Source organism: Boleophthalmus pectinirostris, unplaced genomic scaffold (assembly GCF_026225935.1).
Source record: "Boleophthalmus pectinirostris isolate CB_2022bp ecotype Guang Dong unplaced genomic scaffold, ASM2622593v1 HiC_scaffold_2, whole genome shotgun sequence".
NCBI classification, from domain to species: domain Eukaryota; kingdom Metazoa; phylum Chordata; class Actinopteri; order Gobiiformes; family Gobiidae; genus Boleophthalmus; species Boleophthalmus pectinirostris.
The window spans coordinates 18,535,208-18,679,386 of NW_026571152.1; the positions used below are offsets into that span (position 1 = coordinate 18,535,208).

General features: G+C 38.0%; 3 protein-coding genes across 3 annotated transcripts; 2 read left to right on the forward strand and 1 right to left on the reverse strand.

Annotated features, from left to right (window-relative positions):
• Positions 1–26,230: 26,230 nt before the first annotated feature.
• Positions 26,231–28,402, forward strand: urahb (urate (5-hydroxyiso-) hydrolase b). Its single transcript, XM_020932180.2, has 4 exons — positions 26,231–26,305; positions 26,878–27,024; positions 27,413–27,548; positions 27,943–28,402. Exons 2-4 carry the CDS (start codon positions 26,891–26,893, stop codon positions 28,030–28,032), a joined length of 360 nt encoding a protein of 119 aa, XP_020787839.1. The 5' UTR covers positions 26,231–26,305; positions 26,878–26,890; the 3' UTR covers positions 28,033–28,402.
• A 159-nt stretch (positions 28,403–28,561) lies between these two features.
• afg3l1 (AFG3-like AAA ATPase 1) lies at positions 28,562–38,064 on the forward strand. Its single transcript, XM_055155268.1, has 15 exons — positions 28,562–28,833; positions 29,798–29,882; positions 29,967–30,067; positions 30,135–30,284; positions 30,454–30,522; positions 30,829–30,953; positions 31,067–31,337; positions 31,643–31,780; positions 32,044–32,197; positions 32,706–32,939; positions 33,255–33,365; positions 34,339–34,454; positions 34,551–34,751; positions 35,219–35,413; positions 35,802–38,064. The coding sequence occupies exons 1-15, from the start codon at positions 28,702–28,704 to the stop codon at positions 36,024–36,026; spliced, it is 2,307 nt and encodes a 768-aa protein (XP_055011243.1). The 5' UTR covers positions 28,562–28,701; the 3' UTR covers positions 36,027–38,064.
• A 405-nt stretch (positions 38,065–38,469) lies between these two features.
• Positions 38,470–93,220, reverse strand: LOC110166781 (voltage-dependent calcium channel subunit alpha-2/delta-4-like). The gene is given in 41 exon segments (XM_020932084.2): positions 38,470–38,571; positions 38,989–39,071; positions 39,861–39,976; positions 40,407–40,524; positions 40,607–40,627; positions 41,576–41,631; positions 41,726–41,778; positions 41,855–41,930; positions 42,073–42,143; positions 51,132–51,194; positions 51,289–51,333; positions 51,417–51,431; positions 53,711–53,772; positions 74,610–74,678; positions 75,101–75,222; positions 75,315–75,407; positions 75,630–75,720; positions 75,812–75,909; positions 76,013–76,058; positions 76,141–76,208; positions 76,496–76,557; positions 76,638–76,709; positions 77,048–77,134; positions 77,839–77,913; positions 78,368–78,448; positions 78,647–78,724; positions 78,958–78,975; positions 79,150–79,283; positions 79,981–80,059; positions 80,362–80,475; positions 80,555–80,644; positions 81,376–81,450; positions 82,088–82,149; positions 82,152–82,237; positions 84,648–84,708; positions 85,019–85,150; positions 85,374–85,536; positions 85,802–85,861; positions 86,097–86,213; positions 87,884–87,965; positions 93,120–93,220. Coding segments are annotated over 41 exon segments (3,297 nt in total).
• Positions 93,221–144,179: the final 50,959 nt, after the last annotated feature.

Genomic DNA, 144,179 nt, shown 5'->3' on the forward strand with positions numbered 1-144,179 from the left:
TGTGTGTTTGTGTGTGTTTGTTTGTGTGTTTGTGTGCGTGTCCCCTCATGTGGCAGGTCACTATAGGACAGTAGTGCAGACATCATGAGTCTATGCAGGTTGTTTTCACCAGTGACATTTAAGTTGTAGGCGATATTATATTTGTTATTTTCTTTTATACCTCACGTCGGGAGAAGAATTTCCAAGACACGAATGTGTTTTTACCTGTGCACTGCTGCTCTGTTCTACTGGCTCTACGACCTCGTCCATTGTGCCTGACGCCGCCAACGTTAACATGACGTTTACATCGCTCTTACTGCGCGCGTTTTGTGTGGGTTTCCGGTAATGAGTGGAATTACCGAAATAAAAAAAAATTTATAAATGTTTTTTTTTGTGTGTGTGTGTGTTGTTGTCCCAACAACACATAAAAACAGGTTTTATAATAAAGCAACTTGCATACAGAAATAGTAAAGTTAGAGATTAAAAATGAGATTAACGCGATTAAAAAACATAACGCGCTAAATATGACTGTAATTAATTAATCGCAATTAACGCGATAATTTGAGACCCCTAATATATATATATATATATATATATATATATATATATATATATATATACACACACACACAGAATTATAAAGAATTGTGGTTTGAAAATGGGACAATGCAACTTTGGCCTTGGTCTGTGATTGATAATGTTGTATGTTGTGTTTCTGATAAAACACATTATATTTGTTTAGCATTTTCTTCAAAATGTCTCTATCTTTCAAGATTTTATCTTCTCATTGAACACAGTGTTTGTTCTGTACTCTACACCTCCCTGTGCTTCTGTCTGTCCGCTTTGACAAATGACTTTTCACAATCCGATAACTTGAGCCACTCTCCCAGTCAGTCCATTTCAGTTTTACCACATCTCCATTGAATTCCTATAACAGGACACTTTGAAAATGCTCACCAAGCTGAAATCACTGAATTTGATCAATCTGTGCAGAAAGAGTTGTCAAAATATTGAATCTTTTAAAGAGACCAGAAGAGATTTTAAAGGTGCACTGCGTAACTTTCTGGTGGAGAGTATGCTACTGACTTCTTTCCATGGAGACTTCTATTGCTTTGCTTAGAATGTTCCACACTGTGTCTTTAAACAAATCTATTTAGATGAAATACTAGATAGATAGGTGCTTTACTTGCTAAAAATGGCGTGAGTAGCTTGTTTCCATGGTGATTTTATGCACTGCCTATGATTTCGAAGTATGGTATTAACATATCCCTCTAGCATTTTGATTACAGTTGAAACCTTGAAAACATGCATTCTTACTTGTTGTTGTTGTAGGGTCTGTTGGCATCACCTGCTTGCTCCATGGATATAAACAAGTTTAATGCTATACTATGAACATTCCAGGCAAAGCAATAACATCTCCATGGAGATGAAAAAGTTACTCAGTGCATCATTAAGTTGGAGCAGCCTGAAGGAGAGTTTTTACAGAGGACTTTAGCGGACCGTTATGGCGCCACTGTGGCTGTATCAAAGCTAATTACTCCAATAAACTGCAGCCATTTGAGGCGTTAACAACCTGAGGGGTCATACAAGGTCAAACTCATTTTCCTGCTTCCTTTAAATGCCCCATCACAAAGTCTACAAAGTTGTGACATAATCTTAAGAAGTAGGAGCAGCAATGTTAGAACCAACAAGAGGAACAAAAACAAATTGATTTCAGTATTAACGGGCCGTATTACAGTATTTTCTGATCTATGTTATGTGTGGTTACCTCATCAAAAATATACCTGAAGTTGAGTTTGTTTTATTAACACATTTAACAAACAAACCCGGCATATTTAGGCTGAGTTTTTCTCTCAAACGGGAGACACTTTGTTCTGTCTTGTGATGTCAAATGGTAATATAGGAAGTGCTCCAATGTTTTTTGTTAACTGCCTACACCTCCACTAGAATCACTTAGATTAGACCTGGAAATACCGATCTCTACTAAACTAAACACAAAATGTAGCTGTTAACTTGAAAGCTACCATTACAGGTAACAACTTTATCACATGGCTTAAAGGCTTAAAGCTCACTAGAGTCAATTTGTGTTAAAATAGGATTGTAATTAATTGCTAATTGTATCTCTCTCTCTCTCTCTCTCTCTCTCTCTCTCTCTCTCTCTCTCTCTTTCCGTCAGATCAGAATATGAGTCAGAGTATGACAGAGTATCTGAGGAACATCACGACAGGTAAGAAAGTTAAATACACATTTATATTTGTTATTGTATTTCTGGTGGAGGTCCATCAACTGCTTGTCTTCATGGACATGGTATTCCATTGTTTTAAATATTCTTCATTATGACATCTTATCTCTTATCACTGAGGTCCCCTCTTCACAAATTTTACAGCTTGTTTCCATGAACATAGCTCACTCAAATGCCATATTGTGGGACATCCAAGCGCAGTAATACAAGTCCCATTGTGAAAAGCTGTGACCTAATATAGTTACTCAAACTAGTATAAACTAGCATAATTAAAATGAACAAATCCAAAAAAATGATATGCTTAGAATTTGTTCTTGACTAGACATACACACCAAAGTGACTGCTTTTGTTTTTATTTATTTTTTTTTAGATTTAGATTTTTTTCACACAATCTTTCTCCTTACACCATTTTACCTTGACCTCCCAAGTCACCTCAACTTTTCTGTGTCTCTGAGTGGTCTTGAGAGAAGCCATTTTGGGGCTGAAAGACTCAAATAGTTGTCTTCCTCCTCTCTCCATTTGCCTGGTGTCTAGTTCATTTATGTGGGCTGAGTGCTGTTTACAGGAAGTACAGGAGGCGTGAGGGGTCCTCGCTTTGGCCTTTTGTTCAGCTTTTATTTTGAAGGAGGAGGTATTTTCGAAGACACTGCCAGGTAGTTTTCCTCCTCTGGTTTGTCTTGTCTATATTTATTTTGCATGGTTTTAAAAGGAATATTGAGACAGAGGTAGCAGTAGGGCATGTTGTTGATGTATTAGTTGCCCAGAGGTGATTGTGTTTTTAAAAAATGTTAGATTGAAAATTTGTGTTGTGAAATTGAAATGGGATTGTCCAGTGATCTGGTCTTGGGCATGACAAAAAGCAATAGTTGCACACAATGTGCAGGGTTTGTACAGTTTTTAATCTTTGTTGTCTTTCAAGATAAATTGATATTATAATGTCATACTGTATTTTTTCTCAAAAGTAACATGCTGTCTGGTATTACATGCTACATACGTCTCCAGGAAGAACAGCGGATAGCTAAGGTCAGTTAAATACAATCAATCAATTAACCTGCCCAGGGACGACAGGTGGACATGAGCACTAGTGCTACAACCTGGTACAACCTGGTACAACCTGGTACAACCTGGTACAACCTGGTACAATGCATCTCTCCTGTTAAGGTTAATATATATTGTGCACTGTCTCCATCTCATTAAATAAATAAATAAATGAAAAAAAATAAAAAATAATAATAATTAATTAAATTAAATATTTAGTAACAAACTATTACATTCATAGATACTTATTTCACATTTTGTTAATTATTACGAGCAATAGTGATTTGATAGCATTTGATTGTAACAAAGCATATTGATGTTTGTATTTTTGAACCCCACCGCATGTACGCACACATTCATGTAAGTCTTATTTTGCATAATATATCTCATTTAAAAGGAAGTGCATCTATAGCCTTCACTTGCAGGTTTAAATAAGGTACTACAATTCCAACTGAAACTGGGTTGCCAGTGTTTTAACCTGCATACACAAGTTTTTCTCATTCTTATTATATGAACAGTGCATGTCTGATTTGAAATTTCAGAACCTCTAAAATTTCCTTCCTGAGCTGCAGAGGCTGCATCAGCACTGATTCATGATGCAGGTGCTGGGGTTTAGGTAGTGACCATTCAGCGCAGACAGAGTCTGTTTAGGTTCAAACTAACTGGATTTCAGCATTGAAACTGACAACTCAGTAGTGAGAGACCGATGTGAGGCTCATTCTGATTTCTGATTGGATAATCATCTTGAGAAATAAAACACCAAATGACAACAGGAACAACTTGGAACTCATGCTCGATGTTTGTCATAGTAATGAATAAATCAGCATTACAGTCAGTAAAAACTTTGATTTGAATCAGTCTACTTCTTATCTGAGGACACATGTTTATGGAATTTAAAATCAAAATCTTACACTCCATTCCTTCTTTTAAGATATATAGTACGTTGATTATTAAGTACGAATAACTAATGTAATTCCTCTCCTGTTGTCTGGGTTGAAGCATTCTATAGAATACAAATATAATAATAATAATAGCTTACAAATAGTTATAGTTAATTTAATTAACCTTTAAAACTTTCAGCAGGAAAACACCAAAAGTTTGTGTTCAAAATGAGTTGGTGATTACACTAAGGCAAACTGATTTGAAATGGCTCTGAAGCAGGAAATGAAGAGAGGATCTATCTAATTAAATCCTAAGTAACTTCATTAGTTTTAATTAAAGCAGCCCCAGGGCAGAAAATGCAGGAAGTAATTATCTATTTACACCATTTTAGTGAGTTCATTTTAGATTGCTGTGTGTGCTGGCTCCTCCCATTGACCACAGACCAGTATGTGATAGCTGTGGAATGTAAATTGTTGAAATTAAATAAACATGAGAGTGGGCTTGGTTTACAGCGGGAAGACTGTGGCTGTGTCCCTGAGCCAAACACTTTACCCTGCACCTTGTCTAATATGAATGGAGAGTGTATGTTGGTGGTGGTCAGCAGTGTTGGGCATGTTACTTTGAAAAAGTAATTAGTTGTAGTTACTAGTTACTTTTTCCAAAAAGTAACTGAGTTAGTAGCTGAGTTACTCCATTATAAAAGTAACTAAGTAACTAGTTACCAGGGAAAGTAACTTTTTTTTCCCCTTAGTTTTAGGGTGCACTCACACTAGGCCTGCAAAACTTTTGTCACTGTCCACAGTCCTTATTGTAGGTAAGCACGTTAGGTAGGTAATCACTGTGTGATTACAACACCATTGGTAACAGTGTTTTTTTTAACACCGTTATCCCATCACTTATGGTCAGAAAGGCACAGTTTGGAAGCCTCACTTCTGTCAGTCTGCCCTAGGGCAACTGTGGCTACAATGTTTACCACCATAATAACTATAACTGAGTGTATGCATACATACATACATACATACATACATACATACACACATACACACATACATACACACATACATACACACATACATACATACATACATACATACACACACATACATACATACATACATACATACATACATACATACATACATACACATACATACATACATACATACATACACACATACATACATACATACATACATACATACATACATACATACATACATACATACATACATACATACATACATACATACATACACATACATACATACATACATACATACATACACACATACATACATACATACATACACATACATACATACATACATACATACATACATACATACATACATACATACATACATACATACATACATACATACATACATACATACATACATACATACATACATACATACATACATACATACATACATACATACATACATACATACATACACACACATACATACATACATACATACATACATACATACATACATACATACATACATACATACATACATACATACATACATACATACATACATACATACATACATACACACACATACATACATACATACATACATACATACATACATACATACATACATACATACATACATACATACATACATACATACATACATACATACATACATACATACATACATACATACACACATACATACATACATACATACACACACACATACATACATACATACATACATACATACATACACACATACATACATACATACATACATACATACATACATACACACACACATACATACATACATACATACATACATACATACATACATACATACATACATACATACATACATACATACATACATACATACATACATACATACATACATACATACATACATACATACATACATACATACATACATACATACACACACATACATACATACATACATACATACATACATACATACATACATACATACATACATACACACACATACATACATACATACATACATACATACATACATACATACATACATACATACATACATACATACATACATACATATGTGTATGTTCTCTGATTTCTAAATGGTGTGCAACAGCCATTATCAACTCTATGATATTTTATTTAGGCAGTCCAGGTATATGCTGACTGTACAAACAAACATTGTGTAACATAATGGATATACATCTCATTCTGGTTGGTGCCCCAAGCTAGAAATGGCCCTGATTAGAACAGGCTATCCTCAAATCCAAATGTCATTTAGAATAGACACAATGATTTACACAATGTTTAGTAGTTATAGCTATTTTACCTACTCATATATAAGGATGTTATAATATCCAAATCTTTCTATACAATATTTTCACGTTATGCATCTCACGGTATTATATTTATTGCAATATTTTGTGCTACTTTTCTGTCATAATCCAAATAATTAAGATTTTAAAATGCTTATTTTTTCATAATGTAGATAGGACTGAAGCAGAGCAAAGGATCATGGTATGGTATATGTAGTTCTCTTTGGTTTTTTTTTTAGCTGTTACTGCACCATAACAATGAATTTAAGCAAAGAAACCTGTAATTTGATATATTGTGATGACCCACGGTGTTATGGTGAGGCTTTTGACATTACGATATGCATTTGACTGCTGTGCTACAGTTAGCCATTGTTGTTGTATCTATCCCTGTTCATATAAACCAACTAAATAAATACAAAATTAAACTGTGTGCCTATAGAATGCTGTGGAATGTTGTTTACAAATGACAAGGTAAGTGTCAAAATGATTTATCTCCCAATATGAGTGAACTGCCAAGTCTTTCACATCAGATTTCTTTGTCTGTCTGTTGTTTTGTGCTGCTGTCACAATATGCTGAGTGCAGACTTTGTCCAAATGAGGCTTGTGTCCCCTTCACTGCTTGTCAGACTTTTCACAATCGCACATTAAATATACCTGCACTTTGTAAATGATTTAACAAAAGAAAGGGAGTTAGGAAGTTTACCTCTTCTATTCTGAAAATGTAGCTGCCTGAAAGTGGGAGGATTTTGAACTAAACAATATTAAAATATATCTTCATTATTTAGCTTAGTACAATAGACATTTAATAAGAAAATTTCATGCTTTTAAATCTTGAAAACATTAGTCAAACTGTATGGAGACAAGACACCACCAGGCCAAGTTACAGGTCAGATCTGTGGGGAGGGATTAAATGAAAAAAGGTAACTATGTAAAGTAATATAATTCAGTTTTTTAAAATACATATACAGTATTTTTACAAGATACACACAAAAATGTTCCCCAAAAGTATCTGCATACTTGTGTTTTTTCATTGTACTTTCACTGCAGTATTGTTGAGAGCCCATCTAAAGCTCCCTAGAGTCAACACAGAGCAGTAAATATTTATGTGTGTTTATCTGGTGCTCACAGATTATAGGCTTAGTGCAGGTACAGAGGTACAGGCTCGGACTTCCCTCTCCCCAGACACACCCCCTCTCATCTCCTCTCCCCTCCATCTACCCTTTTGTCCTGAGACTCACAGCAGGACCAGATCAAATGAAAAGTTGCTGATCACAATTTGACCCCCCATAGGAGAATGCACTTGAATAGCTGCTTACACTGGGGGTTGCCATAGCGAGGCAAAGTCCTTGGGGAAAACAGCTGATAAGAAAGTGCATTTACAGAGTGTATGGTGATGTTGTATGGCATGTTTTGTGACGGCTAAAAAACTGTATATATATTTGAGCATGTTTAATAATAACGCTATATTTTTAAAGGGCATGTATAAAGTGAAAGAAGGGCTTACAGTCATAAAAAGTGCCATTTCCATTTGTGGTCTGTGGCCTACTTTAGGTATTGGATTTAGGGTTTTAAAATAATATCAAGTGGGAACTTGGATCGTTATCCTCAAAGTTGCACTATGTTTTCAGTTGGGGAAGAGAGTCAGCCATCTCCATGGAGATGTTATTGCTACCCCTGATACATATGGCATCCAACAATGCAGCATTTATTTCATTACAGATCTTTTAATCCCTCAAAAAAACTTGAAAAACAGATGTAAGTTGGTCTGGTAGCTCCATTTGCTTCTCTCCATGGAGATAATGCCATATTGTGGAACATTTTAGGTAAAGCAAAAACATGCATCACTGTTACTATTGTATATTAATGTTTGCACCAACTCTCCAGTAAGTATAGATTGAATTACATTTACAAAGGGACAATGGGGCATATTAAAAACAAGGAAATGTCACAAGTTTGTAAATCTTCAGTCCTTTTTTGTAACTTTTCACAAATATAGCAAGGGTGAAACAATGAAAATATCAGTCGCCACAATTACCAGTGGTCATACTTTTCTGACCATAATGTGAATGAGACCAAGACTGAGCCCCATTTGAAACTCCATAATTAGCACCAGTGAAGGAGTCTTGATCCTGTTTGAAGGGCGCTCTGTGATCCGCACATGACCTGAAATAGCCCTGTTTTTATAAAGGTATTAAAATGATCTATAAGCGACTTAATTGAGACTGAAGGCTGTGGTGTTATTAGGCGACAAAGTCATCTCAAAGTGACGCTTGCTTTTAAATGCTTTTAGTTCATTTACTGACTGGAGTTTAACTTGACAAGGACACAATATTCAGATTGTATATGTTTTGGTATGGTTAGTTTCAAAACAGCAATTGTCTCATAGAGTTTCAGAAAAAAAGTTTACTAAGTAAAACCTATAAAATCTAAAAAAAACAATGATAGAAGAAAAGTAATATGATAAAATATTGTTTCAAAACTGGAGACTTATTACTTCAATTTCAGCTAGATGAATTTACATTAACATAGTGAAATTTATTCCCAGCACCAACAATTTACTGAATGTCTCTTATTGTTCTTCACTTTCATTTCACAAACCTAGTTAAGCATCAGATTAAAAACATCTTTAAAGCTGCACTATGTGACTTTTCTGATGAAGAGTCTGTCATCTGCTTGTCTTTGTGGAGTTAACATTCACCAAGGAAAAATAAGTTAAGTAAATTAATTTATTTAACTTGTTCAACATTGTGGATTTCTGCAGAACCAATGAGTAAAGCCCTAAACTCTGTTAATCTGAGGTGCGAGAAATTTCATTTTGTTTGTAAATCATGAGTGATCACTGAGCTCTTTCATTTAAAAGCATTACTGAAAAACCCCCAAATCTGATTGGACGATCATGATTGATTCTAGCTCAAGGTGTAACGAAGGAATTGAGGACCAGACTGATCTCTCTCTGCATAAAAATTACAGAGAAAAATTATTCTGGATTTGCCAGGCAATATACATACTACTTACATGAAGGTGGCATGTCATCTGCAAGATTCCATAGAAATTGCAAAAACTCAGTAGAAACCAAAAATATATATAATATTTATGAACAATGTTTCACACTTTTTCCATTTTTATACTTTTTATGCAGCATACATACCTGCTCTCTCTTTGTACTCCATACCTGCAGATGCCTGGTTCAGAAATAGCATGCGGAGGCTGAGGAGCGAATGACATCTCCAATTTGATCAAGTGTGTGATAGAACAGCAGACGAGAAACTGTTTTTTCCTACAGAGTGTCAGCCCCTGAACACACCACACACTCACACTCACATACACACAGAGAACACAGATATTATTTGAAAAGATGTTACGAAGGATACAAACGCCTAGAGCACACTGATAATAAACATTTGCTGCTCGTGACACATAAATGAAATGCTAGAGGCTGCTATGTAAGGAAATAAGATGAAACATGATTCTTATAATTGTTAATTTCACTTATGGGGAAGAGAGATCTGAGATGACAAGGAGTAAAAATATAGGCTAGAACAAATATGCTCTAAGCTTGATACAGATTATAGAAAAAAGAATTATCTCAATTTATTTTTTGCACAATTTAAATGGCATTGCTTGCCCGCCAGCTAAGACTTCAGCTTTTGGATTTTTCTATACTTTACAAGGATGACCCGGGCCTGTCTCTGTGCAGTAAGATGGATGTGATTGACAGGGGAATTAACCAATGATAAAAGCACATGGTCCGATTGTGCCAAAACAAACATGACATAAATATTATTATGCACTGATATGATACTATATGATACTATTGAAAATTTTGATGGATTGGATATCAGTTCCAAGATATCGATTCAGTTGACATCCCATATTAGTAAATATATTGGTGTAATAACATGATTTACTTACCAGTATTGGCCCAAAACACTTAATATTGAACTTGTATTTTCTCAGATCTGTTCTATAAGTACATTACAAAAGACATTTGGATAATTGTTTACTATACATCATTTGTGTTTAAAGGAAATAAACTATATAGTCAGTTTCTTCCCTGGTATTGGGTGATATTGGGTATTGGCACATACTTAAAGCCACAGTATTGACATCGGTATTGGAACATAAAAAGCTGGATCGGTGAATCCCTAATAAATCTAAAACACAAAAGCACTAAACTCTGTAAATCTTAGATAAAATAAGTTTTCTGAATGATACAAGAATATTCCAAAATAGGTGTCTTTGCGTTGTAGAGTCATGTGATAACAAATGTGGACAACTGATGATCTATGGTTGTTCCAGACCCTCCTACGTATGTTTGAGAAGAAAGTAGTAGAGACTGGAGAGCCAGACTAGCCTACTACTGACTAGACTGCCATGAAATTTGATACTGATCAATATATATTTATACTTTTTCTACACCATAATTACATTCTATATAATAGTTATGTAATCTTAATTATTTACAGCCCTGTTGCATTATGGGTAGTTTGATGTTGCCTCCTCATGTCTTCACAGAGGGTTGGAGTATCAGCGTGTCCCAGGATCAGACAGAGCAGAGTCCAGTCCAGTGAAGAGACCACGATCCTCTCCATCTTCCTCCAATTCCTCCTCTTCCTCCAAAACAGCAGCCAGGAAAAACAGTAGAGTGCCTGGCAAAGCACGCTCCTCTGCAACCAACAAGAAATGTAAGAAACTGTAACATTATCACAGGCTACAGTCTAAGACCTGCCACTGGGGGGGTAATGCATAATGCCATAGTACTTTACTCAAGGAATCAAAAAAAATGAAAGGTGCACTGTGTCACTTCTCTATTATTATTAAATATCTATTATTCTATAAGAATACTGTGTACCTCCTTGTCTAAGTGGAGATAGATATATGCCATTCTGTGGATAACTGCAGTCAAAGCAATAATATCTCTATGGAGACAAGAAGGTGGTGAACAAAGATACAAAGTGCGCTTTTGGCAAACTTTAACAGATGAAAAATTAGCAGTTGCCATGATAATTAAAATTAAACCTTATACCTTTTGAATTGAAGTCCTAAAAATGATGATCATAAACAAAAAACTTCTTCAACATTATTTGAAGTTACTGTATATCAAAAGTATTGAAAATCAGATACTGATAGATACTAAAACTAGTATCAAAACTAGATACCCATTTGAGCAAGTACTGATACTAAAAAAGTCACAAGAAAAAAATCTATCGTTCCTGAATATCTGTAGATCGATCTTGAGAGGTATCAGAACAACTATAAGACCACATAGACTCGTATACGCCCATAGACTATGGAACTTACCTGGACCACTCAGGAATTACACAGATATAAGGCCATATGGTAATATATAAGAAAATACTATAATATAATGGTGAATAGAGAGTGTTTTTTATTATCACAATGGTATCAGAATTATTATTGAATATCAAGTCTATTCCTTAGTATCATGACAACACTACTCTACCCTGGAACCTGAAACCTGGAACAGTCTTCCTGAACATGTGAGACAGGCCTCTTCTGTGACGCTGTTTAAATCCAGACTCAAAACATTTCTGTTTGACTGTGCATATAACTGAAAGGTTTTCATTCCGCACTGTTCTCTCCAATTTATGTCTCTCTTTTTTAATTTTAATCTTCATGATTATTTTATGATTTTAATGTATTTCTTATTCTGTAAAGCACTTTGAATTACTTTGTGTACGAATTGTGCTATACAAATAAACTTGCCTTGCCTTGCCTTGCCTACCCTCCGTACAGAAACTTAAATGTACAAACACTACAGCACATCCTATAGTAAATTCAATGCTTGTGTAGTACCCGCACATCTCCAAGTCTTCCCCACCTCTTATTATCTGCTCCTGGGTGACAGCTCGTCTCGCGTGGGGCCCTAGGGTGCTGCTGGAGAACGGGCCAGATGGTGTCTTCATTAAACGCTTCCTCTCCAAACCATAACCGCGCGGGCCTATCACCATCCGCAATTAGAGCAGGTTAATCGTGCGTAGCAAATCAGAATTGTTTATACTAGTTTATTACAAGCCCTAATAGTTTTACTGCACCATCACTGGGAATGAGATTGCCTTTGCAGAGACAGAGGTCAGAATGTAGCAGACTGCAGTGGGTGGTTTCAGGGTGCTTTGGTACTAGGTTGGGGTCAGTGGGCACATTTTCTATATTCATACACAGCAAGTCAACCGCAAATGATACGCTTTTTGAAATCGCTGCAGCTCCAGTTGCAGTAAATGTTTTGCTTTTGTGCTTCGTAAAATGCTGAGTTTGGCTGCAGTGCTAGAATGCATAACGGTTAATGTAATGTATAATTTTTACTCTTGAAGGCGCTGTATCTGATTTTACTGCTGTCAAAATGAAAAACAGTAGTGTATTTTAAAGAGTTTGCATCGTTCCAAAGTTATTTCTCACTTTTTTCGCACTATTCACTATTTAGAGATAAAAGCTGAGTTTTGCTGTCACTAGCATGCTAACAGAGCTATTTCCTGATTCTCTGAGGATAAAACACTCAATAATTAGATACAGAGAACAGGTTCCACATCTGCCATTTTCTGTTTACAAAAATCTAATAAACTGACAGATGGTAGCTTTAAAAATTATGTTTGACATAGAAGAGAGGACCTATAAATACATTATTAAGGTAAAGACAAAGGAATGCACATTTTTCCTTGTATCTTATAACTTTACACTACCATAATGCAGTCACAACAACTGATAATTTCTGTGCCGGTTTCAACCCTGGTTAAAACTCTGGGTTACGTCACTAGCTACATGGATCTATAATGATAACTTATCTTATTAATGGAGCTACTGCATTCCTTTTAAATGAATAAATTGCATATGTAAAGACTGCAATTACATAGTATTGTGGTGCCATTGAATTAGGGGTGGTTTATTTATTTTTATTTGTATATTTTATTTTTATTTTTAATGACCTGATGATGTGTTTCTTCCATGGCCTCAGTGAAGATGGCTGAGCTGCTGTCCATAAAGAGAGAGCTGACTGTGATCAAAGTGCAGATCGACGAGCTGCTGGACTGTGTGGACAAGATGGACCGCCAGAGGAAGGACTGCACAGGTCAATATAGTCTGCTAATATTACTCTACATATACTACATATACATGATTTTTAAGAGCCACACTTATGTTTTATAAATATATTTAAAATGACAAAAACATTTTTTAAATATTGCATTACCTGGACTGTTCCGCAGTATGATGTATGATGATTGTAATAAATGAATGTGGTATGTGAGTGTTGGTGGTGGTCAGAGAGCTCGATGGCGCAGATTGGCAGCCTTGCTTCCGTCAGTCTGCCCCTGGCAGCTGTGGCTATAATAGTAGCTTACTGTCATGGAGTGTGAAGTGAGTATGACTCTAGTATATTGCTAGGAGATGCTTCAACAAGCCTGTAAAGCGCAGTGTAAGGCATTCTTTTTATTCATAGAAGTATCAAGAATGTATTGTTTCATTGCTAAAACAAATGTCTAGTGGCTTTGCATGCTTAGACAGATAACATTAATGCCATACATTGGAACATTTAAACTAAAGCAGACTTGACAGGTTAAAATGCCTTCGCTGCCCTCATCATTAGCTTTATTAGCATCTCCAGAGTCCCTCCCATCCATCATCCTGTCAGCACCACCCATTAACATTATTTAGACCATTTCACCCTAATCCCCAGTACATCTCTGTACTCAGGTTTATTACTGTCAAATGATTAGCCTAGCACTTGTCCCCTTTTTCTATGATAACACATGGCATGTTTACTTCAAGATGCTAACGGCTATCACCCTCTATCAGTGAGTAATGGGCCTGTAACAAAAGTAGCGGCGGTGGAGCGTGCATTCTGACAGTTAGGTAAACATAGATAAACTTGCCTCATAACTGCTATAAGCTTCTCCTTAACTCTGCGCTTATCGCTCTCTCAGTTTGTGACACAAGCAAATTACCCAAAGTGACGTGTTACCATAGTTGTGCAGTTGCATTTTAAGGAGCCATAACTTTTGTAGGAAGTAATAACAGCAGCGGAGAATAAGAAACAAGTTGGTGTAATCCCTCATTCGTCCAGGAGTGGTCCATGGTAGAAAAGGTTTTGACATTTCGACTTTCATCCAGAAGTCATTTTATATATATATATATAGTCTGAAAATACTCTGACTTTGTTTATCTGTAAGCCCAGATGACCTCAGCATTTCAAGCAGAAAAAAAAAAGAAATTTATATCAGTTATTTGGAATATCAAGAGCTACAGAATTCATTCAGGAATGGTGGGTGAAGTGTCTTGCCCAAACACACAAGCTACAAACTGAATGCTGAACCTCCTTACAACCAACTAATCTACTAATACTGTGTTGTTGCCTCTCATCTAAAAGGTTGTAAGCTCAGTTCTACAGCTCGCTGGGTGCAGTCTGCATGTGTTACTGTGAGTAGCCTATGTGAAAAGATGAGGGTGCTACTTTAATCCTTTAGCCGTACACTTGCATTTGAAAGAGATATAACTTTATAAATAGATAAAATGTGTGTAGTATAGTGGATATGTTTGGGTGATAAAATTGTAAATATGAGCTGACATCCTGATGAAGGAAGCTGTAGTAGAAGTGCATAAAAAGCAGTTATTTAAGCACAAATTTAAAGGTGGAATAACCTTTCTTTCTTGTCTCCATGGAGATGTCATTGCTTGGCTTAGAATGTTAACACAGTAAAGCTTAAAACTTGTCTATATCAGCTTTATTGCATTTATTCAATTACAGGGGTTGTAATTGCTCTAATATAACTTGAAAAGCAATGCATACTTGCTGTAGGTGGGGGTCACCTCTCCACAGAGTAGAGATGTAATAATACCAATGCTGGTATCGGATATTGGAGCCAATCCAGGAAATTTGGCTGGATCTGGTATTGGCTTCATGTTATTATTTCAGCTCATCATTTCATCATGTTTGGTCCTTTAGATGTACTAAGAATATTTACTGACTGATGTAAGCATTTCATAATGTTTGAACTTAAATTCATATAAACCTGCTCAGTAGTTTCTTGCAAGATTTTGTAATAAATTAAAATGTTTTTCCCTGGTATTGGTATTAACATCGGTATTGGAGAAGAAAAAGCTGTATCAGTACATCCCTTCGTACAGATCCAACCTGTATATCGGCTCTGTAGCATCACCTGTCCCTCTTCATGGTGATAGATAATGTATGTCTAATACCGTACTGTGGAACAAGCAATAGCATCTCCATCGAGACAAGCATGATATAACACCAGAAAAGTTACACTGTGGCCCTTATTTTTTAAAAAGTAGGCAAAAACAATTAAAAATCTGTTAAAAATCTGTTACTAGTTTAGCTTTTCTGTCTGTTACAAGACTGTGGGTTTAATCCCCCTATCTAGAATGAGGTAGACTAATGCCACTGCAAATGTTCATGTAAAACTAAATTTAAATGTATTTGAAAAAGAAATTGCCCTCCTGTTTTATGCCATAGAGAAGGAACACTGTGGTCTCCAATGACCCAGAGAGCAGGAAAAATCCCCAGATGATTGACTGTTATGATGAATGTGTTCACTGTGCAAAACTGGTTGTCATTTCTGTTGTACAAATAATTGCTGAGGCGTCCAATTTGCCCAATAGCCCAGTGGCTGATTGGAGAGCCAGCTCAGCAGTTCTTGACACCTCTTTACATTGTGCAATATTGCTCTGTGGACCAGTGGGACTTTTGACTGTTTGTGGAGTTTTTTGTACATTTATTATTGTTGGAGTCAGCTTTTTCAGCGTAGTTATTAATTTCAATGTGATGATAAGATAAATTGAGTCAGTTAATGTGAGGAATGTTACCAGCAATTTTTGTCCTAATTCTATATTCATACTAAGGTTAGCATTTCCAATCCATTGTTGTGCGCATCGGTGAAGCAGGCTTGAGGCTTGAGAAGTTGTGTTTTGTTACAATCACAAACGTTTAACACAAACCCTGCATATTTAGCCTGAGTTCTTCTCTCAAATAGAAAACACTCCATTCAATCTTGAGATGTCATGTAGTAATACTAGAAATGCTTCACTGTGTTTTAAAACTCACTATTTACTACTATTTGCTATGTTATTTATATATTATTGTTTGTTATTTACTGTATTTACTACTTCATTTGAATGATTTCTGCCCAACAATTGCCCTAAAAGTAAAAGCTATAAGGTATCACTTCATGAGATTACAAGGTGGAACAGAGCATTTTGAGGTTTGGAGATGTAGACAGAATGATTAAGGATTACTCAAACATGTGTGAAAAAAAACAAAAACACAATTCCAGGTATGTTTTGTAAGAGGTAACAACATTCTAACATGGCTTAAAGCTCAAGCAAGAGTCAGTTTCATGTGATATAGGACCTTAAATGATAATAATAATAATAATGATAATGCTATGTGACCATACCAGCTTGTCAAAGCCTGAGCTTGTCAGATCTCAGAAGCTAAGCAAGACCGGCCTGGGTAGTACTTGGATGATCACTGGTAACACCAGGTGCCACAGGGTGCCAGTGGCAAAAACTGCTGTCTTGCCTTAGGCAAGACACTTTACCTACATTGCCTAGTAAGAAAGTAGAGTGCGTGACAGTGTTGGTGGTGGTTGGAGTAGCCGATGGTGCATCTTCGCTTCCGTCAGTCTGCCCCAGGGCAGCTGTGACTCCAAAAGTACCTTACCACCACTGAGTGTGGAGTGACTGACCATTGAACTGTAAAGTGCTTTGGGTGTCTTGAAAGGGACTATATAAATCCAATGATTAACTATGTCCTCATCAAAAACTTGGAGCTGTTTTTCATGTTTAGCTAATCCTGCATGTTTATTTCGTCTCCTTTCTTCTCTATACTTTCCATTCTCCCTTGACTTTTTAACATCAGGCATCTTCACCTTGTTCTGATCCTTTTTATGCACAAATGGCCTCAGTAAATCAGTCCTGGAAATACAGCATTAGCAGGCTTTTTTTTTAAGCTCATGCTAACTACTTTTCAGTATTCAGAGGTGTTCTTTCTACCTATACGTTCTTTAAAATGTACTAAAGGAAATATCAAGACTATAGTGTTCTAAATAAAACCCAAAATGCTTGCATTTGATCCAGAATACTTTACCAAGAGACCCAAAGGGTATGACTGGCAGGTGGATTAGCATATGGATACACATGGTTCGTCCTGAATAGAAAAAATAAAATCACAACATTGTGAATTTCTGCAGAATCAGTGAGTGAAGAACTAAACTTGTAATGTAATTTTGTTTGTAAATGATAGGTGACCAGTGAGATCCTTCATTTCACATGTGTCACAAAAATAAACAAATCTGAATGCATAGCCATGTTCGGTTCTGGTTTGAGGCATGATAGAGGAAGTTGAGACCAGACTGGTATCCATCTGTATAAAAATTACAGAGAGATATCAGTCCGGTCTTGCCAAGCAACCAGAATGTAAGATATAGGTCCTTTTAGCAGTAATTGTCTTTGGTTTAGACTATCAATCATTTTTACTGTAATTTACCATCACACAATACAGTTTCTAAACTCTAGCTTATTTTATTGTCCATCAGACTAACCTAATGTGTGTTGCTTGTTCAGAGTGTCCCGTGAGCAGAGAGGCGGGTGCAGTGGCTTCCCCTCACCGTGGATCCGTCAGCAGCCTGGAGCGGGACAGTCCTGAGCCCGGAGAGGCCAGTGAGGAGGAGCCAGTCTACTACCAGCACTACTACACACACAGATACACACATCGGGTAAGGCACTTTAAAGGGCCTGTATCACACCATTCTCAGATCTGTGTTACACTGTTGTTTCCTCTTCACAATCATACCTTGTTTTGTTTTGTTCTCACATGTTTAACACACAAACCCTGCATACTTAGGATTCTTCTTTCAAACTGAAAACACTCTGTTCCACCTTGTGATTTCATGTGTCATGCCACTGTGTTTTTAAACTGCATATACCACTAGAATCATTTGGATGATTTCAGCCCTGAAATTGCCAATCTCCACTGAATTAAAGGTAAAACGCAGCTGTTAACTTGAAAACTACCTCTACATTGTTTTTGGGAAGATAACAGCATTATGACATATCATGGCATAACATGTTGTTTTATATTTTTTCCTTCTACTATCTTAAAAATGTGAAAAACAACTAGTTCATTTTAAATTGTTTGCAGTGGTCCAAAGTTATGCCTCACTCACCTTATGTATTCAAAGCATTCTAATTGTTCACCAGACTTTAGAAAGTTAGAATGATTTGCTCAAATCCATAGGGGAAAAAATCAGGTACAGGGCCTTAAAGATTATTTGAACAACAGCAGAAAGCATGGAGTGTGTTAGCTAGAATTTTGGGGTAACTGGACAGTTTTATCTGCTCTTGTAAAGATGTTGTTTACAAGTACTAAATTATTATTGACAATAAACAAATTGGATTTTGCATAATAAACAAATAAAATAAAATGTGCTATAAAGTGCTAAATATATTTGTACCCTTTCTGTGCAAAGTCAACAGCGTTATATATTAGTGGTGCTATAAGCATCCACCATGTATGATGGGTTATTTTAATGCTTTAATACTGTCTGTACTGTTTATATTGATTGGTACAAGCAGGTCTGGATCAACACGTCCTTGGGCTCATAAGAGAGTGTTCCATTGTACCAAAACTGCAACGCTGTTTTATTTAGCCTCTTACATAAAAAGCAACCAGCCAGCAGGAAATTTACTTCAGTTTTTATCTATTTAAAAAAAGGCATGGAGGATCAGAGAGAGCTGGGAAAATGCATTTTAATCAAATTTTCTGTAATCATTGGCAAGACAACACAATTTTAGTGTATATTATATTATATTATATTATATTATTATTTCTTAAAGGTAGTTACTTATTACAAGTTTCATCATCGTTGCAGTACATTTAAAATTCTACCACAGTTTCCTTAATATATAAAATAGTATATACTGTATTTTTCGAACTATAAGTCACACTTTTTTTTCATGGTTTGAGTAGTCCTGCGACTTATACCCCGGTGCGACTTATATATGTTTTTTTTTTTCTTCTTCATTATGCATGTTTTGGCTGGTGCGACTTATACTCCGGAGTGAGTTACAGTCTGAAAAATACGATATATTAAAGGTGCACTGTGCAACTTTTCTTGATGAACTTTGTCTCCATGGAAATGTTTGACTAGAATGTTCAACAGTTTAGATTAAACCTATCTATCACGGAGACAAGTAGGTTACAGACTACACTACATTACAGTACAGATCTATGAAGAGTCACCCCTATTCAAAGAAAGAATTACTGTATTTTTGAGCAATAGAAAGACCTCTAATTAATAAATTCTAGATGGATATGTTTAATGTCATAGTATGGAACATTCCAGGGAAACCAATAACAGACAAGCAGATAGTGGACCCTCTACCAGAAAATGTATGCAGTGCATCTTGAAATTAAGTTTTATCTCTATATCTGTCAAGTTTTTACCGTTTGTACTCTCTCTATATAAAAAAATAAATAACTGCATATCTAAATTCCTTTTTTGTTGTTGTTGCAAGCACTATTTTCACAACTAAGAGAATAAATTAACAGAGGAACTTCCATGTACCTACAACCAAGCTACAACTACAATGCCACGCTGCCCTCTAGTGGCATCGATTCCCATTGTGGCTCCAACCCACGGCAGGCCCACTTTTATTTGTCTATTTAACAACATGCTTCCTGTTTATCATCTACGAAACATTTTTCATAAACTTGAATATGGATTTCTATTAGATTCAGCCACACTATTGCTGTAGCCTAGATATTGGACGAACCAGCCAAGCGTACAGTCAGTGCAGGGAACAGATTGTCTCTATAGGAGGAGGCTGGGGGTTGTACCTGACTAACAGAGCAAAACTGTCTCATTCATTTGTGTAAGGCCCAAGGAACAGCAAGAGGCAAGTGTGGGTAATTACTGTTGTAGAGAGAGCAGGGTTTTCAAAGGGCAAATCAACCATAACAAAGAATGCTGGGATTTTTTAATGAGAAAATGGCTACACTGATGTGTGATAATATTTTTGGTAATTGATTTATACTTTTGCAGCTGATGTCATCAACGTTCCCTGGGGGTGTGATGTTAATTGTAGGCACTAATCTGTCTGAAGTTTTGTGTTATTATTATTATTATTTTCAGACCAAGAATTTGTTTTGATACCTGACAGTTTTGACTGCTCACAAGCGTCACGTGATGTTACTGTGACGTGTCCGTTCAGCTGATTTATACAGGTTTTGGCGCTGTCATCCTGCCTCCACCGGTAGGAAGACAGCGCCAAAACCTGTATAAATCAGCTGACTGAAGACCGCCAGTGAACAATCAAAACTGTCAGGTATGAAAACCAACTCTTGGTCTAACCAAACAACATAAATTATCAGAGGACCAAATGAAACTCATTGGACTATGTCTGAGCTTTTGTGAGATCTAGATCTGAACTTTGTTTTAACAGGATATGACTAGAAAGAGCTGATTTAGTTGGAACTACAGCAGGTGAGATGATTTGTGCTGTTCAACAAGTCTCTCACACATAAAATTACAGTCACAAGCTCACTCTCATATTGCTCACAAGCTCCTGAAAATGTGTAGTTTGAATCCATTTTGCTTTTTTTTTCTTTAGTTTTCAGACTATGTTATGTTACTGTATGGTTGCTAGCATTCTGACATAGACATACATGCAGAACACCCCCATGGTGGTATCAATGCAAAATACCAGTAGATTGTGTTCATGTGACATCACAAGTTTCTAAAATCCTTATAGGATAAAATTGAGCCGGAGAACAGGTTAATTCTATAGTAGAATTTGTTGTTCCGATTGCAGATTTGTTGACCTAGTTTATCTCTGTAATTACTGGGCCTATCCGCACGAAACAACAGGTACAAAGTTCAACATCGCCTCTGTTAGTACAAATAAACAAGTGAAATTGCTTGGTCTCAATAGCTTTAGAAAGTGGTGCCATTATTCAACGCTAAAGATGTCATAGATGTCAGCTGAAAGGACTGTATGTTTCACAGTATGACATTAAACTTATCGCCCATGGAGACAAGCAGGTGTCGCCACCAAAGCCAGGCCACCCACTGGCTTGTTCAAATATTTCTCAACTCACTTTGAATATCATAAATTATAATAATGATGTAATTAGTATCTTTAAAAACAAGAGATAGTTTATTTAGTCTATCCACCATTGCGGTGATAATCTGTACTTGTATGCTTGTATGTTTTCAGATACCCCAGCATTCTTCGGACCCCGAGGACATCCTGTGATACTGGAGAACAGGTATGGACTCCATACAGTCAATTTTACAGCCTATATGTGTATAAGGAACTAGCTGTCTTTAAGCCTCTAATGCAATAAATGCTTTAATCTCAGTGTTTTGTGTTTTCTCTCTGATAAGAACAGTTAAGCACAAAAATCTGCAGTCTAAACAGAATAAGATCATTTACTTAAGAAATTTCAGCAATGAGTGTATTTTTTAGTGGAGATAAGAAGTGGGGTTATCTGCTGGATACTTATCGCCTAAAACTGACTCTGTAAGACATTTTGTGCTCATGTTCTATTATATGTATTTGTTGTGTTAAGGTATAAAAGTGGCTCTCAGACTTAGAAAAAAAGTTATTATTTTCAAATTAGGGATAGACAGTTCATGATGATGGATGATGCAAATTTCAATATTGGTGTTGTATCGGTATCAGAAATACTCCAATATAATGGCTGCTGTTTTTTCTAAAGGATTTTATCTTTCATGGAGACTTAGAAGCGATGAAGCTAAAGAGGTGGCTGTATATATGTTTTTTCAGTGACTATAAAAAGTACACCAAATGATGAGTCATACAAAATACATTTTGTTAAACTTAACTTGACTACAACTATACTTAATTTTGTGGGCCATGACATTTAAAATATATATGGACCTGGAAATATCAGACACAACATCGAGACAAATATCAGATATTGGTATCAGCTGCAGATCTCAAATGACATCCTAAAATTATGACAAATGTTTGTTTTACTTATGTTTTTCTGCATTTTTATGATCCACACACATTATTGTATAGCTTCTTTGCTTTTAAGAACAATTCTAACTTAGCCATTCTACCACATTCTACCAGTTCATTTTTTTTTTTTTCAATGTAAAATACACATTTTCATTTATTCAGTCAGTCATATAATGTTTTTATATGTATTATTATACATCAACACATATGAATTGTTAACAATATCTGAACATTAATTTGGTCTTTACAAAGTACTGAAATTATTTTTTGTCCATTTCTGTCCACAGACGACCACCTGAGCAGACCACAAAGTGAAATAGTTTAAATACACCACTCACCAACCCTCAATTATTTTTCATTTCTTCTCGCAACTTTTTGACAAGCCAAAATCTCAGAGGGATTTTCCAGACTCAACATCTGTAACCTGTATCTGTGTATGACATGCCTGTTTGTCCTATGGCACTGATGTTGTGTTTAATACAGTGAAGAAAGCAGCAGCGGTATCCTTATCTCTCGAGTTTATTCTCATCAGCCTTCTGTCATTACAACCAACCATCTGTGGAAAACTGCATTAGGATTCTACAATGTACACGTGCTATTTTATGGTGCAATGTCCAAGTTACGCTAATTCACAAAGGAAATCAGTCATAAAATGCACTAGATTGAGCATCTTACAATTTCCTGTTCATCTCATTGTAGCCATTTGTTTATTATTATAGGATGTGGAAAAATTATGAATCATGATATGAATTGTCAGTGCGAAATTAAAGGTTGGGTTCGCTCATAAATAATGTTTTGACAATGGGTGAAAGTACCATCTGGTAGGTCTATACGTACATGTGTTGAACTCCTGGTAATGACAGGAATAATTATGCCGGTAATGAAGAAAGATTATGAAGATGCTGTTTTCATTATGCCGAATAAAGTGAAAAACAAAACAAAAACTTTAAACTTTAAAAAGGAGCACTATGTAACTTTTCTGGAAGGGAGTCTGTGTCCATCTTCTCTTCATGGAAATGTTAATGCCTTGCTTTGAATGTTCCACAGTATTGCATTTAACTTTTTAACTCCATAGAGTTAACCACCAGATCATCACATTTATAGTCACATATGTGGAGAGCAAAGCTTGCTCACAGTAGAAATGCATGCCTTTCAAAGTACTTTTTTTTTTAGCAGGAAAAACAGCTGTAATTGAATAAATGTCATATAGACAAGTTTAATGTCACACTGTGGATCTTCTCCATGGAGATAAGCATGTGAAGGATTCCTAACCAGAATGAAACATAGCATACCTTTAAGGCTACCACAAATATGACAAGATGAATTTGAAAAAAAAAAAATCATAGATGACATATTTTATTGTTGTTGCATGTGGCTAACTTTCTAAACAGCATTCAAAATTCCCATTAGAAATCAGTTTCAGAATACTTTAGGTCTTCTACCAAGTGACCGTGTTTGAACTGCTAGAAGTCCTCTCATAATGTTGGACCATGATATTTAATCTTCCAACAACATGGAGGGTAAAAGAGAATTAGCTGCTATAGCATGAATTCCTGAGCTAGAAGAAATCAGCTACAGACAGTGGTGTATATACTAATTAAAAGCACAAAATACATATTCTCTATCATTTATATCCATGGATATCAAGGTTAAGGTTAAGGTGCACTTTATTGTGCCTGGGGAAACCTGTCTGGATCCATCTCCAGATGTTGAGCTAGATGTTAAGATTTTACTCATGATGCATGTTTTGGACTGATGGGGTAAACTGGAGTGTAGAAACCCAGACATGGGGAGAAAACATGCAAATGCACACAACCCAATGTTATTGCTTTGCCTGGACTGGTCCACAGTATGGCATTAAACATATCTATCTCCATGGAAACAAGCAGGTGATGCCACCAGAACAAATTACAGGCTGTATCTGAGGAGAGGCAAACTCCCTTACAAAGTATTTTTGAGCAACAACTATAATTAGATAAATACAAGACAGATAAGTTTAATGCTATGCTGTGGAACATGCCAAACTAAGTAATAACATTCCCCACTATAACACCTTTAAATTCACCTGATGGGAGCACACATACTAACTGTACGGAGTATTGATGTCTTTTGTTTGTTTAGATTTGTTTTTTTTTTAGAAAGTTCTGCACAAAATGTAAATATGCTTATGTAAAATATGACATTAAATTATTAAGATGTACAGTAGAATTTCTTTTTATGAGAAGCTAAATGTAATAAATTGTTGTAGATTTGAAGTTATAGAATCATCAATAATGAATCAACTTGTGACTTCCTCGGTATTGTCTCTGGTATTAAGTTGAATGTAATAATTTTGTGTAAAGATGTGATCAGAAGTGATTAAAATATTTTGTACAAATCAATGTAGTATTTTGAATGAGTTTCAAAGTTCAAATAACAACAAACCTATTCACTTTGCTAAAATGTGACATTACTAAGTGGAAAATAAAGCTGTAGATCTGCATATTTACATAACTAAAGTTATTTCTGTTGTATGAGTACACTTATCTTTATATTGTAGTGAATAATTGTAGGGGTTGGGGTAGGACCAAGTTGTAGTGGTAGAACTTGTAATAGAACTATTAGTAATATTTGATATTCGTATTACATAACATATGAAGACAGTGCAATTGTAAAAAATAAACAGAATTCTGAGTACTGTACTTCATTCATGTCTTCATCTTGCCTGACATTTGTCTCTTCTCTGCACTTTTAGAAACAGAAGTCCTTTTTGCACACAGTACCACCAACTATGTTATATGTAATCATTTACTATAATAGCATGCCAGAGGTGGGTAGTACTCAGTTACATTTTCTCATTTACTTAAGTAACTTTTTAAAGAATTTGTACTTTTCTAGCAGCATGCTCTGATGCTACTTCAATAATATTTTATTTGAAGTAACAGTAAAATAAGAGTAAAAGTTTTCATTTATCTTCCCATTGTGAATGTTGATATAAACCACTAAATGGGCTTTAGTTGTGGTACTGGTGTTGAGCCGGAATCTTAAGCCTCTAACAACATATAGGTATAGTGAAGTGGTGTGTTCCCGGTGTTGTTCTTTCCTCTAAATAAAATATAATCTCTAATAAACAAAAATAGTCCTCTTGTCCTCCAATTAATAAGTTGCCTCCTTTATCTTACCTTTCCTCATTCAGTTCGGTCAGCCACATTAACAATATGAAATTATTAACATTTGAGTTTCTTCCACCTCTTCTTCAGAATATTACTTATATTACTCATCTTGGTGTCTATCCTCTGAAAATACCACATTTTGTCCTTCACATTACATTAAACTATAACAAATTTTTACTCTAGTATGTTCTTGGACCACTACTTTGTACTTTTACTTGTGTAATATATTCTGACATAATCTTACTCTTATATGAATACAATATTTGGTTACTCTACCCACTTTACTTAATAATGGAATCAGCATCTGCTTAATTTGTAGCTACATTGTGGAGATGTTACCCATTTCTCTTAGTGTTTTTTGCCAATTCAAACAACTTATTTGTTACTTACCTATTATTTCCTTCATGTTATAAGTATCTAATATTCTCTTTTATTAATATTTGAACAAGTAATGTGTAATGTTTTTTAGTAATAATCCTGCTAACTTCCCCTCCATTGTTCCCAAATAACCAGGTCGCATGCCGCTGCCCTCTTGTAATGATTTTAGACAGACTTTGCCTCATGGATCATGACTTGCCTTCAGATTCACACTGGTGCATGCTGGGAAAAGGAGGCGGGTTCACTGAATACAAGGCTGGTTGGATGAGACTTCAGATGGTTTCTGGAGTGGAGATACACACAGGTACAGTGTTTTACTACTTCTATTTATTTTTAATGTTGTTTTGTCATTTACATCTTACTAGAATATAGACACAGACAGTAGACAGTGAGGACAATCAGCCCTTACTGAAGTATTGGTGAATACAGGCTAAAAGTTCAACTTAAAGTCAAAGTGTGTGGTTAGAATGACAAAAGATGAGGACAAACAACATGTGTACACAAGTGGCTGTACTTTAACATATTACAACTATACTGCCACCACTATAATACTAGTACTACATTTTCCTCACTATTTTTTCTTGCTTTATTAATGCAAAAAAACTGATGAAATAGTATTTTGAAGTTTCACAATTTCCAAGATTTCCTTGGCCAAAGTGTTGTTTTTATGTAGATATGGCATATTTTGTTACTATATTGGTAGAATCATTGTTAAATCTGTAGTGGTTTCACTTGTTTCACTGACAAGGGATAGTACCACACAAAATATGTATAACCTCAACTTTGCAAAAAAGTGTCAAAATCTGTATTTCTGCCTAAAGATAAACTACTTTCCCAGGTTAACTTGAATTTAAAAGTTGCTGTATGTGTCAGTAGACAGTAGGGAGCGATGTCCGGAGCAGAGAGCAGCCCTCTGACCACTCATGTGCTCAACACAGCAGAGGGGCTCCCAGCCTCTCGACTGGCCCTCAGTCTGCACCGGCTGGACCACAGCACCAAGATCTGGAACATGCTCACTGTTGGGTGGGGCTTTTTACAACCTCTGACAGAAGTAGTAGTAGTACTAGTACTAGTAGTACTAGTATGACCATCAACAGCACTGGCAGTACTTGTATAGATTAAAATTAAAACTTAATACTAATTAATACCATTAAAGAACAATTAATACTGTTAAAATGCTGATTTGATTGTAATACAGCAAGTCCTTGAGCCTTGTCAATAATAGAAATCTTAAGATTCAACATTTGTGCATTTACCTTTGTGTGAATTTTTCATGGCAAAGGACTGTTATCAATAGGATCTGGCTCTTGCACCATCATTTGGCAGTAGCATTATTGCTTTCTAGAGTCTAAAAGCCATTAATAGATTTGACATGCAATGATATAGTTTGATTGATTTTGTTTTGTATCAGGACTACAAACACAGATGGTCGGTGTCCAGGGCTTGTCTCCAGAGCAGATTTCACTCCAGGGATGTACAAACTGCGCTTTGAGACGGGAGAGTATTTTAACAACCTGGGACAGAGCGCCTTCTACCCCTATGTGGAGGTCAGCAGTTCCATTCAAAACGAACCACATATTTATTTGTTATTATTAAAGCATAATACTACAATATACATTAATGCATTTTTATAATTCACTTTTCAGTGGTTTGCCAGTCTATAACCTGTAAGGTTGACAATTTTGTTTTAGTCCAGATTTTCAATAACATTTCTAGCTGTGGTTGTTATTGTTTGTTTGGATAATGGGGAATGACACGGCACGGCACTGTTTCATTTTTATTCGGGCCTATTTTCAAAAATTTTAATCACTATCACTGCTTTTAGGTTAATTTAAATCTATAGGCTATATGGCGATGTAGCATATAGCAATTCCCATCCTAACATTGTAGTCTTATTTACAATATTTACAATATGGTGTATGAACTTATTTGTTTTACTAGGTTGTTTTCACCATCAAGGAACCAAACCAGAGATTTCACATCCCTCTTCTCCTGAGCTGCTTTTCCTACAGCACATACAGAGGCAGCTGAGGCTTTCTGCATACCTCATATCTATCAAATACTAGCCTAAATATAAAGAATAGTGTGTGATATTTGTTGTTTGATTATGGTCACCACAAAAAACAGGGAGAGGAGCAATATAGAAATTGGTAAGGCTAAAGAGTTGTTTGTTGTCCAAGTAAACTACTACAAATCCTTTAGTTTTTGTGCAATTATTAATGACAATGGCAGAACCTGTTAGGTTGTTTGATGAGAAATAATTTTGTGTCAATAAGTAAAATTTGCTCTTGTCGAGTCAAGTTCAATGAAAAAACAGAAAAAAGAAAAGAGCTAAAGATGCCAAAGGACCCAATGACAGCTTGTACCATGCCTGTATGTAACAAAGAATGTAATTGTAATTAATAAAGCTATTTTATGTATAAAAATAGAATAATGCCTATTATTTTGGTTATATAATTACGACTTACTAGTATTTTCTTTTTAAATTCATAATATAGTTTAAATAATGTATTATTTTAAAATAGGCATAAGCGCGGACAGCCTCTTGTTTTTACATCACTCTCCCGTTGACATTTCACATGCTGCAGCTCCTGTTCAATAACACTGCACACTGTTACAAGATGAGGCGTGGGAGAGCGAATTAAAAGCATCAAAGCACAACTATTTTTAAAGACAGTTTTGGTAGGGGGCTGTGGGAGGATGTCACCGCTACTGAGGCTTCTCTCCGCCGCCGCTCTGCCCCTCCACAGAGCAGGAGGAGTCCGAGGATTCCTCAGTGCCGTAGCCGCAGGACGAGTCTCCTCAGTCGGATTCAGGAGTAGCGTTGCCCGGGTAAGTAAGACTGAGGTCGCGGTGTTAAAATTAGGATCCAATTGTGGATATTGTAACACGGAATTAACAGCGCTAATGTATACATTATTATTACTCTGAATGTCGTTTTGTTATCTTGAAGTAGAGGGTCTGATGAACCATGTTGCCAAATCCTATTATGAAAATCAACTATGCCAAGGTCGAGATACCCAAACAGAGCAGCTTTATTCACAAGACTCGCAAATTTATTACTCCACAGTTATAATTTGCCCTCCTTTCATTCGGCTAAAACTGATGTAAATAAAAATATTACTCGGTACAGCCGCGGCTAATCTATGCTAGGCTATGGCTACTTAGCAAAACTTGGCATTAGGAAATTGTATGATTAAGACGTTTTGTTTAGTTTCTAACCAGATTTGTATTTGAAATCTTAATGAAGTGATTTGACAAATTTTGAGTCTGATGCCGTAACCTTATCCATATAAGAACAAAAATATTATTTGACGTTATGACATCATGCTACTTGTTTGTCATCCCTTTTTTCTCCTTAGTCAGGCTAAGTTGGCATTTTTCTAGGCAAGTAACTAAGCAATTGAATACTGGCAGATAACATATAATGAAACTCTTTTGTTGTGGGACGTTATTATTTTACCTTGAATATTCCACAATATTCCCTTGACATTATTTTTCTGGATTTTTTTCAAACAAATACCTTAAAAACATTCTGGCTTTGACTATGACTGCCTCTTCACAGATGAGACCTGTAACTTTATTGCATGTGGCCTGCTTTTCTCTATGGAGATGGATCAGTTAATATACTGTGGAAGATCCCAGCCAAAGCAAGAACATCTCCATGGAGACCAGCAGATCGCAGACCCTCCAACAGAATATTACATAGCACACCTTTAAGAGTAGAAAAGTTTCTCTTGTCAGCAAAATGTTATTTGACTTTTCTGTAATATGTAAATGTGTTGGACTTTTCCAGAATTTGTGTCTGAATCGAGCTGACTTCCTATCCCGCCACAGACTTCGTTTAGCACAGAGAAGACTTTACTCCACAGAGCCCAAAGGTAAAAAAAAAAAAAACTTTACTTATTATCAATAAGCAGTTAATATATTCTGTTACTGAAGATGTGCTGTTGTGTGATTTTTAGATGGTAAGCCAAGTGGGGCCCCAGGAGGTGGAACAGGTGGACCAGGTGGAGGTCGAGGAAAGAAAGGAGGAGGGAAGGACTGGTGGAGCCGAATGCAAAAGGTTTTGATCCATCATTTTGCTATACTCTGTCACACTCACTAAATGTCTATAATTTTATTTTGTCCAGGGCGACTTTCCGTGGGACGAGAAGGACTTCCGTTATATGGCCATCACTGTGGCCGGCGTCTGTTCTGTTCTGCTCTATTTCAATTTCAGAGATAGTGGCCGAGAGATCAGCTGGAAGGATTTTGTACATCGCTACCTCGGCAGAGGATTGGTGAGTGTCCTGTACTAAAATATGTTCCAATGAAAAAGTATTAAAATTATATTGGTAAACATTTTTATGCAGCCCTTTTCCACCTTTAAGGCACTAAAAGCGCTTACATATTCCTGTCACGTGATGCATTGTTGTATGCAGTTATTTAATCATGTTTTTTTTTCTGTAGGTGGAGCGATTAGAAGTTGTAAATAAACAATATGTCAGGGTAATTTTGATACCAGGAGCTGATACTACGGTAAGAATGATATTGCTTCTGCTATACTACTACTACTACTACTACTACTACTACTACTACTACTACTACTACTGTACTACTGTAGTCTGTCTTATTGCCTCTAGTATTTTTAAAAAAAAGTTACTTCTATTCATAATACAACAAGAAAAAAAGATAATTTTTAATACAAATGAATTTATCAGACAATGCGGGAAAAAAAGTGACACTGGGAGCCGTCGTAGTCTCCTCTGTTAATGGGAAACTCAATACTACACAAATCAAGCTGATCCGTGCTACATATTTATGTAAAAATTACAACTCTTTCAGAATTATGTGTGGTTCAACATTGGGAGTGTGGACACGTTTGAGAGGAACCTGGAAGCAGCTCACTCAGGACTGGGCTTAGAACCATCACACCGGCCTGCCGTGGTCTACAGCACAGAGAGTGATGGGTCAGTTCACCTTGGACATTCATATTAACAACTAACTAACTATCTGATGCATTTAAAATAAAAAGAGACATAATTTTTCTACTTTTTTCTTTTTGTGTCTTGTTTCCTGACAGATCATTTCTAATAAGCATGGTCCCCACGCTGTTGCTGATTGGTTTCCTGCTTTTCACTCTACGGCGAGGACCAATGGGAGGAGGCCCGGGTGCGGGGAGGGGCGGGCCTTTCAGCATGAGCGAATCTACTGCTAAAATGTTGAAGGATAATATAGACGTGAAGTTCAAAGATGTAGCTGGGTGTGAGGAGGCCAAGTTGGAGATCCTGGAGTTTGTGAACTTCCTAAAGAACCCACAGCAGTACCAGGACCTGGGAGCCAAGATTCCCAAGGTACACTTGTATGGCTTGTCATTCTATCTCTTCATGTACAAGTAAAAGTATCTTTGAGAGAAAGTGTTATATATAGAATGTATTATTGTAAAACAAGATGTCTGAAGAATGTACTTTAAGTCCTGTCACCATAATAATTTTAGTATTGCCACAATGCTAAAATTTCAATAGGAAAACTAATTTTAATAAAAAATATGTAAGTCTTTTCTTGCAACTTGGTTAAGAGTGCACTTGGAGAGGCCATTTGTGTATTTATGTTATCATAGTAATGATGATTTCTTACTGACTTTTGATTACTATCCCAGGGTGCAGTGCTGTCTGGTCCTCCAGGTACAGGGAAGACACTCTTGGCCAAAGCCACAGCTGGAGAGGCCAATGTCCCTTTTATCACTGTCAATGGATCTGAGTTTCTGGAGATGTTTGTGGGAGTGGGACCTGCCAGGGTAAGTAAAGGGATACATTTTAATAATAATTCAGTAAAAAAATTACTCCTCAGTTGTGCATCCTGGCCATAAGAGAGGAGCAAATGGGTCTTTCTTCTCAATAGATGTGATTTGACAGTTGAGTATTGAGTACAAAAGGGAGAATCAGAGATATTAGTATAGTATTATATTATTACCATAAGTGCAGTATACGTAAAATGTTTCAGTTTTTATCATAGCAGATTGCTTGTAAAAGTCATTATGATAATTGTATTCTTATCCAGGTAAGAGACATGTTTGCGATGGCCAGGAAGAATGCGCCTTGTATCCTGTTCATTGATGAGATTGATGCTGTCGGGAGGAAGAGAGGAGGAGGAAACTTTGGAGGTCAAAGTGAACAAGAGAACACTCTGAACCAGCTGCTCGTAGAAATGGATGGTGTGTAAAAATGCTCTTCTTCAAATGGATTTAGCATTCTAGAAAACTTCAATAAGCACTAAACTTGGAAAATTACTATTTAACTGTAGACAATTATGAAATTGCAAAAGCTACTTAAATAATAGAATGTCATCCTCAAAAAACAAAATGTCTTGTACCAGTAGTTGATTTTAATTTTTCATTTGTCATAGAAATTTGGACAACTAACTTTGCATTGCATTTTGACTTACCAGCTCCCACTAAGACAACAATCACACCTTTGTCTAAGAAATTGTAAAAAAAAAAAAAAAAAGAAAAAAAAAAAGAGAAACTCGGTAATTACAGGAATATTAACCATAATCCAGGACAATCTAGCTCAATTTTAAACTATACAAGTGGAGACTTTGCAGTTGTGTCACATGGCAAGATTTTAGTTCCATCCATCCATTTTCTTCCGCTTATCCGGGGCCGGGTCGCGGGGGCAGCAGTCTAAGTCTAAGATTTTAGTTATCAAACCTTTTTCTCCCAGGCTTCAACACTGCTACAAATGTGGTGGTCCTGGCTGGCACTAACCGCCCAGACATCCTGGACCCGGCTCTGATGAGGCCGGGGCGTTTTGACAGACAGATCTTCATAGGGCCTCCGGACATCAAGGGAAGAGCGTCCATTTTCAAAGTCCACCTACGGCCAATCAAACTGGACCCCAGCCTGGACAAGGATGCCCTCGCCAGGAAGATGGCTGCTGCTACGCCGGGCTTCACAGGTATTTTACTGTTTTTGTGTCAATCCAAAACGACTATAAAGGTGATAAGTATGTGTCAGTGTGTTTGATGAGTATATTTTTGCAGTCCATCAGAAAAGTGTTTGTGTTGGGTCAAGTATTGCAGAAAAATGAATGACCTGTATAGTTAAGAGACAAAGTATAGAAATATTTGGATGATTTAACAGCAATTTCTTATTTTCATTTTTTTCTTAAAATGTTTTGATGATACCTTTTAAAAATGTTCCATGTTATTTTGTGAACAACATATCCTTTGTCTTTATTTTTTAAAGTGTTGAATGTATTCTCTTTCATAAGGAGCCGATATTGCTAATGTCTGTAATGAGGCTGCACTGATCGCTGCCAGACATCTGAACCCAGCCGTCAATGGCAAACACTTTGAACAAGCCATTGACCGAGTTATAGGAGGTGAGTGAGCATACGTGCATAACCGTAATGGTGTCTGGCTATTATGCTTTAGGTCTGTATATGGAAGGCATTTCACACCTTTCGGCGAAATTTGCCATTTTGAAGCCGAAACAGGTGACCTACTTGAATCGTGTAGATTCGATGAGAAAAGTTTTATTTTTATTATTATTATCCAGGTTGGAATTTGAAAAAACAGGTTTAAGAATCCTACCCAGTTTATTCACTTTGAAGCAGTTTTCTGCAAAGTGCCGGTGAAAGTTCTCTAAAGAAGGGTCCAGAAAGGGGACACAGTGTTTAAGTGCAATACAGTTTGATTGGCTTATTTTAGGCCTAAATTAAAATTAATCGGATAAATGGAGGTAGATTTATAAAAAACACTGATATATATGTGCCATAATAACTGTAAAATACAAATAAATGCAGAAAATGACAAAGATGGTCTCGATTTGGTTTTGATGGACTGTGCTCTTGGTCATGTCTCGGTATCAGCTCTCAGATGTCTTGGTCTTGTCTCGGGACCCTGTGGTCTTGGACTGGTCTTGGTCTTGATTAATGCCCCCCCCCAACACACACACACACACACACACAGAGGCCACGTCGCACCCTTCTCAGCTTTTTCACCCCTGACCCGTTTTCATGCCTGATATGTGTGATTGAATGGATTTAGTTTGTCACTTCATATTTGAGTCTTCTCACAAATGTCACTGCTCCTGAAGTTGTTTACAATGTGCACTTTGAATAGAATCCTATTGTTTTTAATATACTGCAGTGCTACAGAAAAATGTGATTAGATTTTTGTTCCCAAAGCAGGTCTACTTTTAATGAGTCCAGTCCAATGACTGTTAGAAAAACACTGCAATTGTTACCATTTAACCATTTTTAAAACTGTGTGTGTGTGTGTGTGTGTGTGTGTGTGGGTGTGGGTGGGTGTCGGTGTGGGTGTGTGTGTGTGTGTGTGTTCGTGTGTGTTCAGGTCTAGAAAAGAAAACCCAAGTGCTGCAGCCCACAGAGAAGAAGACTGTGGCGTATCATGAAGCGGGCCATGCCATAGTGGGCTGGTTTTTAGAGCACGCCGACCCTTTGCTCAAGGTGCATTAATCTGAAATAAGGTTTCACATTTAAAACCTTTTCTGCTACCACCTTCTTCCTACCATCTTCTCTCAACCATCTTCTCTCTGTATGCAGGTGTCAATCATCCCACGGGGTAAAGGTTTAGGTTATGCTCAGTACTTACCCCGGGAGCAGTACCTGTACAGTAAGGAGCAGCTGTTTGACCGCATGTGTATGATGCTGGGAGGGCGAGTGGCAGAGCAGGTCTTCTTTGGGAGAGTCACCACCGGAGCACAGGATGACCTCAAGAAGGTCACCCAGTCTGCGTATGCTCAGGTATATACAGTTTTACATTTTTCACCCGAATGTAATTCATCATGTCTTAAGTCAGATTTCTGTTTCATTTATTCTACTAAGTAAACAGTAATAACCAAATTAAACAATTTTATACATTTTCCCTCCATCCCTTCTCCCTGCTTAAAATCTGCACCATACTGTCTTGAAATTAGTAATTCGTGGCTTTAAGATGAAAATGTTTGGTGGACTGTGAACCTGAATTTTAATACTCAATGTGCTAATCACTCATTTGAAGTTTAAACTTGTATTTTATTGTATTGTATTTCTGTGGACAGCTAAACTTAATATGAAAAAAGCTGTGTTACCGTTACATTCCACTGATGTAATTTATCTCGTATTTTCCTTTGAGGCACTAAACCTCTCAATACATTTATTTCCTCCACAATAATATCAACATAACATATAATTAAATATGTGTGTTTTTTTTGTGCGTCTCTCCTCCACAGATTGTACAGTTTGGGATGAGTGAGAAGGTGGGCCAGTTGTCGTTTGACCTGCCTCGTCAGGGAGAGATGGTCCTGGAGAAGCCCTACAGCGAGGCCACAGCTGAGATGATCGACCAGGAGGTGAGGGAGCTTGTGGACCGCGCCTACCAACGCACGCTTCAGCTCATCCAGGACAAGAAGGACATGGTGGAAATGGTGAGGATTACACGTTTTTGAATCAAGACTTTTTACTCTTCAACACTGGTCTATTTATTCTTGGGTACTTGACTTGTTTGAAGTTAACATGAAATGATTCAATAATAAAATGCAAGGTAGCATCAAGTATCATCATGTAAAGTCCATCATATTTTAGCCATGTATACAACAGGGGGTCAAGTAATTTTTTTCACTGCAATTTTGAGTCTTTGAATTTCATGAAACTAAAATGGTTGGATATATTTTTTTAATTTTACACCTTCAAAATTATAGAAAATTGTAATAGATTGTAATAGAAGTATATATCTCAAGTTGGAATTTGTCACTTTACACATTTACATTTAAATAGCACAGTGGCTCTGATTTTGAGTATTATTTTGTTTTTCAGGTTGGGAAGCGTCTTCTGGAGAAGGAGGTGCTGGACAAAGCAGACATGGTGGAACTGTTGGGCCCACGTCCCTTTGAGGAGAAGTCCACTTATGAGGAGTTTGTGGAAGGGACTGGCAGCTTTGAGGAGGATACGACTTTACCTGAAGGTTTAAGGGACTGGAACCAGGAGAGAGGAGCCACGGAGGAGAGCGAGGACAACAGCCAAAAACAACAGGCTGTATAACATGGACAAACACAGATCACAGATCAAGTATACAGTACTCTGCACAGAGCCTGGGGATGTCAGGAAGTACTCTGCTTAATGTGTGTTGACACTATGCTTTTCAATTTCATGTTTCATCTTTCATATTCTATCATATGCAACCATTCTGAAAGATAAGCTTTATTTAGATATACAAATAACATAGATTGGTCAAACTAATGGAAATTATTTAATTTCTGCGATAAAGAAATATTCTGAGGGTATTATATGAAAATATAATAATAATAAAGTAATACGCATTTTAAAGGTGCACTATGCAGCTTTTTTGGTGGAGGGTCTGTCACACGCTTGTCTCCATGGAGATGTTCTTTTTTTGCCTCGGCTTTCCCACATTAAGGCTTTTAAGTTATCTTTCGATATAGAAATTCAGGTGATGCCACCAGGCCAAGTATATAGGTCAGATCTGTTGAGAGGTGTGCTCCTGTAAGAATGCATGTTTTTGAAAGGTGTTTTTTAAATAAAGAAACACCACACTCACCATACTGTGGAACAGCCAACCAAGTACGTGACATACATTCCATTGGAAAAATTGCATAAATGCGTCATGAAAACATCCATATCCCACTATGAAAAGTGGAGCATATCACCTTGGTTATTGGTGTTACTCTATATTAGCTCATATTATTCGCTTACAATGCAGTATTTCAGTGCATAATGTTACAAATATAAGACCGGTAGTCAAATCAACAATAAAACATTTTCCAATATTCTACAAGATTTTGTCCTGATGTCAACCAGGCTCTTACCCCCGATACTTCAAATGCCTTAAAATGAATCAACCAACAGCAGTGTCCTGTTCCAAATCTCTCACAGTGATATTGTGAATGAACTGAATTCCTTTAGTTTTTTGTATTTATTTTATATAAAGTAAATATTTGAAACATGCAGCCCACGTGTCTGCAGGAGTATCCGAGTATTTTTACAAAGTGGATTCCAGTGACATTTTATCGTGGCTGCGGTTTCCTATGTGACCTGTCCACACTGGTTTGGAGCTCCATTGTATTTGCTGTTTCTGTGACAAAGAAGCTGCTAAACATCACCATCGTTTTGACTGATCTAAAAAGTGTCATGAGCCCTAAATGTACGAATAATTTAATAAAAGCTCTTACAGAATTTGTAAGCTCTCTTTTTAGACAGAAGAGTGGGTTACTTCACTGCATTTGGTTGTCTTAGTCAAGCTAGTTTGAAAAATGTGTCTTATAGTTTGTCTTTGTCCAAAGATAAGCACATTTAAATATTATAACACAATTGAAACATCTGCCTGTTGAGTGTATACATTTTAACTAAACAGTTCATGTAATATGTGAAGGGTCTGCCCACTTGCTTGCCTTTAGTCATGGAGTAATTTTTTTGGAATGCTACACAGTATAACTTTATACGCATCTTATCTCCAGGGAGACAAGCCACCAGGTCAGATTACTGGTTAGATCGGTGGATAGAAGACACATGTACATGTTTTTAGGTATGTGCAATAAAAACACCTGTGATTGAAGAAATGCAAAAATATAAGCTTAATGCCATATTGTGGAACATTCAGGCAAAGCAAAGACATCTCCATAGTGGCTACCATTCATTTGAGAAGTTACTGAGTGTACCATTAAGTCTACTGAATATACATGTTGCCTATGTTTTGCGTCCTCTTAAATTACCCTTTGTGGAACATGAATCAGAACCATACATTAACTTAAAAAAACCCCAAAAAACTAGTTGGACAAAATCTGAAATAATAATACACAGAATAGAAGTATTTCTTTATTTTCATACTCTTTTTTTTTTTTTTTTTTTTTTTTTAGCACCTAAACAAAACACCATCTGGAGGATTCTGACCAAAGCTTTAGCACATTCATGTCTCTAAAATCTCACTTAAAGGCAACAACCCTGCATTTGTTTTACCATATTCTCATATCAATAATTGTTTAGCTATTTTTAAATATTTGGTATAATATAATATGATGCAATTGTTAAGGATTTTTAAATAAACTTACTTGAATACACTGTACCATTTGAACACTCATGATCATTTTTAGTCCTGCTTAGTATACATTAAAAATATTTCCATAATTCCACATGTTTTTAAAATTAATGTAAAACTTTATGTATATACAAGTATCAAAAACTACAAAGATGCTACATTCTCAGCGTAATAATGGCAACGTTTCTCCTCGAGCTGCACTGGTTTCACATGCCCAGAAGGGGGCACTGTGTCTCCCTTCACTGTCCATAAGTCCTCTCCTGCAGAGCTGACACAGACCAGAGTAAAGCACAGGTCAGTCTGATAAACTATAAAAGTAATAGCCCTTTTTCTCTTGAGGTGAGGCTTTCAAAGTCAGCAGTCCTTTGGCTTTAGTCAGAAAAACACAGCTCCTCCGTCTTGAAGACTGGTCTGGAGACGCTTTCTATTGGTTTAAGTCCAGTGATGTCGGAGTAGTGAAATGAGCAGAGATGCAGAGAAGAGGGACAGAGACAGAGAAATGGCATTTGCACCTCCACAGTCTTTAGCATTCTCCTGAAAATAAAAATTAGTCAGTTAGGATAATTAATTACATGCTATTCCCACAGCTTAGATTAAATAGATACTTCGCTATCATAAAAAATATCTTCTGATTTACTTTTCTTCAAGTTCACAGACAAACTGCAGCTGAGTGCGGCAAGCTACTACTGCAACCACAGCTGCCCTGGGGCAGACTGACAGACGCAAAGCTGCCAGTTTATGGCAACGGTCCCTCAGACCAACACCAATCTTCCACTAAGTATTTTGGCATGGACACAACAACAGTATACACTACTACAGCCAATGTCTCTCAGCAATTTAAAATCCAAATGTTAATCAGGCCCAATACCAATTTTGTTTTGGCTGAAACATAAAATTAATAAACATTTAAGTCATAAAAAAGATTGAATAGTCAGTATAGCCAGCACAGACCTTTGGGTGATAGGCGTGGCAGGACTCTGGTCTACGTCGTACTTTCTGTGACTTCATCCTGTTACATTTGAGTGTGGCATTATGTTCACTGATGTTAAGGGAAATATGACTCCTCAGACTATAGCTAGTACCATACACTGAATTATTACTAGTACTATAATTAACAGCTATTAAACAAAAATTTGTCCTACAATCTGTTGTTTTGCCAAGGCTATACCGGAATAACCTGGCTCTTGCCAGATTTATATGTGTAGCCCTCTGAATAGAGTTCTACACATCAGTCTGGGATGGCTCTCGCAGAACACTTTGATTGATTGAAGCATCACAATAGTGGAACAAGCCAAAAAATCACTTTTGTTAAATCCAGTTGAGAGAAAAGCACAGATATCTTACCTGTCCACAAATGCACAAATCGCTTCCCTCTGCATGTTTTTCACAAACTAGTCTGTATTATTTCTTCTAAAAACAAGATGGATTCTCAAGAGTTTATGAACTCACAAAAATCTCCAGAATTCATCTTGCTGACAAGGTTAGTATCGAAAACAATATGTTTCAATATATCAAGCCGCTCTCCCTTCTACTAAATACTTTTACGTTTTTGCAGAAGCATGCAATCTTAAAACTTTGGAATATAAAATAAATGATAACACTGTTGGGGCTTTTTGGAGCCTCCCAACAATATTTAAAATTAATGATAATATGTTTGTCAACACTGTGATCAGAATATTTTATCTTTAATAAATAATCAATCAATGCTGCCCTCTTGAGGACTGTGTGCATTATCCAATGCGACTGAAAGATGAACAAACTGTGTATTATTATCATAGTTGCGTGCGTCCACTGCCCTTTGTCTGTCTGTAGGTAAAGGATATATTTGATGTCTTTGGGCTGCAGCAGGATCGCACCATACTGACGAGAGCAGTCACAGTCAGCCTGAGTCACCACCAGCACCAGGTTACTGTCTGGGATCTGCTGCACCACGAACATCCTGCAGGGGGCAACAACATACACAAGAGATCATCATACCATTATAGCATTGTTACTTACCATATTTTTATAATTATTTAGGTTTTGAGAGTATGGTAAACATTTTTATTGGAGGGTAAAGCATCTGCTTGTTTCAATGTAAATGTTACTGCTTTGCCTGGAATGTTCCACAGTACAGCATTAAACTTGAACCTGAAAAACATGCATTCTAAAAGTACACAGATCTGACCTATAACTCGACCTGGTGAAGTCACAAGTTTGCCAAAGCAACAATGGAATATTTGCTTTTTATGTGATGATTGTAATTTACCCAAATGACATTCACTTGAACATGCATACTAAGAAACTATCTGTATATTTCCTGTATTCCAAACACTGAGTTAGTGGATATTGTGATACTAATTCGAACAGATAAAAGTAGTTGTTCGTACTTCTGGCAGCGTCCACACTTGATAAGACTGTTGGCTTCCTTCACACTGGGATCGTACATGAACCCAGGATACCCAGTCTCACAGGGAATGTACGCCTCCACCTTCTTCTGTTTATGACCTACACACAAATACACACACAAAGTTATTCACATACCATTGTACTACAGTTTACCTTAGCTCCTGCTCCGATCTGTACTCACTGGTATGATATCCCGCCTTGGCTAATGGTGACATGATCAGATGAAGACACCAAACACCCAAGCATGGACACAATGATGAAGATGATGATGAAGAGGTCATATGAAGAGGATAGGACACAGGACATAATGTGACAAGAAGAACAATGTAATACAACACCAATGACTTCACAATGGGATTCAGTAATGGAGCTCTACAGTCGCTCCCACTTCAATGCCTGTTCTGAAAGTAAATTTGTTATTTTTCCCCATAGACTTTTTGAAAACTTTGATAAAAAGAGTTTAAAGGCATTTTCAAATATAGATTCACTCCAAGCAAATGTATAATTTTTTAAAGGTCCCATATTACACTAAATGGACTCTCGTGACTTTAAGCCATGTTAAAATGCCATTACCTCCTCAAAAACATAGAGTTATGTTTTGGTTTCATTCACACATGTTTGAGAAACCCTTTATTATTTGTCTGTCTACATCTCCAAAGCTCAAATTGCTCTGTTCCACCTTATGATGTCATGAAGCAGTGGTTTACAACAGCTACCTTGTACATTTTTTGAGTAGAGATTGGATATTATAGAGCTGGAATAATCAAAATAATTCTAGTGAATGTGTATGAAGTTTAAAAACAGTGGAGCACTTCCTGTATTGCAACATGACATCACAAGGTAGAAGAGAGTGTTTTCAGTTTGAGAGAAGAATTCAGCCTAAATATTCAAGGTGTGTGAAGAAACAATATTAAAATAAAACAACATAAAATAAATCTAGAACATAGTGTACTACGGGCCCTTTAAGTCTACGGGTGGGTGGTCACAGTTGAGCTCCATAAAGAATGGCAAATACAGAAATGATAGTACAGTACATGCTTTGTTATTTAGTTTAGTGTTATCTTAAAGATGAGAAGGACATTCAAAAGGTTGTAATAGTTTTATTCTGAGTCCTGTTAAGTGTATTATTGTAGGTCTAAAAAAGTGATACCTTCCACAAAATAATCAGAGTGCCAAAGCCCACAGAAGTTAAAGTCCAGAAGAAACCTTTGGAATAGAAACAAACATGAATTATATTTCTTGTAATTTATGAAAATGATTTATTTAATGGCAACGGTAATTGAAGTTCGTTCACACTTACATCAGTGCATGGGAGAAGAACCATCTGATCAATGCAACGATTCCATAAAAAGGCTATACAAAGAATGACAAGTTAATACAGTTAAAACCAGTGAATATTTAATGTTTTTTTTACACTAATAGTACTTACACTCAGAAGAGGCCGAGCGCTGCTGTGAGAGTGGTGGCTGTTTTTACACATGGCCTGGTAGTCAAACAAGGAAATCCTACCAGAAAAACAATAATATGGTCAGTTATATAATTTAATTAATTTTATTATCTCTAGTCTACACCATAAGGTTCACCAAGTTCACTACAGTCAATGGGATGGACTTAAATAAGATAAAATAATATAAGAAAATGTCCTACTTCTTATACATGCCCATCTTGAGCAGGGAAGCCATGACAGAGCCGTCCACTTCACCAAAGAAACGGCCAATCTGAAACAGCACACAGAGGAGCATGCACAGTTAGTTTGAAAAAATAAAAATAAAAAATACTCACAGAATAAATAGAAAAACACAAACTCCTCATCATCATTCAGTTCATTTTACAGTAATTTTTTATTTGTGTGTACACAAAGAAATTTGATCAGATACTAAAAAATCAAAAGGCTTAAAACATCAGTGGCTACTTATAGCACTAGCAAAACAAGCTTGGTGGGTTGGGAAATTTGACTGCTGCATTTATCTAGTGATAAAGTATGAACATGACATGAAATTGGCTGGTTGCCTGAGACACACCATTTTTAACAATACCACAATTATATTATATTTTGGAACTGTATCCTCTCTATGATTTCCAAGCATACTTGACAATCAGACAAAAGGACGGTAACGCAAAAGGACAGTTGGTTTATCAACCCAAAACATGCTACATAGGTCTCCAGAACAGTTGATAGTCAAGGTCAGTTAAAATATAATCAATTCAATCATTGTGTCCTTTGGCAAGACACTTCACCCACATTGCCTAGTATGAAAGTGGTGTGTGCGTGAGTGATGGTGGTGGTCGGAGTGACCGATGGCGCCAATTGGCATGGCAGCCGCACTTCTGTCAGTCTGCCCCAGGGCAGCTGTGGCTACAATAGTAGCTTACATCAAAAGGTATGGAGCAAATGAATAATGGTGAATAATGCTCTGTAAAGCATCTTTGGGGACAAAAAATGTATCTGAAAAGCGCTATATAAATAAAGACTTACTTATTAAATATTTTATTCTGAAGGTTACAAGGATATTTAGGGAGATGAATTCCTCATTTGAGACACAAATTAGTGTCTGTGATTGGATCTCAGAATTGGACAGCTGTCTGATGCACTTTATGGACTGGTACCAGACCCTCTTGCATTTGAACAGAAAGTAGGAGGAACTGGAGAGCCAGTGGAAAAGGGCGTTTGGAGCTAGAAGACTGAATATGCAGGATTAACAGAGCATGCATATGGGTAAAAGCATTAAAATGTTTATCTAGCATAATATAACCTCTTTAATACTGCCACCATTTATTTCCGTGTGTCCTGCCCATGGTCCAGACATTTGTTGTAAGTTATTTCATTTAATAAAGTAAGGAGCTTGTAAATTATTCAAACCACTGCCCTTTGAGACTGAACACAACGGTGAACGATCCACACACCTTTTGGAAGTCTTGCATTCAATTATTCTCCTGCAATTTATTTAAGCTCTGAGGGAGATTTGTCTTTGGAAAAACTCCGCTTCAGCCCAACACAGACTGCATTATGCACAAGCTATAAGAGAAGCTGGACAACAGATGGAGGGGAGCAGAGGAGCGGGGTTTGTGTAGTAGTGGACTAAGGAGTCGAGTAAGAAAACCACGCAGGAGGAGAAATGCGGCCGTGCACATTGCTTAACACTGATTTAGAGCCGTGTGATGTGTCTGCTCTGGGCTCTGGGCTGCGGCCTCAGCACCACTCGTCTGAATTATTCAAAGCATTCAGTCTCCACAGCTCCGCAGCACTGGGTTTTACAATGGAGTCTGTGAGGGCTTCTCCCAGCAGCCTTGGTGTTAAACAGACTGCTGCATATAGAGTAGAATCTGTGGGCTTTTCTGCACCTGATAGAGCTGGGCAGAGGTGGAGTAAAAAACAGCTTTGAACCATTGGTAACTATAATAACTATTATTAGTAATTATAACTAGTTCACACAAGGGAAGAAATAAGAATCTGTAACACATTGAGTTTGATAGGTTGGAGTAGTGAAGCAACAAAGTAGTAGTATTTATGTAGTAAGTAATTGCTTTTAGTATTAGAATTAAACTATAACATATGTTATATCATTGTTTTATATTTTATTCAATGGAAAACTACAATATTTATTAAGTGTTTAGTAACAGAAAGTGACTGACTTCCTGTTCAGTACTGCAGAACTGATAGGCCCCTGTAGAACTAAGAGAGGAATTCCACAGCAAGCAGCAATTTTTTATTTCTGTGTTGTTGTTTTTTTATTTCCTTAACTCTTTATATGTAGAACCAGCAGTGTGAACCTTTTGGAAGTATTTCAAGTACAGGGCAGAGCGCAAAGATAGGTGTAGGTCTGTCACAGTCTTGCTACCTTTGCCACTCAACAAATTGCCTCACAACTATTCATGTAAAAGCACTTTCTATTATGTAACTCCTCATCTGTACTACAGCAGGAGCAGAGCAATCAGCCTCCTCAACTTCTCCTTCTTCTCCTCATCACCAGTGTCTAAAAACCCAAATGTTATGTATTTTAACTAACAAATGCAGCAAATATTCACACCATCATTCATACACAGTCACACCAGCCAGATGATTGACGTGCCTTGCCCACGTTTTCTTTTTTAATTCTTTGAGGGTCCACTTGGGATTATAAATGTGACATCAGCGAAATTTGACCATGTGTTTGTTTGTTGTCAGCATCAGTGCCAGAAGGAGAAGCAGGAAGGGGGAAGAGAGCCAAATTTCTGCAGCATCCTTCACCTCTGGGAGCAATTGAACACATCGCTACAAGCACACTATCTTATTACAACTGCATCAGGACGTTAAGGCCGCATGTTAACAAGTGTGAGGGGGGAAACCTAGCTTAAACTCTGGCCATAAAACATGAATACGGAAGAGACTTTCTAATAATGGTGTTAAAAAGAGGTGCATATAAAAGTAGCATTGCATGTAATATTTCATCAAATTCGTTAGGTTTTAATGTTGTTTCCTCATCACAAACACACCCGGATTTTTGTTTTGTTTCATTAACATGTTGAACCCACAAGCTCGACATATTTGGGCTAGTTTAGGCTATCTTAGTTCATCTCTAAAACTGAAAGTACATTGTTCCACCTTGTGATGTCATGTTGTAATACAGGAAATGCTCCACTGTGTTTTTAAACTCCATACATCTTCACTAGAATCATTTGGATTTCAGCCCTGGAATTGCCCATTTCAGTCCTGGAATAGCAAATCTCTATTGAACTAAAAGTAAATCTAGCTGTTAACTTGAAAACTACCATTTCATGACATCACAAGATGAAAATGAGCATTTTGAGCTTTGGAGATGCACACAGACTAATAAAAAGGATTACTCATGTGTGGAGGAAACAAAACATAACTCCAGGTACGTTTTTGATGAGGGACAACATTCTAATATTTAAAGCTCATAAGAATCCATTTTTGTGTACCTTTTTGTGTAATACAGGACCTTTAAGTTGGTGGTTTAATCCCAGCTCCGACCAGTAATGTTGCTGTGCCCTTGTGCAAGACACTCAAATTTTATGGACTGGGCATAATTTCTGGATCTCTAATACTGACTATTGAGGTCTAAAACTATGTTTTTCCTACTAACTTCTGCTCAGATATGTTATGTCATAGCTCATTTTAAAACCCAGAACCTTTGAAATAAAATCGTTGGCTTGTTGATGCAGAAAATGCCAGACAGCTTTAGCCCAAAACAGCTATTAAGGAGATAAACACCATTTTATTGACAAGCCCTGGTATCAGCTGGTATGAGCAAATTCTAAAACTCTGAAATGAAAAGTTGGGGGATCCCATATAAATGAGTTGGGTGAGTGATGCATTTGAAGGGGTCATAAGCACAGACTGTCAGCCACACTTAGGGCAGCTGGCAACAGTTTTGGTTAGTTTTTAGCTAAGTGGAGGAACACAACTTTTCCATGTAATTTAGTAAAATGTCTTTAGATTCTAAATACATATATCAAAAGTTCCATGTGGACTAATATTCTTATACTTGCATATTTCTATATAAAGTACATAAGTGAAGTACATACTGTAGTTATATTATTCACTTTGTAGGTGTACGTTCATTATATTTACTCTAAATTCATAGTAATTACTTGAGCCGATTTTTGCCTATTAGACTTTATCACAATTACATTTACTTACAGCAAACCACTTTGTGAATATTGGATTATTTTGATCACTAAGCCATAGTGATGAGATTAGAGGCCACACTTGAAGTCTACTGACCCACGAGTGTAAAAATAGCCCCATACACATAGGTCACTGTCAAGGTAACATGTAAAATGAATCACTATTGATTTATGATCATGCAAGCCAGCTGTATTAATAGCTTTACCATCACCACCACGACCATGGCCCAACCGGCAATATGAACATTCATAAATCATATGTACTTTATCTTTCTTGATGTCTTAAATATTTTTCAACTGTGTATATGGTGATCACTGAAGATAAGCAATAGTAATAAAGTTTTATGTGTCCTATTAAAACATACAAAACCAGTGAAGATAAAGTACTATCTTATCACATGTTATTTGATTGCATTGATTGGTATCCCTTAGTAACCCATTTCCTTAAACCTGCAGCGGCTTGATTTCTCTTTAATTAAATATTTACACCACCCTCTAACACCACATGGACACAGCCACCTTGCCTCTTTGCTTACAGGAACCAGGGAGAATTCTGGGTAGTTTCCTTATGCTTCCTGTAAAGCCCACAGCTCAGCAAAAACATGGAGGATGCAGTTTATCATAATATCTGCTTAGTAAGGTCGGATGGAACGCAGCAGACATACAAATAATGAAAAATGAGAAAATAAATATAAGGCTGTTTCTCTTCATTTGGGTTTGTCATGCCACAGCAAATTGTCTTATGGTACATTTCAATGTGCTATAGAGCTTATACCAGCAACTAGGGGCCTTAGGCAGTACACACTCTAGACATTATCAACATTAAGAATTAACTATAACCCAACATTTAACACCACTAATCAAGTCTTTATTGTCTAAATACCACAAAAAAAACAACAACACACATTTATCTGCCATGTCCAAATTTAAGATCTGTAATCAAGATAAACTACAAAACTTGCATTTAAAGGCCCTGTATGCAATTTATTCTCCTGTTTTTGAGGAAATTTGTCTTTCCCCAGTATAGATATATTGTTTAGGCAGCTCTTGAGGTCAAAATAAGACTGCTGTGTGCTGTCTGCATCCAATTATAAAAGGTTTTGCTGTACGATAATCAGGAGGTGCACTGTTAGCATGCTAGTTGTTGTAGTTACCATTACCACAACGGCAAATTCTGCTCTGGCCTCTAAAAATTGTGAAAAGCTCTTATAAACTCATTGCGGTGAGTGACTAGGATGCTCAGAATGGATAAGGTAAGTGAGGAATAACTTTAGACACCTGCAAATGTTTTTAAAATGTTTGTGCCACAATAAAAATATGATAGCGCGCCTATAAAGAAAACTGTTGTATGGTTCTGGGTTGCACACATGACGAAACAAATGTAGTCTTTGGCTAAACTGATTTAATGACCTTTTAAAGCATGAGTGATTTGTTTGTTTGGGGGAGACTATGCATACTAATGAGCGTAATTGATATGTGCATTCCATCTGTTATCCTGCGTTTAGAAATATTCATACACAAGCGTACGAAGACATGGGATCAAATGTGGGTGTGGTGTCTTGCCCAATGACACAGACTCATGCATCTGTCAGAGCAGTAGTTCAGTAATTGGACTGCTGATACTACTGCTGCGGCTTCATTTGCATCAAGCTTTATTCATCAAGTATACTGATACTTTGCAGTGGCATTAAGATGGCGGGGGGTCAGACTGTGTTAAAACAAAGATCAGATTAAAGCCTAACTTGAGTAACAGAGCTTCAAACAGACCAGTGCCTCCAGTTAGCACCACACACCCAAGACATGCATCTGCAAAGTATGAATACATTTGACCTATTGTTGAAATCTACAGCCCTATGTAATGCATTGTGAAGCCCACATTGGCAGTGGTATATAATGGTATGGGGCATGAGCATTGGGGCCTAATCCGCAGTGATATGGCTCTTAACAGACTGAGTTAATCCCGGGCTAACAAGCAGCTGTCAGATGGACAACAGCTTTGGAGAGTGCCCTTTTCCCTTGGCTACAAACACAAACACCGCACAGGCCTCTGGACCAACATCAACCCAATATGAAAAATGGAATTTGGGCTGATAAATTAGATTCTTTGGAGCGCTGACATTTTAGTGGCCCCAATTAGACACACTGCGGTGTTGAAAGATTGCAGCGCCAGTTAAAAAGTAATTAAGATTTCTATTAAGAGTTTTTCATTATGCTATTGCAACGATGCTGCTCCTTCAAGGATGAAAGTAAGGATATGGAACAGTGTGTCTGGAGGAATATTCAAAATTATTACAAAATTGTAAATTAAAAAGATTTGCAATACAAATTTGTAAATGAAAAAGATTTGTAATACAAATATTATAGTCACTAGCCAATTCAATTTGAGCATGCTCATTCCTCTTCTGATTTCAGACGCTAGGGGGATGGGCCTTGGGAATATGGTGCTATAGGCAGAAGTCAGTCTCATTCATACTCTTAACCAACTTCAGCTATCTTGCTTAGTGTGAATGTAATCCTTGATGGAAGTGAGGCTGCCAATCTGCACCTTTGGGCCTTCCAACCACTCATAGTCTACCTCATTTTACCACCCTCGAGAATTTAGATGAATACAGCACATTTTGAGAAATTTGACTGATACTTTAACATTACTAGAATTTAAGAAATTGTTATGGTTTTTGAATATAACATTTATATATGACATCTGATTTAAAAAAAATGTAGTTTAGTAGGGATGGATGATATATTGGTTCCTATATTGGCCAATATTGATCTTTTTTTTTTCTCTCTCTTTTTTCTCCTGTATCTGTATCTCAGTGAGTGTGTTTCGGATTTATCCTTTTGGCTCATGGGTAATTGAAAAAATGGAAATAGAAGGGGGTTATATGCCAGTATGTTTACATAAAGTTAGTGATCTTGCTATGGATTTTAAAAAATATTGGTATCTGCAAATATGGCAACATTTTATGACTACAGGGATATAATGCTGTTTATAAATGAACACAAATATAATTAGTAAAAAAGTTATTATGCAATATTCATATTTTTCAGCAGTGCCTTACAGCCTCTCCGCATTCTCACAGCCCCACCCCTGTACAGAAGGGCAGTGTGGAGCAGCTGTGTGTGTGTGTGTGTGTGTCTGTCCCCTCTCTCACTGCACACTGATTAAACGTGCTTAAATGGGGCAGACGCGCACAGATGTTGTTTATGAGTGTAGCCGTGATCCGCAGAGTGAAGATTTAGAGTCACCTTTTCAACTGATACACTCCAAAACTGATGAGGCCACAGCACTATTTTATTTAATTTAACATGCACCAAAGTAACCCAAAACAACCCTAAATGAACCTTTTAACTGGATTTGGATGGGATTGATAATTGTGCATGTGTAAATTACGACAGTTTTATTAAATTGTTTGTCCTAACATAATTTATCTATAAGGAAACAAAAGGGCAATGTTTTTAAGTGAAATATGTACATTTTTATAGGAAGGGTCTGGTCCGCCACCTACTTGGCTCCATGAAGATGCTATTGATATGCCTGGAGAGTTCCACAGTATGTCATTAAACCTGACCAGGTGTAGTTAGAAGTCTTGGACTTCATTTATAAAGCCTCCATACACATAAAACAAGGTCAGAAATGTGCGTATGCAGCTCATCACGTCAAAGTTGGTATTTATAAAAAGCAACATTGAAACATTGCTGACCTCCACGCTAAGTCTGGGGCTTGCATATGTGGTACGATCACAGCTCAGAGGTGTGGGAAGCAGCGAGGAAACAGTTAGTTTAAAAATCATGTTTGGTGGAAGTTTAAACCTGTTAATTTTGACAGTATTTTCCCAGAAAAAGAAACATAATCTAACTGTACTGTGTGCATTTAGTCACAAGCGTGTGGGAAACATACACAATTTATTTGAGTATCGTAAATTTACTAAGTGTTGCGATCATTAGGGAGGAATAGGTGCTCATCCACGTGCACCAGAGCGCACTGTTACTAGCTGACACTGATGTTGACTGATCCTCGCAGTGTCACTCTGTCCTTGTATAAAGTGATCTCTGGACACACGTCTGACCCACAGAGGAAGCACACGTTCAAAAGACAATCAAAGTTGGACTGCAATCACGGGCACAGAACCGCGGCTCTCTCCTCCCTTTACACACGCACCCACCCACACCCACACCCACACACACACAGAGCATGGCTAAGTGTTCGCCTCTCCTCTCTCAAACCCACAGACCTCCGCATACGTGTGGCTACAATGTGGCCGAAATTAAACACATCCACATATTCCCCATGCCCCCTCCGCACGCACACACAAGGACCATGGCGCAGACACTACATCCAGTCCTACATCCATGCAAACCTGTGCGTGCAAGAGGATGCACAAAGTAATATGAGAATTAAACAGCATATTCCACGTATGAATCATGCTTTTTATAGGTGCTCCAAAACATCAGTCGTTTCAATAAAGCACTTATTTCAAAATGATTAGATGACAGGATAAGTCTGTATTAAAATGTTGTTTCAGGAAAGAGGAGTTCACTTTTCTCTAAAGCTCTTCGAGCCTATGTCCTCTGCTACTGTGTCTCCCCTGTGTGTCCCTCCTTATCCCCCTGTGTCAATCAAACCATTACTGGCTCATTATCGGCTCATGTTTGGATAAATCTCATTCAGAACTCCTTTTATGGTGAAATGGAGGCATTAAAGGGGCGTGGCGTGAGGTGGGATCATGTGCACAGGTTTGTGCTGCTGGTGTGATATGAGAGGAATGTGCGTGAGGGAATGCGGCACAGATTTTATAAATCCAATATTTTTTCACCTACGTGAAATTTGTGTTTTTTCCATACAAACACTTTCAAGTAGATTTTGACCCACTCTTTTATAAAAGAGGAGACCCTACTCATAGTTAGAATCCATGTTTGTAATGCTTTTCTAACCATTAAAAAAACCTCTACATTAATAATAATAATGCAGCATAGTTAAGGTTAATGCCATACTGTGGAACAATAACCTCGTTATGGAGACAAGTAGGTAACTGAGAACCCACCACAAAAGTTACATAGTGCACCTTTAAACAACCTACCTCGTCTCTCTCTTTGGAAAGCACGATGAAGCCATTATTGTCAACCAAGAAACAGTTGAGATCCTAAAAAACAAACAAAAAGTCTTCAAATATTTCAGTGTAAAGTATGTTTAAATAAATGCCAAAAAAAAAAAAAAGAATAGTTAGCAGTACTTACAGCACTCTCACAGCTGAGGGGACACACACCCTCAATGTTTGAACACTGAAAATTAAAGTTTATCATTATAAAAAAGATATTAAAAGAATACCTGTAATAATAATATGTGCCAAAGATTTTATACTCACATCTGTATCAGGGGGCTGCAAAATACAATCAAAAGTCAATATACAAAATAATTACATTTAGCACAGTGGCTTTCTTATATAAGACAAGGTATGTAAAGGCATTTTGGGTTTAACTATATAATTAAAAAAGTTCACAGAACATTCTAAATTGCCCATAGTTTCCATTTTTAAAGAATTATTCTATGCAATAATTTACCTGTCCAAATGCTTAGGCTTATTATGTGGTTAATATCTCAAATTCAATGACTATTGATTTTTTTTTTTTAACTCAACAGAGTTAAAAAGTGGTATTGTTCTTCCTTTTTAACCTTAACCTTAAGTTTCACCATTCACACTATGAATTCTGAAATTGGTTACTTCTTCCAAAAACAGTAAATTGTCCTTAGAGCTATACACGCCCCTGCCCGCTACCTAAAATTTTCACACTGATTAATTCTATACTTTTACTAATGACAGTAAATACATTTGACATTCAACTCAACGCTAATCTTCTTTTATTGTTTGAACCTGCTGCCAGCTCCTCTCCTCCATGTGCAGTCCTTCAGAAACAGTATCTTTCCCTGCTTCCTGAATGGAGGCAACGTTTCATTCAGAGTAAATGTGTCTGAGCGGTCAGCAGTCTGTCAGAACCCATTACAAACCCTTATCTACCCCCCTCGACCTCCACGGGCCCGTCCTGCTTCAGTGCACCACGGCTGGGACAAGGTCAAACACTCATGGACTAGATAATATCCCCTCTATAAACTATCAGGGCTAAAATACAGATAAATTGAGCTCTTTTGAAAATCTGCCCTAAGCCCTTTAAGTTTATGAAAGACTATTTTAGGCAATTTTCACTTTTAATCTCCAAGTGTAAAATCGGAGAGTTAATGCGTTTAATTAATGGCTTCTGTTCCCAGTTGATCATAAAGAAGTTTGAAAAGAGACACAAGGTCATCTTGGTACAAGTGCTGCAGGACAGAATGTATTCAGTCTTTACTTTTCAATATAAATATAAAAAATTTGAAAGACTGACATTAATAGCTAACAGATAGCCTTGCTCTGACTACTGAAAGGCAAAACTCAATCTGTTGCATTAATGAGATTGAATGGATTGCTGTTATGGTTGTTACAGTAAATAAATGGTTGTGAATTAGAAATGTATACAATTTTTGGTATATGTAAGTGCACAGAAGCTAAATTGGATATATGAATAAAAACACACTTCTTAACAACAATGTAAAATCTTCATACTAATAAAATATGTAAAATATAAAAGAGTTCCACTAGATAAATGTGCTTGAGTAAAATTCAAAGATAAGTAAATATTTAATTCCCTCTAAGGAGGGAATTTGATTATTGTAATTGTAAGTACGGTCAAATGAATCAGTACCCAGTAAATACTAATTTCAACAAGTACTGATTCTGGAAAAAAAAAAAAGTTACCTTTTTGATATGGTTTATGGTCTGAATCTAAGGAAACTACTATTACTTTTTGTTGAAACACAAAATAACTACATTACTTTTTCCTTAGCACTGAAACATTAATAATGATATTCAAATATATTCTCAAATATCTGTGTGCTCAATTTTGCAAAAAAATTGTTGAGTTGTCTTTTGTTTCATTCACACATGCTTAACACACAAATACTGCACATTTAGGCTGTGTTCTTTACTGAAACTGAAAACACTCCGTTCCACCTTGTGATGTCATGTGATAAGGAAGTGTTCCACTGTGTTTTTAAACTCCGTATACCTTCACTAGAATCATTTGGATGATTTCAGCTCTGGAATTGCCCATCTCTACTGAACTAAAGCTGTTAAGTTTAACACTACCATAAATGACATCACAAGGTGGAAAAGAGCATTTTGAGCTCTGGAGATGTTGACAGATTAACAAACCAGGCATATTCAAATGTGAGAATGAAACAAAACACAACTCCAGGTTGTTTTTTGATGAGGTAACAGCATTATAACATCGAAAAACTTTCAGCCTTTGTGGCTTAAAGTTCACAAGAATTCATTTTATAGGACCCTTTAAGGTCAGGTTGATGAACTTCATTTTTTACACAGTCCGCATATACTGAGGAAGCTCATTTCATATTTCCAAGTTCGATAAAACTTTCTCTAGCAATTCCAAAGAACGCTATAAATATCAAGTCGTAAAATGGAAAACTTCGGACCAAAGTGTTATCATTGTGCATAAACCTAACAATAAACCTGATTTACACCAGCATTTCAGACACTCTCAGTGTCTTTGGGAGAAATAATCCAAATGGCCCAACATGTGTGTGGGTGTGTGGTGCTGCGGTCACCTGCTTGGCAATGGCCCAGAACCTCTTTTCCAGCAAATCCAAGGTCATCTGCACCCCGATGGCTAAAAATAGACAAACACACACAAAGACAGAGTACTGAGACAGATACAGGACAAGATGGATGCCACAGATGTTACAGTCTTAAATGTATGTGTGTGGAGGAAATCAATGCAATCTACTTGTATTTCTTAGGAATGTTAAACAAATCTAGTTTCAAGTTGCTTATATGGAGTCTCCATCACATGCTTGAATTGTATGTATTTATTTGTTTTGCATGTAAATAGTAAATGGTCACATTTTTATATAGCTTTTCCACCTTCATGGTATTCAAGAAACCATTTACCCATTCATCCACACAGCACAAGACAACACATACAACAGTGTGCGCAGACACTGAGGGTGAGATCTGTTAAGTGTCTAGCCCAAAGACATCATAACAGCATTTATCTGTGGCAGGTTGAATTGCACACCAACTTGTGGTTCAGTGGATCTAGCCGCTCAACCAATAATGTTTATGCAGAAAGCAAGATTCAAACCGCCAACCTTTGGATCAGTGGACAACAGCTCTATCAAATGAGCTAGTGTCACCCTACAAGTAAACAACATTTGAGAAAAAAAATATATTATGAAATTAAATGAGCCATAAACCATGAACTTTTCTCAGCTGTTTTTAAGTCCATGCTGTAGTTTGTTAAGGACAGATTTAGGTCAAGATCATACTGTTCTCAAAAGTGGCCCATTTATATTACATTTTGTTGAGGGTAAAAATAAGAATGCTTCTACTTATCTGCCGAGTTACTAGAACTAGATAGTATGAGAAATTAAGATGTATTCACTTATTCATTCTATAACAATGTATTTCTCAAAAGAAGGGAAGAAGTTGGGGAGAACCACAAAGGCCATGTAAAGCCCACTCTGTAGTTGATCAACCCCCCGTTGACAAGCTAACAACTCTGCCACTGTAAACAACCCAAAATGTATCCTTTCAAATATACTTACTTTCTGATTTCAATAACTTATAACTTCCTCCCCATATATAACTTCTATAATAGGCCACACTGAAACAACTTACATTTCTAAAAAATAGATAAATACATTTCATATATGCAATATATATATATTTGGGAATTTTCTCTCCAATTCATAAACAAGATATGTACAGTTCCGAAACTACAGCAGATACTTGAAGATGAAGGCCTGGTTTGACTGGGACTAGTACTGAACTTATCTGTGGGGACAAGTAGGTGAGACTCTCTGACGAACTTACAGGGCAGATCTATGGAGAGGTGTGTACATGTTTAAAAGGTATTTTTTGAGTAATAACGACACCTGTAATTAAAACATACAAGATAAATATGTTTAACACCATTCTGTGGAACATTCCAAGTGACATCTCCATCAGAAAAATTACACAGTGCACCTTTACGTTAGTAGTTTTAGTTGGATTTTCCAAGTACATGTCATTGTGAAGACGTCTCTACCACTTAAGAGCAGAAAGTAATATTGTTTAAAACTCACTGGGGTATTTTGTGTTTTCACAGCAGTAATAAGAAAGCACTACATCCCTGTCAGACTGTGGTTTAAAGAGCAGGTTGTAGCACTCATAGACATACAGTAATATCTGCAGTGGTGTAATGAAGACTGTCCTTCACAGTGCAGTGGCCACTATATCACAGCATCGTAACAGATATGGGCCTGCACGGCTCTCCTGAGGAATGCTCTTATTACAAAAATACAAACAGAAAAAGCCCTTGTTTCTGTTATTGAGATATTCTTTAACGTGGCCTTTTTCTGCATGAAGATTCTGCTGTGCATGAAAAGATGAACAAAAAGGCAGGACGATTAGGCTATCTCCCACAGGGCCGTCCAATTAATTGAATTTAATAATGAGTTCAATAATTACTCTAAACAATAACAAAAATGGCATAGTTAAAAAAAAAAAAATCCAAAAAACTCAAAAACAATAAAAGCTTTCTGAATCACCAAATATTAATAAACTGCAGTCTTTTCTAACACAGGATTTGTTAGAAACCTGTCCATTAAAAAGCCATCACTGATATCATCATTGATATGTTGAAAGAACTGAACAACAACAAAACAAAAAGTTGAATTTCACAGCAACATTTATTTGTAATTTTTCAATGATAAAAAGTCTATTCTACCTCCACAGGTTAATTTCTGGTAATATGTAAACACTTGTTGCAAAAGCTAATTTTATGTAAAAGTAAAATTCTGCAAACGTACCCCAAACCCCTCCTTTTGAATGCAATTATGTTTGAGCCTATGTCTAACAAGCATCTGTTTTTTATTCACTCCGCACCTTTTTATGTTAATTATTTATTTCACAAACACCAAGAAAGCAAAACTTTATCACCTCTGATTTAAAGTACTATGCCTATGCCATAGAATACCTATAGTTGAGAATGCATTTTGTTCACAAAGTTGTAAAATGTTCATGCACTGGACACAAAGGTTTGGTGAGTTTTATTACGTGATAGTTTAACCATAACATGGAAACATTTTGGATTTCTGCTGTTTCATGCCCATTTTGAGGCCATTTTAACACTGAACTTCAAAAGAAATTCTTTTTCTGTCAGACATTTCCTTGGGCCTGTAGGACATTATGTGTCAATTATGGGTGAAATATTCCAACAAAACTTATGTTATAAATTTTCGCAAAGTCATTATACTGCTATTCCCTGTGCATGGAGTTCCGACTTTATTTAAAATCCAATAATTCCTTTCTACCAGAGTCATAAAAGTCATTTGAACGTCTCTGAAAGAATGAGGTGTGACTATAGCAATAACAGTCCAGTATCTGTCCGAGCGCAGGGTGACCTCAGGGTGCACTAAAGTGGTTACGGTGATTTCACTCTCTCCTCTCAAATAGCCTCGCTGCAGAGTCAGTGGTCTGCACTTTTCTTTCCTTTCCTGCTGTTTCCAATTCATTTTTCATTTTTTGTGTGTGTTTTTTTTCTTCTCTTTAGCCATCAGCCGTGTCCTTATCGCCCTTCAGAGCTGCAGCTGCACTGGTTCTGCTGCAGTCTGCAACCACACAGGCCAAATACAATATAAACACCTTTTTTCAACTATATGTCAAAATAGGTAGCAGAGTAAGAAAAACAAAACTATTGTCAGGCAGTTTTTGGTCAGGAAAGTTATTCATGGAAAATGTATTTCTGATGTATCTCTCTTTGTTCACTTAGTTTCCCTTGGAGGCTGATGTGATGCTGGGCTGCAGGGCACAGAGGAGGGACACTTTTGTCCTGAGGGCTATGACTTCTCTTAAACTGCCCTGGCACATGATCTGCTGATTGTACCTGACGAATCATCCCATTAAGCTGCACTGAGACCTTTGATTGAGCTTTTCTATTATGATTGTATTTTACTTGCTTGAAATACCCCTCAGGGACAAATAAAGTCATACTGATTGATTTCTGAAAATGTGAACTGACTAGACACTATGTTTAATTGTGAATGACCTGTCTTAATGGATAGAATATAGCCAAAAAATAACTGGTTGCTTTGGTGGTTCAAATCCTGCTCATAACAGTGCAGCTTTGTTGTGTCCTTGGGCCAGACATGACATACACAGTAGTAACTTACCACAGAGTATGGAATTAATGAATACTAACTACAGTGCAGTGCTTTGAGAGGTTTGTCAACCCTAACTGTTAAACAAGTGTAATTCAGTACTATTAGTAATAGGATAGGTGCCTAAAATGTGTGGAATTAGCTAACAAACTGCCATAAAACCAAGTGGAAAAGAACAAAGGAGGATTAAGTTTCTGTGAACATGCCAACACTATGCACCAACCTGACCCACATATTTTAGTGGTAGAAGTAACTGGAGCACCCGAAGGAAACCTCCTTCTCAGAAGGACATGCAAGCTCCATAAAGAAAGGCCCTCTTAAGCATAGCACCCAGGACCTTCTTACTGTGAGTTCACTCACAGTGTCATCATTCTGCTGTGTTGGCTGGTGTTCAATACTTTACATATCCACATAAAACCCTCTTGAATTTACATTTCCCAACTTGAACAGAATGAGTATTAAATACAACACAGGTTTAAAGTGTGTCTTTTCCACAAACTAGGATGTAGTGATCTCAAGTTGAAAACCCCCCTCTTGCACTGGGTAAGTGGATGGCCTGGTCTACTGAGCCACTTCTTATTTGTGTCTTCTGACCACTATTTACAGGCCTTGCCCTCAATGCAGATTCGAACACATTTAGCTTCAGTCTTGATCTCAGACATGTAGGGCACACCACCATCCAAAACTTTGACTTCCCCTGAGAACACGTATAACTTATAATTTAAAAAGTAGTTGCAAGGTGCTACAAGATGCTTCAGACTTACTCACTCACTCACTATTTTCAAATAAGTATTTTTCCCATTCTTTTAAGGTTGCCAAGATGAACCAAGGAATGCTGCACAGGCTTAAAGCATATGCCCAAAGCTGATATTATTCAAATAATAAATCTATTTAACCCATACCTCACATATTGTTAAACAGTAGCCCATAAATTCCATTTAATATGATAAAGTGTCCACCTAAAACATGGTGTGCAGTAAATACAGACCTTGAAAAATGCAAATAGTCATTGAACAGGACATGCTTGTATTAGGGTGTATGTGTAATTCAATCACACCTGAACCTGAGCTGCCTTAACCTGCATTTTAATGACACACGTTTTCTCATTCTCAGTATATGGACAGCATCATGTGAAAGCTCAGAACCTCCAGAACTCAATCACTGTCCTAAAGATGGAAGCTGCACCAGTGCTGATTAATGATTGGCTGCAAGGCTGAGGTTTAGGTTGTGAGTGTTCAGAGCAAGAGCACTTTTGAGTTTAACTGGTTTCTACTCTTATAATCTGGCAACCCAAAGTGATGCGCTCATTCATACACTTGAGAAACAGAACTTTAAAACAGAAGACATTATACATCATATTTTTCTAACTATGAGTAAAGCAACATTAGAGATATCAGTAGAATTATTATTTGAACACTTTACTTTGTATTTGAGGACATGAAAAATGAGATAGAAAACCTACATACTACTACTAGGAATGGTTCGATATGACAACAATATATGATACTGGATGCTGTGGCTGATATTTACCTATACTGATATCAATATCTGAAAATCCACCACAAGGCCAGTAAAGTTATACTAAACTTCACAAATTCACAACTTTCTCTTTTGTAAAAATAACTATTTATCTACTCATATATAACATAATTTGTTGCTTGTGTATACAGCCTTTTTAGTTCATCCTTATACCTTCCCTTTAAAACTCTGAAGTGCATTTCAATATAGTAATAACAGTATGCAGAATCGCCTCTCCTGTCTCTTTCTCTCCGTTACAGAGCCTAAGCCTGCAGCTGCACCGCGCTGTGCTGCTGTTACTATTTCTGTAGAAGTCTTAATGCACGCAACGCACACACCATAGACACACACTATTAGAGGGATGTGCGTCTCTCCCTCCCTTTCTCTCTCTCTCTTTCTCTCTCCCTCGCTCTCTCTCCTTGTCATTCGGAGAAGGCTGGGCGTATTGGACACACTTACGGACGCACGGAGAAGATGACAACAATGAATCCGATCCGCTATGAAAGTCAAGCGAGTCTCGGGTTTCTTGCCATGTTTTAAATAAGATATTGGCGGTTTTGCGAGCGCGGATTGGAGTTCTGTTTCAAAGACTGGCTATAAAGCACAACTCTTTTTGCCTGAGGAAGAGTCAGGATTTTGGGGGCGTCTTTTGCGAACACTGCAGATGAAGACACGGGAGCGTGGTTCTCTGTTCGGAGGCTGAGCAAAGCAGATGGTGAGCACTGTGTGGAGCTTTCAAACAGGGTTGGAAAAGTCTGTTGTTTTAATTGTGCACCTGCGTTATAATATGGAGACAATGCAGGTAAACTGTACGGAACTGACTATGTGGGTAGGAAGAAGTTTGAAAAGCTAAAAATATGCAACTTGGTGATATAGCAATCCATGAGTTTATATTTCTGTTTGTATCATGTTCTTTACAAGACTTCATTTATATTCACAGTTTAGAATCTTAAGAGTTTGAATGTATATGGGGAATTGTGCATTTGTGTTACAATTTTATTTAAAAATCTTTTTTGTAGGTTGTTGACATTCATATCTGACCAGGGCAAATATGTGAAAGCAGTTTCTACAAGTGCATTACAAGAATCGATTTCCTCTCTAGATCTTTTTATGCATGAAGAGGAGTAATACTTGCACAGTAAAAGTGAATCTCTAGCAGAATTGCTGAGTAAGACCTCTAAGGAATTATCTCCAAAGAAACCCATTTAACTTGTTTTCAAAAGCTTTCAAACATCAGTTCTTCTGGAGCTTTCTCAATAAAATGGATTTTGACATTTATTGTCTGCCAAGGTCGGCGATTTATTATAATAGCTGAAAATCCATCAAAACTCCAATACACTACAACCTTGGACTTACCATTGCAAGATCAACAAAATTAAGTTTAACAAACATAAAAAACAAAGTCTCTTAGTATATAAAGATATTTAAGGCCTACTTTTAATTTCTCAAGCTTGAATTAAAAGAGCAAGTCAGGTCAGGAAAGCCATTGTAACTTGTTTGATGGAGGGTCAACCACCTGCTCATCTCCATGGAGATTTTGTAATTTTTCTGCAATGTTCCACAGTATGAGAAATAACGATTAGACCTGAGGAGAGGCAAACTTGTTCAGAGTAAGAATGTATGTTTTTTACAATATAATTTTTTGTTTGTTATAATATTAACAGTTGGTATTTGTAGCAATAAAAAAGTAGGAGTTGAACAAAGTATTGATGGGGTTCAGATTGATCAGAACTGGGACCATTGCCATAGCAACCTGATAAAGTCCTCAAAATGGCGTCAGGAAACTACTGCCTATGAATATCATTATTTTTCCCTCTGTCAATACCTACAAAAAGCATTAATGCAAAGTACTTCTTAGTTAAACTTTCTGCTACTAATTCCAATGTTGTATATATCTGAAGGTAAAAATAGCTAGTTAGATTACTACCCATTGGTTACACTGTAAAACAGTAGTTAGGCGTGTTTTGCTCTGTGCATAGTGTAGCATAGTGGTGTAACCTATACTTGGTTGTTGTTTGAGCTGCATTGTGCTGGCCTTTGGTGTGGAGTTCTGTTCTGTTCCTGAGCAGCCACAGGGGGAGGCTGTCTGTCAGGGCCCATTAAGCAGCAGCAGGATGCCACGGTCCAGCCCCCAAAAACAGACCAGAGAACTAGACCATTCACTGTGGAGAGACACTGGACTATGGGAGGACTTCAGAGACAAAAAAATGAATAAAAATGAGAGGCAAGATCAACAATGCCTGATATGACACACTGATATGACACATGAAAAAAACATCCATGTGTTTCAGTTTCCTGTTTATAAAGGTGCTATTTTGAGTACCTGTCACCAGTGAAAAGATAATATAGATATTATATTGTCTTGAATTGTTTATTACTATAGCAACTGTGCTTACTTTTCATCATTCTGAAACCCAGGCGTACTCTGTCACATTGGAAAAAAAAAAAATTTTACATTACATTTTTCATTCATGCCGCACACCCAATGCAAACTGATCAATGCTCATCTACATACAGCAAATTTAAACCACATATTTTAATAGCTAAGAACATATGCCAAATTATACTGAATTTACTGTACAGAGAGATATAATATTCTGTGGTGGCCTGGAAGAGAAAAAAGTCATGGTGGTAATGTAGCAAGTAGAAAATAGCTTGCTGAATGATTTTCTTGCAGTTGTATCATGCATATATTCATATCATTTTGTTGCTATAAATAATTTGGGAATTTGGACTTCTTCTTAAAGATAAACTACCGGTATGCAAATATTCTGAGGGTGGACTACCCTGTTGTTGCTCATGGAAATGTTATTGCTTTGCCTGGAATTAGCAGCAGTATGGCATTAAACTTAACTTAGAGGTGTTTTAAAACGTGCATTCTTACTGTGTCACTTCTCCACAGATCTGACCTGTAACTTGGGGTTGCGGTGTTGCCTGCTTGTCTCCATGGAAATAGAAAGGTTTAATGCCATACTATGGGATATTGCTGGCAAGTAACAACCCTCCAGAAAAAAATGATATGTGTCTCTAAAATACTGTACCTATAACGTAATAGCAGTGATTTATTTAAACAAAAGTTGAACAAAAACAAACTAAAAGTAAACCAAAGCTAACTCATGACGCAATCTGAGTACAGCAGATGTGAATGACACAACAGTATCCAGTATATTTCCATACAGAGCTCATATGTTATAAATGTTAAGCTGGTTGTCTTGGACCAGTTGTTCCAGTGCCATCTGGACTCTCTGAGAGGCGCCTGTCCCATCCAGGGATAGAATCAGCTTTAATCTGTGCTGCTGCTGAGTGGGGGGCTCTAATCTGGCTGATGGTGCATTTGACAAGCTGTTACAGAAGAAGTCAGCAAGGAAATAGCTGACAATAATGTCTATAGTAGGGATAAGCAATATGGAAAAAAATATTTTTTTCCCTCTCGTATTGATCGTTTTGCACTTCAGCAGTTGCACTTTTTCACAGCACAACTTTTCTGCTTATCTCCATGGAGATGCTATTAATATACTAGGAATGTTCCACAGTATGGCACTAGAGATTCCCATCTAGCATTTACTTCATTATGGATGTTAAAATTGCTCCAAAGTACTGTCTTTAACATGCATTTTTTCCCATTATGATATGGATGGAGTAGAAGACCATTTTACCTTGTCTTCAAAAAAATAAAAAAATAAAAAACACCCTTTCACTACAAACTACAACAAAGCAACATTTTAAAAAATAGTTTCGCTGCTTTGCTACAAGAGAAACCCACAGTGAGAAAAATCAATGCCAACAGGTGGCATCTGCAAACAACACTGATATACACAATCAATGTTAGAAATACAACGGTCTGGTGCATAGATCCGATCCCTTTTGCCCCATATCAGTGCCACAGTAGTTAATCGCTTGACTTCCTACCACAAGGTAAAAGGTCAAATCTTGCTTGAGGTGAAAAATATTGTTAAATTCTTGGTTAAAACTCTCAACAGAAAGGATATCCAACTCCCTAACTATGTCTATGACTTCCGACAAACAGTCCCTGACAAAAGTCTTGTCGCTTATACATTTTGTAGAAACAAAAGCTTTTAACTTGACTTTAAATTAATCGATTGGTTTTAGAAATGTCTCATATGAAAGCTAAAACCCTCCCAAATTATGCTCAATATACTAAAAAAAATTTGCTTCACTGAAAAAAGATTGATCATTTAATGAACACAGAAAGGTCAGATTTTGGCAAGATAAAAGTCTTGTTGCCTTGTCATATGATTCACCCAATCCTAGATTACAGCCTCATCTGTGATCAGTTACTGATCAGTCAATTAGTGGGTGTGTATAAAAAGAACCCCAGCACACCAGACCTTCACATCAACTGCAACTTGACCTCTGACAACATGCCTAAGATCCACCCTGAGACCAAAGTGTTAATTATCAAGAGGCTGAAGACCAGATCCACTGCTGAGGTGGCTGACACCTTCAATGTGTCTCAGCGTCAAGTACAAAGAATAAGAAAAAGATCTGAAATGACTGGAGATGTTTTTGACAAGCCCAGGTCCGGCAGACCCCGCAAGACAACTGCTTGGGAGGACCGTTTGTTGATTCAAAAATCCACGGCCAGCCCCTTTTCCACTGCAGCAGACTCCACCAGGCCTGGTCACCTCAAGTCCCTGGGTCAACCAGAACAGTTTGTAGAATTCTGTCTCGAAATGGCCTCCATGGTCGAATCAGTGCACAGAAACCAGCACTAAACAAAAGGCAATTAAAAAACTGTGTGGCATTTGCCATGGCCCACAGCCTGCTAAAAGGATGGACACTGGAAAAGTGGCAGAAGGTGGATTTCTCAGATGAATCCTTGGTTGAATTACATCACAGCCGCCGCAAATATTGCAGGAGACCTACTGGAGCCCACATGGATCCAAGATTCAACCAGAAAACAGTTAAGTTTTGGTGGTGGAAAAATCATGGCCTGGGGTTACATCCATTATGGGAGTGTGCGAGACATTTGCAGGGTGGAAGGCAATATCAATAACCTAAAATATCAAGACATATTAGCTACTGCTTACATTCCCAACCATAAAAGGGGTCAAATTTTGCAGCAGGATGGTGCTCCATCGCATAATTCTATCTCGACATCAAAGTTTCTCAAGGCTAAGAAGATCAAGGTGCTCCAGGACTGGCCAGCCCAGTCACCAGACATGAACATCATTGAGCATGTCTGGGGTAGAATGAAAGAGGAAGCATGGAAGGCAAAACCAAAGAATCTTGATGAACTCTGGGAGGCATGTAAGACGCTTTCTTTGCTATTCCCGATGACTTCATCAACAAATTGTATGAATCATTGTGGAACCGCATGGATGTAGTCCTTGAAGCTCATGGAAGTCATACAAGATATTAAATATGGATCTCAGGGACTGTAGGTATTGGCAAAGAAGAAACAAAAAATAAATAAATAAAGAATAAAGACATTTCAGGTAGTAAATAAATCCTTGCCCAAATACTTCAGTACTTCAGCACAACTTAAAGGTGCACCTAAATTTCACCTGCTTGTTTCCATGGGGATGTTACAGCTTAGCCTGGAATGTTACATGGTATGGCATTTAGCAAGTGACGTCACTAGGCAAAGTTGCATGTCAAGTTTGTGGAGAGGTGACCATACTCAAAGTAAGAATGTATGACATCTGTAACTGAAAAAGTGCAATATACTGTAGAACACTCCAGGCAAAGCAATGGCATCTCCATGCAGACAAGCTGGTGGGAAACTCTCCAACCAGCAAAGTTACATAGAACACCTTTAAGTAAGTATTAATTGGACTAAATCTGTCTCAGTTGGTAAACTGTTGGTAGGTTTGACCAAGAATAGGTGAAAGAGACATGTGAACAAGTTAGTGCCTCTAACTCTCTCTGATCTCCCTGAAGCTCCCTCAATAAAACAAGATGACAGACCAACTCGGAGATTACTTTTGTTTTGGCTCTGAGCTATAGGCTGTATGTGTGCAAGATGTCATTAGTTCAGATGCCTTTTTTAAACTTTCATTGATGAGGGATTTAAGGAAAAAGCTAAATTATTTTTGTGACTAAATCCTCCTGGTTTCCATCTGTTTAAGGCAGAGAACAAGGTTCAAAGGTCACGGTTCATCCTCTCTTATGTTGGTCGACATGATAAGGTTATAGCTTTCAGTCAACATCTCTGACAACTGTGGTATAGCTATCAGTGCAGTGAGCCAAAAACATTTCTTTCTATTTTTGAGTCCAGAACAAAGGGTGAGTGTTTTTAAATCTAGCAATGATAGACTTTAAATGAGGCATATGTAAAAAAAAACTTAAATAAAAATCTGCTTGTTACAATGCAATGCCACTATGTTACTATCTGTTATGAAGTAACTTTAGATCAATATGGTGGTTGTGTGGTGTAAATGTTTACTTTTGCCCGGATTGTTGCGTCACAGGTAAAAATCCATAAGCCCATAAATCATGATTGGCATGTTTAAAAGGGAATTAAAGCCACAAGAATGCATAATATAATTTTTTTTCCCATCACAACGGTGCGTTGATTGCTAGCTTTTTTTTTTTTTTTTTGGCCCGGAGGCTTGGGAAATGGGAAGAGGAGGTATTCGACAAATGGTTTAAACCACTACAAAATCAGCGAGTATTGCTAGCTCAGTCTTGCAACTATATCCAAAATGCAAACATGGCAAATCATGATGTATTTATCATGAAGATGTCACAGCCTGGTAATCCTGAAACAAAACCCGATTGCAGCCCTGTGGGACTTGAGATTTCCATTTTGTCTGAGAGCCTGATAGAGACATAAAAACACTTTCAAATGATAAGCTGACAGCCTTGATCTCAAGCTCAAAATCCATCAAGTGACAAAACTGATTCCAGTCAAAGTTTTAGCATTAGACGAGATGCAAATAACACTGACAAGACATTTTATATCTCTTATATGTTGTGTTTTATACTTCCTTTACTTATCTGTGGAAATAACAATAAGGTAGTTTAACTAATCCAGCAATTTTGTGGTGTTAAAATGAAAATTATTTGGTTCACCTTGTGATGTCATTAGGAGGTAATCCAGGAAGTGCCCCTCTATGTTCATATATCTAGTCCTCTGTTCATTCTAGCTGTCAAACAGTCTACACTAAAATAGAATTTAGAGGGAAGAACCTATTGTTAAATTAAATGGTTTAAATCCTCAGTACCCCAGTTGAGGGTGAGTCCTTATACCCTTAACCATGCAACTGTTTTGCCTCCTATGCTCAGAAATCAGACTGAAGTACTTTTAGCCTACTTCGAGTTTCCATGTACAGTATTTCATGACGTGAAATACCTAAAGCCATAGTTTCTGGCTTACACTTAAACAATATGTAACCTCAAGTAAGAGCAATGAATAAATTCATATTAATGACAGACTTTATTTGAATTCTTTGCAAAAATGATTGAAAATATGTACACAGTCAATCTCCTTTAGTCAAGGTTATTACTCTCTGAAGCATATGTAATCTGTTTAGCATCTTTTTACCTAAAGACACAAATCTAAGTATTTAATCTCAGCCACACTGTCTGCTTGCCATACATCTTCCTGTTGGGCCTACTCCTTCTGCATTGAAATTCCTGGCATTTCGTAATGTCACTTGTTGCCTGAAGGCAGCCTCCCGCATCTCGCTGTCCACAGTGGAGAGAGTGGCATCTTTAAGGTTTAAACTTAAACAAAGGGGTAAACCTGACACGGAGAGTTTAGATCCTGAGGCGGAGTGTTTTTGGCAGCTGTCAGTGATGGAGTGACAAGGCTCCTCTGTCCCCTCCCTCAAGTTCCCTCTCTCTCCCAAACACGCATCCCTGCACTGGTCCCAACTGTCACACGAGAAGTGCTGAGCTAAATAGAGAGCGGAGGAGGAGACAAAGAGTGTAATTAAAGAGAGAGAATTCAAGCCCCATTTGAGATTGATTCATAAACAGTGAAGATTGGGAACAAAAAGAAGCAGACTTGATAAGGATATTATAGTTGGTGTCGTGAATAGCAGCCCTAGCAGCAGTCTCATCTGTTCATTCAAAAACATGATCTCATATTATCATTGTGGCCAATGTAAGTTTCTCATGGGATTATGGCAAAGACAGCTGAGGTAAACAAAACAAATTTGTCTTCATAATGATACATGTAAGCGAGTAGGACAAATTTGGAACAAGTAAAAATGGAGAAAATGGGAATCGGAATAAGTTTAACACTAGACACATTTAGAGAATAAACTAAAACTGCTGTTGTTGTGAATTGTTCCTTGATCTCTAATGAGTATAAGTGTACTGAGTGACAGTGGTTCAAGGGTTAGAGTTTTCATCCATTTGAGGGAGGTGGATTTGAACTAAGGTTGTCAAAAATATTGAAAATCAAATACTAGTCGATACTAAAACAATATCGAAACTAGATACTATTTTGAGCAGGTATCAAAACAAACAAAAAAATTGAATAGCCTTTTAGTCTTATCTTGAGCTGTATCAGAAGAAGTATAAGACCACACAGACAAATCCATTCAAATTTTTGCCACTTCTTGATTTTATGTCATAGCCTTGTTCTGTCAAATTTTCCATCAAGGCCAAACAAGGACTCAAATTTATAAGTGGACCACTCGGGCACCTACGTGGAAGACTGAGGGATTACACAGAAATAAAGCCAGACAATATAACAGAAAGCTTTGCAATTTAAATTATTACAAAAATAACATTCTGTTGTCTTAATAAAGATCTAGATGTTTTATCATTGTGGTTTTGGAATCGGGTGAGTCTATGTGTTAAGACTGAAATCGAGTTGAAAATTTTAGTATTGTGACAACACTACTTTGAACTCTACTACACACAGTACATGCTACTGTTGTGTCTATGGACAAGGCACTTTTTGCTTCTGTCAGGCTTAGAGTGAATGAACACTGACAGTGTAGTGTAAAATAAAGTCAGCCACAAGTTAAATCAACACATTTCACACAATATTAGCAAACCAATAGTTATGCTAATTCAATATGGCATGCTAATTTGTTTTTATTTTCAAATATTATAGTGATGAGGGCTCTCCTTTGGACTTTGTTGAATTCTTTTGTTTGATAAAACCCAAATTGTAAAGCATTTGTCTTGGTTGTATGTGTGAAGCGAGGCTGCGGCTGCTCTGTTTTGTGGACTTCTGTGTGGGAGTTTCGAGGACTTGAGTTGGCATTGACTTTTCTCCAATGTTGGTGGTTAAAAATACAGAATTGCTTCATTTTACCATGAGCTGCTTGAGTGCTTTATCTAAGAGAAGGAGTCGCAGCACTTATGGGATTGAGGCCAGGCAAATTGCTATGTGAATTACAACCCTTAAAGCCAATATACAGTCCATTGGTTTTGCCGGAATAAGATGTTGATGGTGTAATCTGTACGCACGGTTTATAATCTCACATATTGAGTTTTCCGTGCTCTTTTTTAAGGAGAGTGAGAGGCGGAGAAACAGGAGGAGGATTTGACTTGAGTCCCAGGATCCCAGGCAATGTAAGGAAACGCGGCATGCAAATTACATCTAGAGCTGTTGGAATGGGGAATGCCTTTGGAGAACAACCTATGTAAAAACAATGAAAATGATCACTTATACAACTAGGATGGGAATGGGTTGGTGTAAACATGAGCTGTGCTTTTAAATAAGGCATTGTAGCAGAGTGGTTAACTCTTTTGCATCTCAGCAAGAAGGTTATGGGTTTGATGCTGTGATTGCTTATAACCAACTATAATATCTTCTTGATATGCTTCTTTATAATCATTCTGAGGTGTCCATTTTGAATAAGTTTTTATGCTATACCAAGGTCAGCTAATTGCTTGTTATCTTGGCCTACATCATCAGAGGAATAATACTCCAAAGACTGGGATGACACTATTCCAGTGTCTTGAGGGTTCATGTCTCTGGGTGCCTCGGTTTTGTATTGATAGTAAATAAAGTCCTCTGTTGAAATTCCAGCATCATGCCTCTTCTCGACTAGCAAAACAACATTAAAATTCTTGCCACTTCTTGATTATATGTCTTAGCCTCTGTTTTGTTAGATTTTTCAAGGCCAAACAAGGACTCAAATTTATAAGTGTGTCTCAAGACACAAAAGCTGAGGCTAGAATGGAAGAAAAACTATTGAAAAACTGTCATGAAAACAAAAATGCTTCTTTGTATTTTATATTGTCTGTAGAAGATTAAAACGACAGGCTGATCTACCATCTGAAACATAATAATAGGTAATCCATCATGCTTTGAGTCTATCTGCTGTGTTTGCCAGGATGTTATTGCCAAGAGGAGGTTGGTGTGAGGAAGCCCAGAGAGAAGGCAGTCGGCTGAGCCCATGTGACAGACATGAAGATCCTGTGTTATGGACCATTGCGTCCGGACAGACTGGGTGAGTCCAGGAACACAGAGGATATGGCAAATTCACAAAAGCTCAACCATCATTTATTTTATTGGCAATTTTAAACTATGATACTTTGATGCATCTTATAGGTCATTTTTAAGAAACTTCAAACCTGATATGATGGCAAGATTTTCTTTTTTCCCCATTCTCTGTCTGCTCAAGTGTCTTTTGAAGTTTGCCACCAGTGCACAGGATGTGTCTTTTTAAAAACCAATGAAATAAAAGGGGAAATAATCCAGATTATGAATGGTTTTAATCCATTTACCTTTTTAATAAATGACAGTAAACTTTTACTTCTTACTAAATTGTTGTATATTCCATGTATGTATTCATTTCATTCTTGTCATTAAATTTTTTTTATTAATTAATAAATGTATTTATTCTTTCAATATTTTGTTCCAGCTTGTACCACCCTATCCTCTACAGTCCTGGCTCTCCTCTGCATGCTCAGTTCGGTCCATGGCTGTCCTGGACTTTGCATCTGCTCTGGTAACTCCACCAAATGCACTGGGGTGGGCCTTGTGTCTCTTACCCCCATCATGTCCCTGCTAGACCAGGACCTACACGAGCTGTACCTTTCCCAAAACAACTTCTCCTCTCTGGATCACTTGGAACTGTCCAACCTCAGCTCCCTGGAACTCCTGGATCTGTCAAACAACCATTTTTCATTCCTACAAGGGGGAGTGTTTTCCAGCCTGACAAATTTAAGATGGCTGAATTTGTCTGGGAACTACCTTGGAGGTCAAATGACAGCCCTATCTGGTCACATGAACAATTTGGAGATTATTTTTGGACTAAATCAAAGTCATGGAAGTATTGGGATCAGTAAGGATGTTTTCAGAGGATTGTTGAGACTACGAGGGTTGGACCTGTCACTGAATGGGTTACCATGGCTGCCCAAAGGCATGCTGGACGTGCTAGAGGGGCTGACCTGGTTGTCTTTAGCTGGAAACAGGCTCACATCCCTGGACAGAGCTACCTTCGAGCCCCTGGTGAGGCTACAGCACCTCCAAGTCAGTGGAAATGCCTGGGTCTGTGACTGCAAACTGAGGGACTTTAAGCACTGGATGGAGTGGCTCATTTACAGAGGTGAGAGAATGAGACACTTATATTGCACATCACATTGTGATGTCATTACAATTAAAATTTGGGAGCTCCAAAGAACTGAGGATTTTTCTTTTGCACATTTTTTGTCTTAATAGTTTTATTGCATGTGCATGTCTATCTACAAATAAGCCTTGGACACTGTGATAGTATCAGATTATTTTAGATGATACAGTACGATGTGTAAGTCCCCACTAACAAGTAAATAATAAGAATCCGTTTTAATTCATTTAGCAATTTGTGCCAAGTGATTCTCAGTAAATTGAGAAGTCCAGCAGTCATTAAGCAACTTTTTTCTGCTAACAGGTCCGGGGGAACAATCCAAAAATTTGCATTTAGACTGGATGTAGTTTATTCATTTAGCATTAACTTTAAGTTTAGCTGCTACCTTTCGCCATCAACAATGAAGACATACTGTGCATCACATCCACTTACAGGTACCTGGATAACTTCCAATGTCAGTAATTGCAATGAAATTCCTGACCAGTGTAGACCTCATAGTCTTTTGAGAGAAAACAAAAAAGCACAGTCCATTCACCATCTCAAACACCGCACCTCAAAACCTCTCCATATGTACTATTAATCTTTGCACTGCACTAAGATTGTCCTCTGAGCTGTGACATCTAAGAATATAATGACTTCAATCTCCTTCCTTCACTCCCCTGTTGTCTGCTCCTTCTTCCTCCCTTTGTCAACTCTAATTTATTCTGCTCCATTCTTCTGTCTATGTGTTTTAATAGATGGGCAGGTGGACTCGATGCGCTGCAGTCTCCCGGGGAATCTCAAAGACCGAGACATCCGCAGCGTTCCGGCCGAAATGTTCAGCTACTGCCTGCACCAAAAGACAACCAAAGCACACTCGACCACCACCACCACCACCAAGGATGCCCACTCCACCTACGCCACCAGGCCGCCATGTCCTCCAGGTCGCATCCAGAGTAACGAAGATTGTGTCCGCCAGCGCTACCGTCCAGCGAGTGTCAGGAGGGCCCACGGAACACAGATCATCGCGGGTGTGGTTTGCGGGACGGTGTGTGTTATGATGGTGGTGGCTGCGACGTACGGTTGTGTCTATGCGTCCTTGATGGCCAGGTACCAGAAGGAAGTGAAGAGCAGGGGCCAGCCACTCATGGCAGAGTCCGGGGCAGATACGGATCTGGAAGACGGGCAGATGTCTCCGAATTCTCCAGAAGCATCACCGCCTAAAGAGTCCAGTGGTTTTGTGCATGGTTACAGGATCAGCAGCTTCTGACCAGTACTGACCAGAAAGACTATCCAGGTCCTTGGTGTGTTCTATCAGTGGGATATGTTCCTATGTTCCAGCGTTATCCTAATATAGGGCTAGTATTGAACTCTCAGTATCAATCTTTCCTTTTAGCTTGTTCCTTTTTGTAATGATCTGCAAACAATAGTGCACAGTCATTTGCATATTGGTTTGGCAGAGGTTTTATGTCAGATGCCTTTGCTCTATATTTATCTAGGCTTGGGAATGGCAAAAGTGTACACTGGCTGTACCACTGTAGCTGGACTAGATATCAGTATTACTACATTATAATAGGACAGCAAAGTTTGTACACATTTGTTGCTGAAATGTAACTATCAAGTAAATGAGCAAAATAAGATTTTAGTCTAAACCACGCACATCCTTTGATTTTTTTATTTTTTTTTTTTTTGCTATTACACCTGGTTCAAGACTTTTAGGAGACATAACATTTGTAGTAACAAACATAACATAACATATCTCTTCAACCACTATACTGTTCTGGTACAGGGAATTTGTTGTCACTCCCCTGCTAACAACAACTAGCATGTTTATTGTGTACCAACTTTACGTTTTGGTTCATGGTAGATAAAAACATTTTATAATTAGATGCCAACAGCGGTCTAATTTTGACCACACAAGCAAATTTAACAATATATCTGTACTGGTGCAAGACAAATTAGACTTTATTACATGAAAAAAATCTAGTACAGCCCCTTTAAACTTAATGCATATCATTTTATAAGTTTTGTCAAACACCATTCTTAACTTTTTAAAATAAATTGCATTATGTCTGGCTAACCTCTCTCCTTCCCAAACTTAATATCACCTCCCCTCTTTGCAGTCATATTCCCTTGTGTTTAAATAAGCCAAAGTCAGAGTGAGGTGAGATATTGGTGGGACAAGAGGGAGCTTAATATCTGGAGAGGAAAGCCCTGTGGTGCTGTGATAACGTTGTAGTCTCTGGGCAGGGACTGTTGTGCTTCTAATGGGGCAGACTCAATTCAAAGACAAGCCGAGACTGCAGAGGCTGCTCTAATGTATGTGTGCTCCGTGCATTCTAATTCCCAGTGCTGCATCTCTAAGACTAAACTCCTCTGCAACTGCCGTTTGGCACCTCGTTCTCTTTAGCAATATTTTGGTTTAAAAATATATTATTATCTATATGTCTATGTGCATCCTGGAATGAAATTTAAAAACAGGGGTGGGTAGTACTGATTTAAGCAAGAAATTATACTTCTCAGCAACATATTTTACTATGTAACAATAATATTTCTTGCCTATAACTTTTGATTAGTCCTACAGCTATGAGTAAGTAAGTGCAAAAAGCTTTTTATTATCATTATTAAAGGACTTGAACATTTATGTTTCTTAATCGAATGAACGAATGATACACGGATTCTTTTTCAGGTATGATTTTGCTTTTATTTATTTTTGTGGTTTATCCTTTGAAAATTCCAGATTTATTTTAAGCATTATTTATATTTTGTCCTTTGAACTACATTCATCCATATACATCCAAACAATTACTCTTACTTGAGTAATTTCTTAGATGACTACTTTGTACTTCTCCTGGAGTACTATTATTTAAGTACAATTTGAATATAATATTAAGCTGCTCTATCCACCTCTGTTTAAATGTCCCTGTATTTTCTTTTTACTTTTTACATTTTACTTACTTTACTTTCTTTCTGTTGTACATTGAGTTGTTTCACCTGTATCTAAATCACGGTTAAGTACAGAAATGCATTTACTAATATAGGATATCTGAGTGCTTCTGCTGCCAAACCAATGCTGCATCCTGCTTGATTAACGGATCGCAATTAGCCTCAAACAAGAGCTGTGCTGCCACCTAGAGGACAAGCTTGGAGCTACAGCGGCTTTGAATACAACACAAACTATGCAGCTCTATAGATCTGTTAAGAACCTAATATGAAGTCAAAACGTGGAGAAAGGGGATTTAAGGAGACAGCCATACAAGTCGAACCTGCGGATGTGTGTTTTGACTTGCTTTGTTCATAGTGTTAAGAAAAAGCACAGCAAATATTGTAAACCTGAATTTAAGGACTGTTATGACAACGCAAATAAGAATAAACATTTTTATTTATGTAAGTGAGCCATTTCCTTTTTTTTTTTTTTTTTTTTAAACATATATGCATTTACAGTTTTTCCAGTGTTTCCATGCAGCTGTCAGCCCCTAATATGGATAGCTGCACATCACTATAGCGGATTTTTTTCAGTTGTACCACAATGACTATACAGCACTGCTACACATATCACTGATTAAGAAAACGAAATTGGAGAATGAAGTAAGTACAGAGCAGTGAGCATATGCTGGTGGCAGTGAAAAAGGGGATTGATCAGCAAAATGGCATCTTGTAAGGGGGGATCTGAATAATAGGAATTTTGAATAAAGGCCTTTCAACATGCATGAATCACTCTAAATACAACTTCAAGTGAGTAAATAAATGAGAATCGTGTCATGAAAGAAATCAAACCCACAACTTCCTATTATAAGACAAGAGAGCTCCCTACATTGGTACTATGCACTCAATGGTCATGTACACATTCTCTAAACAAGCGAGAAATGATGAGACCACATTTCTCAAACCAGCTTAAAAAATGCTCAGTTTTTCATATGTTCATGTTTCCATTTTGACAACCAGAAACAAAAAACAACAACCCAGATGAGACTAAAACCAAACATGTCAAATCCAAGACACATTTTTGGACCAAAGCAGCTCCAGTAGCATCTGACATTAGAGTGAATCAATGTCAGCAGTGACGAGGAAACAGCCAAAAGATATTATGCAGAGAAGTAATGAGAGCGACAGCCAGAGCCAAAGTGGAAATCAATACATTTTGGCCCGGCAGACAGTTGGAGCACAACATTTAAGCAACCAAATCAGTGTATCGACGCACTAATGGCTGAAACACTGACAGGACTTGAGTGGATGCCATACTGTACATCATGTTTTAATATTAAGAATAACCATTGTGTGGGTGCAGGTGTAGTGAAACTTACCTCCAGCCATGGCAGTCTTTCCTTCAGAAGACACTGTCACTGATGTTGTTGCAATGACGTACTTTACTCCTGAACAAAAGATAGAAAAATACTTTTACTGATTGTACATATGACCTGCTAAGGTTAAAACTATTTGATCCTATCATGTGATGCTTTTATGTTCAGAGAGACAATTCCGAAATCATAAGGAGCTTTTATAGGCAAGGGATGATGAAAAAATGAAATATTTTTAAGTGAGTATTTTGGCTATCGATACATGGTAGAATTTTGAAAATGAGAACTGTTGTCCTAGCAATTGGCAATTCATAACAGGAAACTAAAACCACATAAACACATAATAAATGTATCAAATTTTTTTTCATTCCTTCAAATCAATATTTTTGACTACATGTCATTGTTGGATTTCCTTATCTCTCACCTCTACTTTAAATTCACTTTCTACTGACACAAAACAAATTATGAGATGAGATTTGAAGATGACTGGTCCTGACCTTTGTCATTGACGGGATAATAGAAGAAGCTTCCTGGAGTGTTTTCCACGGCCAGACGGTACCAGAGAGGAAAGTGATCTACAGTGAACAGGTTGTCCTTATCACCCGTGGTCAGGAACCTCCTATCATATAAGACATGTTTCAGGGTTAGTAATGGAGCCATAAACCAACAAAGTGTGGATGAATTATATGGAACTAAACCAAAAATATTTACTTGGCCACTCTGTTCTCGATGCCTGTGTATCGCGCCAGTCTCAGTAGTCCTGAACGTGTTCCTAAGAAGGCAGTCTCGATCCCTGGCTCCACCCTACACAAGAAATACAATAAACAAATCAGTAGTAGTTGCATATAGTGTGGTCTCAGATTTTAGTAATGGAACACATTGTGACCCAGACTCTTCAATAACAGTACTTAGGTTGCTACCAGAATTATGTAATGTAGTGTCTAGTTAATTAAGTTTACAGACTTACTCTAAATCAAACCATTTTCTTTTTTAAAAATTTCTGAAGCTGAAAATGTTTGCCCTCACCTGTCGTTGAGCATGAGTGCATTCCAATAGGCCTCAAGAGGAGCTGTGACCACTGCATCGAACAAGAGCTGGGACAACAGTACCTCATCACCTACACAAGGCAATACATTTAATCAACAGAATACAGGGAGGCATAATTAATCAGGCACAAGTACACAAAAGTACAGTGTTTAAATACTCACACTCCAGGTCTGGTTCTTTGCCCAGCAAGTAACGAATGGCTGCTTGAAGCTGGGAGTATTTTCTGTGATCGGGGTCAATGTCAGTTTCACAGTAGGTCCTGAAAGATAATTTTAAAAATAAGGAAAATATATGTATTGATGTACTGGCATAAAATATACTGCATATGGCATCTATGGGTTACTACATCTCTGGTGACCTACCATTCAGTGGCAATAATCAGGTCTGGAGAGGTAAGATCATGCAAACCTACAATACGACCAAAGAAATTTAATAGTTGTCCTGAATAAAAGTAAAATAAAATATCCATAATTTAAAAACATGTTTATACCTTCTTCCACAGAAACATTTCCCATAAACATGAGACTGCCATGGCCTTGAGTCAGTGCCATGCCAAAACTGACAAGAAGGGAAAAAATAAGCAGATGTCAGACAGTGCCCTCTAGTGAACAATCTCTCTCTCTCTCTCTCTCTCTCTCTCTCTCTCTCTCTCTCTCTCTCTCTCTCTCTCTCTCTCTCTCTCTCTCTCTCTCTCTCTCTCTCTCTCTCTCTCTCTCTCTCTCTCTCTCTCTCTCTCTCTCTCTCTCTCTCTCTCTCTCTCTCTCTCTCTCTCTCTCTCTCTCTCTATATATATATATATATATATATAAAGTGTTTAAAGTATATAAAACAAACAGCTGATTTACCTGAATGGTGTCTCATCAATATTTGTGTAGAAGTAGTCATTGACCAAGTACAATGGCCTTTTCTGTTAGACACAAACAGTGTAATACTAAGTACAAGATATATCATAAAGCTAGCTTATTCAGTTAAAATGAAAAGCTGTACCCCTTTATCAACTGAAGATCTGATATTCAGAGTGAGGCTGCCGGTTTCTCCTCTCACCATTGCTGTCCGCAGCTAGAATAATATAAAAGTTACATCACAGTTATAAGTGTCTTACTGCAAAACCCATACTACTTGGATTAATGTAAGGATGCCAATGTAATGCTAGTATCTCCATGGAGAACGTTCCAAAATATGGTTTAAACATGGAATTCTGCAAGTGATGTGCCAGGTAACCAGGATATTGACTGATACCATCAGCCAGGAGCAGGTCAGGCTTAAAACATGCAAATCATGAATCATTCAAAGTATAGGGTTAATGATGAGGGAATGTCATTATAACATGGTTTAAAGCTCATCAAATACATACAGTTGTGTGTCTCTTATATGTTCTCTTTGCACAGTGCCCTCACCTGCTCATCAGTGTCCTCCCACTCCACCTCAGACAAGTCCACACTGTTGTAGTTAGGCTTGGGCTTTAGTTTCTTGCCGTCTTTGTACTGTCAAACAGAGGAGAGGCTTTTAATAGTGAAATACTGTACCGACATCAATGTTTAATACCACCTCCTAATGTACCCTCCAGGACATCAGCCCCAGCTTTAAATAGAATCAGGAGTAAATCAGATCACATCTACTAGGACCTCTGAGATAAATTTAGCCATGCGGTGATGTGTGCATTAAAGTCTAAGAGATGGATTTAAGTCATGTAATGTGTGAATGGGATTCTGGGTAAGTCCATAAGTTCTGACATATTGATAGTGTTTACAGGGATGGAAGTGATGCTGATTTACCACTGAGAAAAAACAAAAAACAAAAAAAAAACTGGTTAAGCAGTGCCTTGTGAGTTAGAAGCAGTAGTTCATAAAAAAGTAGAGCTATAATGACAATGTTTATGTGGACCCTACGAAATAGAAAAAGCTAAAGCTTGACCAGTGCACTAATTCAATGAGAGCCACTCAAACTACTCAAAACAAGATATTCTGAACACAAGTAGCAGTAGCAGTAGTAGCAGTAGCAGTAGCAGTAGTAGTAGTAGTAGTAGTAGTAGTAGCTGGGGAGTAAATTCAGCCATGAATTGAACTGAAATGAACTGTATATCTTAATTGTTACTGGCTTCAATATCAATCAATCATAACCTGTTGCACTGAAGTCTCAATCAGTCACCTTTTAAGTAATTCATATGAAGAACAACATCTAAACTCACCAAAGGTCGAAGGTCAGGGTGAGCCAGGATGTAGCCATTGTTGGTGATGAGGAAGGCGTATCCATGAGGTCCGAGCTAACAGGAGAAAAAAATATTACAGAACTATTCTGCCATTAGATGAAATACTAAATAACTAAATTAAAATTAAAGGGGTGACACATGACTCCCCAGCGATCTGGCTCCGGATAAGAGGAAAATGATTAATGGGCAACAGTTACCAATAAGACAAAAATGAAGCTACGATTACACTGATTAGACAAAATACACTTAAGAAAGTGGCCATTGTTAAATATACTGTAGAAAGGAGCAGGCAAGGGTGCTTTTAGTACACTCTTTCCAGAGTAAGGAGCTAAATAGTAAAGAGAATGACAAATGCATGTGTAATAATGCAGAGAGATGACACATATATTTGTAGGGACAATGTTTCTTTCTGTAATTGTAATTATGTGGACTATCCTCCTCAAGAAACAAATAAATACATAAAAGATGCATCAGAAATACATTTTACAATATAATATGTACTTCTCACCATGTATCTTGGTGCCAGTTTCATCACCTCCTGCAGTGGGACATCAGTGCCTACTACCCCCAGCAGAATCCCATGGGACAGCTGTACACAAAGAGACCCATTTTAACAACCAGGGCCATTTGTAAGAACATTAAAATTACATGCAAATTTGATGTGGGTAATCTGAGTGATCATGCTCAAAAAATTCAGAAATCATTTTAATAATCAAACAACTCCACAACAGATAGTAATAACATTTTGAGTCCTCATGTAACCATAGCTAGTGTTTTAGTTACTGACCGTTTCCTTCTTCTTACTGAAAACCGGCATGGCCACTGAAGTCATCAACAGCAAACTCTGAGCCTTTGTTGCGAAGAGCTGACAAACAGGAAATGGACTGTAAGTATTTTGAAGTAAAGTCTATGTCTATATGCAAATTAGCCAGGTCAGCCAGAAGTATAAGACATGTAATCTGGGTGAGGTCTCCTGATAATCATACACACATTTTCAAGATCCCTATGTTAAAGTATAAGTACACATAAACAACATTTTTATTGCCCTTCAAACTATCTTTACTACTGAATCTACTACTACTATTACTTTATAATTACCTCCTTAGTGTTGGGAAGCTGTTAAAAGATGGAGGCAGGGTCCAAGAGGATGATGGTAGAATGAAATGCAAAGATGTTACAAACACAGATGAAAATGACATGTGGATGACAGCAGCACAGACCACAATAAAAATGGAACATGAACATCAGTGAATGTGAAATATCAAATGAACGAGTATTTCCTGAACTCACCACAGTGTCCATGTAGGCCTCGGTCCAGATGATGTCGTGGTCGTGGTTGATGACCATGGGTCTACTGAGCACGTGCAGATATTCCATGACGTTCTCCTGTACATCGGCCAGTGTGGAGATGTGGGTGTAATAACCTAGAAAAATAAACCAAGTATGACAACATCAAGCTGTAATAGAGTCATATGAAGAACTGATCCACTGTTTTGAGTATCGCTTTAAAGGTGCACTACGTAACATTTCTAGTGGAGAGTCGGCCACCAGCTTGACAATAGACAGTGGCTCCTCCACCACAAAAGTTGTGCAATGTGTTTAAGATCCAGTATTCATAGCTGAATCTTGTTCTATATCTTGTTTCTATACACACACTATTAGAAAATTTAAATTAAAATTAAAAAAGTGAAGCTTCAGTTTTCAACAATAAAAATTTCATGCTTATTTAAATGTATTCATAGTATAATAATTATAGTATAATAATTATTGTTTTATATAATCTCATCATAAATCTAATGCAGTCCTGCTAATGATGGGGGCTTAGATTGTTGAACACAATTTTAAAGTAACACAGTAAACAACTTTCTGGAAGTGTAATGTGCAATGAAAGCTAAAACCATAATTCAAGATAGATACTTTTGATGCCATACTGTGGAATATTTCAGCCACAGGAACAACATTTCCATTTAGATAAGCAGATATCTCTCCTCCAGGCCAAAGAAGAGTCAGGGTAGTGGAGAGACAAGCCCGCTCACAGTAAAGACACTTTTCCAGTGTTTTTCAGTGCAATTTTAAAAAGGCAAAAAAAATGCAGCATTGAGAACATAAACAGAATCTCACCTTTGTTGTTGCAGGCGATCCATTTTGTGTTCTGTGCAAAAGTCATCTCCCTCCCGATCAGGTAAGTGAACACTCGCACCTGAAATAGATTTTATGATTTTAAAATTTCAACACATCAAATACTGACGTGATGTGCCTGGACAATTCTGTTATGATTTATACAGCTGATTTATGTCTAAAGATGTGGTTTTAGATATTAGAACGAAGCTTCTGTTGTCAGACCTTAATGGAAAAATCAATACTAGGCAATCTTGCTCCCTTACTGTAATGGATTTGTTTGGGTTTGCTTATTTGGAGGACCATTTAGTTTGGAGGTTATGGCAGTGAAGAATAGTTTTGAAGAGTAGTTGTATTATGTGGTAAAAATGTAGACAAAGTTACCCTGCGCTCTGGCCAGTTGTACTCCTCAAAAACTGCCTCGAAGTCTTCCATGGCTCCATCTGTGATCAGCATTATGGCCTGGTTACACATGCTGCCCTGTCCATTCACTCTGGCCTGAAAACAGTGGGAGATGTGTGTAAGCTGCAATTAATATTTTTAGTTCACATACTTATGCTGTATTTATTGCACAAACATCATTGAGGATTTTGAAAGCTTCCTTCATGGCTTTGTTGATCTTTGCTTCTCCCTTGACATGTATCTCCTCCACCAGAAGTTTAAAATGCTGAAAGACAAGAAGACAATTTGGTTGGTGTAAAATCCAAAACAGATATATTAGGTAGGTGTAACCTTTTGTTGTGTATAAATGTGGTATGAATGTGAGTGACTGCCATTGGTTGGAGGGGCCAGTGGTGCAGATTGGTAGCCTCGGGTTAATGTATAATGCATTGGAAAGCACTTTGAGTATATGGAAATTTGCTGTATAGATCTAAATATAATTTAATTACATGAAATAATCACAGTTACATTGTTGATTAACTGAATATTAATTAAAGTGTACATACATTTAAAAAATTATGGCTCTAGATTAGGTGATGTTATGATGATATTGAGTTTTTAGTAAAGTGAATGAGTAAACACATTTTAATGTCTGCAATAGTTAAATCCACCCGCATGAATCCTTGGCTTAACAAAAATCAGCTACGGTGTGCGGTTGGAAGTCAAAGTGGGCTGAGCTCTGGCTGACAGACGCTCAGTGCCGTAGGTTAACCTGCTTCTGATGGGTGCTGCTTCCTCATGTTAGCCTAAGAAGTAGGCCAAGAGGCTGATCTCATGATGTGCCCTGTGTGGGTCTGTGTTTGAGGGCGGTTATTCATCATGGTGTAAAAAATTAGGTCTGTACACTTAGTCACCACATCTCAGGCCCCTAGGTAAATCTTGGGTGTGTACGTTTATATGTGTATGTGTGCCTGTGTGTGTGTTAGGGCTGTAAGACTGGTGTGAAGCAGACGTTACCTCTCGGTTGTCCAAGTCGGCCTGGACCAGGGTCCCTTTAAAACAAGGCTCAATGTAGCGGACGTAGTCTGTGTACTGCAAAAACACATTTATAACACAACACAATAAAAAAATTTGTCTGTTTTGAGTAAAGAGTGAATACAGTGAAACTAAGCCTCAAAAATATTACAACCATACTAACTTAAAGGCTTAAATAATTTTGATGACAAGGATCAGTTTATAAGTGTGACCTATAAACATATAGAGAGATGTTAAAGAGCACCATGTTTTTCTAATTATGACTTAGTTTAGTGGGATAGGACCTGTGGTAAATATTTATCAGTTTTGCATCAGTTAAGTGGCAGTTTGTGGAAAAAAGCTGAGAAGAAAATATCAAAATACAAAAAAAGATGCGCTGAGTTCTAAAACAGAATACCTCTAGTAATTTCGTCATCACAAAAAAATTCCACCCAAAATGCAGGAACAATTTATACATAAGGAAAGTGTTTTTCAGGCAGTTTAAACCCTTATTTAATAAAGTAAAGTGTTTTTCGTATTAATTTAATCATAGTTGTTGTGTAATTTAGACGTTTTTTGGCACATGTTAATGTCATGGTTTCTAGGCAACAATTATGGAATTACATCTACTAAAACATACAGTATGTCACATCTGCTGCCAGTGTCTAACCAGGAAGTACAATTAAAAACTACAAAACTCAGCAGTACTTCTTACAGCGATGACGTTGACAAAGTCGTTCTCCCCGAGCGTGTCCAGGATGGTGTTGATGGTGTGTTGGCAATGGTCATCTTCAGGCCCTTCATGCTGCCACTCATGTCCACCATTATAATGATGTCCTTGGGAGAAGTGGCAGCCTGGATGTACCTGCAAGAGACACAGAAAAATATTTCTGGAGTACATATTTTATCTTAGACGTCATTAGTTTTCTCCTTATAGTTGCACTTCAAACTTAGTTTAACTTCACAAGAAAAGACTAGTTTTATTTATTTATTTATTCTATGTTAACGTTATGTTATTAATGGCTCATGACCCTTTCATTCTCAATAATAGGACAAATAAAATGTTCTAAACATTCTGGCTGTACCTACAGTTTTCAAACAAAAATGTATTGATTGAACATACACATTACGTTGGCATTAGTATCTGACATTTTTTAACTTATAACTTCTAAGTTAAACTTATAAATTATAAATATGATCAGAATGTAAAACACACTTTAAAACTATGACTTTGTTTTTAGCATGGTGCAGCAGATGCTGTGAGCAATGGGGATAAACAATGCAAAGATACATAAGTCATTTGACAACTGTGACTTCAATGCTAATAGAGCCATGGGTGTTTTTGCCCATCAATCCATTTTCTTCCGCTTTATCCAGGGCCCGGTTGCAGAGGCAGTAATTGCGTAGCCTTCAGCTCCCCCGGGGGGATCCCGAGGCGTTCCCAGGCCAGCCAAGAGGCATAGTCTCTCCAGTGTGTCCTGGGTCTTCCACAAAGCCTCCTCCCGGTGGGACGTGCCTGGAACACCTCCCCAGGGAGGTGCCCAGGAGGCATCCGGAACAGATGCCCGAGTCACCTCAGCTGGCTCTTCTTGACATGGAGGAGCAGAGGCTCTACTCCGAGTTCCTCCCATGTGACTGAGCTCCTCACCCTATCTCTAAGGGAGCTCCGAGCCATCCTGCAGAGGAAACTCATTTCGACCGACTGTATCTGCGATCTTGTTTTTTTGGTTATTACCCAAAGTTCATGACCATAAGTGAGGGTAGGAACGTAGATTGACCAGTAAATTGAGAGCTTTGTCTTTCGACTCAGCTCCTTCTTAACCACAACAGTTCAATACAGCAACCACATCACTACTGAGTGTTTTTGTAGCATACTAAAATGCTCAGTGCGAGTCTAGAGCTGATTTATGGGCTTGAGCACGGGGACTTCCGGGTTTGTGATCTACAACAATCTGGGGAATATTGAATGATGTATCTTTTGATGAGGGAATTATAACTTTACCATATAGTTAAAAACTCCAATCAATTACGCATGATATGTCCCTTTAAAAGATGTTAGTGTTGGCTTTCTTTCTACTATACTAGTCTATTATATATAATATATACACTACCCTTAATAACCAGCCTCACATACACATGCTGTCTGTGTAGCCAAGACTATTATCAAATCAAATGCACTGCACTGCTTTGCTTTACACAGAATCTATTTAACTTATGATACATGGGTCATTTGAGGACACATAAACTTTGATTTTTAACAGGCACTAATTTTTGCAGCAGATGCATAGTACTGTTTTCCAGCTTAGTAGCTGCAAAGTGTAGATGAGGCGTTCAGAGACATATACAGAGTCAGTATTATTCAAAAATGAAGTTGCATATGGTGCCATGTGTGTGCACTGACCTGGCTAAGGAGCTAAGCTTATCTTCTTTTACAGAGGATCAGGCTGAAGGGCCCAGTGCTCAGCTAACAGAGCGCTATCTCCAGACTGACTGAAAGTGAGCAATCCTGAGCTGGTGCCAAGTGTACATGTCCACAGTAGTAATAATAATAATTTTTGATGTTGATTTATACATTATCACTGATAAAAGTAGAATCCTCATGAAGCTAGACATTTTTTTTTTAACAAGTTAACTCAGTCGAAGCCTTAAAAGTAACTGAAGATAAAAAAAAAATGTATTTGTATTATACAGTAGATATATTATATTCTAAGATTTTATTATCTTTTGCTAAGTCATCAAAGAAAACAGAAACAATGAATGTACAATGAATGTAACCAAGCTAAAGTGGAACCACGTGAAAACAAAGATTAAACACTAAATTGGCACATTTTCTGTGCCATTTTGGTGTGAATACTGCTCTGTCTGGGTCCATAAACATCTTCCCTCAGCACATGGTGTGTTGTGGAGGCTGTATAGTCCAGATATAGTCCAAATAACAGCTATTTGGTTACTAAATGCATTGATATGTTTCAATCCTAAATGTAAATGTAAGACACGTTTCAATTTTTTGATTTCCCGAAAACCTTGACACAGATGAATCACACTTTCTTCACATTCCTTTACACTCAGCGGTGCCCACAGTCAGTGACGCCACACTGCGACTTGTGAGATGACACCTTTAAGAGGCTAAACCGCCGCCATCTGCCCCTCTGTTTACAGTGGAATTAACAAGATTATCCAACAACTATTTCATATAATCCTGATTGGTAAACAAACCATGAGATCTACTAAAGTAAACTATGATATTGTGAGGACTTTGTGAGCAGGTTACTTACCAGTTTCTGTTTCTGCAGTCAAAGGCAGCCACTCCATTGGCATCTGGAGTCCATTTAATACCTGCAATAAATGCATTTAGACAACATTACAGCAAGAGCCAGTATGGTCAGATCAGTGTTCATACCTTGTTAAATTTTGTCACAAGCAAGTATATATTTCAGAACAGTTAATGTTGTGTGTTTTTCTAATTTTACAAAATGACAATTCTCTGTTGTGGATTTACTCCTGAGCTGCCCTGTTCATGTATCTGACCTCTTCATATGAAACCCATGGAAGCCTGTACCAGTGACAGACAGTTGAGCTGATACGATAATATCCTCTTTGACTGGACCTCTTTTACACCAGTAGATTTAGAGTGGTGAGCTCTCACCTGGGTATATCCTGAAGAAGCCTGAGGAGCTGCCAAAGTACTGCCATGTCAGAGTGGGGTCTTTCTGGAAGTTACCGATGAAGACGTCATTTAGAGCCTCTGAGTTATAGATGGCATTCAGGATCACAGGGTCTGACCGGAGCACAAACACAGCCAATGACTTTTTTACACTTGTTTTGAAAGCATTGTGAGCTTTTTAGAGCCTATTTGGATTTCATCATTATTATGTACTAAGCCCATAAGCACAAGACAAATTAGAAGCACTTTTTTTGTTCTGGCAATCAGCACAGACTTGACATGGTTTCCTGGTCCTAAGCTGCTCTTGTATTGGGGAGAAATGGTGTAAATCTTGTACCTCTGTTGTAGACATTGGTTGGCACCTGGATGTCACTCTGCTGGGTGTTCACTGGCAAATTGTTAAAGTGCTCATTCTCCTCCAGAGGAAACTCTCCTCCAAGATCTCCAAAGTTCCCATCCTCATCCGGTGAATTTATCAACATGGAGTTGTAATAGTCAAACTAAAATCATACAGAACAATATAAGATACCATTGTATATTTAAGTTCTTAAAATTATCTAATGAAAGTTCTGCTTCACACAGCTTACAGCAGATATTGAGAATATAGATAAAGACAAGCACAACTGGTTTTGCTTAGCTTTGGTGTATTACACCATAAAAGATTACATTATCCTTCATACTTAAATCAAAATCAATAAGGTTTCTAACAGGTTAAAAACCTTTTCAGCCACTGAGAAGTAGACTACATAATTTGGTTGCACTAACCTCTAAAGTTGCATTGAATTCATGGTAAAGATCAGCATCCTCAGCAGATTCTGCTAATCGCTGCAAGCAAAATCAGTTCATTCAGTTAAATAAAAATTAAAAAATAAAGAAAGAAAGAAAGAAAGAAGGAGTTCTGAAGGGGTATGGTAACTTTCAATTACCATTTCTACCCCTTCAGTAAATATGGGCAGTATGTGCGGTGTGTGCTCAGCCAGGATTCGTGCCAGAAACCCTCTTTCTTCTGCCTCATACCCTCATATTTACAGTATACAGTTTAGTGACCAGGTGAGTTTACCTTCACAGACTTCATCTTGCTTCCCAACATGCGCTCGATTTCATCGGAGTAATCCTTCACCAGGTCTCTGCCCTCGATCTCCTTAATCTTTACAATTGACTCCACATCTTTCAGTTTCTACATGAAAAAAAAAGAAATCTCAAATTCAAACAGTAGTCACAAATACCATAAACAAAATAACTTTAAATATCATCACTGAATAACTTTTCTGCAAAAGTTTGGAAATGTGTGACTGTTGTTCAAGATTATTAACAAGATGGCTCAGAGAATTACAGTCTTGTACAAAGCATCTCTTCAATGTTTGTTTGATTAATGCTCTTGTACATGATCCCTGTAAAATAAACTAAACTAAATAGTAGCAGAGCACCAATTAGTCTCTGGTAAACCGTAGGCAGGAATGTTTTTGTAGTGTCAGATGTAATCAGGTCACTTTCTCTGGATCAGGAAGATTGAGACTGAGGAACACCAGTCTGTCTCTGAGTCTGCTAATTTAAAACTCTCCTTTAAGAAAGTCTTAATTCATTATACCTCTGTGATCTAAGCACTTTAATGTTTAGATGACCACCACATATGACTGAAGTTGCAACCAGATTTAGAAAGTGTTCACCGTTTATACAAGTAAATTACAAGTCATAAAGTACAGGTGAATGGTACTGCCCCATAAAAATAAAAGCGTACAAAGACATACAGGCTAAGATCTGTGATAAACTGCATGCAGATACATTAACATCATGTGATCACATCACATGATCATAGATTTCTAGTTAAAAGATGTTTGTTGTGGGTAAAAACCTTAAACCACAAATCTAAATCTGACAGATAACGGGATGAATGTCTAAAATCAGAGCAGCCCATAAGCCCTGCAGTAAAGAGAAAACACTTCTCAATCTGGGCTTTTCTATTATCCCTGTGTCAGGCAATGTGCTGCAAACTGGTACATCCAAATCATGTTTCAATATTGTTTTTGGTTCTTGCAGCTTCAGACCTCAGAGATTTTGACTAAATGTAAATAAAAAAGTAAAACAATCATGTAGCAGCAGATCCATCTATTGCAATAAATTACTTTTAAATCAAAGGCAGTTGATTCTATGACCTGGCTTGCTTCTGGTTTGAGTCCATTGTAGTGTTGATGTATCCCTGGTTTAGTCAGGGTTTAGTCCAGGATTAAATCTAGGTATAATCACAGTGACTAACTTCTTATTCTCAAGGTCCTTTTCATAACCACCACCCATTCCTGAACACCCCTCAGTACTTCCTTTACCAAACCTTTGAGTTTTAACTCCATGATATACATAGTTCTGCTATGCAAATTGTGGAGTCTCAAAAGTTTGGTAAAGTTGGTAGCATATACTATATACTATATATATATATATATATATATATATATATATACTATATATATATATATATATATATATATATAATATATATATATATATATATAACTGCTAAATTATGTAAGTAATTCTAACACTTAAAATAGTCTAATTTGAAAGTCTGAATTGAATACAATGGTACAGAGCAATAAACAGTAGCAGCAGTCCTATTAATAGTACTTTTAGGCACACTTTATTTTGATAGTCTCCATAGCTTAATAATCACTCTGTTAAACAGTAGCTAGTAGTACAATACTGGTAGCAATAATTGTTTTAGTAGGTGTAGACATAGTAGTAGTAGAAGCAGAGTAGTATAATCATAGTACATAGTAATAGGAGTAACAGTAACAGTAACAGTAACAGTAAGCAGTAACAGTGCTGTATTAGGCAAAGTAGTTTTGACATATTCACCTTTTGCAGTAGCATTGAGCCGGAGTATTTGACAGTGATCTCTCGAATCTGAACCGAGAATACATTTGCCCACTGCTGCACCCTGGAAGCACAGTGTGTAAGTGAATAAAAAAAGAAAAACATATTATAAAGTTTAGTCATATATCTCTATAGCTCTATCTATACAGGGAATATGTGTCCAGATTGTCTGAGGATTAATACTATCCATAATATTCTCATTTTCCATATTGAAATCTGAGCCTATTTACAATGTAGCTGAAACCAACAGGATTTCATATAACAGATGACAGGATTATGTAGTATGGGAGATTGGATTAAGCTCTGCTTTCACCTTTGGTAGGTATTTTACAATGCACTGTATAGAAGTAAGGATGCAATGGCACTGGTTTTTCACAATACATATCAACACATGGGTCACGATATTAATACGATCTCTCTAAATTTTAGGCCTTTGATAAACAAAAACAAAACATTTTTCCTCTACTATTTTTAAGACAATCATCAATAAGCATTGTGGTTCCAATGATTATTTTAGAAATGAACTAGTTAAAGGTACAGTACAGGAACTTTCTGGAGGTTGCACGTCACTTGTATGATTTTATAAAAATTGAACGTTAAAACCATACTATCTATCTCCAGGCTGAGTCAGGCCTGTGAAGATGCAAAACCCCACTCACAGTAAGGACTTAAGTGTAAGTCTCAGTGTAATATACAAAACCAGAATGGTGCTAAAAAGGTACATATTGTGGCTTTATTTCTTTTGCACGTTCATGCTTTTAAATACATTATCAAACAAATAAAAGTTTAATAATAATATATAAAATAAATTATGGTCGACTAGTCACAATTGGTCAATTAATTGTTGCAGCCCTAATGAACATAACGTTTTATTCATTAATTATGCTATTACTGTTCAAACACAGAAGAGTCAGGCCATTATGGAGAGAGAGGACACTCAAAGCCATTTATTTTGTAGCTGAATAAAAGATACTGTGTATGATTTGATAATTAAGTTGTTTAGACGTTTCCATAGAGACACACAGCCGAGTTGGCCAGGAAAAGACAGTTAAATGTGCCTGTGATGACAGAGATTTAGATAAGCTTCTCCTCATCTGGGTCAGCGCGTGGCAGGTGTGTGGGTATTCACAATAACACAAATACATGGCAAAACTCGGCTAGTGCACAGATAACAGTCTAGCACATTTTAATATAGCATCAACTCCTCTGCCAACTGAGTATGCATGTTTAAAGGTGCACTGTGTCATTTTTGCCTTCATATTATTTCATATTACAATATTTAAATTATCTATATCCATAAATCATATGCAGGTGACAGATTACAAGTGACAGGTCCGATCTGAAGAGAGGTGACTGCTCACAGTAAAAATGCATATTTTTGCAAGATACTGCTTAGCAATTGAAACACCTGTACGTAAAACAGATAGTTTAAAGCCATAATGTGAAACATTTACATCTATTTCTTTGACATATAGGTTGGACAAGGTAAAAGGTAATAGAGTGATATTTCTGCAGTCCAGAAATGTACTAAAATTATGTGTAAATGTCCTGGAGGAGTTTCAAGTATCTCTTAAATGTGATTGTGAATTTAACAACTAAATTGAAGAAATATCACCATATAACAGGCATATAAAGGCAGAGATACACACTGAATAATATTAGAGGTGTAACTATGCTATAAACTAGAATTCGCTGGAATTCCACTGGATGAAAAGCATGGTAATGACTTCATCACTAACAGCCTAATACAGTTTTTTTTTTACATTTTAGTTTTATGATATTATAATATCAAATGGAGGGCAGAGGCCATTGAAAATCTATGGGAGCTGTTTATTATTTGTGACTAGTAACTACTATGTTTGTAAATAATAAACTTTTCTTTTAATCTTTTTACACAATGGCCTTTTGTTTTTGCTACTGTCTGCATATCTGACCACAAAATAATCCCAAGACAGCATTTCATATAGCATAACGTGTTGCTGTGTGAAAACAATAATTTTGTCCCACTTTGGTCCTCATTAAACAGTGATGGAGTATCCACATTGAGCACTGCAGTTTCCCAAAGTCTCATTGTTGTCTCTGATGTACAACTAATTGGGTCAAGCAATGTTTCATATAAGCACCAACGCTGGGCAGGTGACGTGGCCTGGATTCTGCCTAAATATATCCTACACCAATATATACTGGATTTAAACTCCTATAATCTTAAATAGTACATATATTAAAAAGCTACTGCTATTTTTGGTACTTATTTAAATGTATTATTACATTTATATTTTTGCTTTTTGTCATTATGATATTGTTATGTGTGAGCTACTGTGTCCAAATAATTTCCCTTGTAGATCAATAAAGTTTGTCTAAGCCTAAGTAAGTGGGCCCGGTCAAGCAGAAGTAAACAGCAAGGCCAGAAATTGAAGTTAATGCATCTGATATAAAAATGTATTCAACAGATACATATGTACTCTAGTTTATTAAACTGTTTACCTTCTTTCTGTACCATTTTTGGTTCTAAAGTTACATACGTTTTAAATAGACCATGTATGCAACATTGAACAAAAATTATTTCCCAAATTTCAAAGACCTGCAAATCATGTAAATAAATTGATGTATTTCATCATATCTTGTGTTATTCGATCTTTGAACTGTTGATGAAGGTACATGAGTTTAAAAAAAAAAGTATTTACAATGATAAAAATTTGCTTGGAAGGACTGACATATTTTATAGAAATAGTTACCTTTCATTTTAAAGTAATATTAAAGTATTCGGAAGAAAAAAGATGACAAATTATGCAAAAACATGCACCTTCTACTTGCTTGCACAATTTTCCCTCCGTTACCATGACCTTTCTTAATAAAAAATCTCATTACTCAAAAAGTAAGAGGTTTTTCAACCTAATCTTGCACCATATGGTAGAAAACTATATTAAGCAAATATTCAAACCAGTTTGTTAAGGATATGTAAGTGAGAACCGCTAGTTATTGCTGTTTGTATTTATTGCCCAAAAAGTGCTGCATATTTCATTCATTAAATTTTTTGTCAACAACTTGAAAGAATATTGCAGGTTTAACTTTACCCTGTTGGAGTGCTAACTCTTTCCTACATTCTAATACCTTACTTATTTCAATAGTCCCTCTAGTTTCTGTAAAAAATCTGCCCGTTTCCCTTACTGCTTGACCGAACCCAAGTCTAAACAACCTAATATGTAATTACTTCAATCTCCAGGGTCCTCGTTACCAAAAGTTTTCTCTGTCTGTTCAAAGTACTGATAATTTTAAAGATAAGATGTCTCCAAATGTATTTCTATTTAAATTGAAGAAGGACAACTCAACAAGTAAAGTCCTCCTCACTGATCAGGCATAGTACCAAGTCTCCACCAAACCTACTATTTGTGCATACTAGGAGAAATAAGCAATTCATCAAATTTGAACTGAAGTGAGACCAAATCATTTCAGAACATAAATTATCAGTAAAAGAATGTTGTTTGGAGCAGAGTTCAGACTTTGCTGAGCTGGAAATGCACTATCTTTGTGTTAAAAATCATAGATTTTAAGTCTATTGTTTATGTTATTATTGCTGAAAACATATTTATTTGTCTTTAATATGAAAAGAAATACAATCAAACTAAAAAGTGTAAATGAATTAATAAGGAAATTTTAAATATGTGCATACAGTGTAATATTTTGAACCAGATCTGCTGAGAATCCCTAGCTGCTGTTTTGGAGATTATATGAATCTGTGGTTTAAACCTCACAATTTTGTCCCTAGTCTGCGTTCAGTTAGTGCCTGATCCTTGGTTCTGTTTTGACTTGACATTTATAGATCACATTAAGAAGGATTCCTCTCTTCATGTTTTAAGTTGACACTGTCCCTGTACTTGACCCTTCTGAGGTGATCATGTGAATGTGGGTCACAGAGAAAGGTGACCAAAGATGCATAGTCATGCCAATCAGACATGGACGGAGCACTGTGACACTGTGGCTGCAGGGTTTGACCATACGGTTTAATGTCATAACATTAAAGTAAGGGAATTTAGGAGTTCTCAAACTGCATTAATTCTACTGAAATAGTAAAATGTATAAAACACTTTGATGGAAATGATAGAATGGCAAGATGTTTTTTATTGACTGATGTTGATAATGATTTCTAAGAATTCACAGCAACTGATGGCTGATAAGATCAGCCAAAATAACACAGAATACCAAACAAAGTAATTCATTTTATTTTCTGGGTTTCTGGGTTAGGTCACAGTCTCTAACCTAAGCATGCAGGTAAGTAGGTAAGTGGTTAGCACTTATCACTGGTTAGCTTATTCTTTCATTCTGCTCCACAAACATATAATCAGTGTAATTGAATGTCTTTCATATTAACTTTTCAGTTATTTGGGTGTTGGACCCCAGTCTTAGTGTAGAGGAGGTCTACATCCTGTTAGTCACATGTGACAGACAATCAGGCTATAGGTACAGGAAAACTAACCACACACCTTTGGACACTAAATGAATTTAAATGTATATTCATAATAGACTGCCATGAGTACCTGGAGCACTCAGAGACTCTAGTGCAGAGATCCCACAGGAGCATGAGGCTGCACACTACACTCAGGGGGATGTTAGTGATGCAGCTGTGAACACTGAGCTGTAACATGTTTGGAGTTTGGCCCAATTAAACCAACAATCACAAAGTAGGTCATGCTGGTGAATATGACAGTACTACATTTCATAAATACTTGTTTTTGGTCATTTTAGTCCTATAGATCACCTTAACTTAAACTAAATGTTTGTTGTGTACTATTCATGTGATCTTCTAATCTTCAAACAATAGATTTTAACAAGAATTATATTTTCAGATTAAGATTCAGTTCATAGTGCACATCTCTTGAGAAAATATTGAATTATGAACTACTAAGATGAATTACATGCATTTCAGTTTGCAGAGGTCTACACTACAGGTTTACTTATACTTTTAATCCATAAAAAGACAAAATATTTTGTTTTGTTGGTATGTAATTAATTACCATCTTTGTGGTTTGATAATTGTCACTTTTGTTGTAAAATAATAAAGAATCTCCTCTAAAAGTGTATTTTTAGTGAGCTTTAAATTTCATTAATAGAAATATTTGTATTTGTAAAATGAATAGTGTTATATCACCATTGAATGAGGTCTAATAAAAAGAGTTCTGATCAGGTGCATCTGCTAATATTCTTCTAGAAAAACACTTACGTCTCTGGTGGTATCTTCATCTGAGCTTGAGCTGCTAACCACAAACTTAAAAACCCTAAAAGTCCCAGGAACCTCCCAACTCCTCGTGTCCTGGCGTCCATGCTGCCTCTCCAAACGAACTTCATAGACAGTTTGTAAGGGCTAAAGGTTCTCTCATGTTGGCTAGATTCCAATGTTGATAAAAGTATAAATTTTTTTCAGACCACTTGGTAAAACTGTTCCTACGATTTGCATTTTCTCCTCCAAAAGCTCCACGTTGCAGAAGGTGACAAGCTAAACGCACAAAGCAACACGCTCTTCAGGTAAATTAGATGCTAGAAGTTCCCTCCTCTGCACCAGTGTCTTCCAAGTTTTCCGAGATAAATCCGACATGATTCTTGCACCAACAGTTACCACTAGTAGTGATGCATTTTAAATTTAACCAACATTTCGTCGTTGTAGATTTTTTAGCCGCTTGCTCCCACCGTCGCCCAATTTGCAATGTAATCTGCTTGGATTAAAAAGCGCTCTCCCCCGGCCAGCATAGAGAGAGACGCACACACAGAGGAGCCGGTATAGAGAGGGAGGGGCTGGCTTGGGACAGGGGATTGGGCCAGGCCTGTGTTCTATCTAAGAGGATTAGAGCGATTTCTGGAGACAGGCTGCACTCCCTCCAATGAGAGACGCCGGAACAGGGTTAGGCTCAGTGTGGCGCTACTGAGGAGAGAGGAGTGATATTATACGTCCCACACAAAAACACAGCCACTCCAATCATCAGGAAGTGTTACACAGCTCTATTCAGTACTGGCAGGTGATCAGTGACAGAATTATGAAAGAGCAAGGCTGGTTACTACATTTAGAGATCCGAAATGTATAAAAAAATGTACTAGTATATATATTTGAGAAATATAGTATGTAACGCAATGCACATAGTCTATGGTTACATAATAAAGAGTTGCTAAAAGAGGGCACCAAAACTGAGAATCAAAAAGAAGAAAGTACATATATATGTACACATAAGTACATATTTCTGCACTTTTGTGGTTAAAGATACACTGCGTAACTATTTATCTGCTAAAACTTTGCCTGGAATGTTCCAATGTATAGCATTAAATTTATTTTTATTGCCTGTATTACAGTACAAATCTTTTTTTATATACCAAAAAAACACAAAATTTCATAAACACATTCTGCACCTGCAACTCCCTGGAGATAGAAGTATAATACCACATTCAAGGCTAAGCAATAACATCTCTGTGAAAACAGCCATGCCTCAACCTCAACCAAGACATTTCCAGGCACATTTTAGCACATTTCTAATGGACTGACAAAATATCATCTGAATATTTGGCGATGAAATAGTCTCTCAAATATGAAGAAGGATACAGCAAACTGTCCAACAATGTCACTTTAGGAGAAAACTAATGAATACAACTCAAGTAAAATGTTATATTATTAACTACCTGTACTTTAGCCAAATACTTCCACCACTGTATAAATAAATGTGCCAATCCAGAGATCTTGCCAGTGGACTATTAATAGACAAACACAGAAACACTCAAACAGGATATTACAGCCAAACAGTGCCTCTGTCCTGTGCTGAACTCACTTAAACCTGCTGTGACTGCAACAGATGGGAACATAACTTAATAAAAATAACGTCTGAATTATGAGGGACAAAGAAATATTTTCATTTGTGTCTAAAGTAAAAAGAGCCAGAGCCAGTCCCCAGGGTGGATCAGGGCGACCCACACTTCCAATGTAATCTGATAAAACCCAATTAGTGCCAAAAGCTGTCCACTAATTACTGCTCACCACCGGCTCAGCCGCCTGCCTCATCATCGCCGTGGTGACACAGATGGATCACAGAACTAATGTGTCTGTAAAAGAAAATACATAAAGCTCATTTAGAAACCTTAAAATATTAGCTACAAATACCTTCAAAGCTATGCACTGAATGTGTTATGGTGGCTGCCAGAATTGTAACTAAGATATCACATTTCAAATTATAGAAATTTCAATGAGCGGTAGCCTACTTGGTACTTTTCAATTAAAGAGCACATACTATTTATTACTATTTTATACATTACTATTTTCTGATCTGTGTTATAATGTATTTTCCTCATCAAAAATATACCTGGGGTTCTGTTTTGTTTCATTCACAGATGTTTAACACACAAACTCATATTTAGGCTTTCTCTCAAGCAGAAAACACTCCAATCCACCCTGTGATATATACAAGGTACATACACCTTCCCTAGAATCATATGAAGTGTTCAGCACTGGAATTGCCAGTCTCTACTAAATAAAAGCTAAAAGGTAGCCATTAACTTGAAAACTACCACTAGATGACATCACAAGGTGGAACAAAGCATTCTGAGCTTTTGGAGATGTAGACAGAATAATAATAAAGAACTACTCAAACATGTAAACTGAAACAAAACACAGTTCCCAGGTATGTTTTTGATGATGTAACATCATTATAACATGGTTTAAAGCTCACAAAAATCAATTTTGTGTAATATAGGACCTTTAAACATGTAACAAAAGGCAAAATGAGCTATACCAGTGGCTCTGAAACCTTTGACATAACCTGAGAAAATATTTGGATTCCTGAATATCACTCGATCAGGTCTATAATAGGACCAAATTTAGGAGAAGCATGGTTTAAAACAGATGTTAACAAAAATCTGGATAAAGAGAGATAAAGGTATAACACCTAACCACAAAAGATGGTAAAATATATAGGGACTTGTCATAAAAATTGATTTCAAACAGAACACACATTCACTCATGTTAAACTAATCAACACATTTAACTACTAGTTTGCTTTCCCTGAACTCACAACAGCTCCATTACATTGTAAGTATACAACCAGCAATTCTACTTTGTTCATAACTGTGTTTAAAATCTGGTCGTCAGTAAACAAATGAACAATCCCACCGTGGCAAGACCTTCAGATGAGCTCAAAGTACATTAGAGTTATGAGGCAGGTTTTGGAGCTTCACACTTCATTTATTATTGATCAGAGTCAGAGAATTACCACAGAAAATCAATAAACCTGAGAACTCCACCGCTCCAACAGACCGCAAACCTCCCGCAACATCTCAATCAAATAGTGCCCTTATGAGACTTTCTCTGTCACTTACCAAATTGGATCAAGGCAAATATATTTTAAAATATTGAAAGGAGTAATAGTTCAAGAATGCATAACCACTCCTAAAGATGATAGAGTTGCTCCCTCTAGTGTTTTGAAATGTTATATGCAAGAGTCTATAAGAGCAACCTGCAAAGTTTAGAGTGAGTGAGTTTGAGTTTGAACATTTAAAAAAATTAAGAAAGCAAAACATAAAGTCTCCATACATTCAAAGACATTCAAAACATGTAAATTTAATGAATAGAAAGAACAAAATAGTTAAAACATTCAATTTCTTCTTTTTTCTTGATTAATTTTGAAGAGTTAGGTCATATTGATCTATGGAAGATATTATATTATTTGTCATGAAAATGTGTTTAACTGCAACAGGAATTCAGTTGATAGTAGACAGTGGATAATTTTAAGATGATGATATGCTGGTTCATCATTTCTAACTAGAAATGGGAACTGTGAGGCTTTGGCATTTGACAAACAATAGCTCCCTCTTGTGTCTGTCTTAAAAGCATTTTCAAAGTGTCAAGTACTACACTAAACTACTTACTAGGAACTGAAAAACATATTCATATTCATTAATTTTCATGTGACATTTTTCTATTATGCATGCCATTTTAAAAACTTTTAAGCATACAGAAGATCTAATATTTTGAATCAATTGCTATGTTCTTTCTTGCTGTAAAGGTGGGAGATACAGACAGTATCTAAAACAGTCTAAAAAAAATTGAATATCATGTATCTTGACAACTTTATAATGTTTCACTTTATAATATAATACATTTCTGATGGACTGACTCCTTAACATAATAGAGATGGTAATTTCTGTCAATATCACGCTCACACCTTTTAAATTTCTATGATAATTTTCTCATTCATCTGAAAACTGTGGATAGGACCAAACCTGAACTGACCCCATGTTTTAAACTTGAGCAATGTTTTAAAGCTCAATAATGCTGGACGACTGTGAAACAGCATCTTATTGGCCGTGGCTTCATTCACAAGAAGCTATGTGGAGGTGATAAGTGCAGAGCAAATGTGGCCAATGTAACGTAACAGGGATCCAGTTTTAGGACACTCACTTGTTTGCTCATTTTGTTCGGGTCAGGAGGTTCAGTTGTACTCAGGCAGCACATTCTTCGGTTAGACTTCTCAGAACCAAGTGTGGGGTAAGGCCCTGGCGACGTGGGCTCTCAGGTCCGGGTGTCATGGAGGATCTGGTATCAGCCATGGTCTCGGTGTCCAAGAGGAGTAAATCACATGCTTTTACATGTCTCTCACACACACACACAGAAACATCAGTAGTTAGGTATCACAGGAGGAGGGAGATGATGATATGGCATGGCATATATAGTGTTTAAGACAACTTTTGGAATACTGTAAGAATTATAATCTAACATAAAATTTTTGTTCAGAGGTATATGCTATTTCTATACATCTCAAAATCATCTTTCATAATTTGTATTTTTACAAACAGATAGATATAGTCTAATTTAAACTTAACAAAAAATCAAACACACATTTTGAATTAAATGTTGAATTTGATACTATATATATATATATATATATATATATATATATATATATATATATATATATATATATATATATATATATATATATATATATATATATATAATCTACAGACCATAATTGTGCTTGTGCAATGTGAAAGTTTTTATAGATTGTATTTATGCCTTCAATTATTATATGAGTGCTGTCCTTCTTAAAGGGTCTGTACCTGATTTAAATATATTCTTGATAAGATACATGCTCTTTACAATCTATTCTAGTGTGTAATTGCAGTTGTATTTATTTTTACTCACTATTTGATTGATTGGGACTCAATGCAATTAAAGTGCTTTACAAATAATCACTAACATCATGTTATGTTAAAGTCTAGAAAAAATTATTCCCGCGTGTCTTCTTTTCTTAAGTAATTCCTGGACAAATGTCACAACGGTCAACAAGTAGCAGCGTTATCAGGTCATGACCCCGGAGTCAGAGGTCAGAAGGTGTCCATAGCGGCATGCCAGTTACGTAAGAGCAGTCCTCACAGATACAGCACCCTCTCACTTTCAGTAAATAGTGATCAGTTTCACAGTAGAGTTATGCAACTGTTATTTCAGCTTCATTCATAAACACTAAGGAATTTAGTCATGAAACCCATACAAGCAACAGAACTCATAAACAGTGTGTAATTAATGACTGATCTGTTTAAGTTACTAGTTACTACAAACAGAAAATATGTCCAACTTGTAGTTAAGTATGGAAATGTAACTTGTTATATTTGTGTGCTTGCCACTACTCAAAACATGAAAGTATCAACATTTAAAACAGTGTACAAAAGTTTGCATATTGACATCTCTTCTAGAGAATTACATTTGATGGGTGAAAAAGAAATTCCATTTCTGTGCTCTACTGAGGACTCCCATTGCTAGTGGTATAATACGCCCTACGGTGGAAGTATAGCCAGACTGGACTTAACTATACTGGAATCGACAACACTATCATTATTTATGTTATTAGGTTCTTTTTTCAGACCAAGAGTTAATTTTCATACCTGACAGTTTAGACAGCTCACTAGTGGTCTTCTTCAGAGTGGTCATGTGATGCTAATGTGACGTGTCTGGTCAGCTGATCTATACAGGTTTTGGCGCTTTCTTCCTACCGGTGGAGGCAGGACGACAGCGCCATCTGTAGTCCGACTTCCTCAGGTCAGTATCCCAGGTGTGGGAGAGTACCTCCTCTCTGTATAACCTGTATATAACATGTATAAATCAGCTGACCTTACATGTCACAGCAACATCATTTGACCACTCTGAGGAAGACCGCTAGTGAGCAGTCGAAACTGTCAGGTATGAAAACAAACTCTTGGTCTGAAAAATTAACCTAATAACATAAATTATCGGAAGATCAAATGAATCTCATTGGACAAATACCATAATGTTTTGAGGGTTCATGTCTCGAGGTATTACTGATGGTGCCTAAACGTCTTTGGCATTAGAACTTCAGCCTCTTCCAGCCAATTTATTCTACAGTATGTTATTTTTTGTATTTGTGAAAATTGTTACTTGTTACTTGAAATTGTTACTTACTGAGTATACTGATGTAAAGGTATTACTCCACTTATAGCCCATAGTTTGAAGACAAAAGATAATAATATAAAATAATGTCAAGTTGCTAATAGGACATCACTGGACATAGGACTATGCAGTAGTGTTGGATGCTTGATTCTGTGCAGCTCTGCACAGCAAACAGCTGCAAGGCTATTAAAGTTCAGTCTATCATCCATGGCCACATGAAACACCCCCAAACATCCTCCCACCCCCCGTTCTACCGTCCCACCATGGCCAAGCCTGAGGAGCGGGCTTCATCTCTCTGATATGGGGGGCTTAGCTGACTAGGACCAAAACAATGGTGGTATTGAGGAGGCCATAGCCCCGCGTGGCCTGCCGTGGCTGAGGGGTTACTCGGGGGTACTGCTGGGGTAATGGGAATGTTTTTTGGGGGGGTGTTACGAGTGGAGCCCCTGCAGCTGTTGCCTGGCACGCTCCGGCATCAGGGAGGACCGGCAGCTCCAGGCAGTGCCAAGTGTCCTGGAGAGGGCCCGCCCAGTGCTCCTCTGTCGTTTGGGGCATCTGGAGGGGGCAGACAGAGAACTGCAGTTACCCAGGAGCTTTGGATTACGAAGTAGTAGAAGTAGGGGAAATGGTAAAAGTAAAAAGCAAGTAAGTTGGTACTAAAAAGTAACCACGTAATTTACTTTTTACTACTACTTTACTATTTGACTTTAAAAATGTATGTGTGTGTGTTTTGTCACAAAGACTATATAGCAGAGACCTATATAGCACAAAGCCATTTTGCATTGCCTGTTTAAAATATACTTATATATTTTCATCTAATTCTAACAGACGCTACTATTACAATCTTATAAATTAGGACCGCTCACTTAGGGGCTAAATAATATTATGAATAAATAAAGTCCTAATTGAAAACACAATTATTCACTTCACTGACAAAAATGTTGGGGGTAGTGAGGTGGTATTTAGCAACCCCCGTTTGGTTCACTTAAAGTGGGCTACATGTCCCCAGCTGCTGTGGCCCGATGGCCCATTAATGTGGAACGTGTCCAAGTTGCAGCATCAAGCCATGGATGCCGACCCACACGTGATCTGTTTCAAATGTAGAGTCAAAGTCAGCAGCTGTCAATCTCCAGACATAGAGGCTAGCTATAATAGAAGTGTGTTAGCACGTTAGCATGTCACCGCGATCAAAAGAAAATAGGTTACAGAAAACTGAGAGGTAAGAAGGTAGCACTACTAAAAAAAACGTATGTGTTTGTGGGAGATAATTTTAATTTAATAAGTTAAGATGTTTAAAGAGGTCTTGTTTTAGTAAAGTGAAATTACAATACAAGGGATGCTCCAATACCGATGCTGGTATTGAGTATCATCATTGATCCCGAAAAATGTATGGGATTTTAAATCCCATACATGAACGGTTTTCAGTGTTCCAAAGTTATTCCTTGCATACCTTATGCATTCCAAGCAGCTTAATTATTGGCTGTGATAAGTTTATAATCACTGATCACAGCCTTCAGAGGCCAGAAAATAAGAATGCTAACTGTGCACCCGATTCTCAGACAATAAGATGTTTCATAATTAGCTCCAAGCAGTACACAGCAGACTTATTTAGATCTCAACAGCTGCTTATACAATAAATCTTAAGAAAGTCTAGCCCAAAAAGTTTATTTAGGCTGATGCTTGTGTAGAATAACAGATCTGTAGCTTTTGGAACTGATATACAATATGTTAACTATGTTTTAAAGTCTGGTATCAAGCTATATTCATATGTGTAGTACTGGTAGCATGTTGTGCTGGTCAGTTTACAGGTGACATAATGAAGAGTCATTAGTGCTAAACATGATCCTGGTCTGGTTGTGACTCCACCCTGTCCCAAACTGGTTCCTGACTGGATTTACCCCCCCCCACACACACACACACACACACTAAAGGGTTCGGATTTAAATAGTTGTGCAGTCAAGATGAGCCCTATGTATTTATAGTCCATCATTCTTAGACACACAACACAGCCCTCTTCAACAAGAGGAAAACAGTCAACAACTGCTGTACCAAGAATCCATGAATCAGGATTCATCTATTTTACAAGAAAGGTAATACAATAATCTTAAAAGAATTAACATATATAATGATCATAATTGGCACCTCAGAGAAAGCAAATAAAGGCCTTTATTGTGAGCATTGTGTGTGCGTATATATATATATATATATATATATATATATATATATATATATATATATATATATATATATACACACAGTATATATATAGATAGATATATATAGATATAGATTTGCAGCTGCAGCTACTCTGTTCACTGTTGACTATTAACCCATATTTAGTGACATTTAGTGGAAACATACATGCAAATTTAGATTATTTAATTTTACTTTTTGTAATTTTGAAGAAGCACTGAATGATATAACCGCCCTGTGATCTTTCTGGGATCTTTTTGCAAAATCGCCTTTTTGCAGAGGCTTTGGCAATGATCCGTGCATAGATTACATCACAGGTCTTCATATAGTATTTCTCTAGAGTTGATTTATTCGCCTTGACATCTGTTAAATGAACACTCCACACTTAATCAAAGTGTGCCAAAGCTCTGTGGCCCAGGTCTGCAGTGCTGTGTCGTGGGGCGTTCGTGAGGAGCTCCCTTCCCTTCGCTTCACAGTTGGTTTATTATTTATCTGCCAGATCTGGGCCAACAGTTGCTCCTCTCTGAAGCTGTGCACTGCCACCTGGACCTGTCACTTCACTGCTGCAGAGAAAGAGGAGCAAAAAGAACCAGGCTACACTCACTCACAACAGAGCACATTTACACTCAGAGAAATTATTTGTTCATTTGGATGGGGAAGTGCACGTTAATGAACATACATGACAGACTGGCTGTAAACACACCAGATTGTAGTCAATGGTTAATTTATATCAGTTGTCCTGCCTTTGCTCTCACAAAAACACCTGCATTCAAACACCAGTGTACTTGAACACAGGAGGCAAGGTAGATGAAGTATCTTGCCCAAGGACAAAATGACAGTATGCACCATAGGCATGGCTACTTCACTGCAGCACCTGATATTCTCAGTGGTCTCTCATCCACGTACTCAAGCTCAATCCTGCTTAGCATCCAAGATCTGATGAGATCAAGCATTCTCAGGGTGTAAGAGCTACATTTTGTGCCTGGATAAATTTAAGATAGATAATGATTGATTGGAGTCTGATATTATGTGCATCAGAAAAAAAAAAATCTTCACAACAAAACTGAAAGTCCATCTCGTGCTGCTGTGACCCTGACTTCCCTGAAGTGTGAAAAACAGCCCTGTGGTGTGTGCCTCTTAACAGGGCTGGGTTATTGGGGAGAAAGCTCTTTGGCTGATGATATGATGAGCCCCAACATCCATAAGTGCAACAGTTGTTCACGTTTTAAACATAAACATCACCCTGTAGACGCCAACACCTCTTCCATAACTGTAGCTCCTTATCTCCACAGCTTCTCTCTGGGGTTTCAGGGGCTGTAAAGGCCCTATGCAGACTTCAGTAAAGACTGGGGCCCCTCCATCAAACCAGGCTGGCTTGGCCCTGGCCTCCTGTGTGGTCAGTCATAAACTCATCCTCGTGGCGGCCCGTGTCTCAACCACTTGCCGCACAAATAAAATCACCTTGTTAAAAAGCCTGTTATCTTCAGCTTGCGCGGTGCTGCAAGAAAACAACAACTCACCAATTGGTGTTGGCATATGGTTTTCGGATTTTGAAATGAGTGGAAGGTAAACACAAAACAAGATGCTTCGTAGGACTGTCAAAATGGAACCTCCCAGGACAACTGGGGGATTACACAGATATAAGGCCACAAGGCCAATTTAATGGTGAAAATGAAATTCTATTGTCTAAATAGAATATATATATATATATATATATATATATATATATATATATATATATATATATATATATATATATATATATATATATATATATATTATTTATTTATTTGTTTATTTGTATTTATTTTTTATTGTGGTGTCAGAATTGGTATTGAGTATCTCTTCCTTTCTGTCAAAATCGAGTTTGAAAATTTTGTATTGTGACAAAACTACGGTAGTCTTTACAATCAAGTTTGGTCAAATTGGACCAGGGTGGATGGATGGTGTAGGTAAGTGTGATTTTTATTTTAAAGGAGGCCTATGTTCTGGTCAAGAGGTGAAAGTGAGCCTCATCTTGGGTGTCCACCAGTTTTTTTTTTTTTTTTGTCAAAACAGATTCTTCCAAAGTGAATAAGAGGTCATAAAGCTGGTTTGGTTTCAGTGTTAAAATGTTTTCAGTCTTGGTCACAACATCTGTATCTAGGCTTTTCTAGTTCGAAAACTAAAAGAAATGTCACATATGTCTGTTTGGTGGGCACACATTTTACACAGCATATATTCCTATAGACCTGGTCACTGAGAATGCATTGTGTGTAGCAGAAGGGTTTTCAGTTAGTCTAATCGTTTTGATTAGTGTCAGTATTTATCACACTTTTGGATCAGTTGGATCCTGTGTGGTTTTTGTGAGTGAAAAAATACCACAGGTAAGATTTATACATTACAGTATAAATCAGTAAATTTCACCTTTTTTAAAGGGTGTTGATATACCAACCTCTCTGTGTGGATAATAGTTTGAAAAAAGGATTAAGGAATGATGATGATGATGACTTTTTCCAAAATTGCACAATCCTTCATTTTAGACAGTGGAATAGTTAGACTAAGTTATAATGAAAGTCAAGAGCATGTAGAGTCAGTGGATATCCAGCTGTTTTGACTTGAAACCAAAACCAAAAAAATTTTTTAATGAAAATGTAAAACATGAATATTTTAAATAAATAAACGTTGGGTCTAATGTAGTGTGATGTTGGCACATCCCTGGCCTCCCGCGCTGCCACTTCAAACTATCAATAAAAGAATCAGGTCTTGGCACCACACTCAGATTTTACAGATAGAACCAGCGATTAACACAGAGAGGCTCTCAGCGCAGCAGAAATCCCCTCTTTACTGCACGGTGTCCTGTTACCTCCACCAATTTCAGGGGTTTTAGCCTCTTCCTGTAGAAATCAATCTATTCTCTGTGGTCACAATGATTCACGCTGAAGTTTGACCAAAGCGAATCCTGAGCTCTGCAGGCACCCGCTGCTGAAAGGCCATACTTCAAAGTGGTCATCCCTGAATACGCATTAACCCAAAAGTGCTACAATGGCAAACAGCCAATGGCAAGTTTTATGACGACAAAATAAAATGGATCTCAAAGATGAAATTTGATTAAGAACAAGAATGAATATTTTCTCAGTGATGTTTTTCTCTGCCACCTTTCATGAACATAAAAGTGACTCATAAACTTGAGTGGAGACAGTAAAAGCATGGATTTTGGTCCTAGTCCAAGACCTGGAGACCTCTGACTGCACGGGTTAACATGTGCCAGGCCAGACACACTCTGGCACACACAAACAGGCTAATCCCCAAAGCAGCAGCTTTAGTGTAATTCACGCCGCAGCTGTCCACTGCTGGAAGAATCGAGAAATTGTCCCGCACATGTTCAGCTGCATGAACAAATGTCACGGAGCACAACAAATGAAAAAACAAGATGGCCTCCTCCTGAATGGGCTCCACACACGCACAGCGACAGGCAGGACGAGTAGTAAGTCCATGGCATGATACGGGCCGGGGGGAGGACAGGTGGAGGCGTCCAGTGGTTTTATGGGGCGCAGTCAGAGTGGGGGTGCAGGGGGTTGATGAGGTCGTGTGGCTCACCGAAAATCGACACCGCTAGGGGTCACATGACCACAGATAAAAACAAAACAGGCAAACCTCCAAGGTGAAGTCCCATCAAATCTTCACCAAACTCATCCCATTACTTTGCATATTGTTTTGCAGTTATGGGACTAAAATTGAGCAATCCAAAACCACAACTATACCATACCATACAAAGGTCAGTCTTTGTATCAGTTATTGAAACACAAAACACTGAACAAGAGACTCAAAGTAGTTTTACTATTATAGTTTTACTACTATAAACATACTTACTAACCATACCTGAAGAAGATAAACTACTTCTTTAGACATAACTGTCCTGGGGTAGACAAACACCCGGTGGGTGAAAGGCACAATGGGAACTGGACTGCAGTTGGAAATGAGCTACTTTGCTATCTTGCTATCATGTAAAATGTCTCTGTACATTGACCCTTCAAATTAAGACTAAACAAAACAAAAGCACTGGTCAGAGGTGGAATCAAACCACTGAGCTTTGGATTTTAGGGAAAACACTCCAACTAGTCGCTGCCCCTAATAATGTACCTGCTGTGGTTCACTCTGCAAGAACAGACATAATTCCTGTTTTGGGCCTCCTCATGCAGTTCAAGTACATTTAAGTGTAAAGAATATTGAACAACCTAAAACTGTCCACACAGAATAATTGAAAAAGTTAAGCATGATGCAAACATTACAACCAAGCTGAAGGGAAGAGTTCTGTGTAAGTTAAAGTACAGTCAGGAAATGGATAGGGTTAAAGGGGCCTTCCTAATGTACAGACATACTGTACATGGGTCAGACATTCTCTGCATGCTGTGGTCTTATTGAGCATTAGTGAATACCTCTGCCAACATGCCACAAAGCTCAGGAAACAAACTGTAATGCTTCAGCCAGCCTCTAGAGGGACACACGCGGCTGGAGTAGAACAGACCCATGTTGTTGGAAAGCTCCATTTGGAATTATTCATGTCTGTAAGAGATGACTTTACTGACTTTCCTGTAACTAATCAATGCTTAAACCAGTACCAAAACTAGATTCCTGAAAAAGTATCAATACCAAAAAAGTCACATTAACAGGACAGAAATTAAGGTTTCTTGAACAGCTTTAGACCACTTATACCTGGATGACTGAGGTTTTACACATGTCTATAAGATATAATATCTATAAGGCCATGAGGTAATATAAAAGAAAAATACTATTATTTGATGTTAAATACTGTCCAAATACAGAGAGTTTTTACCATAGTGGCATCATAATCAGTATTGAGTATCAAGTCTATTCCTGAGTATTGAAATCAAGTTTGAATTTTATAGTATGGAAACAACACTACGAATAGAATTAACAACAAGTAGAAATGCTATTCCAAAGGTAAAAAGTCAGTTTTCATACTTGGTGGCAGGTGGAATGAAAGCAATATATAGCATAAAATAGGCTGTTATGAACGTACAAGCAGAAAAATACGACACAACTTTTACACTAACATCTTGGTTGTAATCGATCTGCTGTAATAATTATGATTAAGAATTAATATGGTCAACTGCACAGCACTAAAGCACTGTAAAAAGGTATAACTTAGTATAACTATTTTATTTCCTTTGTTCACAGAAATTAATATCCAATCAAATTAAGCAAATGTAAGTCAACATCAGAGCTTAAGTTAAATTAAATGAATAAAGGTTTTACCAACCACACCAACTATTTCTGATATTTACTGTACAATATCACCCCATCCAAACAGTGAATAAATGCTAGCAAATGTCTCAGGATGATTTGTGGTACTGTAAAGTAGGCCTCACTCTCTTTTTACATATTTGAGGCATTTTGCTGACACCTTTTACCTGAAGTGACTTCCTAACATGTCGTGGGGGAATTATAAAAACACATGTCCTGTACAGTAGCAGTTACATGAACAGTTTTAGCTCGTACTTATCCAGTTCACATGCAAAACAGAGGTGCAATTCACATGAAGTAGGCCTCCTCGTGGCTGAGCTGGGAACTACTAAGGAGTGTCAGCTAACAGGCAAATTAAGCCTTAAACATTTACATTTCATAGATAACTCGTGACAGACTAACCACAAAATTTAATTTAATGCACCTATTTAGAGGACTGGTTGAAGAATCTATTGCTCAAACATAAAAAAGAATATTATGATATAATTTGAATACTGTAATTTTATTGTGCATAACTGGATAAACCCTTGCTCTAACAAAATATTGAAGAAATTACTTTTAAAAGCCCTCAATGGTCAGTATTGTTTATATCTGCAATGGGTATTAAATTAATATCTAAAGACTGCAGGCTAGGGCTGTACCAATAATTGAATTTTAACTGAGATTGTGATAAAGTAAAAGTGTGTGGTTTGGAGCAGAGTTCAACCTTCAGTGAAAGAAATGTAATATACAATCAAAATGTTCAGTGGTTTGAAAAAAGTGTGATTATGGTAACTTTTTTGGCATGTTCCAGCTCTGTGCCCAGTAAACATGTCAAATATTTATGTGAAACCTCTCAGTGACCTCTCTGATGCGTGTCCTGATAGCCCAGCTCCATGTACCAGGAGGTGCAGCTCTGCGTGGCCCTCACGAGCCTGTGTACTGGTGAGACTGTTGTCCAGAGCACCTCTTCCTGACCACGATACCCACAGAAAGGTCACATTCTGTGAGCCTGCCCCTTTCTGACGCTTACGACTAAAATAGTGTCATAAAGCCATCCATCAAACCAGTGGGTCGAAGGGCACCAATGAGCTGGCAGTCCAGAAAAAAAAAAAAACTACTGAGATAAAATTGAACATCCCAGAATACTCCAGAATTCACACTCCAGATAGTAAATTATGAGTCTGAAGCAGTCAATGGGATCAGGTTTATCACGCATGGACACTGGAGCACACTGTATTGCAAAGGTCTTCTGAAGTATGTACTAGGGCCCGACCGATATGGATTTTGTTGTGGCCGATATGATACCAACAAAACAGGAGTTGGAGCTGCCGATAGCCGATATAATCGCCAATATATTTAGTGATGTAAAAATTTGCTGTAAATCTTGAATTGTTTAAAAAACTTAGGTTTGGCTCTAGTGGATTTTAAATTGGGTTTATTTAGGCAACATTTATTGTTATTCTGACTCTTTGCGTCATATTTACAGACAGTAGGTAGGACTAATGGCATTTTTGCATCACTTTCTAGCTACTAGTGATGGGTATTCCAGTTCTTTTTAGAGAACCGGCTCTTTTGGCTCGGCTCACTAAAAGCAGCCGGCTCTTTCAGCTTCCAAGCAACTCTTCAGGTTGTTTTGTTGCAAGCAGGTCTAAAACAGGTCTAAAGCAGGACTAAACCAGAACTGAACCAAGACTGAAAAAGGACTAAACCAGGACTAAAACAGATCTAAACCATGTGTAAAACAGGACTAAACCAGAACTGAACCAGGACTGAGTGTCGAGACTCGGTCCCTATCTCCGTCCCTCTCTCGAGCCCAAGATTAATCCTGGTTTATTTATTTTATGCTGAACTACAGTCAAATATGCATGTTTTTTCAATCCTGTGCATTCCTGTTTCTTGAAAATTTCCTGAAAGTTTCGTTTTCAGCCGCTGCCGCAGTCAAACTATGGGTCTGCATGCGGTGTGAAGAGAAAAAAAGTGAGAGAAAGAGGAAACACGGCTCCCAATAAGGAGTAGGCTCTTGTTGTTCCCTTTAAAGAGCCAGCTCTAAGAGCCATTTTACCCGTCAGCTCTAAGAGCCTTTTTACCCGTCAGCTGCCTCAGGAGTCCCATGAGCCAACAAGGCCCGATAGGACTCCTTCTTCAGCTTGACGGCATCCCTTATTTCCGGTGTCCACCACCGGGTTCGGGGATTGCTGCCGCGACAGGCACCACAGACCTTTCGCCCACAGCTCCGAGCGGCCGTATTGACAATAAAGGCTGAGAATAGAGCCCACTCGGACTCCATATCTCCAGCCTCCCCCGGAATCTGTGAGAAGTCCTCCCGGAGGTGCGAGTTGAAGGTCCCTCTGACAGAGGGCTCTGCCAGACGTTCCCAACAGACCCTCACTGCACGCTTGGGCCTGCCAGGTCTTTCCGGCTTCCTCCTCCGCCAGCGAACCCAACTCACAACAAGGTGGTGATCAGTTGACAGCTCAGCCCCTCTCTTCACCCGAGTGTCCAAGACACGCGGCCGGAGATCAGATGACACGACTACAAAGTCGATCATCGACCTCCGGCCTAGGGTGTCCTGGTGCCACGTGCACTTATGGACACCCTTGTGCTCGAACATGGTGTTTGTTATGGACAAACTGTGACTAGCACAGAAGTCCAATAACAGAACACCGCTCGGGTTCAGATCAGGGAGGCCGTTCCTCCCAATCACCCCTCTCCAAGTGTTACTGTCGTTGCCCACGTGGGCATTGAAGTCCCCCTGGAGAACAACGGAGTCCCCGGTCAGTGCACTGTCTAGTGCCCCTTCCAAGGACTCTAAGAAGGCCGGGTACTCTGCACTGCTGTTCGGCCCATAGGCAGACACCACAGTGAGAGACCTGTCCCCGACCCGAAGGCGCAGGGACGCGACCCTCTCGTTCACCGGGGTGAACTCCAACACACAGCGGCTGAGCTGTGGGGCAATGAGCAGGCCCACACCAGCCCGCCGCCGCTCCCCGCGGCCAACGCCAGAGAAATGGAGAGTCCAGCCCCTCTCAAGGAGTTGGGTTCCAGAGCCCAAACTGTGCATGGAGGTGAGGCCGACTATATCTAGTCGGTAACGCTCAACCTCCCGCACAAGCTCAGGCTCCTTCCTCCCCAGCGAGGTGACATTCCATGTCCCCAGAGCTAGTCTCCATGTCCGGAGATTCAGTCGCCGAGGCCCCCGCCGTCGACTGCCTCCCAGATCCCTTTGCACCGGCCCCATATGGATCCTCCCGCGGGTGATGGGCCCACGTGAGGACGGCCCCACGTCGCTCCTTCGGGCTGAGCCCGGCCGGGCCCCATGGGGTAAGGCCCGGCCACCAGGCGCTCGCTGGCGAGCACCCACCCCAGGCCTGGCTCCAGGGTGGGGCCCCGGTGACGCCAATCCGGGCGACGTAACTGACCTCTGTGCCTGACTCATTATATGGGACTTCTGAACCTATAATATATAATGAATAATAATAATAATAATTTCGGCCGATAGCCGATATGTTTCTAGGTGCCCATATCGGCTGATAATATCTGTCGGGCTCTAGTATGTACTGTAATATGTACAGTACCACAAAGTTATGAATGGTGTAAGAAATGTAAGGTTAAAAGTGAACCAACAAACAGAACACTACTGTGTATCTGTGTATCTTACTGTACCCAACAGTGAAGTTTAATAAACTAATGTGTCAAACTAAGTATGTAAATAGTGTGATGCTACATTTATATATTGTATATGTATCGTTAGGTAGAGAGTTTCATCAGAAGAATAGTTTGTAACTACCCAACTAATTTTGCCTTGTCTTTGTTTGTACTTTAAGACTGGACTTTACAATTAACAGGAAAAATATTTATAAAAGATTGTGAAGAAATAAAAAAAATATGTAGTTTTTATATGTGGCACTGCATTAAATAACATTTATATTTAGTCACTTTCAATTATGAAATATTTTAAATGACTTGTATCAGCATTGATATATCAATCACACGGATATCACACATTTAATACAATGATCAAATTGTGGAGAATATAACAGGAACTGACAGGAAGTTGAGATAGACCCAAAAATAGATAACCTGAGTCATTCAAATTCCATATTTTACCAATACCTATGACCATATTCTATTACAACCCTGAAAGACAACCTATTACTCCACTCCTCTCCAATATACGGTTTAAAGTAAAACTCATTGTCTCATAGTTTAAAATCAAGCCTTTCAATTAGCCCTAATCTCAGATTAGTGACAGAGAGAAGGTTCAATGCTTTGGTCTGTGCCTGACCAGCCTGAGAAAGTCTCCTCAGACAAAGGCTTGACACGTCTCTATCCGTAACCGATCTGTGCTCTAAACCCAAAATCAAATGAAAACCAAACAACCACTGGCTCTTCCCATGCTCCCCTTCTTTCCATACTCACCCCATAAGACAATAACCAATCTATTAGTGCTGATCATCAACCATAAATATCAAACAATCGCTAGGGCCCAGATGGGGAGGATTATCTCGCCTTAAAAGTCATTAACATCACATCCTCTTCTTAAGCTTGCCAATTCCCCCTCTCAGCTGCATTATAATACCAGGTCACAGATCACTTTCCCTTATTAAACTCACTGTTTGGCAAAGAGCTTATAAAATGCTTTTGTTTCGGTGTGCCAAGTTAAATGCCCGGATAAAAGTTCATAGCACGATTTTAGAAGAAGGCATTTAGGAGAGAGGCAGAACATGCGTTAAGTAGGGTGCTTCATAGGTGGTGTCGCTTGATACTTTGAAGTGTGGACAGTGCAAGTTTCATGCAGAGAGGAGTGCCTTTCAGAAGTCGAGTTGTGGCTGTGGAGAGACGTAACTGGAGAGGGCAGCTTGGCTTAGGGTTCCCCGCCAGAGTTTTGATATCAATTAGATTTGTCGTCACCTGATCCATGACTGAACATCTGCATGGGATAATGAGAAGGGAGGCTTGTAAGTGCACTGTGAAACCGCTGGAGCACACACAACACAGGCTGAAAGTAGGGGAGTGCATTTTCCAGAATTGTTGCATTATTTTGAGTATGTGTGCGCTTAAGTAAAACGGTAAATGGCATATCTTTGAATCTGACTGTCACAACAGCAGAACACTTTTGTGAAAATCCAGTTAAAAGAAAAACAAACATCTTTCCTGTCTACAAATGCAAAAGCACTCTATTTCCCCTAAGATTAAGTACGTCAATCGGTGGTGCCATGTTTGTTTTGGTTCATTTGGTCACTTCTCTTTTGGCTCTTCTCAAACTACAATGTTGTGCTGTGATTCAGCTGAACCACTGGAGGCCCAGACAATCATGACAGGAGTCATGACAATTCATTTTTTCAAGCCAAGTCAGTAAATATGATATTCAGCTTATGATAATTAAAACAGGCTTTGTGATTTTATAATTGCAACAGTCAAATCATGATTTCAGTTCGGTTGCAATTACTGTGTCGCCTCAATTCAAGGTTATATCTTTGGAATGATCAAGTTCTTGAACTAGCTCAACTAACTTTTCATATGGCTAATTTCACTATAGGTTGCAACAGTGATAACTGATAAAATTCCACCTACAATTCAATGTAACGAGGACCAATACTGGAATCATAAGACTGTATAAAGAAATGGACTAAGTGAGTGTGATGTCACTCATAGCATTTGGCTTCACTCAAATGAATCTTGCGATGCTAGTGGTTACAGGGGTGGATTTGGAGCCAGGCTCTATATAGGATTTTTTTAATAGGATTTTTTAATAGACAAAACAGCAAAAAAAATAACAAAACACCAGGGTCATGTAGAGCAGATTAATATGAACATTTTAAGACCAAAATGACGAGGTATTCAATGTAAGTCAATGGGAGCCAGGATCAGAAGGTCACTATTTGTCTTTTTTTCACTGGGATGCATGCAGAGTGTATCTAACAAAGTGGAGAATTTAAGGAAGTATATAATACTTACAGAATCCAGTGCCTAATGGCTCACAACTCTTTTCACAGACTCCAGATATTGAACCTGACGCTTCATCAAAACATGACCATACAACAAAGAAAACTTGTAATCTATTATCTGTATTTCAAAAGTATTGTAAGAGATGTGTGTGTGTGTGTGTATGTATATATATATATATATATATATATATATATATATATATATATATATATATATATATATATATATATAGAGAGAGAGAGAGAGAGAGAGAGAGAGAGAGAGAGAGAGAGTTCTTATTATACAATATATAAACTACTTCTATTATCTTGTAAACAAGGTAATGCCCACAGGTTAAAAAGATGCATAAAAATGGAGCTGAGATTGGTCCCTTCAGGAAGTTTTCTCCCCTAGGACACTGCTCCAATCCGTCCCGTAATTAACCTCCTCTATGTGACTGTGCCAACCACTCACAAATGGAGGGCAAACAAACCCAGGGCCGGATCCCGTTTCAAAGTCAAGTCTTGAACAGCAGCTGGAGAGCAGGGTGCATTGTTTCACATCTCTAAATCTATAACGCTGGGCCAGAGAACAGGGATGAAGCCTGAAGAATGAGCCTGTTTGAGACGCTGCAGATGGCCTGAGGTTTAGGCCAGGAGAGTGACAGGGCTGTGAGGAGGACCAGCCTGTGCACCACAGCACTGCTCATGTGCAAACATACAGGTCTGTTTAAGGCAGTTATTTTATTTTTGCATCTGTGCACTTCTGGAGGTGGAATGCAACCTGTATTCAAAGATTATAGCCAATACAACATTTCCATGGAGACAAGCAGGTATGTGAAGAAATAAGCCCACTCACAGTACAAGCACATGTTTTCAATGTTTTTCGGTGCAATTAAAAAAAAAAAAAAAGCATATTTTTTTAAGCAAATTTTTTGTTAAAAAAAATGGGTTGGAGCTTCAAGAAGTTCTAAGTTCTAAGTTCTAACTGAACTAAATCACAAGAAATTAACTATAACAGTAACAGGATTTATTTAGGTGTAAACTAAGGCTAAAATGTCCAAATTTGAACAAAATCTCTTTCAAATGTAAGAAAAACAACAAGCACGTCTTAAGTGGTTTTCCAAGGAACGAGAAATCCAGCGACTGTTTGTCCTTTTTCAAATGTTGCGCATGCGTGAAACCACCCCCCCTCCCCTACAGCTCCCTACGTAGAAACGCCTTCTCCCGCCTCCTCACTACGCCAGAAACAGGTTTGTTTACAGCCGGTGAGCTGCACATGACTTGTAAACAACTAACTACAGTGTTGGTTAGGCAAGGCGGAGAAGTGAGGAGCGGGGGAGCGGGTGTGCGGACATTTCGTTCGCGGAGAGAAGTGAGGAGCAGGGAGAAGAGCGGAGCAGGGAGAGAGAGAGAGGAGAGAGGAGAGGGGAGCGGTGCGCGAGATTCCGTGCCCGTAGAAGTGAGGAGAAGGGGGAAGAGCGGAACGGGCAGCGGGACAGGAGTAGGAAAGGGGAGCAGAGAAGGTTGCGCGGAGATTCAGTGCGAATGAACTAGCTACAACACGCAGCAGCAAGCGGACTCTTTCTTTGCCTTGAAAATTACTTTTCAGACATAGGATATCGCTTTCGTGTCCTGAAAAACGTTTGACTAGCTCTTGGAAATAAAGTACGTTTTCATAATAAGCAGAAGTTACCTGTCCAGGAGTAATTTGGCGACCAATGCGTCAGTCTTAGACCCTGCGTCTGCTTCAGTCGCGCCATCGCTGGAATGAATCTACAAGAATCACCTTAGTTTGGCTTCGCTGCTTTTCCCCTTGTCTTCTTCTTTCAGCGACCTCAAAAACGACTTTCTTTTGCGGCTAACTGCTCCTGGATTCTTGTCTGCCATTGCAACAAACTTTGACTGCGAGGAAGATATAGGTCAAAAAAAGCCGCTAAGAACTGTTGCATTGGTGGAGTAAACAGCGTCTGTGCGTCTTGCGTCTGTGGACTGCGTGACAGGCGTACGTAAACCACGTACCGGCGGCGCGCAGGCAGGTAGTTACGCTAGAAACGTAGGGAGTTTGATTGATAGCTGTCAGCTAACAGATAACGAGGCCGTTCGTTATCTATTGGCAAATGTTTAGCTGGCCCCACCACGTCCAGAGTTGATGAATTTTTATTCTCTTTTTTGGTCATCATAATTACAAGGCTACTGCACCTCTATAATGCTATCATTGACAACTTGAAACAAAAAAAACAAAAAAAAAAATCCTCCATACAACCTTTAAGTATGTCTAAACTCATAATGCTCAAGAGAGCATACTGTATGTCTAAACTCATAATGCCTCAAGAGAGCAATATGTCTATATCAGCAGTTAGTTTGATTCCAAAATTTTTCATAAAGGATATTTTGTGCAAGTACTGTGTAATTAATTGACATAGCCCTGCACCTTGGTCTCTACTCTGTCACTCACCCCTGACCCTCACTATTGTCACCTTTGACCTCTTCACCCAGAGCTGAGTTAAATTTACATTCTCCTCCAATCCCTTAAGCTCAGGACCAAGACATTCTCATCCAACTGATAATAACAAACCTGTTGACATGATCAGTAAACCCCAAAACACGTTGTTTCCAGCTCTTAATCACTCTAATTCCGCTTCTGTTCATAATTGAAACCAAATGCTCATGCTAATATTATTACTAAAATGTTTAAAGTCATAGTGTTAATTTTATGCAAATGTTCAGTGAATGATTAAAAAATAATGAACAACTGATTGATCAAAGATACAATATGTCTGTGTATTACGCGCTTCACAACCTTGACAACTAAATCTGAGACAACTGCAAAAAGTACTGTACAAAAAAAAAAATATATATATATATATATATATATATACATACATATATAGTGTCACTAATACATAATGAGCATGTGTAATCCACTGGCACATTGGTTTTATATTGAGATCAGACTCCTTTAGCTGTTATGCTGCACATGGTCACCCAGTGTCAGCCTCTGACCTCTGTGTTTATGACTGGAAAAATAAACGCACACCCAGCTTGAGAAATGTAGCAGCCACTGAAGTGAAAGCAGATCTGCTTTAAAGCGGTGACACAGGGCTGTGGTGACGCGCTGCAGGCCAGGCTCTCAACTGATGAAACTGCTATGGGATGACTCATCAGAGGAATATCAAGGTTATGAAGGATTGGGTGTCTCAGCTCTGTAGCAGGGTCGTCATCTTTGCTCTTTTACCATTTGGTCATTGAAGATTACGATGACTGTCCACATATCCACATAGTGAGCAATGTGCAAACTGTGGGAATAAACAAGCTCAACTCAAAGAATGTCAGTATGAGTCAATATGAGAGAAATATAGTTATTAAAATTAACCGTTATGTAAAAAGAAAACTCTCTGATTGGTCATTTATACCATTCTGGCAATATTAGATGAATAAAATGATATCACTTTACAATTCTGTGCATTCTTCATTTGCTCCACACTCTGTAGTGGTAAACTACTATTGTAGCAGCAGATTGGTAGAAGCAATGCCGCCATTTTGTGCCATCGTCCCATCTGGCCACCATCATTCACTCATGAACACACCACATCCATACTGGGCAAGATAATAAGTGGTAAGTATCTAAGGACACAATAACAGTTTGGACTAGAGCCACTGTGGTACCTGGCATTCCCAGCCGTGTTCCATCCATGTACTAACCAGGCCCAACCCTGCTTAGCCCCGAGATCAGATGAGATCTAGGTTTAAGAAGACGTTTGGCAATTTTTTAATAATTGCAATTTCTTCTGTGGTCTGCTTCAAGTTGAACCAGAAGTTACAGTGCCCTCTAGTTGATGGTGGTTTGACAAACACAAAAAAGAGCCAGTGATTCAAGCGATTGTATTGTGACCTGAGACAGAGTGATCTCTGTGTGAATCACAGGTGACTCGCCACAGAGTTAACATACTGCAGATAATTGTCTTAATCTTGTAATAATTCTAAAATATCCTGTGAGTAGGAGGCAGTACATGATTTTTGGAAACCATCTCTTACACTGAAAGCTACTGTCTTGTTGTAAAGTGGCTGCATGCCTGAGGACTTACTGTCATAAACCTCTCTCTAATCAATTAAAGCATACAACTGCAGTGTGCGGGGCCGCTCAAGTTTCCAATTCGAAGCACCTGCTATTAGCCGTGATCACAGCTCCCCACCACCGAATAAGCACTGACTCAGAGTGGCCCTGCGTTCAGCCGCTCCAAAGACACACACACACAAATACACAATGCGTTCATATCAGCTTACACAGTGGCGTGCGTGCCAACAGCTAACACGCTCCTCCACGCACAGCCTCACAAACTTTGTCATTTTATTTTCGTGCCCGTCACAATTTCACACGTCTTTTCCGGGTGAGGTTGGATAATCCCTGGTGGAGCAAGTGCCTGTGGGCCAGAGGGGGGCAGGAGGGGGGCACGTGGGGCGAGCCAAGACGAGACGGTCACAAGCCCCAAAAATCAGCACGAGTGCAAGGTGATGAGCACTCGACATTCTGGGGGATTTCTCACTTCTGACTGACCCTCTTCAAATAAGAGACTAAGATTTTAAGTAAAGTAATATAATAAGTGCTCATTATTGACTGCCTATATATATGCATTTTATAGAGAACTACATCTGATATAGATATGTAGCTTATCTAATTTATACATTTGAAACAGTATCCTATCTATTTAACAGTGACCCACTTTTGAGTCCATGCTTTCCATTTGAGATTACAAATTTACAATCTTAATTTTATCGTAGTCTTAATTTGCATAATCTCTATACAAATAAATTTGTACACTTTTTGTGTCCATTTACTCCAAAAAACAAAACAGCTTGTATAAATGGCTTTTTGTGGATAAAATCTCATAGAAACGCAAACATCTTGGGGTACACAATAAGGGTGTACGATTTCACAATTTATTTTATAATCTAGAAAATTCCAGTGGACTGTGTCCACTGACCAGTCTAACTAACAGACATAAACAACTTGCTGGTGTGGAAGATCTAACCGATAATTCGCTATACTGATATCAATCTTTAATCTATAGCAAGACCCACAATTTGAGGTAAAAATTTTGTTAACAAATGCAATAAAGTTTTCCTTATTTGTCCTATGGTGTAACAAAAAAAAACCCAGGAGGAAGACTAAAAGGTTTGGCATCTCCATTCTCCCAGTACATTACGGTGCCTCATGCATATGTTGTGTGCACATTTGAGCTTATCTGTCAGTGGAGGCTCATGGAGCACGTTAAAAGGCCGTTTTGCTGTGGCTCTTTGGGGAATAATCCGCTCCAGCAGTGTGTCCTTCCTTCGCACTAGCCCCAGTCATTGCTCGTGCTTCAGGGGTGCAGTCAGGCTTGTTAAAACGTGGATTACCTCAGAGGAGCTGCATGGTAAAGAGCTGGACGCACCGACAGAGACATTCTTTCCAGTTTACTGTGGTCCAAATAATGAGCCCTGCAGCACAGGGCTCCGTAACATGGAGGTCAATAATTCTACTTTCATAATGGACATGCATAGCTCTTGACTGTACTGTTTTACTTTAATTTTGGTTTACAAAATCATTCATTCTTGAACAACTATATCAAAAAATGTATTTATATAAGAAAAGCCTAACAAAATTGTAATTACTCTAGCAATAAACTTAAAACAGGTCCTGAAGTAAACAAATAAATAAAAACATTATCAATGAAAAATGTTTTTCTTAAGTTTTTCTCTGTTAGAAGGTTTTAAAGCAAAAGCAAAAGGCTGATGACTATTAACACTAACAAAATTAACCAGCTTCGGCAATGCAAAGAGCGATTATGAGAGCATTATTTCAGCCTCTTCCATCAAAACAAAGATTATTGTTGTACAGTACCTGTGGCTCCCCTGTGTCAGGGTGAGGTTGCGTGTTGGGGTCAAAGGTGAAGGGGGACCGGATTGGCAGTAAACAGTGGTGGTGGGCCACTGCATTCAGGTACAAACCATTTTATTTATGAAGCCCGGTCACGGTTGCCAGGGGCGACAGGGGGTAGTTACTGTGCCCACGGGAATAGGAAGTTGGTCACAGGGTCAGAGGTTGCGGGGTGGTGAGGGGTAGGAGCGGGTGGGGGGTTGTATGTGGCTCTGAGGAGGAGGGGGCTCAACAGGTGGGAGAGGGCCACAGACTGACCACACCTGCCCTGTCTGTCAATCAACACCCAGACACGAGCCACTATTACAGGACGGGTCCAGTGAATAGGGCATGCAAAGGCTAGAGAGAGGTCTGTGTGCTGTGGTGAGATGCACACTTTTGCACTTTACCTTTTGGATTATCCATGTATGTGAATGTAATATCGAAAAATATTTAAACTAGTGTACTTTTTTCAACTTCTAAAATCTAACACATCTAACAGATGTATTGAAAAAATTTATAGCTAATCATGTTATTTTATACCTTTAGCTCTTCAATGTTTTGAAATGCATGAGATCTTTTTCCTCAAATCATATTGCTCCTGGAGCAGTTAACCTAATGCACATGTAAGAGAACAATCATTCAAGTCATTAAAATGTGAAAAATCAACAGTCAACACACTTTTACAGCATGTTTTCTTCATTAGGAATTTTCCATTTTGTTTCTAGAACAAAAAAAGAAACATGAATGTCACTAGAGCAACACAAACTATATAACTTCTTGCTTTGTTAGAATCCCTGGATGTGTCCAAACATATTCCATGCAGAGGGTGAAATTTGGGTCAGCACTGTGGGCCTTATGCATCCCCTCGTGTGTGTTTTCATATGAGTGTTAGTGCAGAGTAGTCATGTACATTTGCTGTGTCAGGGGCAGGTGCTGATCCGACCTGACAGATGCACTCGACCCACAACAGCACATGCTGCACACAGCCCTGTGAGTGAGTCAGCGCTGTGTCCACAACTAACAAGTCATGCAAGCATCTTGAAGTTACAGTTACAGAACAGATACCTCAGAGCTGAAGCAGATCATGATTATGGGTCTCTCTAGCATTCCTTAAGTCTAAGTATTATGTCATTTGTGTCATGTCATTGGCCTATTGGATGATTAACAATGATGAACGGATAAATTTAAATATGGTTTTAATTTAAATTGCATTTCATACAATAGAGGTACAATATTTGTAAATATGTAGTACTGTCTGTGCATGGTGTAATTATAGGCTAGTCCAAACCTCTCAAAACGGTACACTATAGTCATTATTCATTCACTCCATACTAAATAGTAGACTACTACTGTACCCACTGCTGCTCTGGAGAAGGCTAACGGAAGTACGGTTGCCAATTTGCACCACTGGCCCCTCCTACTATTGCCTCAATAATTAATCTCAATAATTAACAGGATTGTTTTTTTTGTTTTTTTTACAATCCATGTAGTGCTTAAGGTTCAAATGTATAGTTAGAAAGTTCCACAATTTAATAATTCTTTTTCACTTCATGGTGAGGGAGAGACAAGCATGAAGAACGAGACTAATGTCCTTTACAGGACAGTAAAACCATCAACTCCCAAGAGGGGGCGCTAATCCTGCAGCTCTTTACCGCCCAGTGTGTGTGTGTGTGTGTGTGTGTGTGTGTGTGTGTGTGTGTGTGTGTGTGTGTGTGTGTGTGTGTGTGTGTGCGCGTGCATGTGTGAAGGCCAGTACAGTCCCTGGGGACTCTCCAGTTGCAGGCCTGCAGACTGGCTGGCACCCTCCAAGTAGCTTCTTCATCCTAGAGACAGCTGTTGTCTCTGTGACGACACAACCAACCAATCCGAGAGCTCTGAGGGAGTGGATGGGGCGGGGAGGGGGTAGTACTGGCCTGTATACATTTGTGTGTATGCGCCCACTGTTTATCATCAGATCGAGTAGCTAGGATCATGTAAAGCACTGCATGGTTCTCAAACATTCTATCTAGACCACGTACCTCATTGAGGAATGATTTGGTTTCATAGTGTCATCTTTAATTAGCTAGCAGGATTATATCGGGTCTAAACTAGTCCTCGACATTAAGTAAATGAAGCCCAATCGAAGTCTTAGCTAGAGCTAAACCAGAGCTAAACAAGAGTTTAAAAAAAAACTTTCTGGTCTTTGAACTGAATTCTTTGGTCTTTGAATAGAATTCCTTCATTCTAAGGGCTGGTTCCATTACACACACATGAGCTCCAGTACATTTTTAATGGGGAATTAGTAGCAAAGGAGAAGTTCAATTCTATCAATTGGACAAACGTTTTTGATCTAAGTCATTTTGCAGCTCCTCCAAGCAGTTTCTTCAGTTCTGGTCCGATTGCTGGTAGAAATAAGGTCATCAATCTGACCAGCAGTTGACAGAATTTTATTTCGCCTTTGCTATGGATCCTACCTGGACAACTGAGGGATAACATTGACAATGGGGAGATAGTGTTATCTGAGTTATAGCAAGACAAAATAGATTAGATCTTGACTGCAAACGGCAAATGTAACAAGCATGTAAAGGATAGCTGTTGTCTTGACAAAAGTCAAAGTTATAGTTTTATTTTGCTGTCTCGTGAAATTGAACGGGTACATTCAATCGTTACTGGCTATGTGTGCAGCGATTCTAAACCTGTCACTCCTGGAAGGGTATATATCATATATAAATCAGGTTAAACACAACTCCACATCAGGTTCAAAATAGTTAAACTCTAGACTAGATGGGCTGTTTCATAAAAGTGGAAAAAGACAGGTAACACAAGAGTCCAGACCCATTTCTTCAAACAGGCTCAGAGCTCATTGGGGTGGACACCAACCACAAAAAACTGAAACAAAAAAGCCAGATTTGACAAACCTGGAAAAATAAATGATATGATGGCTAAGAATCCCATTAAACAGGATTTAGCCTGTAGCTGTGTGTATTCGGTTGTGTGTGATAGTTAGTGGTGCAGTCCAGTTGGCACGCGGCAGTAAACGCCATTCCTTCGGTCCCAGAGAGCAGAAGAAAAGACTCCATATAGATTCAACAACAAGGAAACATAATTCTGAGTGTGATCCTGTAGTTAGCAGCTGGACGTGTAAAGAGCCTGCTGGGACGGGTACAACCCACACTAAAAAAGGAGTTAGTTTACATCCCTCGCCCGGCCCCAACAAACACTGTGGAGATTGTCTAAATATGTTGAGTATGCACAAACAAGAGGGACTCTGCCGGATGCTACTAATGAACAACATGCCAAAGACGATTCAGAGTTAATGGGCATTCGAAAAAACATAACTATAAATAGCTATTTGAGTCACTTTAGAACGTGTAAGTAGGTATAGATGACACTGGCAAGAATTTACGTTGTCTTTTTTCTGTTAAATCGTCCAAACGTCCCAACTCACCTTAACAATTTGCATTCAGATTTTTCGCAAAGAAGAATCAAATCACAAAGAAGATGTGAAAGGACGCTGGATGCTGAGGACAAATGTGGTGCATAATGTGGTCCTTGGATCTTGGCATGCTTTTGGAAGACTGAAAGAAGCTGCAGAAGAACCCACTGTGACAAATGGGAGACATGCATACTCCACACATCTGTGATTATCTGCCATTTTGTGATATCGTCATGTCACAAATCAGTGCTTTTCTGTTTAATGCAGCTCTACCACTCTTTTTACCTCTCTCTTTCTTGGTCAGCCTTAGTCATGCTTTAAGTGAATGATAAGTGATATAGGTGGATTATATATTATATTTAGTACAACTTAAACTAGAACAAACCTATCTTTGCAGTCTTTTATTAATATTAAAATAGCTGTACAAGACTCCCTGTCAGTGTCCTTCAATGGAGTGACAAAGTGATTGTACAGATGAAGCAGGGACACAGTGTGACATTTGCTCTTGAGGAAGTGTCTCAGGTCCAGTGAACGTCACATCTCTGACCTCATCACCTCCTGGAAACACTAAAGTAGTGATGCTGGTCTGGATTTTAGGTTTATCTGCCCCAAGGTTCTCGACATCAGTCTAAGTTTAGCCTCAGAGGGTACAGTCTTTATGGAGAGTTGGTGTCACACATCAGGATATACCTGATACTTGACTGCTACTGAAGTAATGGAAAAACATTTATGCTTTAATATGTTCATACTGTCAACTTGATTTTTAGGATTGAAATGTCTTCACTCTAAAATTTGTGTCCAGTTGACAAAATAGAATTTTTCGTATGCTATGGATCATATCTGGACAACTGAGGGATTATACAGGCATAGTTCTGATATAGATCAAGACCATTTTAAACTTCATGAAAGGTGCCTTTAATGGGATTTCTTTAGTGTTGACTTGTGTCAATTAGCATCTGAGTTAGAGACAGCCATAATATCAATTGGTCGAAATATTGGGTTGATATTGTACTTTTTAGCACACTGCTATCAGCCAAAAAATATGAGAACAGTTATATAGTTTTATTATTTATTATTATTATTGTGTGAAGAGAGGGCATTGCAAAAAACATGACTACACTGCTCTTTTTCATTCAGTCTGTAGCAAAACAGAAGCATGGATAAGTAACAAATCCAAATCAGCCCAAAATATTGGTCCTATATCATATTGACAACATAACACAACATATTGATTTGAAAAAAATTAGTAAAAGTTTGATTAACAGTAAAAAAATAAAAAAATAAAAATTTCAACTATCCCTTATTTCAACTAAATTCTACATCATAATTAATGCCACAATTATCTGTGTATTCCAGCTACTAGCTAGTGTAATGTTCTTGAACTTTAACTGTATTATGTTACTCTTGTAGTTGATGTGCAGAATGCTGTATATACCTCACTGGATAAATAAAGGTTAAATCATGTTTTTAAATGTACCTGCTTTATATAACACCCTTTATAACAAGTATAAACTTAATTCCATACGGTTTGTGAGAGAAACTGTCAGTCTTTGGTTCCCGCAACACAGAGCTGAACACAAATCCAGATCTTGTTGGGATCCCTTTGACATGGGTGCTTTTTCGACAGGTGTCTGACTTTAAACAGCCCAAAACAAACTGTCCTTTAATCAGGTGACCGAGCACAGCAGTAGCAGCAGCAGCAGCATAAGTAGAAGTATTAGCAGTAGCAGCAGTAGTACTAGTAGTTGTAAAGTGATTATGCAGATGATGTACTCTGACATTTGCTCTTCAGGAAGTGACCCAGTGCCACAGAACGGCAGCTCCAGCAGAGAAGAACTACTGATGCGTTTCTGAAGACACAGCCTCATGTCTCCTTAAGGGCTCACTTCAATGGAGACAGGTGTGTTTGAATTCTTCAGCACCACTGATCTGCATCTCAACAGCTTTTTACTGCCCTTTATGACCTGCTGGGCCCACAATTGGCCAATAAATACATTAAGATATGAAAGGGAAAGTTAGAAGTATACAGCCTACATTTGGACCAAGAATTTGGCACAGCCTTTTATTGAGCTGACGGAGTTTTTTTTTTTTTTTTTTTTTTTTTTTTGGGGGGGGGGGGGGGGGGCTAACATGATGGTATACAATATTTTATTTTTTCTTTCTTGTTTTGTCATTTTTATCAGCATTATACCTATGTAATATTATATATTTACATTGGATTTACAATGTACAAAAGAGACACTCAATACTAGATGTAAGTGCAGTGTTGAAGAGATCATAATTAAAGGCCAAATATGTACCTTGTCTAAAAAGTTTTAGAATGGTCAAAAGTATAAGCTCATATGATAGCACCCCCTGGATGCTGGAGTGATGCTGCAGGACACAGAGAAGGGACACTTTTGGCTCATCCACAGGATCTGCTGACCCTACCTAACCAGTCTTCCTTTAAAACTGCACTGAGACCTTTGACTGAGACACAATAGCAACTGAGTCATGCAGTGGAAATGTTTCTGCAGTGAAACTTGAATTTCCCTCAGGATCAATAAAATACAGTATCTCCCTCTCTCCCTCTCTCTCTTTCTCTCTCTGATAATATTAAACAAACTCGTATTTTGTGGTGACATTTATATTCTATTGTATTTTTTGTATTCAGCATTTTTCTTACAGAAACCAAGTTTTATCACTACAGAGCATGACAAATTTAAAAAAGAATTGATGAAAAAAAAATTTGAACAAGGGATTTTGTAATTTGAAATAACTTAAAATCACTTTTTAATTACATAGCATGAGTGGCTTGTTTATAAACATCTATGAGTCAGTGGAAGTATTACCCCAGGCTCAGACTGGATGCAGTGCAGCTCCGGTCCAGTGGCCGTAAGTATTGCGTATAATTACAAGTAGCACGAGGAGCTCAGACTTTGGGCCATGTAGTGAGGTCGTGTCGGTGGAGGTGCTATGGCACTCCGGATCAATTCAGTTGAATTCTACTTTTGCCAGACGGCAGAAAAACCACAGCCTTTTTGCTTCTGGGTATCAATAAAGTATTAATCTATGTAATGAATGAATGAATAAATAGTTATGGTGTGAAAATGTGGTCTCGCGATGGTAACAGCAAACGACAAACTCCTCATGTGAGTGTAACAGCAGTAAGTCCAACACCAAGCTGCAGCTGGACGATGTGCAGTCTGAGCCCGTTGTTAGCAAAGAACCTACTTTTATATTTAGGATTAAATATATTTACCTGTGACTCAATGCTCAAAGACATATTTTCACAAATAACTTTAATATATATATAACATATATATATATAAATAACATCAATAAAATGAACACTATATGCAAAACTTAAATGTGCTTGATTTTAGAGAACAAAACCAGCTGAGATGTGTAAAAACTCAGGGCACTTAGTATTACATGGAATCACTCTTCAGATCAGTTATTGTTGTTGCCAGAGTCCAACCATCTGGTGTTTCTCTGTTCTCCCTGAATCCTTTGTTTCCTCTACAATGGCTGGACTCTGAAACCTTACACCCAGCGCAGGGGCAGGTTAGGCCAAGGTCAAGGCCAATGTCCAACTATCTGCAACAGCCGACAAACAATATGCTCAAGGTGGCACAAAAGCAAACAATGCTACCTTTTGAACTATTCTGAATGGTACAATGGTGCCTGATGGTGCAATGGTTACAACTACATGTTATGATAATCAAAATGGTTGTGTATTTTTTGTTTTCTTGTTTAGACTGACATTATAAAACAGGCTACACTAAAACTTATCCATTTGAAGTTTTGGGAAATAGTACCATGGTGACAACAAAAAATGTTGTTCATCTTGACATTTAGAAGTAGCATTTGTAAACATAATTATATTACAAGCAAGAAGCATGTGCTGTGTGGGATTAGTCATCAGCTTTTAATGGACAGTCTGCTGTTTATAGTGGCATCAGGTGGGCACAATGTGTACTACACCTCCTGTCTGCAGTATCTGACATGCCAGAACAAAAACTTCTTCTTGATTGCATGGACTGACAACACTTTGACTCACAAAGAGGCAGAACACACAAGATGGCTCTTCTCCCTGCTACTGTCTCCACTTCTTTTCATTTTTATGTAAATGCAATTTCCTGCCTTTCCTGACAAGATCTTGTCACTTAAAATATTTTTACCTTGCAATACTGTATGTTTCTTGAAAAATGTAGCTTATAATGAGTAATAAATCAATTATTCATTGGCTCTGTTATCTTGTATTGAGTAGTATTGTGTCACACATATCTAAATGAGAGAAACTCAGCTCTATCTGTAAATAACTTCAGCTTTAGTACATGACAGTTTAGACTACTCCTTCTACTAAAACATAGTTTTTCACATTAGATTTTGAAAAAAATATATATTCTCATGTTTTCCCTAGATTGACATTTTTTGTTTTCATTTATTTATTCATTTTCTTGGTTAGACATGGGCAGCAGATGTGGCAAGTTATTCATAACTGTCTCTCACCTTGCAATCATAGTGTAAACAAGGGCTAAATCTTGCCTAATTTACAACTTAATTACTAGTATGATTTTAAAATGAAAACCAGTCAAACACATTCTTTATGTGATATTAATTCTCAATCAGTCACCAATTCAATTTAATTAATTGCTCCTGAACTTCACCTTTACATTGAATCTCTTTGAAAAGGGTTTAGTCTGGTTTCCAAATATCGATTACCGATGCCCTCTTGTGTTTGGGGCGTCTGCGGTCATAAAGTCATTTGTCAGTATTAAAAGGATCACGTCGGGAGCCAGTGAATGTATGGGGCTGGGGCGCAGCAGTTGGGTAAACATGGGCACAGGATCAGTTTCAGTGCGGCTGCCGTCCTCACCTCAATGTAAACACAGTGCTTCCATGAATTGTGCTCAGGTATCACTGCAGATTTATGAACAAAAACTTTCATTTGTGTCAGAGGGGGGCTAGGAGCGGTAGGCTGGCAGGCAGGGAAGGATGAGACAGGAGAGTGGTAGGCATGGATCGATACTGGCTTAATTTTGTTTGGATAGTTTGACACATTTTACTGTTGGTTGCTCAAAATTCAATATACAGTACAGTGAGAGATAATGGCCTTTTGAATGGTTTAATGCAAGCTTTAGCTTAAATTGATCAAATGGTTATTAAGCAAAAAGGCAATCCATTAATTCCGACATGTTTACAACTACTTTGGTTTCCACAATAACGCTTGATGATATGGTGCGATGTGGCTTTCTTGTTGTCAGGGCACTTAGAAAAAAAGAGACTTCAAAGCTGTTTTCTCATGGCAGAGAAGTCGGGGTGAGAAGGTTGTTTCGCCTGAGTTTCTGAATTCCCAGCTGGCTCTGAAGTATCCACTCAGCAAAGCTGAACAGAGGAAATGGTCAGAGGGTCACGACCTTTGACTCACAGAGTTCAGGTCCAATCTGAAGGTCAGTGACAAGAGCAGGACCCAGTGTTTCTGTGACGTGTGAACATCCATATCTTTCAGGAGCACAATGCAATACAAACCAACTACAACAAGTTCCAACTATGGATTTTTTATGTAAAACAATAATAACACATTAGTACTGGCATCAATTACATTACAGCTGATTAATTTATTACTATTTTAAGCAGGATCATGGGAATTTACAGCAAACCACAGATAACTCAAACTGAAGATTGCATCTTAACAAGAGGGGACAAAGACAATCTGAATTTATGTGAATACACCGAAATACAAGCACTTCTACAATCACAGCCAAGAGGTTAACTTTGTCAAAGTCATCACAGCCAATCTGACAATTTACGTTTGATGAGAGGAGGTTTCAAAATCAGAATTGTATTTTTGTCAAGTCAAACAATCACAAATCCTTTGATTTGCCATTTTTGAAAACTCTTAAATTTGCAGTTGAACTCCTTGTCCTCTTCCTAGCCTCTTTAGTGCACAGTTTGACACTTAACTATCACATTTCCCAAACAACAGAGCTCTCTATGCAGTGGTGAAAATTCAGTGATGCTTGGGTTTCAGCCCTTGCACCTCTCTGTGGTCTCCCTAGAGTGTCCCACCACCACGCACCATCCAAGTCCCTGCTATTGCATCCCGGCCGCCCCTCACTGAAGTGTGGGCTTCGTCAGTCGGGAGCGGGCCCCTGGGAGCCATTTATAACTGACCCACAGCTCGAAGGGTGCACTCAGACTCCTGCAGCTTTCGACCAAGTGTTAAAAGAGAGATTCTTAAAAATGGAGCGGCCCTTTGCAGAAACAACCAAGAGCTTTAAATGAGCCTTTTCATCATGATGGGGTCGAGTTTTCTGCCCACAGCCAAGACCAGACACCTGCCGACTGAGCAGCCATCTTGAAACAGATTTTTGGGGCTGTGTGAGGAATTAATGGAAAACAAACTATGGACAATTTAAGAGGACATGCTTGCAATTTTTGTCAGTTTTCAAACATACTATCAAAAAGTCAAAGTTTTAAGTTAAAGAAGACATAATGGCCCTGCCTCTTCATAACAACAAACAGAAGACTTCAAATAGCAGTAGTATAATCCATTGTAGTAGTAGTAGTAGTAGTAGTAGTAGTAGTAATTTCTGCACATTGGCCTTGTCACAATGTTAAATGTTTTATTTGTTCCTTCATTAAAAATTCGGTTAAACTCCAAAATATAAACTTCAGCTTTAAGTGTGAGCTCATTACATTGCTGGAACAAATTAAGCTCAATAATGTGTACGACAATGTGTTATATATTTAAAATAATCTATCTATCCTTGAAAATTAAACCCCATATACATTAAATAAACAGCAATGTTAGCATAGGCTTAGTGATGAGTAGGTAAAGTATTAGAGGGTTATTTTGACATTTGACATGCTCTCTTCAGATGTATTTTCGAAGTAGGAAATATCATTTACAACAGCCTGTGGTTAAATCTAGTTTCTGTTGATTCAGCTCACAGCGCTTCTCAGCATCTCTAAAATTAAGTGGCCAAACCACATTTAAACAAGCTCAGGACATCTGCACTGGTGTTCATATGGCAGTCTAGAAAGGACACAGAGTTAAAAGGAGGACTTGAGGGGTTTCATCTACATAAAAATACTTTTAGCTTGGCAGGTACAAGAACATGGGACGTGATGTTTTCTCACCAATTAGCAATGTACTGGCAACACTTTCCAAATTATCAGGAGTGCTAGTGCAAAAATAACTCAATTTTCATTTTATGCATTCTCCTTAGGAATCCTTATTCTAATAAAATAATGTGTTGTCTAATGAAGCATTTGGCTGACTAAGACCATCAACAAATTAACTGACTAAACACATTAAAAAGTACAGCCCTAATGCTATTTAGTCATGCAAATTACTTCAACTGCATTATGTGACTTTTCAGGTAGAGGGCCCACCAGTTGCTTCATCCACGCAGACGTTATTGCTTTGCCTGCAGCATTTAACTTATCAGTCTCCATAAAGAGAAGCAGGAGATGCAACGAGGCCAATTTACAGGTGAGATCTGTGAAGAGGCAACCCCATTCACAGTCAGAATACATGTTTTAAAGGCATTTTTGAGAAATAGAAACACTCATAATTGAATAAATGCATCTTATATAAGTTTAATACCATTTTGTGGAACATTACAGACAAAGCAATAGCATCTCCATAGTGGTGGAACCCCAAGATGAAAAGGTGCACAGACCTTTAAACAAGTACTGTATTGTAAATTTAAAAAGCATCTTGTATTTTATAGACAAGATTTATAGTTAAGAGTTATGTAGATTTTACCACAAGATCTTGCAAAATCAAATTACCACGATCTTGCGCACACGGGAAAAACAATTTCATGAGTCAGTTTCATCTGTCTTTTGGCATAGGCATCAAATTGTTATGTTTTTTTTACATAGGTAACAAGCTACCAAATTCATGAAAATTCACTCTTGTCCCACCCCTATTTATTAGCTTTTGTTAAGTCCTTTCTTTTCTTGTGCCTCTGTGCTTATGTCTTGTACCAGTGTCTATTTTCAGTGTCGAAGAGAGATGTAAGAGAAGGTACTGACAGGATGCTGATTTCTGTGCAGTCTTACATTGCACATCTTTAAATACTAGAGCAGATACTGAACATGAACCTGCAATGACAAAGAGTTACGCATGCCAGGAGGTATAAAATATGGCTTTGGCACATTTTCTGAAAGGTAGGAATGTTTTTTGTACAAATCACAAAGTTATTCATAGAAACAAGTCACACAACAAATGTAAAACACTCTCCTTGTTGTGATGCAGTTTTTTTTTACATGTTGTGTTGATGTGCTAACAGGAAATATCTATAATACTGTGGGACTGGTATACTGGTGATAGACACACCTCCATCAGGTTTGGATTAAATAACAACATGGAGCAAGGGTAATCACAAAACAAATCTAAATATGGTATAAATATCCATTTGTCTGGTAACTGTGGAACAGTGGAAAATGACATACATTGATTGAACCCTGGACTAATACCTTGGAACAAATACAATATCCAAAAGCATCGGTGCATCCCTATACAATCCCACAGTATTATGCGTTACCTCCCAGCTTGTCACTATTAATCAAACAGAACATACAAAACTGATTTATACAGCAGGACTAATATCATAACATTGGTTTTGTGCTCAGTCAACATGGACATTGACATAACATTGATGAAACAATATCGCCATGGGTGTTTTGCTAACTATCTTAAACAACCTTTCAATTTGAATTCACCGTGTCTGTGTGGTAATATATATAAATATATATATATATATATATATATGTGTGTGTGTGTGTGTACATACACACACACATGTATACACACACACACGCACACGTACATATACCTGTATATATATATATATATATATATATATATATATATATATATATATATATATATATATATATATATATATTTTATTTATTTTTTTTACCATGATGTTTAGTAGTGTCTCTACTAGGGATGGGCATGATTAATCGATAATTGATCATTAAGAATTTCATCGATTACGTTCATTTTAATCGACAAACCGAATGTAGGTTGCTGTGCGTAGCGTGACCAAACAGGGGTCCGGACATGTAGCTCTTTGCACTCAGAAGGAGCGAGCAAACACAAACAGTCGGTCAGTCTGCAACGCAAATGCGTATTTAACGATGACTTGTACAAGAAATTCCACGCTTTCCGTTGCGTTCGGGACAAGTGTGAGTCCATGTGCACAGTGTACAAAGCAGCACATATGTTTCGGTGTCCAGTGGGAAAAAGTTTTGCCAGGTGAGAGTTGAGCAATGTCAATGACGAGGACCCACCTCCCACCCCCTGTACGGTGTCCTGGTTTTGACAAACGCAAATATGGTCACACTAACCTGTATTCCACTGAGTCATGTTTTTTAATCCAACAGAAGTTGACCGCATCAGCACACAAGAGCTGTAGTTTTATCTTCGCTTAGTTTCTGCACATTAGCGATGCGGTTTTGAGTTTCGTTTTTGTGAGAGTTGCGCAAAACTGCGTTAAACACATTATAATCTCAAACGGGCTGACGTGGCTCTAGAGTCGTTACGGTTTATATGTCGTAAAGTTGAATTTATGTATGCAGGTTAGCAGTGCAGATAGTAATAATAATGATGATCATTTTAATATAAACACGTTAATGATTAATTGATAATCGATCGTTAATTCTTCCGACGATCGATTAAGAAAATTTCATCGAATGCCCATTCCTAGTCTCTACAATGAGATTCTGGCTTCTGTGATGTTATAGCATATCAAGCATATCAAATTACACAAAGACTAAATGACAGGGCAGAAAAGCACATACAAGTAGATTTCCAAAAACATTAAAAGCACAACTTAAGCCTTTTACATAAAGTGTTTCTGAAAGAAGAGTTTTACTACTGCAGCAAGGAGTCAAAATAACTGTGTTCCCAAAAATAAAGCTAAAGACTTGAGTGTCTCTGGTTAAGAATGTGAGCTATGGCCGCCCCTTAAGCCCCAGGCCCGGATTCCATCCTGAAATAGTGTCCCAGGCGAAGAGAGACGTTCTTAGGCCATGCACTGCTTTCTGATGGAATTTACACTTGGGTTAATTGGCAGTTTCTTCATAGCAGCGGAGGACCAGACAGAGACCTGTGCGTAAATGTGATCTCTGTTTTAAAGAAAGGGTGCTCCCCAGACTCTCACTGCTGCTGGCCCTTGTAATGTGGGAGATTAGAGCAGAATTTGTATCTTTACTTTAAGAAGGTAATACTGTAATGAACAATTCTGTTGTGGAAAATAGATGTATCCTACATATGGGTAAAAAATGTGTGAGTCGCTTTACATATTCAATGGTTGCAGGAACATTACTGTATTTGATTTTAGACTGGATTGGATTAGATTTGGATTCGGATTAGAAGTAGTTCAAGGACACAGACAATCGTAACAATTGCATTTAGTATTAGGTGAAGATACAGTAATACCAAAATGACTATGCAGTGCTACCAAATTGTGTATCATTAATTAAGAAAATAAAACTGGAGAGCAAAGTAAGTACAGAGAAGTGGGTGTATGCCGGTGGCGGTGAATCCGCAAAATGGCGTCTTGAAAATAAGCAATTAAAGATTACTTAATCAAGCGTGAATCACTCTGAATACAAATCTGAGAAGGGAAATAAGAAGGGGAAACAATTTTAACATGGTTAAAAGCTGTGAAAAGTAGATTTATCATTATGGGTCTGCTTCAATAATTTAAGACATAGCCCACCCCACAGGGCCTTTAAGAGTACACTCACACTAAGTTATAACCATGCCGTGATCAGGAATGATTGTGGATTGCGGAGCCCACACAAACCACGTATGGCTCAGTGACATCACTTCCTCAAACCCCCTGGCATGGATCTTTTGCACTCACACTGGACTGTTCAGTTGGGCTCGTCACCCAGGAACACACACCCTTACACCGCTAAGCCTTAATTAAACAGAACATTTCAAGAAGAAGATACTGGATGGCAAGTGTTGACAAAAGAGTTTTCCTTACCAAGTAGTTGAGACATGTCACAAAGGAAGTCTGTAGGTTATGCTGGTCATCTCACCTTGCACCTCCACAGCATCACATGATGTTTCATTTGCATCTCAACTCACCTGCAATAACATATGTGTGTTAGTGACATAAAAGCTAGCCCCCTTATCTCATCTAAACAAATATTTAGGATTTAGCACAGGGTTATATACACAAATAAAGTCATGGATACCCAATGAAACCAACTACCTCTATTATCCTAGAATAGGGCTGGGTAATTAATAAAATTTTAATTAAGATCCAAATTCAGACATGTCTAAAAGTCATATACTTGGGTGATTTTAACTGAGGGGTCCACAACCAACCACTGTCAATAAAAGCATGTGGTTAGGGACAGAGATCATAAATGTGACTATTTTTGTATTTTTGCAATATTGCCTGGCCTTATCCAAAGATTTACATTTGACCAGTCTGTCCACCCGATTTTGGTGGGTAGGAAGCTTTCCTGTAAAGTGCTATTGTTATAGATTCTCCTTTTCACATCTGCAAAGGAACTGCAGGCAGAAATAGCCTCAAAGCAGCCAACTCGGGCACTTACATTGTTTCATGTTGGTTAATGTGATTTGTCCCTTTTCAAATAAATAAAATGACATAGCTTTTATCCTCCAAAAACAATTAATGATTAATTTATTAGCAGGGTCATACAATATGGTCTGGATAGGGCCAAAAGGAAGTAATGCACCCCTCACCCAAAAACACACACTCAAAGGCCATTAGCAAAGACAAAACATAATGAGTGTATCATTTATACTCACGGATGTCTCGCAGTATCCCAGAGATGAAGACAAATGACTGATCAGGGAGGCACCAAAGGATGGGAGAAATGAGCCTTCAGAGACTAAACATGATGCCAGTCTCAAAAAAAGAATTGAGAATTGCCTTGTTCAGTTCCATGTGGCAGTAGATTGACCAATCACAGCATTTTTTTAGAGAGGAAGCCAGCACCAAACGAACTGAATCAAACATGGCATCACCGTCTTACTTTTAGCACAGCTACGATGTACCGAGTTAGTTAGCATGGCCACGAGGTTACAGTCAGGTGAAATTCTGAAATTCTGCGCTAGCTTTTAAAGTAAACTAAGGTAAACTTTTTAAAAACTATTTATTTTAGCAATACATTAGCCTAAACAATGAAAGCCTTACTTTTCATTTCAAGCTTAATACCGGGGTACTATTATAATCATGAGGTTCTGTTACCATCATTCTCTGGACAGGTCTTCTCTTGACGACATCACCTGTACTGTAAATTGAGCAGGATGCAGTACCATCGGCCACCGCACGCAAGCAGCACACTAACTTGGGGGGCGCTGTTTCCGAGATAAAGATTCAAATTGTGGTCATGTTTTATAGATTTTTAGATAACATGGAACTTAAAAGCTGACTGATTTTTTCAACACTTGATGAAAAATAGCCTCTTGACTAATTCTATTACATTTACCATAGTGTTGATCAATGTACACTGTCCCTAACAAAATAAATAAAAAGGTGAATTAGTTTATGACAGTTAAGATTTTCTCTTTTTGTTGATGGTGTGCTTCAAAAAGGAATCCGAGTAGCTCTAGATACAAGCCTATCTGTATTTTGTTCTGTGGGCTTAGTTGTTCTGTAATATATCTATATAAAAGTATACCTATAGCCTAACCAGTGGTTCTAGATAATCCTTTAATTATCTTTAATAATTACATAGGTTCTAATAACTATATATGTATAATCTATTACTAACATTATTCTGCTTAGTTTATTTATGATAATGCCTTAGAAACATACATTGCACTGAAGTGAATCTCCTCTCATAGGCTTATGTAGGATAGTGTACCATACATTATGTACAGTAGCCTCTGTGTCTGCCTGTCTCTGTGCTGTAGTTTAGTGTAGTGGAGACAGTCAATGAGAGCTCACTCTGTATGTGTTTTACAGATGGACGACACCTGTTGTACTAAGACAATGACCCTCACGAAAGGTCAGAGGTCATGGGGAAATGCAAACACTCTCTTACTTCAGAAGACTTCAAGTGGCCAGTTCACGTTCACACCAAGGAATCAACATAATAATACAAAAAAATAGAGTTATAGTTTATATATATATATATATATATATATATATATATATATATATATATATATATATATATATATATATATATATATATATATATATATATATATATATATATATATATAGTGGAATTTATGATTTTTTTTTTTCTATATGCCTAAGAGCTATGTTGCCTACTAAAATGATTTACTGGTCACCACATAAATTAATTATTAGCTTATTGAAAGCAATGATTTTTATAATGTTTAGTAATAAGGACCTAGCATGCTTCAGTAACAGTGTATTAACATTTTTAATTGTTTATTTTTTTAACTTCATTTCTGTTCCTTTAAGCTTGGATCAAAAGCAGCTGTTTGTGGTACTAATATTAACAGACAGTTCACCCGTTCACCTATAATATAGGTCTACATGTAATATTCAAACACATGCACAGGCTACTTGCATATGAGACAGATGATTACAATTGTCTTGAGGTGAGGTAGTGCTAACCATCCATTAAACCGCATGAAGAAATGGAAAAAGTTCTATAATGAGTTACTGAAAGAGGAGCACTAATAATAATAGTACGTTCCTGAAAGAGTAGCACTAATAATACTAGAGTATGACAGTTTATAAATACAAAGTTGATGGAGTTCAAACTCACATGATGAGCCGTAAATCACGTCCCTAAATGAGTTCCGTGTCAGTAGTTAAAACAGTAGCAGAGCATCTGGAAAGGCCATCCTTGCAGAGGGGCCCTGGCTCTGCTTCCCCTCTGTATCCCCTGTATCCCCCTGCACCCCCCCCCAGGACCCTGGGACAGTGGCTTCTCTCCCTGCAGGAGGCTGAGGACAGGACAGGCCTGAGGGAAATGTCCAGGAGGGGCACTCCCACGGGGGACAAACGATCCTGCCATGTTACTGACCAGCCGCCATGACCTGGAAGTCTTGTTTTCTACATCAGACTCAAGATGGTAGACCAATCCTCAGCTATGGCCCTGGGAACTAAAGGGGAAGCAACATGTCAAGAAATGTCATCCATAGAGTAGATCTGTCAACATGTGGAGCTAGAGGCGTAAATCTTATGAGTATAATGTGATTCTTCAGAGCTTTTGATGTTAAAGGTGCTTTGTGTAACTTTTCTAGTGGAAGGTTCATCAAATGCTTTTCTCCATGGAAATGTTATTGCTTTGTCTGAAATCTTTCACAATATGGTATTAACCCTGTCGATCGTCATGGAGACCAAACCAGAACAAGTTACAAATCAGATCTGTGGAGAGGCAACCCCGCTCAGAGTCAGAATGAATTTTGAATTTTGAATTAAGTATTTTCGAGCAATAAAACCACCTGTAATTTCATAAATTAAGGTAGAGGTGTTTAATGTTTTATTGTGAAATATTCTAGGCAGAGCAATAACATATCCACAGAAACAAGTAAGTGACGCCATTCAGCATTCATTCATATATAATATAATAACACCCTATTCTGTAGGCCAATAACATTGGATGACAGGCTGGCAGCAAAAATTTACATTTTTAAAATCCAGATTTTGTTGTAATAATAACAGTATATGTATATAGTAGGTATAGTATAATAGTGGCCTACATACTCTAGTAGTAGTAAAGGTTTAATTATTTTTTGTATATTCTATTATTCTGACAGATGACACTATCTGTATCTTAAAAACTAATTTGATTTCACTCCAGACTTCCGCAGCTCAACCTGGATCTTTCTCCATTTGTCCATGCCCACTTGTATTACCCCCATATCTCGAACCATACCACCTGGTCTACCCCTTATTCCTCCCATGTGCCCCCTGCTGTACCCCCAGTACTACCACCACCACCACATGTACATACCTAGGCAAACAATGGGTTCTTGAGTCAGGACAGATTCTATATTAAACCTGATATCATGGCGGGTGGTGCTTATGACTTCAATGTTTATATTAAAGGAGCAGGTCTGGAGAGCTGCAGATCAGATCAGGACTGTGCCAGAGCCTCATACACCTGTTTGCAGCACAGACGTTTAGCTGCATGGGGACAGTTCATGTATACAGTGGGATAAGGTGGAAATAACTGCATGTATTTTTCATAGTTAGTGCTCTGTAATTCAATTGGATTATGTAAAGTAGAGATGAATTGGTCATTTGATAATTGTATTGTTTGGTCCACCGTAATAATCTCAACATACACACATTATATTAGATTATATTGTAGAGTATACAGCTCGAGTTCTGTCTGGCCCACTTTCTCAAAAAATAAAGTGGCTCAATCCCAGCAATTGTATCAACTAATTTCTGTACAAAAGTACTTTTTACCAGGTGATGTATTGGATCCTGAGGGGGAAAAAATCATCTTGGCAATATCAAAGTATAGTTTGTATTTTCTTTAACCAATTCTTTGTTTCTGCATTCATAAATTTCCAGCAAATGATTCCTTTCTGATTTTTTCCCATTCACAATATTTAATATTTAGATATTTTGCATTAATGCTATAACAGTGGAAGTTCATTGCCAATTCCTTCAAAGCAGGTAGTGCTTTACTTGAAACCCATGCATTTATCAAGTTGCTTAGTATTTCTTAAGTGGACAAACATAAGAGTGAATTGTCCACAATCAAAAGTATTTACTAAACTTTTATAGTTTTACAGACCAAAGTGGACTTGTCATAAAGCAGTTCAGATGACCCTCCTTGCGGCCCTGAGGTGAAGTACTAGTAACCCACACCGTGTTGTAAATACAGTTCTAAGTAAGTGCTTCCTTGCAGCATTAGGTAACACAAGTCAAGGGGCAGGAGTGTTCAGATTCCCCTCTTCACTATTGTGCAGTAAAATGCTGTCAGTCCAAATGTTAACCTTGGATGGATAAGTGGGCTCGAGTTACCAATGCAAAGATGGTGCATTTTATTAGCACACATGAGAGCCTCGGCTCCTTTGAACAGCGCCAGATAGATTTTACAAGAGCTTCATATAAGAAACGTGTCATATCACTGGCCTCGAGGACAGCATATTTGTGATTCCAGAGTCCCCTTGTTTGAAATGACATAATATACTAAGACTGTAGAATGGGTTTTTGCAGTTTTAACTAATCTTAACAACGAAAGATAGCAAAATGTGCTCATATCTTAGGCATTTTTTACGCTTGTAGGCAATATAAGGTTTACATACACTTCACTTATCCCCACAGGGAAAACCATGCCTTGAATTTGAACTATCAGGGGCAACCTTTCAGGAGCAGTGGAAGCAGTGTCCTTGGATCCATCTCCAGATCTTGAGCTAGTTTTGGTATATTTTAGCTGATGGATTGTTTACAGTTATTTGTAGTGTTGTTTAAGTTCTGATTGCATTGTCCCTTATAAAACATGTAATAGTTTTCCCGTCTGTTACTGAGGCATTTCACATTAGAAGAATTTTCTTGTTGTGACCCTGAAAGTGTACTGTAAAACATGTGTCAGCAGGTTAAGTAGGGTCCACAACCTTGTCTCCATGCTGAGGTTATTGCCTGGTTATTGCCTTGAATGTTCCACAGTATGGCATTATCTTCCATTTATTCACATGCCGGGTTACTTGAAAAACATACATTATTACTGTGAGTGGGTTACTTTTTCTCACTAGCAAGGCCCATGCCACAACAATGGTATGTGATAAAAATAGTTGTTGATGATATGGAAAGATGTGGCGACTGGGTAGAGACTCAGGAACACTCTGAAGATGGAGAGGTCTTCTGGCTCAAAGTCGAAAAAGAGACATGGGGTGGGATGGACAGGTTGAGAGAGGTTGAGGCATGGTCCTGCTTCTGAATCTCAGTTAATCATATTAACTCATTTTTATTACCATACTGTGGAATATTCAGGGTAAAAGTGGCAGACTAATATTCACAAATTCATAATCCAATTCTTTGTTTCCATCATTTGATGTGTTATGAATTCAGACATGGATGTTTCTAATGCCCTCACTTTCCACCATTTTCCCCATGGTCAGTCTAACAATTCACAGCCTCCTCTTCTCTGTCATCGTGCAGACCCCACACTGCCCCCTCTCTGGTGGGCCCTCTCCCTGCGGCTGTCCCAGGACCTCCCAGCCTGCCCTGGCTGAGTGCCCTTCTGCAGAGGGGCACTGTGGCGCCTCTGATACTTAGACGACCAAACTCACAGCTCCATGGGCCAGTGGAAAATTGGATTATATCACACGGTTCTCCTCTAAATCCTTGGAGCGGGGAAAGGAGCCGCTCAGTGTGGTTTGGGCTCATTACAGAATATTGAAGGTATTTGTTTGGCAGCAGAGCAGAGACACTGGCACTGACCGCAGCAGGTGGAGCTTAATACACTGAAATTCGACTTTTTAATGGAACTAACAGTAGATTGTGATTGTAAAATGTGGAATGTGATATTATTTTTATGACAAGTTCAAACAGGCAACAGTCAACAACCCTTAATTGCCTCTTCTTTCAACTGAGGTAGAAGTTAATATTATTATGCTCACCCCATGAAAACATCACGAGGAGAAGACACAACATAGCAGTCCTAATAATAAATAACTGGCCATACACAGAAGAAGAAAAAGGAGATTACTCGAACAGAGGTAATTATTTATCAGTTAGTAGAATTGATTTCAAAAACTACCTCTACCTATGTCAAGTCAAAAAATTCTATCCAAAATGCATGGAAAATTTAAGAGCAAAGGTATTTTTCTGATTCATGAAACACTGATTTAACAAAAAAAAAAAGTGCTGTCATTCATTTTTATTTGTCTAATCATAACTATTGTGCAATTTAGACAAGTGGCCCTTCTTAAATTTATAGTTAAGTTAGTTAATTATCTGTGTACATCTCCAAGGTTCAACTGATCTGTTCTACCTTGAGATGTCATGAAGCGGTAGTTATTTTTCAAGCTAACAGCTCCTTTTACCCTTTATTCAGTAAAGATTGGCAATTCAAAAGCTGAAATTATCCAAATTATTCTAGTGAAGGTGTACAGAGTCTAAAAACACAGTGGAGCACTTCCTGTATTATAAGATGACATCACAAGGTGCAAGAGTGTTTTCTGTTCTGAGAAGAACTTTGCCTAATATGCAGGGTTTGTGTGTTAAACATACAGTTTGTGAATGAAACTCCAGGTATGTAGGAAACAACATTATAAGATGGGAAAATGGAATATTATGGCCTCTTTAAATATACTGATGTCAACTACGTTTTAGTGAAAAAGTACTCTAACCAGACATATACATTTTAATTGTTGTTAAAAAAAAGTGACTTGCTGCATGTGGCTGTTATGTTAGGATGGTTGCTGTGACACTTGCATTAAAAATAAAAATTTCTTCATTGCTGAGCGTGACCCAAAGGTCTAAAAGCAGAGGAGCAGAGAAAGCAGCAGTGGCCCTGACTCAGAGTACTTCTCAGATGGCTCCTGTGTGTGTGAGGGGCCTCTGGTTTAACAAAGGCATTGGCCCTTAGTCACCTAAACCCTGGGAGCAGCAGCACAACAAGACACTTTTACCCATTGACGTCTGACATTGTTTAGTGGTGTCCATGGTCGTCAATGTGGAGTGAGGTCATTGAAAGGGAATCTTGTAACATATACTGTAGTTTCATTTTTAGACAGTTGTCATATTCTGTTACCTAATGGTGTGTTGTGTCACAGTGGGTTAAACATTCACCCACCAACCAGAGAGTAGCTGGTTCAAATGTTACCCATGTCCACTCACTTGTTGTATTCTCATGCACAAAACATATTACTTTTGCCAAATGGTGAGCTTGTGTTAGAGTGGGTCAAACATTCACCCACTAACGAGAGAGTACCCAGTTCCAATGTCGTCAGTATCTATGTAGTCGTTAGAGGTTCCATGGGTAAGACACTTCATGTTACCTAATGGTGTACTCATGCTGCAGTGGGTTAAGCATTCACCCAACAATCAGAGAGAAGCCAGTTCAAATGTCCCCCGTGTCCTTCCAGTTGTTGTCCATGAGCAAAACATTTCACCCAGATAACCTACTTCAGTCATACTATGTGAATGGTTGAGATGGGAAGGGTATCCACCAATCCAGGGTAAAAAGTGAAATTGCCACTGTGACTTCAGTGGGATAGGTATCAATGATGAGATACAAAAATACTTATATATTTACATTTTATATTTAAACGTGTAGTTTCTTTGTTGCTTAGAAGATACTATGGGATACTTTTTGTATACAGATGAATGTCATATGACACATTAAAGCATAGTGCAACTCCCACGCTATAGCTAATCTTGGCCCCATCACCACAAACTAGCATACCGCCAGTGACATTTCCTGGGAAACACCTTGCAACTGCAGCAAGTGCAGATATGTGTGGCGTTCCACTCCCAGTGGGAATCAAACCCTCGACTGCAGAGCCAGTGCCTTGCTTCGGGTCGCGCCATCGGACACTTGATCCTAGCCATAGTACAGGGCTTAAATGGGTTTAAATGAGGGCTCTCGGGAGTGCGGTGAATGGAAGGGGGGGTTGAATGGTCGTCATTGGGAACAGCACCATTGCATTCTGGGAAATCTCTCTGCTGAGGCTTTCCTTATGGTGCTCTATGAGAAATGGAGAGAGTGTGATCGGAACCAACTGGTCTGACGTCTCCTGACAAGCACACTCATCGCAGCCATGGCTTAACCTTCATACTAGCCTTTTCCTCCTACATAATTTTGTTTGGGAGAAACACGAGCTCATGTTTCTCCTTCTTTGCACACAGCTTTCATGTCTGCCCCTCTCCGATCCAGCGCTGTCTGTGGACTGGTGTTTGGCCCAGGCGCAGGTGCTGAAGTGGGGACAGTGGATCACCCTGAGCACAAAGAACAAAGTGTGTGTAAGAAACTGGATGTGCACACTATAGATCTTACTAACTGATGAGGTCCTGGTTCTAGCCCTCTTACAGTATGCTCTGAGGTACATTTGGTTTAAGTCATGATATTATTTAGATTCCTTGTATTTAGGTGGCATGTGTGAATGTAATAAGGTTCTTTCATTGTGCACTGAGACTCTTTTAAACACATTGTTAACTAAACAACAGTTGAAATATTGTGATATAAGCGCTTTGTGTTGCATTTTTGTATGAAAAGCACTCTATAAATAAAGTTTGTTGTTGTTGTAATCGAATGGCTTCTATGAAGAGGAATATTTATGAAAAAAAGAGAGTAAGAGAGAGAGAGAGAGAGAGAGAAATAAAGAACTTACACATTTTTGCAAGGGCTGTTTTAATACAGCCAAGCTCAAGTCAGACAATCAGATTTGTTTTTTTCAGTGACACGAATGTGAAATGTGAAAATGTGAACCGAAGGAGTTCATTGGTTACCCATCATTTAGAACAAAATTATTATATATTATCATTGAGTCCCTTTAGATATTTTTTTCCTTTCTTTTTCCTTGAAGGCAGCCATGTTTGTTTTGATACAGGCACACCATGCATGTCTCTAGTTGGATTTTCCACCTGTCAATCATGCCCTTCTGAGCTCTTGAGAGATGCATCCAGTGACCAGACTGACATCCTTGCAAGGTTTTGCAAAAGTGTGTATTCTTGATCCCAGGAAACCAAATAAATAGAGTTGTTGATGTTGTTTCTGCTTTTTGAACTGCAATACAAGATGATTTTACATCTTTATAGACCCAATCACTGGCTTACACAGTCACATCTGTATATGTCTTGGTGACAGACCCACACTTCACATATGTGTGTGCTTCTCCACTGCTTTATTTGCAGTTAATGGTGTGTCTGGACTCCTAAAGCCCAGGATGTAAAATGTATCACGGTGTGCACATGCTGTAACCTGATCTACGCTGCTCTCTTTTGGGCCTCCTTGCCGTTCAGGGCCTGGTGTTTATGACCAGTGCTACAGTTACACGTACGAGCAAGTGTAGAGACGCACTTTACTGCCTGCACAACCACATTCTCTGCTTTGGTCACAGCCACGCTCCACACTCACAGGAAACAGTAGAAGAAGGGGATGGTGGAGGCAGGAAGTGGGATGTTGCCGGATCAGGAGCAGATTGTTGGGTTTCTGTGAGTGAAGACGGTTTGACAGAAATAGATTAGGTCTAAGTCTGTAACTAATGAATGATCAGGTTTACAGTGCAGGAGTAAATGCTCTTATGACTCTCAAAGTAAAATGTTTCAGTTTGAACAGTGTCCCACTCCAATATTGCACCATTACAGATACTATATTTACATATGCCATGGAAAACTGGATAATTGGCCTGTAATATAAAACCAAGTTTTCAAAATGCAAGTAAACTCAGAAACTATGGTTGAGGATGGTAACATATCTGGAAAACTCAAATGTCAGCTGCATGTAACAGTGCAGTCTGATTGCATTAGGAGCAGGCGAAGAGAGGCATTCAACTGCACAGGGTAAGAAAACATCGGGGAAATAACACACAACTGTTTGGATTTTTAAGGTAAATTAAATGTGTATTTGTGCAGCAGAGAACATTGTGGGCAATATGGTACCTAGCATAGCTTTTGGGGGCAGGAGTGCTACTTGGATATGCGAAAATTGTGCAGAATTGTCCTTTTGGTGCTCTTCAGTGTAGGGACCAGTCTCAAATACAACGCGTTTCGGCTCTTCGGCTTTCATCAGGGCAAACTGTTTGCCCTGATGAAGGCCGAAGGGCTGGATGCATTGGCGTATTTTAACTTTATCTGCCATGTGGTATTAAAGGCTTTCAATTATTTTGTACTTTTTGAGTGCCTCAATTTTTTTCCTACTTTGTATTTGAGAATGGTACCTAGCATGTTTGAAAAGCAATCAATCATGCTCAAATCAGATACTGTAAATGAGAATTTAAAAAAAATAAGTACTGTGTAAAAAAAATATTTATTTTATTTTTTCATGTAACTTCGAATGAACTTTGGTGATCTCAGTCAGACTCTTTCTTTAAACCCTCTGTATGTTCTACACACTCTTTAATAAATCTTGTTGATCCACCCTTTCTCTACCTTTGTCTTTCTCTCTCTTTTTCTCTCTCCCTCTCTTCCTCCCCTTTTATGCATCTCACTCCCCAGCTCTGTATCTCCCTCTCTCTCTCCAGACGTCCCAGCAGGAGTCCCTCATTCCCAGTGCAGATCACAGTATAGCTCTTTTTA

What these genes read in the sequence shown, in the direction of transcription:
- urahb (XM_020932180.2), top strand. Translation starts at nt 26,891, where the DNA reads ATGTCCGGAGCAGAGAGCAGCCCTCTGACCACTCATGTGCTCAACACA. An exon ending in TGGAACATGCTCACTGTTGG is followed by an intron (nt 27,025 to 27,412) that starts GTGGGGCTTTTT and finishes GTTTTGTATCAG; the next exon opens with GACTACAAACACAGATGGTC. An exon ending in CCTTCTACCCCTATGTGGAG is followed by an intron (nt 27,549 to 27,942) that starts GTCAGCAGTTCC and finishes TTGTTTTACTAG; the next exon opens with GTTGTTTTCACCATCAAGGA.
- afg3l1 (XM_055155268.1), top strand. Translation starts at nt 28,702, where the DNA reads ATGTCACCGCTACTGAGGCTTCTCTCCGCCGCCGCTCTGCCCCTCCAC. An exon ending in GGTGGAGCCGAATGCAAAAG is followed by an intron (nt 30,068 to 30,134) that starts GTTTTGATCCAT and finishes TATTTTGTCCAG; the next exon opens with GGCGACTTTCCGTGGGACGA. An exon ending in CATTGACCGAGTTATAGGAG is followed by an intron (nt 33,366 to 34,338) that starts GTGAGTGAGCAT and finishes GTGTGTGTTCAG; the next exon opens with GTCTAGAAAAGAAAACCCAA.